At 40.6% G+C, this 144179-nt stretch overlaps 3 protein-coding genes, 1 non-coding gene and 1 pseudogene across 8 annotated transcripts in view; 3 read left to right on the top strand and 2 right to left on the bottom strand.

Annotated features, from left to right (window-relative positions):
* Positions 1-22884: 22884 nt before the first annotated feature.
* On the top strand, positions 22885-23024 carry LOC114615080. Its single transcript, XR_003710424.1, has one exon. It is a non-coding gene; the product is annotated as a small nucleolar RNA SNORA48 (small nucleolar RNA).
* Positions 23025-34645: 11621 nt separating this feature from the next.
* Positions 34646-42900, bottom strand: Oxsm (3-oxoacyl-ACP synthase, mitochondrial). Of its 3 annotated transcripts, XM_028760539.1 has the most exons (4): positions 42759-42900; positions 37350-37513; positions 35843-36850; positions 34646-35091 (listed from the first exon to the last, which is right to left on the bottom strand). In XM_028760539.1, the coding sequence occupies exons 3-4, from the start codon at positions 36817-36819 to the stop codon at positions 34689-34691; spliced, it is 1380 nt and encodes a 459-aa protein (XP_028616372.1). In that variant the 5' UTR covers positions 36820-36850; positions 37350-37513; positions 42759-42900; the 3' UTR covers positions 34646-34688. The 3 variants fall into 3 exon arrangements, with proteins under 3 accessions (XP_028616372.1, XP_028616371.1, XP_028616373.1); XM_028760538.1 differs by lacking the exon at positions 42759-42900 and having other exon boundaries at positions 37338-37444; XM_028760540.1 differs by lacking the exons at positions 37350-37513; positions 42759-42900 and adding an exon at positions 37076-37175.
* Ngly1 (N-glycanase 1) lies at positions 38349-101329 on the top strand. Of its 3 annotated transcripts, none has more exons than XM_028760536.1 (12): positions 38349-38411; positions 48219-48333; positions 60976-61212; positions 71342-71507; positions 78188-78410; positions 81274-81395; positions 82362-82507; positions 83867-83977; positions 86405-86569; positions 89346-89531; positions 99884-100061; positions 100452-101329. In XM_028760536.1, the coding sequence occupies exons 1-12, from the start codon at positions 38374-38376 to the stop codon at positions 100625-100627; spliced, it is 1863 nt and encodes a 620-aa protein (XP_028616369.1). In that variant the 5' UTR covers positions 38349-38373; the 3' UTR covers positions 100628-101329. The 3 variants fall into 3 exon arrangements, with proteins under 3 accessions (XP_028616369.1, XP_028616370.1, XP_028616368.1); XM_028760537.1 differs by lacking the exon at positions 38349-38411 and adding an exon at positions 38630-38785 and having other exon boundaries at positions 100452-101114; XM_028760535.1 differs by lacking the exon at positions 38349-38411 and adding an exon at positions 43251-43428.
* A 10164-nt stretch (positions 101330-111493) lies between these two features.
* On the bottom strand, positions 111494-111940 carry LOC114615051 (annotated as a pseudogene).
* A 24721-nt stretch (positions 111941-136661) lies between these two features.
* Positions 136662-144179, top strand: part of Top2b (DNA topoisomerase II beta) — a 59920-nt gene continuing 52402 nt past the window's right edge. Inside the window, exon 1 of the mRNA XM_028760671.1 lies at positions 136662-136750. Within this exon, the coding sequence (XP_028616504.1) occupies positions 136703-136750 (48 nt within the window). The 5' untranslated portion in view covers positions 136662-136702. The remainder of the gene's footprint in view (positions 136751-144179) is intronic.

The raw sequence follows: 144179 nt of genomic DNA, 5'->3' as shown, positions 1-144179 counted from the left end.
GCCCAGAAAAGTCCTTGGAGAAGGCCTAGGGTAAGATTTCTTGATGTACAGTTAGGATCTTTGTCCCCACCTGAACTAACTGCTGGGACTCACAGTAGACCAGTCATTATCACAATGTAGTGCTCAGTGCTGTTGTTTCTCAATGACTTCCACGCATAATGTTTCAAAGATATTTTAAGCCTAAATATTAGCAAAATACCTCATTTCTAAGCATTTAGGAACAAGTCAGAATATCTTCAGGAATATATGAGGCTAGGATGTCTGTAGAATGGAGATCAGTGCTCAGCAAATTCTCTCCATGAGGGACCAAGTGGTAAGTATTTCAAGCTCCACTGGCCATGTGGTCTCTGTCAGCACCAAAGATAGCCATCAACAAACTTAAGTATATGTGTGGTGCCATGTCCTAATAAAACTTTATGAGTTGCATAGGAAGGCATATTCCATACAATTTTAGTGTCATAAAATACTATTCTTTGATTTTTTTTCCCTTTGAGTTACTTAAAAACACAAAAGGCATTCCTAGTTAACTGCCTCACACAAAGTGGGTCCTGAGCAGGACTTTGCCATGGGCCATGGCTTGTGGATCCCTGGCCTGCACTGAGGAAATAAAAGAAGAAGCTGTCCCTGATCTCCACAGCTGCTCAGGGACAGCATACACTTCCCTGTCCTGACTAGCCTATCCCAGCTTTCTATTTGCAGAGTTTAAACTGTCTCAGGTTATCATGGTCATTCCCAATTTCTCCATTCTTATACAAGTTACAATGACATCAACAGGAGAAAATTTTTACTATTAAGTCAGAAAACACAATTTATACATGCAATGGGGGTTTAATGGTCTTGAAGAACAAAGTTAAAGCATTCGCAGGAAAATGGAAGAGCTGGAGACCATCGAGTTAAGTGAAATGGGCTAGACTCAGAAGACAAGTATCACATGTTTTCCCTCATATACTTGGTGCACCTAGATTTAGAAGCTTGTTTATGTGTATGAAAGTACAGGAAGATCTGTGTGGGAGGAGACTTCGAGAGCAGGCGTAGCTAATAGGAGAACATAAATGAAGGGCAAGGGCAGGTATGTATGAAAATGCCCAAGTCAGATCCACTGGTTGTATGCTAACGAGAAGATAATACAAATAGAAAATATTTAACAGTTATATTTCTCTATACCTTTTTATACATGTGCAAACTTGTGGGTCCCATGGCGGAAACATAGGGAAGCTTTCAACAGCAGATCCCAATAACAGGAGAAAATCCAAAGGGGTTCCAAGAGTTTTATTGACATGGCATACGATAGGTGGTCTAGATGTGCACCGCCCAGTTAAGCCAGGGGAGAGTTGGCTTAAATAGGGAGGGGGAAGAAAGGAGGGTCACTTAATTAGCCACGCCCTCTAGCCTTCAGGTAACTCATTAATATGGAAATCTCTTGAGGCTGAAGCCTGTAGCCACGCCCTCTTGCTGTGTTAGGTGACACCCCTTTGGGAGGGGCTGCATAGCCAAACATGACTGCAAGGCAAGGTTAAATGGAAGTCTAGACCACCAGTAGGAGCCTGGATTCTGGGGGCGTGGCCAAACACCTTCTGTTTTCCCCATTGGGGTTGGGGTTCAAGGCCCATGCCCAGTCAAGAACCAAGATATCCTTTCACGGCCTGACACAAACTTTTACAAAGTTGGCATTACAATGTATATATTGTATGTTGTATATTTTTCACATAATAAATCTTGGTATTATGCTACATTACCAAATAGGGACTCTTAAGAAGTTGTTTCAAACTGCTAGGAATTAAACCTGAGACCTTATGCATATTAGGTAAACATTCTCCCACTAAGCCAGGGCGCATATATATATTGAACTCACCATCCTCCTGCTTCAGCTTCCTGAGTATAGGAGTGACAGATACATGCTACCACACTCAGTCTCATGGTATAAGAGGTATATGATGCTATATAACTATAAGTTTTATTGGTTTCTCATTTGCTGGGTATTCAAACACTTTCTTGTCAATGACCATGGTGGGTAAAGTAACAGTGAGTGTCTTTATTCTCTTTACTTTTACATTTTGAAAGATATTCTCAGATTTAGCATTATAGTGAAGGGACAGTAATGCTCTTTTATTGTCAATAAGCTGTGAAAATTTCTTTCAATTTCACACCAAAGCTACCAGTTAAAACAGAATTTCCACTGGTACCAAGATAAGAGTGTGAGGCAAGGAGGTGCCTGGCTCCATCACTGACACCAAAGTTCCTGAGAGAAAGCCATTTCTCCTTCACGCATCAACGTCCTCATCTGTCAAAAAAGGAAAGGGATACAGACGTCTTATGTTAGACATAAGAGAGATGAGCTATGCCATGCTGTTCGCAGGAAACGACTTCCAAACACTATCGATGATGTGGTGGCGATGAGGAGGAGGAGATGAGGAGACTCCATTTGTGAGAGACTCAGATCATCTATCTAATCTTGCCTGATGCCATGTGCTTAGCCACAGGGTGTTTATGACTCCAATGAACAGCTTTTGCTAGTTATTTTTTTGGTGTATGCAAAGGTATCCTGGGCCTTTTAATACAGTAATATTCCCTCCTGGCTTATTCTTTTTAAAATAGTTTATTATTTGGTTGGTTGACTGAATGACTTGCGCGTGTGCGTGCGTGCATGTGTGTGTGTGTGTGTGTGTGTGTTCACATGAGCATGTCATAGTATGTGTGGAAACATCAGAGGACAGCTTGTAGGAGTCTGTTTTCTGTTCTTGCCATGCCTGTGTCAGGTGCCTTTCTCCAGTGAGCCCTTGCACTGGCCCCTTGCTGCTTCACTCTTTACGATATTCTGTTTGCATATTGACTTATCACACTGGGCCCCAGCCAATTCTGTCCTCTCAACCTGAGGACCATATTGTACAGCTTTAATCTGATCTGGGACCCAAAATTCAAGCTTTTTCTTCTCTATTTTGTTATTTAAGCATGTCACTTGTGAGCACAGCTATAGGTTTTGTCTTAGTGTTTCTTTTGATGCACTGAAAGACCATAACCAAAAAACAAGTTGAGGAGGAAAGGGTTTATCTGGCTTATACTTCCACATCAGTGCTCATCACTGAAGGAATTCAGGATAGGAGCTCAAGCAAGGCAGGAATGTGGAGGCAGGAGCTAATGAAGAGGCCATGGAGGGGTGCTGCTTACTGGATTACTTCTCATGGTTGCTCAGTCTGCTTCCTTTAGCTAGAACCCAGGACCACCAGCCCAGGATGGCATCACCCACAATGGGCTGGACCTGCATCCATCAATACCTAATTAAGAAAATGCCTTACAGCTGCATCTTGTGGAAGCATTTTCTCAATAAAGGACCTCACCTTTCAGATAGCACTAGTCTTCTTATCAGTCGATGTAAGACCAGCCAGCACAGGTTTCCAGCTCTTACACCAGCTGAATCAGCAAACATGTTACAACAATGGTTCCTCCTACCAGTGTCTGCGCTATCAGTGACATATGTGAGGAATGGTTCTGCACCTGACTTCCTTTCTATACACCTTTCTATACATCAGCACTCCAAAACACAAGGTTATCAAAATCAGACCTCCTAACCTAGAAGGCTGATATAAAGAACTCCGGGACGGAAACATGTTGCTTCCTCTTTATTTCTTCTTATAGAAAAGGATGTTTATCGAAAGTCAAAATATTCTAGAACAAACAAGATGCTCCTTAAAACTAATGACACGCATGATTCTCGACCTCTGTAGCACGTGAGTTTTTGTGCTCTGTGTTCCTGATCCCCATGAGTGCTGGCGACATTTGCAGTTCCAGAAGGTGGTAGTTTTTGTATTAAAATTCATTCCCCATACCTGCAATTGTAGTCCTAAGCCTAGTAAACACTAGAGAACATTTGTTGAACAAATGTCCGTACTTGAGTCTACAAGAAGTGCCAAACATTACACCTCTGGTGCTTACTAACTTGAGATCCATGTTCTGCTTCTCTCCAGAACTCACGGTTTCATTTGGAGAGTAAAATGAAAGATTTTAGCCAGCGGGTCCTCAGGTTTTCATTGAGCCCTCTTTTCAGTAGCCATCTCAGCAAACATTGACCGTGTAGTACAAACAGAGTACAAGTAGCTCTCTACTTGAGAACATCTCTTGCTGGAGAGACACCATGGGGAAATTTCAACATTTTTTGAGGAATAGAATTGCCATTTCTCATGTATTCTTCTGGTCTTGTTCTTAGTAAGTAAACATGATTATGCCTTTTGCACCACACTGAGCCTATGCTACAGTTTTCTTAAGTTTGACAGGATAAGGACAAATCAGATCTACCTTGTAACATAAAAACATTCTTAGAAACAAAGTGTTATTTTGAAAACACAAGAAAGAAAGATTTTACTCTTAAGCATTTTAAAAAATAAACTAGTTCAGCTTAAATGGCCACATTTCTGGGGAAGAGGGAAACTGCGGTAACTGAAAGTCCTACTAACCATCAAGGCTTTGGCTCCATCATGTGGCCGTTTGGATTTATTTTACTTTATTCTTCATAAGATTTTTGTTTGGTTTGGTTTGGTTTGGTTTTTTCAGGATAGGGTTTCTCTATGAGTCCTGGCTGGACTGGAACTCCCTCTGTAGACCAGGCTGGCCTCAAACTCAGAGATTCACCTGCCTCTACTTCTCAATTGCTGGGATTAAAGACATGTGCCACCAGTATCATTCATAAATTTAAAAGTACATGTATCTAAACTTTACAGCATAATGTTTTGACCTCTGAATATATTATGAAATAATTACTGCAATCAAGGTAATTAGCATATCCGTATGCTAATATCTCTCATAGAGACCCTTGTATATGACAATAAATCTTAAGATTGACAGTCCTGGAGCTGGAAACACAGCTCAGGAGTTAAGAAGAGCATTAGCTGCTTTTACAAAGGGTCCAGGTTCAGTTTCTTTCTTTCTTTCTTTTTTAAAGATTTATTTTATGTATATGAGTATACTGTCTTCAGACATACCAGAAGAGGGCATTGGATCCCATTACAGATGGTTGTGAGCCACCATATTATGGTTACTGGGAATTGAACTCAGAACCTCTAGAAGAGCAATCAGTGTTCTTAACCACTGAGCCATCTCTCTGTGTCCTCCACACATTCCCGAAGTTCAGTTTCTAATTCTCAGGTTGATCACCTTACAACTGCAATCTGACACCTACTTCGGGATTCACACACATAAACCCACACAGAAACACATAAATAACAAATTATAATTTCAAAGGCTAGCACTCTTTAAGGACACCATGTGCTGTCGTTACCTCTGTTAACTCTACATGTTCAGGGGCATGCTCATAACAGATGCTTTGGCCCTTGGTAAGATCTCTTCACTCTGCAACTTCCTTCTCTCTCTCTCTCTCTCTCTCTCTCTCTCTCTCTCTCTCTCTCTCTCTCTCTTTCTCACTCACTCCCTCTGTCCCTCTCTCTCCTTTTCTAGGTTCTGCATATCTGTGTGATCAAACCGTTGGTCTTTCTTTGCCTGGCTCATGTCCCTTAAGCATGAGTGTAGTGCAACTATTTTAAGTGTATCTTTGACTAGCTTACAAATGAGTGAAACTCAGACTATGGCTATTTAACTTTGACACTTACTGGGGTCACTCCTTATCTACTTTTCTAACTGCTGGCCTGGTTACCTTCCCAGTGGCATGCCCCAAATACTTGTTTCTCCAGGCCCTGTGCTCATGGTCCATCTCCCCTCTTCGCACCTTTCTTTTCTCTTCTCATTCTTCCTCCTTCTCCTGCTGGTCTCTCCTCTTTCTCCTCTATCTTCTCCACCCCTAACCAAACCCACCTACCTCTAATCCCTCCAGTAATTAGCTTTCACCACTTTAATTTAGCCGATAGTTTTAAATCAGAGATCAAGGTTTACGAAGCTAAAGCTTGTAAATGTGACCTTTAGACACAGAAATCCCTCACTCCACCCACCCCACTAGTGCTCTTCCCAAATTCTTGACTTCTGGGTTTGTTTTGTAACCCTTTTAGTTTTACCAGGGCCACCTGTGTGACTACTGGAACTCTTCATGATGGCCGATGGGTCCACAACTGAATGTAATGAGTCCCTCCTCACTGAATCTATAAACAGGAAATAGTTCTGTCATGATGGTTACTCCACCCCTCCTCTGATCACTCCTCCATCCAGGTTAAACCATTAGCCAGGCGTTCTTCTGCAGATCCAGTACAGGCATATGCAGTGGCTATGGATTTGGCATTGCAATGGCTGCATCTTACTCAGAAGATGAAAATCTGCAGCTCTTCATTCTACCATCTGGCTCATACATTCATTCTCTCCTTTTTCCACGATGTTCTCTGAGCTTTGGAGGAAATGATTATAAACGTCTTATTTAGGGCTGGACACTCAGGATTCTCTGTATTCACAACCCTTCACTGGGAGGGCAAGTTTCTCTAGCTAAATCTAGGAGTAACTTGTCTATAAATGTAAAATTTATGTATAAACAAATATTTAGAACACAGCTTAACTCTATGTATGTCAGCTTAGCTAAGCAATGTGTTTCCTCTAAGCCTATGACATCCTCTGCTACATGTCTTGACCAGTACTAGGCATGTATTCCCTTGTGGAATGGGCCTCCACTCCAGAGACCAGTCAGTTATCACCATGTGCCACTATTGCACAAGAAGGCATATCTTGCCTGGCCAGGTGGTCTTGTAGCTTAGAATGTTTACAATCGGGTCAAAGTATAGTTGCCTTTTCTCCCCCAGTGGCTTGCATAGAACCTTCTAGAAACAGTCCTCTTTCTAAAGGTTCCATAACCCTCCCAAACAGTCTCACCAGCTGGGGACCAAGAACAAAAGTGCATGAGCCTATGGAGGACATCTCTCAATCAAACCTCCACACTATGAAAATAGTGTCATCATATTGATAATGTGGTCTGGATGTCTTGTAGTTTCTTTGTTTCTGTCTCTTCCTTCTCCTCAGCTGAGACAAGGTTTTACTCTGTAATGCATGCTGGCCTGCTACTCCCTGTGTTGCCCTCTGGCCTCTAACTCACGATAATTTTCCTTTCATGGCTTTTCAAGTATTTCTGTTACCCGTGTGAAGTACCACACCTGGCTTCCTCTCTTATTGATCTTTTATTAAGATTTGCTTGCATTCATGCCTCTTCACATTCCATAGGTTTTATCTTTATAGTTATCATGAAGCTTATATAAAATATTTTATAGTTATAATAATAATCTCTTTATATCAATTGCATCCAAAATTTTGACTTTTTACTCACTCCAAACATCATGTTCCTAAATAAGTTTACTTTTAAAATATTATGTATCTATTAATAACTTCTTATGGTTTATAATTACTCTTTTAAAAGCCCTAAATATTAATACATTTAAGTAAAATTCTTCTGATAATATGTAGAATCTTTTTCTGAAAGGGTAATGCAAGAAACTGGAGCCAGGTCTGGTGGCATATGCCTTTAATCCCAGCACTTAGGAGGCAGGGCAAGAGGATATCTGTTAATTTGAAGCCAGCCTGATCTACATAGTGAGTTCCAGGACCACCAGAGCTGTATACAGAGACCCTGACTCAAAATTACCAAAAGGAAAGAAAGAAAGGAAGAAAAAAGAAAGAAAGGAAGAAAGAGAGAAAGAAAACAATTTTCACTTACTTTTAGTGAAAAATAAGCAACCTTAAAAAATAAGCAACCTTAAAAAAAATAAAAAATAAAACCAGAGAATAGCCATTACCCCATGGAACTCTGTGATAACTGGATGATTAGTGTATCAGAAGTCCCAAAATGAAACTACTATATTTTGTTCTTTCATGGTGGCTGAAGCCACTTTAAGGACATACAAAAAATATGTCTTCTAAGGATCTTTCAAGTGAAGAAAATTATTCACTACAAAAGAATCAAGGTTAGTTTGGACATGTGCTGGAAATGGAACTCAGATCTTCTGCTGAAGGAACACACAGTCTTAACCACTGTGCTGTCTCTCCCTCCAATCCCAGCTGAGGTTTTCAACCAGCAGATCTTCCTGGAGACAAAAGCATGGGCAGGTACACTTGACCCCACTGATTCCTCCTGACAGCTGCCTGGTAGGGGAGCTGCAGCATCTAGGGTGTGGGGTTTCTCCTCAGAACTTTAGGCATCAATGGATTCACACAGGAAGTCTATGTCTCCTATAGCCACCTGCTTCCTGTCATCTTCCATCCCTGAGAGCTACGCTCAGAAATCTTTTATTTTTAGTAAAAGCCCTTCTCTATAATCTGTTTTCCTCTTCTGCCATGAAAGGCTTCAGGATAGTTTGTGAACACAAATACCTGAGAGGTCTTCTTGCCTCCCTATATAATGTTCATATCCACAATATCCTGTGGTTTGGCTTGGCTTTGTGGAATCAAAAGAGAAACTATTATGCATGGTATTTTTTTTTTTTTGCTTAAAAAAAAAATCTATTGAACCAGCTCTTGAGAATTCATACCTGCTGAGCTTAAAAACATACCACAGCAAGTGATTAAAATCCTGTTGTTTCTGCTGGTTTTGTGTCTTTGTGAGAGTTATTTATCTAACAAAGAAAGATCTTGGTCTCTGTGTTTACAGTGCTTGGAGAGAGTTTCTCCAAAAGTTGGGGGAAATAAAATAAAAAACTGGATAGGAAGCTTAAAAGTTAAAACAGTCTAGACCCAGGATGGGCTTTGTAAGAACAGGGCCTTCGTCTGAAACTGCACAGAACAAATCCTGCATCCAGTTCATTTGCATAATTGGCTGATCCAGCATTTACATAATTGGCTGAACCCGGAGGTCTGCTATCTGGAAGCAGCGCTTCCAGTTTTGATCCTTTCAATCCTGTGTTGGGCGGCCCTGGCAGCTGGACCCTCCCTCCCCCACTCTCTCCTGGCACACATCCAGGAGTGCTTGCATAGATCGCAGCTGGTGGCATACTGAACAATTTTACTGGAAGACCGCATTTGGCAAGCAGGTGCCATTGGGCACCAGGCATTTTCCACGTGATGAAATCACATCTCCCAGCCTCACACTTCTTGATTAACTGATGAGGCTAAACTTCATTGTTTCTGAGCAAAAGCCTTCTTCTATTCAAATCATGTCTTATGGCAGAAGGAGCTGTCAGGCTCAGAGCAATCACGCTGACCAGAGCGTTCTTTACAGTAAACTGTGGCAGCTGCCTGGGTTGTGTAGAAAGTACTCTGTGACACGAGGACTAAATGAATATCTTTGATAGCTGTACTGCCACAATTGATGTAAAAAGAATAAATACACAATTGAGAAAATTATAGGTAGTCAGACTCAATTATTTAATTAGCCTAGCCAATTTGAATGTACTAATCATTTTATACTTAGCATATCTGCTTTTATATCTCTCTTAAATAGTGATTGTTCACCTGCTATAACATGACTGTGACCTGTCTCCTCTGAAATTCATTTTGGAAAGTTGTTGGGGGCATCAGGAATTGAACCCAGGACCTTGCACAAGCCAAGCATAAGCATCACTACTGAACCACACACTAAGCCTCATGTTGACACTTGGTTGTTGTTTCAAGAGTGTTAGGAGCTGAGCCAGTAGAAGGTTATGTGGGTCATCAGGGAGCCTTCATGAGTGAATTCATACATTCTGCCAGAAGGGGAAGTTGCTGCTGGGTGTTTGGTACCTCCTCTTGCTCTCACCTGTCTCTCCTGGCGACTGCCCACCCTCTTGTTTTTCCATCATCACAAAGCAGCATATGTTCCTGGCTACATGGGATGTGGGATGACCCTGGTCATAGAAGACCCAACCTCCAGGGCCACACCTAAAATAAACCTATTTCTTTAAAATTATAGTCTCAGATGTTTTCTTAAAACAACATAAAATCAACTAACGGTGTTTATCCTTGGACTTTGTACACATTTTCTTTCCTGTTTGCTTGCTTGATTTCTCTTTTTTCTCTTTTCTGTCCTACCTTTTTTTCTTTCCTTCCTTTTCTCTTTCTTTTTGAACAAGAGTGTTTCCCCATATTACCTGAGGTGGCTAAGAACTTTCTTTATAGACTACTGCCTGCCTCTGCCTCCCAAATGCTAGGTCAAAGGCATGTTCCCTGCCTGGCTGTATACTAGTTTTCTAAGTTCTAGTTTTCTAAGTCTATATTTATAGGCTAAATCAGCTTGCAACAAAATGTTGTAATACATATACATATATCCACATGTGCACATACATATATATGTGTACATACATGAACATATGCATACATGCATGCATATATACATACAGACATATACATACATGTACATAAACATACATAGTCACATATATCCATCCAGGTTCACTAGTGAGCTCTTGCTAGCCACTGAACATTCAGTGAATCTGAATGTACTGTACCATAGGTTTGTGCTGATTGGTATGTCTGCTATCACCCTGGTTCCCTTGATTCTCTAAATAGCTCTGTTTATCACTGGAGATTTTAGGATTCTAGCATTCCCTCAGCTATGGTTTCCTCTCAGTGTGTTCAGTGAGCTAGGGTATTTACAGCTAGCTTTCTCCTTTCCCATCTGTGCCTTCTAGCACCACGAGAGGATTGTGAATGGTAACCTCAGAGAAGTAGGAGTGAGACCTGCACAGAGCACTCAGCTGGCAGCAAACAGAGCCCGTGACCTAACTGACCCAAGGTGAGAGCAAACAGAAACAGCAGCTCAGAAAAACAGCTCACTGGGGACAGGGACAGATGAGGGACAGGGAATGAGACAAAATCAGAAAAAGTACAGAGGGAAAGAGATCATATTGAGTTATGTTAGACAAACGGAAAAGCTTCAGTTATTAGAAAGACTGATACACAGAACTATCACAAGTTTTGAGCAGAGGCCTTGACAAAGTCCTGCTTGTGCTGTCTCTGGAGGATTTTCCTCAAGACTCAGGCTATGCACATCACCTCCTAAATGAAGTGCTTTCTAGGAACCTGTGTTCTCACCTCTCCCTAAGCACCCTTCTTAAACAGTTGCTATGTTACAAACTCTATGCAGCTTAGACCTCTTCCATACTGAGACAACTGTGGCTTGCACTTGCCTCAAACTGCACGGCAACTCCTCCTGCCTCCGGCCCCGAAATCCCAGGGAAGCTGGGATCGTGTCTTCAAATCCTTCAGAATCTATTTGTTCTTTGAATCTATTTTGCTCTCTCAAAGGGAGACATGAATAGAAAACATTAGTGCCAATCTCTCAACAAGGTTGGGAATTAGTAGAAATTTAAAGAAAAAACATGTTGAATATGACATGAAATTCAGTCGTGTTTAATTTACAGGCACTAATTATCTCATTTTAAAATCTAAAGCGACCTTAAAGTCTAAAGTGAGCCTCACTTCTATTGGTTTTATGTAAATGTTAGTATGGATCTAAGGCTATAGGGCCAGAGTAATGAGTTCAGAGACTACAGAAAAACTAGGACCTGCCAAGGAAGAGTTTTAGTAACTACTGAAAACGAGATTCAGCATCATGACCCTAAACTCAGGGAGAATAATAATCTCATCAAAGTCAGAAATTCATGCACATAGTGGAAGGGCTGAAGAGTCTGATATAAGTGCAAGTAACCTAGCAATCATCCCAGCAGACTTATAAGTACATTCGCATCCCTCACACCTCAAAAAACAAGTAAAAAAATGTTAATTTTCTCTGTTCTCAGAAACTTAAAATTTCTATTTGATGGCTGCAAAATGAAAAACTAATTAATCATCTTGTTTTTCATTACTAATGCAGCTTTCAGACATAAAATCAAAGCCAAGATAAATGCAAAAGACCAAGTCGGGAACCAGGTGCAGAAATTATCTGGTAAGTGTTGCTTATCTTATCCTCTGACTCTCACCTAATTATAAAGATGCATGGTGTCACCTCTCACATTCATGTATTCCCTTGAGACTACTCAAAGGAATTTAACCCCTAAGAATGATAGATCAGGGCTGGAGATATGGCTCAGTTGGTAGAGTACTTGCTTAAAATACATGATGCCTAAGGTTCAGTCGACAGCACTGAGTAAACAGGGCACATGCCTATAATGGCAGCACTTGGGAGGTGGAGAAAGGAGGGTCAGAAGCTCAGGTTGTCCTCAGTTACTAGTGACTTCAAGGCCAGCCTGAACTACATGACACTCTGTCTAAAACTAGGGGGAAGAAATCCAGCAGCATTGGTGCACACTTTTAATCCCAGCATTCTGGAGACAAAGGCAGACAGATCTCTGAGTTCGAGGCCAGCCTGATCTAGACAGCAAGTTACAGGACAGCCAAAGCTATGCAGAGAAAAAAAAAAAACAAACAAACAACCCAGAAACTTAAGCCTTTGTGACCTTTGAAGAACATGAATCTTGAAAGTCAACTGAACTGCAAAACATGATTCAGTCAGCTCAGCTGAGACCCTCCTGTTCCTGCTCCTTGGGGGGACTATCCTTATGGCACCAGCAGCTTCCCAAAGGCAAGATCATTCCTGAGAACTCAGCTTGACTCATATTTCTGACATCCCATTGGTCCAAGCAAGATATGTGATACCAACATGGACATACATGGCAACCAACTCACAGTGGGAGATCGTCCCCACAGCCTTTACTGCAAACCATTATATCCACTTTGGAGAACTCAAAGAAATATTTCACCAAGATAAAATTATATGTCAAATATACTGATTACCATATGGAAAAATTAGAACATATGGATTCATAAATGAATTATGACATGAAAAAAAACAAAAGTTTTGTAGATATTGAACACAGACTCTTTTTTGCTTGCTTGTTTGACTTTGGAGACAAAGTGTCATGTATCCAAGGCGGGCCTCAAGTTTGCTGTGTAGCTGAAGGTGATCTTTCAATAAGTGCTGGGATTACAAGCACTTATTGGCATGCCTGGTTTACTCTGTGCTAGGAGTTAAACCCCAGGCCTACTAAGCAAGTATACCAACATCTCCAACACCTCCAACATCTCCAGGCCATCTTTGCTTTTGCTTTTTCTTCCCATAGAGTCTCATTGTATAGCTCAGGCCAAGCTACAGTTCACTGTATATTTTTGAATTTCAGGTATTTGTTCCTTCTCATTATCTGATTTTTTTTTAAATTACTGAAAATGTAATTGAGTATTCAAAATGCAGTGACTAGCAAGTGTCTTTTCTCTCCTGATTTATTGTCAATATCTGAGGCTTAGTAAACAAATTATTTTATTTACTAAAGCAAAAATATATTGTGTTTTGAATGAAAGTGACACACATAGGTCCATATGCATGAATGTGTGATCTTCAATTTGTGGAAATGTTTACTAAGGATTAGGAAGTATGTCACTGGGGGTGGGCATTGTGATTTCATAGCCCATGCCAAGGTCAAGCGTCAAGCTCAAGCCTCTCTCTCTCTCTCTCTCTCTCTCTCTCTCTCTCTCTCTCTCCCTCCCTCCCTCCCTCCCTCCCCCCCTCCCCCCCCCTCTTGCTGCTGCTGCTGCTACCTCCTGTAGATCAGGATGTAAAGCTCTCAGGGTGCTGTGCCAATGCCAGGCCTGTTTGCTTCTCATCACGTTGTTCATGGACAACCCATCTAAAAATATTTTCTAAGAAAGTAACTTTTAAAAAAAGCCCTATTGCCCTTTTGATCTGCACTTCCACCTGTACCTGTGGCAGATCATTGTGCCTGCTGCCCAATCTCCACAACCTACCTGTCTCCCAGGAGGTCTGCCATAACCAGGGACACAGGTGAGACCTCAACCCCAGCTGGGACCTCCACAGAGCCCAGAAGACATGGGATCTATACACTCTGGCAGAGCCCCATAGCCCTTCCAGTCTGTAGCTCCATCTACACCCATGGCAGATCAGCATACTTGCCCCACCCTACACCCACTCACACCCCACAGTCTGCCTGTCACTAGGAGGTCTCCCTAACCAGGGACACTAGAGACAGTATTGTCTGTCTCTCAGGAATCATTCTCTAACCCAGGTCACAAAGTTCTACCTGCCTCCAAGAAGGCCTGCTCCAATCAGAGACACCCAAGTCACTTAACACCAGAGATAACCAGATGGCAATAGACAAGGGCAAGAACATAGTCATCAGAAGCCAATGTAATTTGATAGAATCCAGTTCTTCAACCACAACAAGCCCTGAATACCAAAACATACCTGAAGACCAAGATTCTGACCTAAAATCCCATCTCATAATCCTTTAAGGAGGATAAAAATAACTCCCTTAAAAAAATACAGGAAAACACAGACAAACAGGTAGAAGACCTTAAAAAGGAAACAAATAAATCTCTTAAATAAATATAGGAAAATGCTATCAAACTGGTGAAGGAATAGAACAAAATGACCCAAGACCTAAAAATGGAAATAGGAACAATAAAGAAATCACAAATGGAGACAACCCTGGAGGTGGAAAACCTAGGAAAAGGAAATCAGGAGCTACAGGTGCAAGTATCATCAACAGAATGTAAGAGAAGACAGAACCTGAGGCATAGAAAATGCCATAGAAGCTATCAACACATCAGTCAAAGAAAATATAAATATAAAAAGTCCTAACCCAAAACATCCAGGAAATTTGGGACACAATGAAAAGACCAAATTTAAGAATAACAGGATTTAAAAGAAGGTGAAGATTCCTGGTTTAAAAGGTCCAGGAAACATCTTCAACAAAATCATAGAAGAAAACTTCCCTAACCTAAAGAAAGCGATGGCCATAAATGTACAAGAAGCCTGCAGAAAACCAAATAGAGTGGACCAGAAAAGAAAATCCTCCTGTCATACAATCATCAAAACACTAAATGTACAGAACAAGGAGAGAATATTAAAAGTTCTAAGGGAAAAGGCCAAGTAATCTATAGAGGCAGACTATCATAATTATGCCAGACTACTCAACAGTCTCTAAAAGCCAGAAACTCCTGGACAAATGTCATGTACACGCTAAGAGACTAGAGACGCCAGCTCAAGCTGCTATATCCAGCAAAACCCTCAATCACCGTAGATGGATAAACCAACATATTCCATGACAAAACCAAATTTAAACAATATCTTTCTACCAACCCAGCCCTACAGAGGCTACTAGAAGGAAAACTCCAATGCAAGAAAACACAAGAAATTAATCATCTCACAACAAACACAAAAGAAGAGACTCACACATACATCATACCACCTCAACAACAAAAATAAAAGGAACTAACAATTATTGGTCTTTAGTATCTCTCTCAACATCTATGGTCTCAGTTTCCCAATGAAAAGACACAGGCTACCAGACTGGATACATAAACAAGATCCATCATTTTGCTGCACACAAGAAACACACCTCAGAAACAAAGAGATCCTATTTCAGTGTAAAGAGCTGGAAAAAAATTCAACAAGCTGGAGTGGCCATTCTAATATCCAATAAAACAGACCTTCAATCAAAAGGAATCAAGAGACAGGGAAGGGCACTTCATACTCATAAAAGGAAAAATCCACCAAGATGAAGTTTCAATTCTGAACATCTATGCCCCAAATGCAAAGGTACCCACGTTTGTAAAAAGAAAGGTTACTCAAGCTCAAAACACACACTGAACAAACATCATACAATAATACTGGGGACTTCAACACCCCACTTTCACCAATGGACAGGTCATTGAAACAGAAACTAAACAGAAACACAGGGAAACTAACAGATATTACAAACCAAATGGATTTAACAGATACCTACAGTACATTTCACCCCCAAACAAAAGAATATACCTTCTTCTCAGCATCTCATGGAATCGTCTTTAAAATTGACTATATAATCAGTCACAAAAATGCCTCAACAGACACAAGATGAAATAATCCCATGTATTTTATCAGATCACTATGGACTAAGGCTGGACTTCACTAACAACAAAAACAACACAAAGCCCACATACTCACGGAAACTAAAGAACTCTTTAAGTGAGAACATCATTAATTGTGCAGGCAAGTGGATGGAACTGGAAATTATCATGCTGAATGAGGGAACCCACACCCAAAGGACATGCATGATATGTACTGAAAGTGGATAAGTGGGTATTAGCCACAATGTGCAGAATACCCATGATACACCCACAAGCCTAAATGAGGATGCTTCAATCCCACTTAGAAGGGGGAATAAAATAATCAGAGAAGGGAGAGGAAGAGAGGGACCTGAGTGGGAGAGGGGGGAGGAGAAAAGGGGGACAAAATCAAGTATGGGGGGGAGACAGGAAAGAAGCCCTGAGGGCTAGAAGATTGAATGGAAATACAAAGCTGCCTGGGATAGGAGGTGGGGAATCTCTAGATAGTCCTAGAGACCTTGGATGTGAGAGAGTCCTGAATTCAATAGAGATGACCTTAGCTAAATGCCTAACAGTGGGAAGATGGAATCTGAAGAGACCATCTCCAGTAGACAGAAAGAGAAGGGATGGGATCACCAACATGTGTTCAAATTTTTTTGACCCAGAATTGTTCCTGTCTGAAATAAATGCAGGGACAAAAGTAGAGCAGAGATTGAAGAAAAGGCCATCTAGTGACCAGTCCAACTTGGGATCCATCCCATGGGCAGGCACCAACACTGACAATATTACTGATGCTATGTTGTGCTTGCAGGTAGGAACCTAGCATAGCTGTCTTCTGAGAGTCTACCTGCAGCTGACTGAGACAGATGAAAATACTCATAGCCAACTATTGGAGTGAGGTCAGGGACCACTGTGGAAGAGTTAGGGGAAGGACTGAAGGAGCTGAAGAGGATGTCAACTCTATAGGAAGACCAACAGTGTCAACTAATCCAAACACCTGGGAGCTTCCAGAGACTAAGCCACCAATCAAAGAGCACACACAATCTAGTTCGAGGCCACTGGCACATATGTAGAAGAGGACTGCCTTGTCTGGCCTCAGTGGGAGAGGATGTGCCTATTTCTGTAGACTTAATGTCCTTGGGAAGGAGGATGCCCAGGGAATTGTCGCTGAGTGAGGAGCACTCTCTCAGAGGTGAGGGGGATGAAGGATGGGGTGAAAAAATCTGGGAGGGGGCCCCAGTAATGAGGGCAACATTTGGGATGTAAACAAATAATTAATTTTTAGGAAAAAGATTCTAAGACTGAGCTGGGCCTAGTGGTGTAGACCTGTAATCCTAGCTACATGAGAAGCTGAGGCAGAAGAAGTACAACTTCAAGAACTTCTGGGGGAAATTTATCAAGACAATGTATCCAAAGTATAAGGTAAGGTAAAATGTAAAAGGAGGACTTGAGGCCCAGTTCAGTGGCAGGGCCTAGCGTGTGTGAGGTCTTAGATTCAATTCCCAGTAAAACAGTATCAATAAAAATCAGAAGTTGTATTTTTATGTATAAGAGACAAAGTAAATACCTGTTCTGATTTTAATTTTTATTGTAGTGTATAAAACACCAAAGTTTCATGCTGTTCTATCTGCAGGGGAATGCAATTTCACTGTTTGAATTTGCCTTTCTTATGGAGGAGTAAAGACAAGTGAACGTCAGAGGGCGACTTGTGGCAACTGATTCTCTTCTTCCAATAAGTGGATCCTGGCACCACATTAAGGTCATCTGGTTTAACCTCTAGTACCCTTCCTAACCCACTGAGCCATCTCTCCCACCCACGTGTACTTTCTAAAGTGAGTGACTTGCCCTTTCTCTCAAGACAGCAGTCTCCTGTCAAAGAACCTAAGGGATCCATGACTCCTAGGGATCTCTGAAGCTTGTGTGAGAATTACCTCACATCCCTTTGTCTCTACTCTTCTTTTTTAAATCAATGAACAGGTCCTCATTGATTTCTGGTTGTGTCACATACTATCCCAGGGATGGAGAGACAAACAAAGGAAAAAAATTATGCCACTTATATTTGGAGAAATCTTTATTTTCTTCCATCTAAAAATAAAAGAGTGAGTCAAACAAAATGAGTTCCTTTGTGATCATGTCCCTGTCAACTGTGAGGCTTACAAAGAGCTCCCAACATCATAGGAGCCAACGCTCACCTTGCATGGAAGAAATATATTATAAGCAAGTGTCACTAGGAGAAGAAAACACGTGTGCATCGTTCTCCTTTTCTCCTTTTGAGGGAAGCCTGAAGTGGAAATTTTTGGTTTCTTTGGAGACTCAGTTGTGTCATGTGATGTTTTTCTAGAAACTGTCTTATGAGAGGATGTTTTTTTCTGAAGCCGACTCACGGGAGGATGTTTCGCTAAGAACAGACACGTGGTGTTTTTCTGGAGGCAGCCTGGAAAAAGACCATATGATGTTTTGCTAGACCAGATGCTTAAGCAAACACGTGGTGTTTGGAAAGGATATAAATATAACCCAATGAACAGTAGACAATACTGGATGATAATGGTATGCCTTGTCATCCTTTGCTGGTCATCATATATCATGACTTCATAGAGAGAAAGGTACCCAAAAATCTTCTGGTGGTGTTCTGGTGGCTTCTTGACACTTCCTCGGACTTGAGCTGATGGCAGAGCCTTGTGGTTTCTCCTGGATTTACCCGCCTTTGCTGATTCATGAATGGTGTTTGCAAGTCCTGCTGTTGCTGATTAGTGAATGGTGTTTGTGAGTGGATCTAATTACCAATGCTGACTCATGTGAACTGAACTGCTGATATCCTGACAAGGCAAATTGGATTTGATTCAAAGAAATATTTCTAAAAAGGTCTACATTTGCTCTGTTACTCTTTCTTTTCCACTAACTCTAGCAGGTGGTGGGCTAGAACGGAGATTAAAGCATTTAAGAACCCTTATAGGTTTTGAGCCATCGAAGACTACAGAAGCCCACCCAGTTGTCAACCCCAGATGACTGTGTTCAATGCTTATATGGTAAGGATGTGATAAATCAAAACTATCTCTATTCTCTATATTCTCTAGAAGAAACATGAAGCGAAGAAGCCAACTGAGAAGGCTTTCCAAACAAATGTGTGAGTAGACAGGCGTGCTTGGCACCAGTGTGAAGCTATCCTTTCAGACCATCCTTCATACAGGGATTATTTGTGAATCACCCCATCACTACTCTGATACACTTAAACCAGCACCATGATAGTACACCGCAGAGTCACCCAAAGATGTGAAGACAGACAACTGGAACTTAGTTGTGAGCAGAAAAATATTGATATCATATCAGGAAGCTCATGAACACCTTTAACCTCAGTTCCCAGGGATCCAAAGCTACCTTCCAGACTCCTTTGACACCTGCATTATTCATACATGCTCATATCCACACATAGACACATACATTCACATAAGTAAACCACAGAATTATTTTAGTGGAATTATGGAATTAAAGAAACGGGTCCCAGTTCCCTAACACATAAGGTTACGTTTTTTCTCAAACCCCCAAAGGCCTCACATTTAATTGGTTCAATAAAAGTTTGAACTGTGAATCGCTCTTGTCTGTCTGCATTCCTATTTTGACATTGTATGTTAATGTAGACAAAAAGAAACTAGAGAAGAAAAGCAGAGCCTTGGTATCAGAGCTCTAGCCTTTCTCTTAGATGTTGATTCTATTATTTCCAGAAATACACAATAGTCCCCAATCTTTTTTTCTATCTTGAGCTGGTTTCCCTGAATATTAGCTGTCAGAGTGAAATTATTGTGCCTCCCACATGGAGACTAAAATTCCAAATAATGACTGCTGACAAATTTTTCTTGTTGTGTCCTGTCTCCACAAAGAAAATGGATTTTTCAAACAGCTAAAATTAAATACAGTTGCTGCAGAAATTGAAATGCATTAGGCATCTTTAACAGAAAACACTCTGTGCTTTCTTGCCTTGTTATTGTACCAGTAATCATATTGTACAAAATCAATTAGAATAATATAGCCTTCCTAAAAAGTGACACCCCACTGAATATGTACAGTGTAAAAAAAAAAAAACACATCAGAGGATGTGGATAGAGATATATGGGTTGACAGCTGAGAAGAGACACCAAGGGAAAGAACACTCAGGATCTAGAAAGGTGATACAGACCCAAGGCAGATAAAGGAACTTCCCAGGTGTTCTAGTTAGTATTTCTGAGAAGCTCCATTCTGCCCCAGGAAGACTTACAGACTTGAAACAGGCAACATGTGTTGTGTCTCATGTCTCCACAGTCCCCCACCCATCAGGGTGTCAATAGGAGCTTACTCTCAGTCACAACCAGCTTATAGGTTCCCTATGGACTGGCTGGCCAGCAATGGATCAGCAGGAACAGCTCAAAGGCCTCAGCTCTGCTCCACATACCCTTCTTTCCTCTAGAAAGCTGACATGGCTATTTGCAATGCAGTAACACAGAAGAACACATGCAAGGCTGTTTCATGCTCAGGATTGGAAATGATGTCTATCACAGGCATTGCATGCCACTAACCAATGTCACCAGTCATCTTTTTCAATCCTACGTTCAAACTCTTTAAGTACAGATGTAGGAAGCTAGCATACTACAGTGATATAGATCTCCCAGCAAGGGAAAATGCCTAGTCTATTGTCAAGTGTCACTATCTGCTTGGCAAATACATGAAGATGATGTTCTCTGTTTTTGGTATTTTGCTTTTGCGTTTTAGAGACTCAATTTCCCAGTGTAGTCCAGGTTGGCCTCAATGCACCCCCCCCCAAGTATTCCTACATAAGTTCTCTCAGAGCCAGAGATCACAGACATTCACTACTGTGTTCAGCTAGGGCCCATGCTCTTCTGAGGTTTCACTTATTCTAGCACTATTTTGCATGCTGCTACATTCTTAATGGCAAATGACGTAAAGGACATGCCAAGAGAATATAAGGAAGATGCTATCTATGTCTTTAAGACTTCATTGTCATTCAGCCTACAATCATCATGTGCTCAAAAGATCCTTGGGTTGGCCTCATGCTTGGGAGACAAACTTCCCAGCCCCTTGACTCTCAAAGTACCTTGCTCTGGACATGGAGAACCCACCAGGAAAGGACTATGTTTGTGTGTTGTCTATATTTTTGCACTTAAGTTGCTGTGAGGAAACAGACCTCTAAGAACAGGGTCAACACCGTGTCCTCAGGCTGAGGCAGAGCAGCTGACCAGTGGGTCTAAGTTTCAAACCATGACTGACTGGCCAGCGGGTCTGTGAGTCAGAAACAAATGTCTCTGGTATGTAGCTCCAGTTATATGTTCATTACACAGAAAAGTCGACGTGAGTTAAAGCAGAGGATGAAGGAAAGCAAGGGGACAGACATCAGCAGTCAGGGATGTTCAGTGCTTCTACTGAAACTCACTCAACACAAGGACTGTCTGAGATAAAGTGTTCATTTCCCCTCCAAACACTACAAGTGTCTGCCTCAGAATTTCTATACTTATTTATTCATATTTTTGTATGCATTGGTGTTTTGACAGCATATATGTCTGTTTAACGGTGATGGGTCCTCTGGAACAGGAGTTACAGACAGCTGTGAGCCACCATGTGGATGCTGGGAATTGAACCCAGGTCCTCCAGAAATTGCTGCCAGTGCTCTTAACCACTAAGCCATCTCTCCAGCCCCCAGAATTTCTTTTCTATCAGTTACATTCTGACTGCAAATGTTTCTTATTTGATTGTGGCTGTTGCTGTAGCCACTCACTAGAAGAGTGCTTTGCATTTTACTGTTGTTAGTATAGCAGGATAAATTAGTGTTTGTTCTGTGAGAGTTTCATATTCCCCATCTGTAAACTGGAAATTAATATGCAAGAAAAAAACAAAGTGTTTTGTTGTTGTTGTTGTTGTTGTTTGTAGTTTAGTGTATTGTTGTCAAAGGGTAATGGGAAAAATAATTTAAAATATTTAAGAAATACAAAGCAATATCTAAACACTAAAGAATTACTTGTGAGCACTGGGAGAAGAACGGCCTTGCATTTATAGCTTTCTTCTCTGTGAGCAACAGCTGATAATAACCCTCATTAAATATTCTAATCATCTACTACTGACTGGTTCCTTTCCAGATTCAAATTACAGCAAGACTGGTCTAACTGAATGGAGTACAATCAGTTCAGTTTGCTGCTGGGATATGGTTGAACAGGGTCATGGGTCACATTCAGAATAACAATTAAGAAAGATGAGGTGCTTCTGGGTAGAGAGGAAACAGATGACTTTCTCTTGGACAGATGAGCTTCACAGGGAGACCAGGCAGGATGCTCTTGAGTCAAGATTGGAAACTTGACTTAACTGATATTTTATCTGTTCAACTATCATTCCAAAGCCATCAGTTGTGAGCTGACTTACACATTGGAATTAATGACAATATTTGCTACATCTAGAAAAAACTTCTATGCCAGGTATAAGTCTGTTTGTAAATATATATATATATATATATATATATATATATATATATATACATATATATATGTGTGTGTGTGTATTTTTATGTGTGTGTATGTGTGTATGTATATGTTTGTTTAATTCCCAATAAAATATAATATATTGATGAATACTTATAAGCTAAAAGGAATTAACTCATTACAAGAAAAATCATACTCAAATAACTTTAAATTTTGTATAATAAACTACAGACCAGAAATTAATTTTTAAGTTCTCTCTGAGCCAAAGTCTCATCACACAGACCAAGCTGACCTGGAAATTCAGATGCTCCTGTCTCATCCTCCTAAGTACTAGAATTTCTAGCATAGCCCCCCACTTGACTTCTCACCCAGTAGTGTTGTGAGCACAAAGTTAGAAACACAAAAATAACATCTCTGCAGGTGATGACTGACTGATGTCTCAAAATCATTCTGCTTCTTGTTTTGTTTTGTTTTTTTCAATTACAAAGTAAAGATGATTCTAAACAGAAAAACCTGGAAGAAAAGAATCAGAAGGGATAATTCATCCAGGTAAATCAGATAGATAGGGTATCTTGACAATTTGAACAAAAAAGATTGATTCTATAGGAATACATTTTTCAATGACCCTAAAATGGCTTTCTGCTCCATAAAATAGATACCAACTACTTCCTTTCTGTATTTATCCTAGAGACAGGAGAGGACCCTCCTTCATTAACTTAGAACCCTCCCTGGCAATGGGTAAAGAGACATCTTGATGGTGATAATGTTCTTATATCACTCCGGGGCAGAGCAGATAGTTCTTTGTTTATCCTAGCTTAGGCCCTGGCTTGATGGCCAAAGCTGTCTCATGCCTAGGACTCATAAAAATCAAACTAATCAAATCAAACCAAATCCAGGCAGTGTAGCATGGGAGGAGGAAGACAGACAGAGATCTATGGACCACATGCCACCCACAGATCTGACCTCCAGTGTATGGCACAGGTGGGCATAGACACCTGCTTGCTGCCATGATGTATAGCAAGAATGGAGGATGTCAACCAGGAGTCCCCCCCACCCCCAGTCATTTGGCCAGCCTGCAGTGAGAGCCATCACAGTGTGCAAGTATGTGGTGGTCAGATGACACAGAAAACATGGAGCAGCTTGAGCACTGTGAAGAGATGAAACTGGAAATTCAAGTGTGAATAAGAGTACCCTGTTATGAGCCCTGCCACCTGATGCCTTGGTGATGTCCCACCCCAAGCTGCCACTGAGGGCTATTTCTGAGTCTGTGGCTACTCAGCAACAAGGGTCAGTATTGATGTCCATTCCATGTCATATTTTGCCACTAGAAGACATGGGGATTTCCTTGGTCAGGGCATACACAAGGGACCAGGTGAATTTCAGGGGCTGTACATAACTGGTCTTGCCCTTCACTGGATGTGGTACTCAGGAGCGCTGGCCCCATCTCTCACTGGCAGCAACACTCAGAAGAACAGGCCCTGCACCTCACCAAGGCAGCATGGTGGAGCTGGTTCTGGCAGCAGGGGTATGGATGTGCCAGCCCTGAGAGAATGAGTGTGGGGAGCTGACCTTGCCACATATCTGCCATGGAGTGGAATGGGTGCAGAGATAATGCCTCCCCTGCCTGCCCCTTGCCACCTCTGGCAGTCAGGACAGCTGCCCACAGGGTCATGAGCTTCGGAGATCTAGAGCTCACCCTGGTGGTGCTAAGGGAGAGCTGAAGGCCAACCAGCTCAGCTACCACCCAGGCCCAGATCTGGGGCTCTACGTTGGCCCACCTCAAAATCTTTATCATCTGAGAATGGTTGGGATGCAGGAAAGGGCCAGTTCTGCTGATCCAAAGCTTCAGGATCTCCATGACACAGGGCAACAATAGAATAACCAACGGAGGAGCTCTGGTGAGGGTCCAACGTTGATGGTGTCACAGAAGCCAGAGAGCTTCAACCAAACCAACAACTCACTGCAATGAATATTCACAAGCGAAGATGTACGGACAGATGGATATACGGTAGGATACACTGTGACATACTACAGCTTCCACGATGTTTTCTATGTGTGTGTGTGTGTGTGTGTGTGTGTGTGTGGACAGGGAGATGAGCAGGACTGGGAAGTATGACGTGACTCTCACAAAGAATCAATGAAGTTTACAAAAAAAAAAGATTCTATCTAGTGAACAGAGAAATGATTCAGACAAGTAGCCCAGAGACAGAGGTGTGCACTGTTAAGCAGCCCTGGTCAAGGTATGGACATTGTCTCAGCTCCTGTACAATGAGGAGGAGGTCCATAGACAGCCTTAGGGGTCACTCAGGATGCTGCTTCTGCTTCTGGGTGCAGCCTTGCCCGCCTGTGTCACTGCCTTCAACTGGGGGTAATCTTGCTATGAGGCTCTGGTCCTTTTGGAGTTCAAGGTTCAGGACCATGTCTGACCTCTGTGCCTTTGGCCTTGAAGCAGGATGAGATAGGTAAAGCAGACACTTCTTGAGTGGCTAAGATGCCTGACGGAGGCTGTCAGACTTCTTCATGCCTTTAGTCACCCAGTGAGTCCAGGTGAGTCAGTGTTTTATAGCAAAGCAGCATTTGTGTGCTGTTAGATATTGTGAAAAAATTGAACTTATCACCTTAAAAGAGTCTGCTTGTCTTTTAGAGTGAGAATTGGCAGCGTTTTCTCTAAAAGGCAGATAGTAGGCAGGAGAGATGGCTCAGCAGTGAGAAGAGCTTGTGTATCTTACACATGACCAAAGTTCTGTTCCCAGCACCCATGGCAGGAGCTACCAGAGACCTGCAACTCCAGCTCTGGGGATCTGATGCCTTCTATTGGCCTCCGGGTCACCAACAATCACATGCATGTGTGCATGTGTACGGAGAGACATACATGTACACGCACATAAAATAAATCTTTATTTTTAAAAGCAGGTCATAGAAAACGTTAGGCTTGTTAACCAAGCTTCTGTGACAAATGCCCTGGCTCAAGAGAGACACTCACAGTTCTTAAATGGATAGTGCTGCTCTTGTCAGCAATAAATAACTTCTCTGCTGCTTCCTGTACCTGTTTCATAAAGGAGTGCAAAGCAAGCTGATATCAAGCAGATTGACAAGATAAATGACACACTTTTATCATCTATGTTTGGATGAGTTTCAGAAAATGTGACTGGAGGTGCTCTTCAGATCTCCCACTGAAATGTCATCCCATAGTGGGGAAGACAAAGGGTATTTATGGGAGGAGAGTCACTAAGAAGAGGAGGAGGAGGAGGAGGAGGAGGAGGAGGAGGAGGAGGAGGAGGAGCAGGAGGAGCAGGAGGAAGAGCAGGAGGAAGAGGAGGACAGGAAGAAGAAGAGGAAGAAGAAAGAAGCTGGACAGAGAACTTTAGAACTTTGTGGCAGTATTTCTTTTTATGTATTGTTCCAACCTATCGTTCAGTAATCTGTCCTTAATAATTACAAGAATTGGAGGGAAGATTTATACAACATGAGCTCTTCCAAGAGACTCAGTGTTATGGTTTGAAAGTAAAAGAATTCAGAAACAACTCAAAGTACAGACTGAAAAAGAATTTACTACTGGGACATTCTTGTATTAATTGCTTTTGCCATTTCTGTGATAAAGTTACTAACAAGAAGCAACTTAAGGGAGAAAGCACAGACTCTGGCTTACAGTTTGAGGGTCTAGTCCATCATGGGAGAGGGGGCATGGTGGCAAGTGCAGCGGCTGACTGTGGCCGCATGACTGTGGGACTAATGCTCCCTCACACCTGAGTAAGTCAGGACTGAGGAAGCCTAGATCTGGAAGAGATCCTGGGCTGTAATCCTCAAGGCTTCCTGCCCTCTTAATCAAGCACTTCCTCTAGCTAGGCTCTGCCTGTAAAGGTTCCACAGAGCCCCAAACTTCTCCAGAGCCCATTCTTCTCACTATTGTGCAAGGGACTGCAGAGATGCTGATGTTTGAAGAACTCTCTCCCAGTGCTGTTCTACTTACTATGCAACTCCAGCACTGGTTTGTCTGGGGGATTCCTTCCAGGATCTCTGCATTATGCATAGCTATATATTACTCTCTCTGAATGGCAATGTAAGAACAACACTTAGTTATTAAAATACCTTGATTCCTTCTCTGAATGCATTTTTAATTGAATGCTTCTCTCTTGCTTTAGACCAAAAGACGATTTCTAAAATAAACTTTGTAAGGAGAAGAAAGAAGATCCAAGGCAATGGGCTGTGCAAACCCTGTTCATCTCAAGCATGCATGCAAACCAAGCCTGTGTGCAAAGGGTCCCAGAGCAGCAGCCTCAGCACAATCTGTGAATAGACATCTAAAAACAAAACTCCAGGTAGAAAGATTGCCCACTACCCTACTGGAAAGGGAGCTTCTCACCTTTCATCTCTTCAGGAAAAATTCTCCAAGTTGCTTTGTTACTGCTTCAATGCTTCATGCTAATTATTTCAGGGCAATTTTCTTGAAGACTAGATAAGGCACTTCATACTGTGGCAAACCATTCTTCTCTACAACACTCCAACGAATCCCAAAGACAACAGAAAAATGATGGTTGATGATAATGATGATTATATTAATTGACACAGATATATAACAATATAAAAACATATTGTGGGCTTAACAACCAATTTCCCAAATACAGAAATGTCCCTGAGAAGAACTACCTGCACTCTATGAACCAGACTTACTAGAGCCTAGAGATCACTGTTAGATAGGTACATTATCATTTATTATTATTTTATTGTAGCTATTTTGGGTTCTACTCTGTAGCCCAGAATGGCCTGGAACTCTCTAGTAGCTCGTGATAATTTCAAATTCACAACATTCTCCCTTCCTCAGCCTCTCCAATGCTGAAATTAAAGGCAGGTACCACTTTGCCTAGCTTGTTGGATGGGTCCTATTAAACTCACTTTTGGACCCAGACTAGGAACTTAGATCCGGATCTACTATAAATCCACATCTTCCCCTCATCTCACAGTGTCACTCTGAACAGCAAGAAGCCTTTGTGGTCAGCTGCTCGCCACTAGTCTATCATTAACAAAGTATGGCCATGGCAGAACCAAGCAGCACAGAGATAAAGGCAATTCTCGTTGGCCATTTATCTAATGCAAATATGACACAGTGGTTTCAGCAATGTGTTAACTTAGATCAGTAATTTGAAATTTCCAATTCTTTCTCTATCTGAATTGTTTCTAGCCAAACTTTTCTCTCTCGCTTTAACCCAAAAGATATTAAAAATATATTGAGAGAAAAAAAAAGAATGACCTGTACAAAGTGTGAGCATTTCAGTCCCACCTATGATTCCCATTCGGTTGTGCATGGTGGGGGCGGGGCCACAGAGGTGACACAGCTTCTCTTTTAAGGTTTATTTTTATATGTATGCAAACATACATAAATGTATATATAAAAAACCTATATTTTTATCTGTAAATAATGGGCCTTTCCTTTAAAGTTTTATAGTGATTTTTTAAATTATAAATAAAACCATATATTAAATCTGGAGGCTATCAAATACCTCTGTTATATATCTCTTTAATGTGAGGGCTAGGATTTGGGTAACATGGTTTACAAATTCTAATATAACCATCAGTATCTGCAAAAACAAAATGGCCATACTTTGCTTTTTACTAAGTGAATACATGTGATACACAACAGATTTCTTCAGTTACTTCAGTTCAGAACAGGGTCTGGAAAAGCTCTGCGCCTCCTTATAAGTGTATGACAACTCTTGGTGGGGAGACTCAAGTTTGCTCTTCAAGAGAGTGTTGCTTCTGATGTCAAGTGTTTGCTCCTTGACGTCCATAGTGTCCCTTGAGTTCCTGCCCTGTTACCAGTCCATTGAACTTTCAGATTCCTAAACTGGTCTCAAAAGTACATGTCTGTAAGCCAGAACTTAGAGATTAAGACCAGCCTAGGTCACATGGTATGGACCCAGTCTCAGAATTCCAAAATGTAAAGGGCTCTTGGATGCTTTATCCCTAAAATGGAGACAATAATGTTACACGAAGGATGTAACGACTCTGTGCTCTCAATCAGACCATCAGAATTTTGGGGAGCAGGCACAAGAGGCATAGCTCCCCACTGTCACCTTCAGCGGTAAGCAAGTCTTCCCACCTGAGTTACAATAACCAAGATAATCCCTAGAAACATCTTCACAGGGTTACCTAATCCAAATATTCCTTCATTGAGATTCCTTTCCCAGGTGATTCTAAAGCCCATAAAACCAACTATCACAAATTCTGTGCCAGATACTGTTCTACACCATAGGAATGACATCAGGCATGCAGGTTAGTTTTTGTTACCTTGACACAGGAGGGTTTTTTGGGGAAAGGGAACAATTGAGAAAATGTCATCATGAGATTAGACACTAGTCAAGTCTGCGGAGGCATTTTTTTGAGTAATGATTGATATGGGAGGGAGGAGTCAGCCCACTGTGGGTAGTGCCTCTCCCGGGTGGCTGAGGCCTGTATCATATAAGAAAATAATCTAAGCATCCCATGGGGAATGAGCCAGTAACTGGCACTCCTTCATGGACTCTGTTTCAGTTCCTGCCTCAAGTTCCTACCCTGATGGACGTCATGATGGATTGTAAGGTGTAAGCTAATGTGAATCCTTCCCTCCTAACATTGCTTACTGTTGTTTAACCCAGCAACAGAAAACAAACTAAGAAAACAGGGAAGGGGACATAGAAGGAAAAAACAAAACACAACAGGAAACAGGGAATTCAGATCGGAAGGAAAATGAAACCAATCGATCGTTGAATTGTTACCTTCTAAATATTTGTTGCTGGAAGATACATTGAAAAGGATGGCAGCTGCATTGCAGGGATGCTGAGTATGAACTGGAAGGGGCCAAGGCGGGGAAGATATCCCAAGCAGGCAAGACTCCTGGTGTCACTCTCTGTATTCATTACTTTTGTTTTTCTGACAAAAAAACGCCATGACCAGAAGCAACTCAAAGAAAGAAAGAAGAGCTTGTTTTGGCTTATAGTTCCACAGGGGGAGACTGTATTGACAGAGAATCGTGGCACCAGGCAGATGTATGACGACTTAACATGAACAGGCAGTCAGGGAAGCGATCACATAGAGAGATAACATTCCCACATAAGCAGCTGAAATATCACGAGAGTGAATATCCGGACTCTGCAGCTGGGATATTTCCTCCCAGGGCTTTGTTATCCCCCTGGACCAAGGGCCATCTAGGTTGAGAAGAAGTAATGAGAGAGGAGGAAGAAGTTAAGAAAAAGTGGGACTAAAAAAATGGGAGAACTAGAGTCCTGTAAAAGCCCAGCCCGGAGTCCACTTGCAGGTCCTTCGGCCCTGAGACACCTTTCCTAATGGTATTTTCTGCTTCAATAAATGCATGTTTTCATCTCTTCTGTGTTTTTACTTACTTCATTCCTAGGCATTCGGTTCTTTACTGAACTCTGAGAAGAACAAGGACTCCTGCCTGGGAAGCTAACCCATGACCTACTCCTTTCCTTCTCTTTCCCTCAAAACAGCTGGCGCAGAAGGTTGAGAGATCCAATCCCTCATAGAGAACACAGAGTAAAGTGGAAATGGGGCAAGCTATAACTCTCAAAGCCCACTCCCAATGACATGCTCCCTCCAGCAAGGCTATCCCTCCTAAAGTTTTCATAGCTCAAACAGCACCAACAGCTGGAGACCAGGTGTCCAAATATATGGGCTTATGAGGCACATTTCTCATTTAACCCTTTGGTAGCAGCAGCTCCAAACTGAAAATATATATAAAGAAGGCCTGGTATTTGGTTAGTAGTCTAGGAAGTATGGACTGGAACAGGAGAGGAATATTTCAACTAGAGGCATGAGTGGACATGTAGGAACCACATTAAGAGTGAAGCCTTCTAAGTCACATGTATACTCACTCCCCAGAAGCACCTGCATAACACAGATGCAAATGGCTCCCAATTTACATGAACAAGTCTTAGTTTCTAGCTAGTCCAAAGCACACTCAAGATGCATCTGGCTAACCAAAGTGGCAGAAATTGACACAACAATATTCAAGTGGCCTACTTGCAAAGTGTGTGGAATTCCCTCAAGTCTGAATTCTAGTGTCTTATGACACATACACAAGGCAGAGCCTCCGAACTGTCACAAAGGTCCAGTACCTGTGACCAACAGAGACTTAGAACTAAATAGGAAGAGTTTCAAACTGAAGTGTTTGTCAACATATGCTCAAATTACAGGCAGGCAACAGTTGCCTGGCATTTACATGGATGCTGGGAATCTAAACTCTGGCCCTCACACTTATGTATGAAACAGATGACAAACACTAATGGCTCACATTGCTCAGGAATGAAATCTTGGGATTGGACACCTGGAAGACCACCCAAGCCTACCAAGATGATGGCTGAGGGTGACTGGCATTACCATCTAGGGGTTTTGATTGGGTTCAGATTCTCCACCAGTTAAAGAATTAAAAGGAAAACTTTTGTGTATGATGCATAGCAGAAGGGAGAATCTCAAACACAACTGACAGAATCAACTGGTGAAGAAAGGCTTTTGTTAGGGGTAAAGAAATGCTTGTACACACAGCAGCCACACAGAGAAGGAAAGCAAAGGATAGATTCAGGAACCTGAATCTATCCTAACCCCTCAAGGGCTAGATATTTTATGGGACTTGAGACATCTTCCTCTTCTAATTTAGTGTTGGTCAATTTTGAACAAAGACAGGGCTTTTCTGTTCTTGTAGTGTAGGCATGGCATAAAAGAAACTCTGGGATATCCTCTTGTAACAGGTCACAAAGCAATTTTAGATGTGATAAAACTGTTCATTTTGACTGAAGCAGTATTTACAAATATGCATGCATGTTTATCAATACTCATTGAACTGTGCTAAAAATGGAATGTACATCAATGTCTCAGAGTTGGTTTAAACAGCATAACTGATTTTATATTTTGGAAGACAAATGAGTCAACACATCTGTTGCGAATTGGTTCAAATGCTTTGGATTAATCTGGCCCCCAAGATCTGGAATCTGTGTCCGAACACTGAACACTTCTTATTCCTAATTGGTTTTTGATCGATCAATAAAGAGCCAATGGACAATGACTGGGCAGGTAGACTGAGGCAGGACCTTTAGATTTGCTCCAGCTAGAGATTGGGAGAGAGGAAGAAGGCAGAGATCACCATGAGTGGGAAGAAGAAAGACCACACCTAAAGGCTGGCTGACATGTGAGAATCAGGAAAAGTGGTCACAGGGCCACATGGGCCACTTCCCCAATTGTGTTTGGGGTAGCAGAGATGAAATATAGATTTTAAGAGATGTTAACTCAGAAGTACAGGAGGTGAGTATTTGCTAGTAGTGGGAAGGATTAGAACTGCCCAGCTTTTGAGCTAGTCAACAGGTGTTTGTGTGTGTGTGTGTGTGTGTGTGTGTGTGTGTGTGTGTGTGTGTGTCTTTCATTCGCAAATCCAGAGGGCTCTGGCAGGCTGGGAGCACAAAGTGGTTTACCTAACTACCGCTACACACATCCTACTTATCGTTCCAATACCCTTCTGATTCTAATCCCTTAAAGGACTCAAGCTTTTCTGGGGTCTGTTACCTATCTCTAAAGCCAGTGAGATTTTTAAAATAAACTGGTAATGGCACTCCTATAACATCCTTTCCCCTTCCCATGTATCAGTTAAGGTTCAGCTGGAAAAACAAAGCCAGTAACACAGAGGTAAGTGCTTGTTGCTTGGATCAGGCATTAGACAAGTAAGAGGACTAGTGTCATCTGAAGTGCTGTTGTGACCAGTGGCTGCCTTCTAGTGCTGGGGTTTGAAACACAGAGCAGGTGCAGGGAACAGAAGTCAACTGTAAAGTTCCAATAGCCAACCAGAACCCATAAACACAAGAAGGAACTGAAAATTTGACAAGTTCCTGTTTTTTATTTTGATGGCATGGGCAAGAGCGAGCTAGGGTCATTCTGTGCCATGGAGCCAAAGGCATACCTCTGCAGAAGGTTTCATAATTCAAAAGAAAAAGCAGTTGCAGGCTCACCTACTGACTCACATTAAGATTCAGTAACACATTTTATATCACTCATAAGGAATCTTTTATGACCAACCCTAAGTAAAATGGAAAGTGACTACTGGGAAACAGTTAACACCCCCCCCCCAAATGGACATATTACAAAGCCATCTTACCATCTCAAATCTTAAACACAGTTTACTACCCTCACTTCCTGAAAACTTGTAGGGTTCTTTGTGATCCAACATCTAGTAGATCTTGCAGCATTCTCTCTCAAACTCCCACCTCAGAGTATATTGGATTTGTTTAGTGCAAGTGTTCTAACTTCTAGAACTTTCTACATTGAATCCCCTCAGACTGGAACACCCTTTCTTCTCATCTTTCCTTTGATCTGAATTTGTTGACCCATGTATTCAGCTTCCTTTGAATCTTCTTTTATGCATACTTTTTCACTGGTGACAACATAAAGTACTCAATAAGTTTCCAGCTGAGCATTATATGTTAATGAAAGTTGATACCAATTACAATGTTCAAGCCTTAGGAGGGAGAACCAGTCAGTCAACATAGATAGCTGGTTAAAACTAATCCAAGTGTAGTGCCACAAACTTCTGATGCCTGCGCTTGGGAGTTCATAAGCTGCTTGTTCTTCATGACAGGTTTGGGGACAGTCAGAGCTACACAGAAGATTTTGGGCCAGCTTGTAATGCAAAGTGAGACACCTCCTCCCCCTTTATTTTTAACTGACAATCTGCTCACCAAAATGGGCCAGCAGGTTAAGTGCTTGCAATGAAAGCCTAAGGATCTGAGTTTGATCCCTGGGACTCACATAAAAGTGGGAGGAGAAAACCAACTTCACAAAGTTGTCATCTGACCGCCACTACGGCACATGCACCCAGACATGTCCCACTCCAACACAGATTTTAAAAAACAAGGACAAGAGGCTGGAGAGATGACTCAGCAGGTAAAAGACTTGCTGCTCTTGCAGAGACTTGGGCTTGGTTCTAAGCACCAACAGGGTAGTTCACAGTCATTAATGACTCCAGTTCCGGGGAGATCTGATACCATGTTCTGACCTCAGGTAAAACACTCAGACACATTATTTTTACAAAATCTCCCCCCCAAAAAAATTGAAACAAGACCAAGTTTTAAGTAAAATGTGGGACTGTTCCTCATTCTACAGAAAGGCATCTAGCCATCTAAGCCATCTAGCCATTTATTCTCTCTTTCTCCCTCTCTCTCTCTCTCTCTCTCTCTCTCTCTCTCTCTCTCTCTCTCTCTCTCTCTCTCTCCTCTCTCTCTCTCTCTGTGTGTGTGTGTGTGTGTGTATGTGTTCCACTAGGAAAGCAAAGGCTAAAAGGTAGTTTGACTGGGAGATGACTCATGGAATCAAAATAAAAATCATCAAACAGTACAGGGACAGAAAGCCATTGAAACAGTTACAGGAACAGAAAGCCATTAAAGGTGTTACTGAGCGGAGGAAATGTAGGCACCTGGCTGAAGCTCTGTATCACTGTGGACCTGAGGGTCTACATGGAAATGAAAGCACTTACTTGGAAAAGAGATAAAAGCCCTGTGCACCAAATGCTTCCCTGGCTGGCTGTCACCTCTGAAGAACTTGCTACCCTGGCAGTGTGGAAGCTTGGAGAACATTGTCACAATCACAAAGCTAGAGGTGGACTGAGGGGAGGTGGCCTAATGTACCAGGAGTTTTTCAAAAGATCTTTATGCCCATTCACCACAGCACAAATATTTCCAGAATGAGAAACGCCAAAGCAGCCAGGTCATGGTGGTGTACACCTTTAATCCCAGCACTTGGGAGGCAGAGGCAGGCAGATCTCTGTTGAGTTCAAGGTCAGTCATGGTTTACAGAGTGAATTCCAAGACAGCCAGGGCTGCCTGAGTAACCCTAACTCAAAGAAGGAAAACAAAACAAAACAAAACAAAACAAACAAACAAACAAAAAGAAGAAGAGGAGGAGGAGGAAGAAGAGGAGGGAGGGAAGAGGAGAGGAGGGGAAGGGACGACAAGAAAAAATGCCAAACCAGTTTCACTTCCTCCTTCAGAGAAACGAAAGCTTGGGAGCTTAGGGAGATTCCACTAAGGACATCTACATGGGTCAGTGGTGAATAGGTTACCTCTGGCTGACAGCTGTCTTCAGAGGATACTGACTGATATGCACACTCCTACTTATACTGTATTCTTGTCTATGTGCTGTAGGACAGTGGTACCCTAGAGTTACACTATGCAGCAGCACAGCCTTGCCAAGAGGAGCTAGTCTCTAAATATCTGAAAAGGACAGGGATTGATAAAATAGTGCATCAGAAAGACATAAATCAATAGTTCTGCATGCAGGTTATTCTGTCCACTGGAGACACTTCTGGTTGTCACTAGTTGCCACTGAAATCTCACAGGAGACACCAAGATGTTGTAAAATACCTACAAATACTGGGCAGCCTGTTTCTTAGCAAAGAACTATACAAATAGCAATTGTGCTAAAGTCACCTGGGTATTGATATAAAACATATATGCACATACTATTTATACATTTATGACCATTAAAAGACAATGTTTACATGCCAGCAATACAAAGTGTTGCATTAGTACCACCAAACCCAAAGGAATTGGTGAGTCCAATACATCGGCCCTCAGTTTTCCATTCCTGTGCCTCCAGTGGAACATAATTGAGATCAAATTCTGGCTCTGTACAATTCAGGTTTAAAGTTGGTGGTAGTTTCTGATGGTAACAAGCCAATGCAGTAAAGGCTGCCTCAACCGCCCCTGCAGCCCCCAGAAGATGGCCAGTGGCTCCCTTTGTGGAGGATACAGCAAGGGTACAAGCGTGGTCCCTAAAGAGCCTCTTGATGGCTTTGTTCTCAGCAGCGTCACCCAGTGGCGTGGAGGTGGCATGTGCGTTGACATAGGATATCTGTTCAGGTGATACACCTGCATCTTTTACAGCAGCAGCCATGCATCTGATAAGAGAAGAAAATTATCAAATGAAGTTTGTTCACCTGAGTAGTTTGTGTAAAATAAGGTTTCCAGGTCCACTGGGTGAGCCCCTTCTGAGTGTTATATCAGAGACCCTATGATCCACAAAGCTAAAAGTAGCTAGTATTTGTCCATTTATAGGAAAGCTTGCTAAACTTCTGGCTGATTTAATTGGATAAAACATAATACAGTTTAAGCTTGGATAGTAATATATAATCAAGAACCTTTTTTTTTTTCAAAGTGTGGTCTTTAGACTGGAGCTAGTTAGAAACGTAGACTCTTAAGTGTCAATCTAGACCTGCAGTCAGAACTGGCATGTTAGCAAGACCCCTGGATGATTCGGGGCCAAGAAATGCAGCTTTGAAAAGATCAGAATTCACTTAGAAACATCTAGCAGGTCTGCCTCTATTCTCCAGGTCTGATAAATGTTCAGAGGGTGGCTGAGGAAGGGAGCACACTCATGATTACCACACAGAAGGTGGGGCATAGGAAGCTAGCAAAGACACAACTCTACTGGCTTTAACTAAAGTCCATTGAATTTTTGTTTAAAGATTTTCAAATGTTTTCAATCATTTCAAGCAAGGAATTAAAAAAACACCAACTTTGGTCTAAGATAGAAGAATATATACTATACACCAAGATCAGGAATTTTTTTTTTAATTTGAAGTTCCAATAGTGCCTTAATACAGTATCTTAAAAGGAAAAAATATTTTGAACAGAACAACCAGTCTTTACCTTAAAGCACCTTCTCCTTCAGGATCCGGGGCAGTTATGTGACCAGCATCACCTGAGAGTCCATAACCCAGAACTTCAGCATAGATCCGGGCACCTCTCTGAACAGCATGCTCATGTTCTTCCAGCACCAGCACAGCAGCTCCCTCACCCATGACAAAACCATCTCTCTCTGGATGAAATGGTCGGCAGGCCAGCTTAGGATCTGGGTTTGTGCTCAGAGCCCGGGCTCTGGAAAACCCAGCGAGAGATAATGGACTAATGCAAGAGTCTGTGCCCCCAGCCACCATCACATCTGCATCGCCATGGGCTATAAATCTAAAGGAGTCTCCCACAGCATGTGCACCAGTGGTGCAGGCTGTGGACACTGAGTGATTGGGGCCCTTGAGTTTGTATCGAATGCTGACCTGGCCTGCAGCCATATTGATCAGAATCTTAGGGACAAAGAATGGGCTGACTTTATTATAACCTTTGGTCTGAAACATCAAAGCAGTTTCAGAAACAGCTTCAAGAGGAACCATGCCCATGCCAATGGCAACGCCAGTAGCCACCTGATCTGCTTCTAGTTTCGGATGCCAGCCGGAGTCTTTCAGGGCTAACTCTGCTGCCCCGATGGCCATGATGGTGGGAGAGGACATGGACTTGGCATCTGATCTGGACACAAAGTTTTGTTCATTAAACTGACCTTCATCTGAACCTCTTGGTACGTAAGCAGCTACACTGCAAGGGATACTCTTGTACTCATCACCAACTACAGAAACAATTCCACTTTCTCCTCTGAGGAGCCGATCCCAAACAAGTTGAGTCCCAACACCAAGTGGTGTCACTAGTCCAATGCCTGTGATGACAACTCGCCTTCGCAACATGGCTGCTGGCACAGTTCCATAATACTTGTGTTTGCTTGTTAACCAACAATATGACGCTGGATATGGATGGGAACGTGTGGCTTTTAGAATATGTTGCAAGCACTTTGGCAACATGGTTGGAACTCAGAAGATCAGAAACACATTCCTGGAACAAACCACAAGAGACAGCAAGTGTCGTTTAAACAACCAAAGGATCTTACACTCAGCCTAGGTGTGCTTGTGATCATGTGCTAAAAGTCACAGAGAAATGCAACCCAAGCTTGAACTTAACTTTTATTTCTAATCTATGAGGTTCCTCAGACTGTCAACTAGCTCACTGGGTTTTACAACGCCACCCCACCCTGCAGGGGGCATCCTTCTTCAGGCTCACCGAAGATTACTGTACAGTGTGGTATTTCTAAGATCAATGCACAGGAGGCCGCTTCGGGTCCATTCTGTGAACTGCACTTTTATCTACTTCCGTGTAAGGCAGCTAGCCTTTCCGGCGACCCCGCCACAGCCAATCGCTGCCGTGTAATGAAGGCCGGGTGTTACTTCCCGAGGTCAGCGTTAGGAGCTCTCAGGGCTCCACAGCCACGCCACGCCCTCCACCCCTACCCTACAACCCGGGTGCACTCGCCGCCAGAACGTACCGCAGCCTCTACCTGAAACAAATCTTTGCAGGTGCTCACCGAGTGCACATGCGCACACTCGCCCGCAGCGCAGCGTTTCCACCCGGAGACTGGCGTCTGGTGTCAGAGGTCAGACGCGTGGGGCAGGACTTCCGCTAGGTTCCGGGGTTGTGAGTACGCCGCTCTAGCTCCTGAACCTGTTTTGATTGTTTGGGAAGCCTCACCTTAGCACACAGCGATAATGCCCAGATACTCCGGTGTTGCCAGAGAAGGGTGGCTGTCATTTCCCAAGCACATTCCGGGGAGGACGTATAGCTGTAGCCTCGAAGTCACCCCTCCCTGGTATCTCTGTAGAAAGTACTCCTAGAACTCCTTAGAATGCCACTCACCATGAAACCGAGTCGTTTGGGGAAACGTCTAAATGCCACACAGACAATGGAAACAATACTATGGCTGAATATTTCGAAATGTGCAAAGACGTTGAGAATTTGTTAGGAAACATTTAGTTACAAAACAGAATATAGCGTCCACTTTTAAAGGTTTGCAAAGAAATTGGATAATGGTATTGCCTGTAATTTCAGCACTAGGGAGGCAGAGGATCAGTCCTCAGCTGTGTAGCAAGTGCAAAGCCAGCCTGGGTTACCAACCTGAAGACTTTTAAAACACAATCTAAAGTCAATAGTGATCTGCAGTGGTTATTGTAGCCTCGACTCCATTTTTCCTTACCCTTATTTACCACAGCAAACAACTACTTCTGTAAAAAATAAAACTTTCAATGGTTGACTCGTAACAGGAAGTGAACGGAATATGCCCAATATCTGAAGTGGAAATTTCTGAGCTTATGAAAAGTTTAACTTATTTGCTCAGAGATAACTGAATCTGTAATGGATAAGTAGCAACACAGCAAGGGGTTATTTATTAACTGTTCAAGTCTGTCCCACGTGTGAGCTTTGCTTTCTTCTTCAGATAAAGGATCAACTGTGCTATCTCCACCTGAATCTTGTAGTCATGTGTATATGCTTTCTTGTGGGTGATACCTCTTGAGGCCGTTGTTGCCATGTATGCTAGCTTTCTAACTGTAGAGAAGAATCTGAGGTAAGTTTAGCTATTTCCTCATTAGTCCTGGATATGATTTATTTGGAAGTCTACTTTGTCTAAAATGCTTAGGAAAACCCAACCTGTTCTTGATCCAGTGGCTCTCCACTTGCTTAGTATCATCTCCCTGCAGTGAAAATAGTGTTACTCCCTCCTTTACCTTTTGGCAATACTGCTCCAATTGCAGGCAGCCTCAGATCTCAAAAAAGTGCTGGGGTATGTAGACTATGGAAGGTTAGCTGAGAGGGGAACTCTGTCAATTCAGCCACGGAGAAGTCATGCCATTATCCATGCTGCAGTGAAACCTTCTGGTGGTGCAGATGCCTTGGGGTCTCCCACACTACTGTAAGCAACCCCTCACCCATGCCCTGAAGGTAAGCTGAATAAACCTTAGGTGTACTCTAAGTCAGACTTGGGGAATTTTGCTTTGTTTATTGTTGGTGCTTTATAAAGAGGCTGAGTGTTTACTTACATCTTCCCAGGGAAAGAGTTCTCAAAACAATGCACATACATAAAACAAGACTGTAATTAATTTATATTTCTATTTCTCTCTGTTATCATTTTACTTCAATCTGGAGAGGGGTAAAAAGTTTATAAAATCATAAGAGCTGTATGTGAATTAGTACTATATTGTTTGCTAAAATATGGTGTATTCATGAACACAAATCTTCAACTTGGTTCTGCTTATCATAGCCTTCTCTTAGAATTTCTCTGGTTCAGTGTTTTATTTCCAAATACAGTTCTCAGGTAAACTTTCTATCCAACAAGTTGAACTGTTTGTAATATTGTAACACAAAGGAGAGTGAGGTCACTGCTATCTCATTAAGTCACGAAATGATTCAAAGACGTGGACCTAGACTTCAATCTGTGAACTGAGTGAATGCATGTCTAGTAACTGGGTAGAAGCAGGCATTTCAACAGGCAGGAGTACATATGGACAAAACACTAGGCTTGATAGCCTAAATTCCATTCTACAAATCTCTCTTTCTGTGTGTGTCTGTGTGTTTGATTGCTTGCTTGCTTGTTTGTTTTTTGTGTTTTGCTTACTTTGGGTTTGAGTTTTTGTTGTTGTTTTGTTTGATTTGGTTTTGTTATTTCAAGACAGGGTTTTACTGTGTAGCCTTGGCTGTCCTGGAACTTACTCTGTAGACCAGGCTGGCCTCAATCTTACAGAGATCCATCTTCCCCTGCCTCCCAAGGGCTGGGACTAAAGGTGTATGTCACCACCACCACCACCACTCAGCCATTGAGGGATAGGGTCACAACCATTTCCAGAACTCTTAACAGTGGAAGGAAAAAGCCAACTCCCAGAAATTGTCCTCTGATCTCCAAATGCCATGACAAGGGCATGAATATGCATGTGCTACACACACACACACACAAACACACACACACTTAAAAATAAAAATGAGAGGTGGGAGAAGTGGCTCAGAGGCAAAGGGCTTATATTTCCAGAGGGTTAGTGTCTATAGTTGTGAGAACAGCCTGATGGCAGACAGCAAGCATGGTAGCTAGAGGAGGAAGCTGAAAGCTCACATTCTTTACCACGAGCAGGAAGCCAAGAGAGCAAACAGAAAGTTGTTTTCTCTACTACTTTCAGTGACGTACTTCTTCCAGCAAGACTGTACCACCTAAATGTCCCCAAACTGGACCACTGACTAGAGCCTGTGGGGAACATTTTTCATTCAAACTACCACATCCCACTCCCTTGCCATCATAGACTCCTGGCCATATAGTGTAAAATGAATTTAGTGAAACTTCAAAAGTCCCTGTAGGCTTTCACAGTCTTCACACTGTTTAAAAGCCCAAAGTCTCTTCTAAGATGCAAAGCATCTCAGAATGCTACCTTCTGTAAAGTCAAAAGGCAAATTACATATTTCCAATATATGACACAGATTACCATCCCAAAATGTCCAAGTGGGGCATAATAAGAACATACTGGACCACACTAGGACCAGAACCTAGCAGGACAAAACACCAAATCCTGTAGCTCCATGTTTTCTGTAAAGGGCTCCACCCCTAGAGCTTTCCAGTCAGTAGCCTCTCTGTCTCTCTCTCTCTCGGCCCCCCCCCCCCGTCTCTCTGCCCCCTCTCTCTCAAGCTGGTCCTACTCTCCCTATACAATCTTCCTTGGCAGATTTCTCATAGTGTTGACATCTTCAACATCTTGTGGTCTGCACTGGAGCCCAAGCTTTCCTTTCACAGCTCCACACAATGGTCTGTCACGACTCTTACTTTCTCATGATCTTCCAGGGAATTTCCTACTACATGTTGCCTGGCCTCAGAGGCTCTCAGAAGCCACAGAGGTAGGATCTGTGACCCCCTCATTCTTGTACCTTCAAGTCTAAAGCTGACACTGTGAGAACAACACAGCCAAGTGTGGCTGCCAGCTAGGAATGGGGTCACTTGGATCACATTAGCAGCAATACTTTTATTCAGTTACTTTCTGGGATCAGAAAATGCTTTAGGCTGTTGTACAAGCTGGAAGTTTTGCTGGGTGAGGTCTTGCCTAGATTGTACCCTTTTCCTTTGTTCCAGTACAGGGCAAACTTCTCAGCTGTGTGAAACTTCCTCTCTCCAGCACATGCCTCGGCTGTAATGTTAAGCTCCCTAGAGCTCCTTTTCTCTACAGACAGTACAATTTATCTTGTTTTCTAGCCCAAGTCTTCCAAAATACTTCCACAATATCATGCCCAAAAAACCACAAGTTTTTTCATCACAGCAGTATCCCATTCTCTTAGTATTAGTTTCTGTTGATGCTAAGATTTTCTATTGCTAAGATAAAACACCACAACCAAGGCAGCTTATAAAACTGTTTACATTGGCTTATGGTTCCAAAGGTTAGAGTCCATGATGACAGAACAGCATAGCAACAGGCATGGCACCCAGAGCAGGAAATTGAACACTCACATCCTTTACCACAAGCATGAGCGGAGGGAGTAACCCGGCAGGAGCATATAATCTCAAAACCTGCCTCCAGTGATGTACTTTTTCCAACAAGGCTGCATCACCAGGCCTGCCTGTACCTTTTACATACTGGGATTAAAAGGATCAGTCAGCACTCACAGCAAATAGCTGGGGACAGAGCACTTGAAATTGGGCCACAAACCTATTTATTACTTTGTTATGAGCCAGAAAAAAAAAACTGCTAGTAGTTAGCCACTGAAAAATTTAAGCAACAGCTAATAACATACTCTTTGTTGAACATAATATTCTCTCGTTTTAAGAGTTATTCTTTCACAGTCTCATAGATACACAATGTTCTTTGGCCACAGTCCATTATCTCTGTTCCATCACTTTTGCCCTCCCTTTTATCCACCTTTTCCCTCATTTCCCTCCTGGTTTCATGTCTTTGGTGGTGGTGTTAGTGATAGAGTTGTCTGTATATGTGTGTGTATATATTGTGTATGTTGACAGGGTCTGGTATAGCCCAGCCTGGCCTCAGCCTCACTATGAAACCAAGGTTAACCTTTACCTTTTGATCCTCCTGCCTCTACCTTCCAAGTTTAGGGATTTGCCAACACGTGTAGCTGAAAACAATATTCTTGAAGTTGGTCCACAAACCTAAATGCTAAAAATATAGGTATATTTGACAAATGAGTATTTAGAAGTTCTAGAAAAATTTCAGAAGAAATTGCCCAGAAACATTTAAAGGCAACAGATAATAAGCAACAGATAATACAGTGTCAAAAGAGGTCACATAAGTCAGTATCTTTACAACGCAAAGCCAAGAAATACCTGCTAGCCAAGTCTAGTGGTTCGTACAAGTAACTCCAGCTACTCAAGGAGAGTGGAGTATGGAAAACTCCAGGTCTGACTGAGAATCAAGGTCAAGTGCAACCTTAGTGACATTTCAACACTAAAAGCTAACAATCAAGCCAGGGGGTGGTGGATAAGCTTTTAATCCCAGTACTCAGGAGGCAAAGGTCAGCCAGATCTGAGTTCAAGGCCAGCCTGATCTACAACTTGAGTTCCAGTTTATCCAGAGCTATGCAGAGAAACCCTCTCTTGAAGAAGAAAACGAAGTAGTGAGGGCTGAGTATGTGGCTCAGCACTGGAGCCACTTCCCAGGGTTGATGCCAGTGACAAGAGTGTGGTGAGGCATCGGCAGGACTAAAGAGATTAGTGATTCATTTTCTAAGATAAATTAAGATACTGGTAAGCGATATGACAGTATGAGTCGAAAGATACAAAGTGTATATAAACTTTATTTTCTTGTTTGTTCCTCATTATATTCTATTATCTAATATGGGTTTTATGTGGGTGACCACAGGATAAACTGAGTCCCCAACGCATTAATAGGGTACAATATGCTGCTTAAAAATGCTCCTTACAGCAGAATCATACCTTGTGAGCAACGACTGAGGTGATGTTCATCAATAGAATTCGGAAAATACTCGAATCAGAAACCCAGCAGAGTTCTGACCTATGCTTCTGTTTTTGAAGCTGGACACCAGTAATCAAAGGGCAGGACAGCAGCGAATTCAAGAGTGAGCCAAGCCTAGGCCACAGACCATAGTCACTCCCCCTTTCCCCATAACCCCTCCCCCCCAAAAGACAAAACAAAAACTTGCTCTTTCTTCTGGAGTCTTTTCTTCCACAAACGATAATTATCTACCGTAAAAAGAAGGCTGTACAATTATCTGTGGGTTCCTACCCCACAAAAGCAGCCACCAAAACTCTCTCCTCCACTGGCAAGCCATACGACAACGTTCACAACCGGACTTTAGGCGGCTCGCCCCGCCCCTAGCCCCGCCCGGAAGGCCCCGCCCCTCGGCGCCTCGCCCCGCCCTCTGGCCTCAGGCCTCTGCGGCGGCCGAGGCGCTCCTCAGCGCCTGCTCAGTGCAGGTCGCGGTGCGCGAGGTGGCGAAGGCCGCGGCGCAGCCATGGCGTCGGCCACACTGGGCAGCTCGTCGAGCTCTGCGTCCCCGGCCGTGGCCGAGCTATGCCAGAACACCCCGGAGACCTTTCTGGAGGCCTCCAAGCTGCTGCTCACCTACGCCGACAACATCCTGAGGTGCAGCCGGGGCCCTGGAGCCTGAGGGCCGCAGGCGGGCGGGGCCGCCGGCACTCGGGCCTGAGGCGGGGCGGGCTGGGCGACGAGGGCTCGCTGGGGCTGTCACTGCCTTTGACAGCTGTGGTGTCCCATCTCGCTGCAGGATCCAGGCGCTGTGACTCAGCCCGAGTGCCGGTTAAATGTTCACGCCGAGTTTGATGGTTGACACATTTGTAGTTTAAGATACGAACTTTGTGTTAATTTCTGGCTTTTACTTCATTCAACCTGACGCCTTAAGAGTTTTGAAGGAAACCACGCAGGAGAAGTCATCTTGGTTCTGAGTGCAGCACTCTTCATAGCTGCTCCTCACAAGGCTGCAGTTGGAAGTTTGAGTCAGCACCCTCCCACAGCCCTTTAGGTCAAATGGAGAAGTTTGAGAAAGGTGTGCGGGAGAGGTATACAGTGGAGGCTAATTCAGTTAAGCTCCTGGGCGCTGGCTCTTACAAATACATTGACCCGAAGTCTGTAGGAATTCTTAGCTTCAAGGCTGTACAATTCCTGTGGCTCAGCTTTAAAGAATTAGTTGGGAGCGATATGTTTGAGACGTTGAGGTGTTTGTCTGAGGTGTTATACTGTACCCCAGACTGGCATGGAATTTGCTCTGTAGCCCAGAACTCATGCCAGCCTCACCTCGACCTACCAAAAGCTGAGATTTACAGGTGTGCGCCACCACAACCATAATTGTCCATTTAGGTAACATTAGTGATATTTAAAATAAACTGAAGAGAGAACATAATGTGATTCTATGCCAGATGTTATGCAGCGTTGGGCCTGCTCACAGCTACATAATTGTGACTTGTATGACGATCTCCTTCTTCCTTTATGACACCTCAGCTTAACCCTGCGATCTCACCACAGAGTCCACAGCTGACGTTTCCTACTGAATTCTTTAAGTCCTCCACCTCCCACTCTCTAAAATGTAAAGACATTTCGATTCTTTCAGTACACTGAAAGAAAAGATGCTAAGATCAGAGTACTTTGAAGGACAGCTTTGCATGCAGACAATTATTTGGGATCATAACCGTCATTATGAATGTTTACTAAACTTCAAAAGAAACTGAATCATTTTACAGCCTTTACTGTGGCTTACATTTCTGATCTTGAGTTTTTGTCTTATAAAGGAAATTAGGAGTTTATAACTGACGTGATTCGGGTTGATGTGAAAAAATTGCTCTTTTAGTTGGTTACAACAGTGGCTTCGTATTCTTAAGAATTCAAGATCTGGCTTGGTTGGGAGACGGTATCCTGTTTCTTCATGTCCAAATCCTGTGACTTCTTAACTCTTAACGAAAAGCTCAGTATGTCTTCCTGGTCCCTGGCCACACATTATAATTATACTTCTGTAATTTGAGTAGAGAAAATCAGATTTCTATTTGCATTGCTATCTTCATTTAAACCCACTAGTAGCAGAGTGGAAGCACTTTTGAAAGCACATTGTCCCACCATCTTGTCTGCCTCGGTCTCAGAACAGTTTATAGAATGGATGTGCAAATAAAAATTCATTAGCATGTTTTTAAACCAATACTTGTTACTGTAATCTACAGTGAAATAATACTCTTAAATTTCTGCTTGAATGTCTATTATATCCCCAACAGTAATAAATCTCAATAAGATACAGAAAGAAATGTGTGCTAATTTGTATGCAAAAGTGCCCTCCCATTTTAGATAAGATGAGCTTACTATTGACTTTATCAAAAGCAAAACAAAACATCTCTATATTAGTTTTCCTGACATCACAGGTGAGCTGTTTAACTAGTTTGATTCATGTACCAAAAGGGCCTAGAACTTGTTATATACCTAAGAATAATGTTGAACTTCTTATCCTCCTACCTACACCTCTAAATTACAGGTGTGGGCTACCACACTTGCTGCTATGAGCTGCCACAGATTGAGCCAGGGCTCCATGAATGGGAGGCAAGTACTCTACCATCTGAATGGATCCCCTGTCCCTAATTCATTCATTCTTTAGTATACATATTTGATATTCTACTGTTTGGTTTACAAAGCACACACAGTTGTTGGCTATTAACTTTACTGAGTGAAGAACCAAGAATCAAACATAGTTTCTTTGTTCAAATAATATAAATATATTTGGGAGAAGAAAGGTGTGAAAAACAGCTATAGTGTAACATCAACGAACAATTCCAAGATAGTGTCTCTGTATTTATACTCTTATGTTAGGAGATAGTGGGGAGACCCAACATGAGACATTTATGTGAAGAGATACACAAAGGAAGCTCACAGTTTCTGTAGTGAAGTTTCCTGAGGAGTAGCATTAGAAGAAACAGGCATTGATTGTGAAGCCATTGCATAATTGTAACCATAAATGCAATGGAATGGTGAAAGATAATTTTGAACAACAATGCAAGAAGTAATAGAAGGCAAAAACAATAGAACTTACTTCTAATTTTTAATGTACTTTGCCACTGACATGTAGAGAAATTGAGTGTAATTGAAGGTTGGTGAGTCTACTGGCATCTTGTGTTGTGGAATATGTTTATATATTTAGTCAACTGTTTCAAATGTTATCATAGACAATTTATATACTTTCCTAGTTTAAGTTTCCTTTCTTATAAAACGAAGAAAAATACTCTATTCTAGGATTACCACAACATAAATAAAGGACTTGACACATATTTAGCTACTACTGAGATGGTTGTTATTATTATTTCTGTTGAATTTGGTGAAAAATTTGGTGGAGTGTTTGACTAAGTTTGTTTTTTGAAATATCATGTGTCTGTAGTCCATTGTTTACTCTTCCTCTCCTTCCCTGTGAGCATCCCTTCTAGTGTACAAATCCCCACATTCAAGTAGTTTTGTTTTGTCTTGTGTCCTACAGTGGGGGTTTTGTTGTTGTTTGTATTTTTGTTTTGTTTTGGAGTTTGAGAATTGTTTTCTGTTATTGAAACAGTTCCGCCATTTGGCATGTTGGGATTATAGACATACACTACTATAAGTTGATAAGTATTCAGTGTTTGCTTGAAAGAACAGTGGATGCTAGAGGTGGAGCCAATAATAGTTCCTGTATCCTTCCTAAGGCAGAGACCCTGTTTCAGAAAAAGCGGGAGGGAGAGTATGACTTTCCTTACCTGATTGAAGTGCAAAAGCAAATATTATTTTTCTGAAAATTAAATAATTTGGTAGATAACTATGAGAATAAAATGACTAGAAAGACAAAAATATTTTCAGTTACAGTTTGAGCACAGTATAAGAAATTCTGCCTTCTCATGGTTCTATCCTTTTTATATCATGAAAAACTACACATTCAGAAAAATGTCCCAAGAAAAGATACAAAATAATTGCTAACAAGTGAAGTAAATATTACAACTTACAAGAATATTTAATAGATAACAGAGACAGGTTGGGGGGGAGAAGCATCAAAGCATGACAACAAAACACAAAAGTGTACAGAGAAATTTTGCTGAAGAATTAAGCAAAAATTCAGGTCAATGCCCAGGATACCATGGAAAGGCAGGGCTGACTTTGGGCTTAGTCTATGCTTGAACTCATGCAAGTCTGCTCAGCACTTTAAATTTAAAAATGGATTGAGCATTCATAGCTTATTCAAGTAACTAAGAGCTGAAACAAAAGAGAAGGATGTGGGAACTGGGTATGCCTGTCCTTGCTGGGCTCTGTTATGGCATGATAAAACCAGTAAGCAGTATGCAGTAGTTGTGTAGAGCTGGAAGAGCTGTGAGGGTGAGAACAGAACAGCAGTGTGCCACATGAGAAGTCATCTGTGGTTAGCATTGACACATGCTAGGCTCACTTTGTATTTTAGTTTTTGTTTGTTTAAATGGTGTGCCATGGAAAACAGGGATGTTGAACATTCTGTGGTGTATAGGGAGTCTCCCCTCAGGTATGGTCTAAATTTTTATGAGAGACAAGAATGAAAAAACCCTGCCCCTAATACATAGTAAATATAGACAGGGTAAACTTTCCCAAGCTCCCAGCAATCAATGCTTGTTTCTGAAATCATTTGTGAAAAGAATTTTTTTTTAATTTCCACTCCTTTGTGGACCTACAAATTTTATAGAACACAGTAAAAATCTCATAGTATTATCAAGTTATTATAAAAGTTATTGAAGACACTGTTTTGCAATTGTTGTGGAAGGGAGTTTGTAGACCAGCACTAATGTATGATAGTTAAGCAGTAATATTTAGAGCTTTGTCCCCGTATATTTGTGGTTTTGTTTTATTTTATTACCTTATTTCCTATACTAAAAACATATTTTGAAATGAGGTAGAAACTTATAGTAAAAACAGTCATTGGTACAGGAAGAAAAGGAAACCAAGTGATCATTAAGGCTCATCATGCTGGAAGCAAAGCTTTTTAGCTGTGTTTCAATTCACAGATGCTTCTTAATCACCATCCCTGTACCATGAGCACTATTATAGATGATGGGATCCCTTAGAACAAGCAGACAAAGTTTTCTACCCTCTGTCCAGGACCACTTTTAGAAACTTTAAAGACTCAAAAAATACTTAGCTGTAACAGCCACACATTTTCTATGGCAATCTTGATACTGTCATCCATGAAGTTGGAAGGTAGAAGTACTCAGTGGTGCTGAAGCATGAATCACTACATGTAAATGCTTGTCTGGACTGCTCACTCTACAGTTGGAATCCATACTGCCATATATAGGAGTCTTGCTGATAGAAAATGTGAAAGAAACATACATAAACTCTTAAAAAGATGAGCAGTGATATTAAATATTACCCATTATGTTATCTCTCTTTTTTAAAATCAGAAACCCCAGTGATGAAAAATACAGATCCATCCGTATTGGAAACACAGCCTTTTCTACTAGACTCTTGCCTGTCAGAGGAGCTGTTGAGTGTTTATTTGAAATGGGTTTTGAAGAGGTAAGTATGTGAAAGGGTCTCCTCCCCATACTTGATGTGCAAAGCAAACAACAGTGACAGTAAATAGTTGTTTGAATGACATTTTTTAAATTAATTGATCATTTTGGAAATGTGTAGAACTATTTGTTTTTTTTTGTCCCGTTAGACATTTTTAAAGTATAATGAAATCAGGATAAAATGTAATTTAAGTTTCTATAGATAGGAATTCTTAAAAGTCTCAATGTTTAGAGTAAAGAACATGAAACACAGCCCAAGGATCAAGTGTGGCTCCTTCAGCCTTCCAGCAGCATACTCGATTGATCTGTGGGTAAACATTGAATACTATGCTATCAGCAGTTTCTCCAGTTGGAAGTAGAAAAAGTAAAATACATAAAAGATAAGTCACTTGCCCTACAGAATGCTTTTTTCCTGCAAAAGTAATTTCAAGATGTTTTACCATTTTATTTTACAAGAAGAGTTTGGTGTTTCCATCCTCTCAAACCTTGTAGCAGAGTTTGTTATGATAATACAGTAAATGTCTTATTAAAGTTGTAAATTTTAGCCAGACATGCTGATATATCCTGTAGTCTTACCTTTTTGGGAAGTTGAGGCTGGAAGATCATGAGTTCAGGGCAGCCTGTTACATACTAAGACTCTGTCTCTGTAAGATAGACAGAAAGACTGAGGATTTTGAATCTTTTATGTCCCCCTATTTCTGGTTTATAGGATATTAAAAGAAGTTGAGCAGGAATACAGGTGCCATTTGTAGATGTTGTTAAAGAAATAGGATGTAGGGTTTTTTCCTGTCTACCCTTCCTAACCAAATTCCAATGCATGCCATGAGGCTATAACAGTGAAGTAAGTTAATATAATCCCATCTCACCCACAGCTTATGTTCTAATAGGTTAGAAAACAGGAAAGAGGCAACAAGGGTAAAGAAGACAAGACATGGTACTGCACTCACAGCCATTAGAGTTGCAGCCACTGTAGCAGTGAAGTGACCACAGAAGGCCTCTGAGGTGGTAAAGGGTAGGACCCGAGTGACAAGAAACCACTCAGGTACTTGAAACTCAGTTCATGCGTGGGGGAGGGGGATGGGCTTGTGCAAAGGACTTCTAGATGCAGTAGTTCTGTCATAGGAAATAGCTTTTAGGCTTAGACAGACCTGCCCATATCAGGTAAACACTTAGACTGTGATAGTTAATCTTTTTTTTTTCTTTTGGTTTTTCGAGACAGGGTCTCTCTGTGTAGTCCTGGCTGTGTGATAGTTAATCTTGATTATTGGTTGGATTAGATTGATTAAACACCTGGGAAATTGGTAAAAACGTACTTCTTATCTAAGAGATTATAGAGCAGGAGATCCATGACTAAATGAATGGTTTAATCCCTTGAAGGATTCGAACTTTGACTTGATTAATTAGTAGAACCCTGAAGATGTGGCCTCTGTGGAGGAAGTAGCTCTCTAGGGACATGTCTTTGGATACTATTTCTTACCCTGACCATTTCCTGTCTGCCTAGAGAGGCTGCCTCCTCCACATGGTCCCACCACCATGATAGGCCTGGCCATGGGCCCGGAAACATGTTGCCAAATGACTTGGGACTAAGCCTTCTGAACCTGAGCCAAAGTTAATCCTTCGTTGTTTAAATTGTTTACGTCAGATACTTTGTCAAAAACACAGGAAAAGGAACTAGTATTGATACAACTGGAAAGTTTAAAACAGGGAAGAAAAATTTCAAATATTATTTCAGTTATTGTAAAGAGAATATTCTGGATAACGTAGAGTGTAGGCAAGGGATGATACAGGGAAACGATTTTTGGCTTCTTATATTGGTTTAAGATGGCATGGCAGTGGTTATATAGATTTCTGGAGAGCCTTTGTCTGTTTGCTTCAGTGTTCCTAGCTCCTAGAATATTGCTATTCTAGGATAGCAATAGATAATAGGCCTTAAACAATTGCTGAACTAAGCACTGATGGCACAGAGACAAGATTTAAATCGATTCAGGAATTGTATGTGTGTGTGTGTATGCATGTGCAGAGAAATCAATCAGTCTTGATGAATTTAACATCTGTACAATAGGAAAGGAAGAAGTTGGAGACAGCTAGATTTAGATTTCAGACACTGAATAGATAGGAGTACCACTAATTGAGATTAAAAAATCTTGGAAAGTGGCAGTTTTTATGGAAGAAAGCACTGCCTGGCTTTTTGACAGTTTGGGCTACTTTACTATTAAATACTGTTTAAGTAAAAATATTACTTAGTGGAATAAAATGAGCCCAAACCTCAAATGAGACCTGGCCAGGATTGTAAAACATGGTATCATCTGATTGCAGGTTCCATATAAACATCTGAATATAGAGAATTTCAGACTATAGAGGGAGAAAAGCAAGAGCACTGCTGATTCTCTGCAAGGAGATGAAGACTTAAAACTCAACGGGAAAACTTAGTTGTCTGTGTTTAGAAGCTGTATCAGTTTCTCATTGTTGAAGTCATGGGGTCCAGGGGATCATACACGTCTTTCACCTAACAAGTATTTGTTTGCTAGAGTGTAACCCTCTGACCTAATTTGCCCAGAAAATGCCCCATTGTCAGGCATTCATCATGATTGGTTTCCTCCATGCTAGCTAAAAAACTATTCCAAGACTTGGAGTAGTATTTTATGTAAGTGGAGTTACAGTGTTCTGATAAAACAAAATTATATATTTTTTTGGCAGTCTTTAGACTTTACACTTCAAGACAGACCTGAAGTAACAGTTTCATCAGTGTAACTGAGCTCTGTGTTGGACTGACAGAGCTGAAAATGTATTGGGAGTTTTGGTAGGCCTTTAAGTTGAAAGATACATCTATCTAATATTTACCCTGAAATTTACCAGTGTATATTAAAATCCTGAAGATTTTGAGTGAGGTTGAGGAAGAATGGGATCCAGATTACTCTGTGACCCTGCAGTTTCGTGTAGCAGGGCAGTTCTCAGCTGGGAGCCACACTGTCTTCCCGCTGCATCCTCCCCCATGCATCAGTAGGAATGATGCAGGGCAGTTTTTCAGAACAATTTGGATTGCTTGGTTTTCTGAAACATATTACTGGCATTTAGTTGTCATGGGACAGATTTGCTAAACATTTTGCAGTGAGAATTGTCATGAAAAAAATGTTTTGATAAGCAGGCTTGTTGAATCTTAGAATCCTTAATTTCTCTAAATGTTCTTAGATTTATTATATTTAGCCTGTAATCTTGATCTTTCATGAAAATGTGATGCTATGTATTTTTAATATGAATGTGTTGGCCATAGGTACCATTTTTAGGATTGGTTAGAGGCAAAGGCAAGGCATGAGCCACACATCGGTCCTCTTGGGCTCTAAGGTATGGACTGCCATGCAGATCCAGATACCTAGGTTTTCCAGACTTAAATACACTCCAGTTCTAGTTTTGCAACAGAGCTCACCTTCAGATCCATTCCCCTATAAACCACCCCTGCTTTTTCATTGCTGCGTCAGTCACTAATATCAAGTCATCAGATGGCATCACTTGTGGGAGCCAATGGTACGTGTAAATGTGAAGCATTTTTCCTATTTTAAAGCTTCCATTTTAATTTCATTTGTTTGTTTGTTTGTTTACCGAGACAGTGTATTTCAGGCTGTTCTGAAGCTCATTGGAGCTCAGGCTATCCTGAGGTGCACTATGGAGTCCAGGCTGGCCTCAGACTTGTGCTTTTGCTGCTTTGGCTTCTTCAGTACTAGGGTTACAGACACATTTTTGTTTTTATTGACATATACTGTTTTGTACATTTTTGTGAGATAGTATGGGATCTGTGTATAATACATGTGGTAATGATCAAATCAAGGCATACTTGTGGGTTTTGTGTCAACTTGACATCAGAGAGGAAGCCTCAGTAGACGAAATGCCTCCATAAAGATCCAGCTGTAAGGTATTTTCTCAATTAGTGATCAATAAGGAAGGGCCCAGCCCATGGTGGGTGGTGTCATCCCTGGGCTGGTGGGCCTGGGTTCTATAAGAAAGCAGGTTGAGCAAGCCTGGGGAAGAAAGCCAGTAAGCGCCATCCCTCCATGGCCTCTGCATCAGCTTCTGCCACTAGGATCCTGCCCTGTGTGAGTTCCTGTCCTGATTTTCTTTGTTGATGAATAGCAATGTGGAAGTGTAAGCTGATTAAACCATTTCCTCCCTAACTTGCTTATTTGGTTCATAGAAACCCTAACTAAGACACAAAGTAATTGGCATGTCCACTATGGTGAGTACATTCAAAATCCTGTTTGCAGGTATAACTGCAGAATTGTAACAGTAATCACTCTGTTCTAATAAACTACACCAGAACTTACTATAACATTGTACCAGTTGGCCAGCTTCTCCTCATACCTATCCCTATCCCCCATCTCTAGAGTACCCACTGTTCTATACCCTTTTTCTTTCCTTTTCTTTCTTTCTTTTTTTTTGTTTTTTTTTGTTTGTTTGTTTGTTTGTTTTTCGAGACAAGGTTTCTCTGTATAGTCCTGGCTGTCCTGGAACTCATTCTGTAGATCAGGCTGGCCTCGAACTCAGAAATCCGCCTGTCTCCGCCTCCCAAGTGCTCGGATTTTCTAATGTTGGAAAAGCCAAATTCTTTCAGAGTGGGTCGTTATTGTAAATGTTTGTTCTGTTTGCTCATCCCCTTCCAACTACTTGTAAAAGCATGTAGTTGGAAGCATTTTGGTTTCTGTTCAGACTAAAATGAGGTCAGTTAAAACAAAGCAATTGAGGTCTTGCAGTTTGAATCCAAAATCAAGCAACTATTGTGTGGCATCAGGTTATTCATCTCCTCTGAGCCTTTGTATTTTCACATACAATGTATATAAGTGGTAAAGTTACAGCCTTTCAGATGGTTCTGAGAATTATTGGAGAGAATGTATATGAATTGGTTGCACAGTACCTAGACTATATAAACACCATGAGTGCTAATAATTTTCACAGCTAATATGGTTATTACACAAAGCATCATGTACATTTGAAAAATGATTCAGTGATGGGCTTTTCTATTACTACTACCTGATTTCTACAGCCTGCTTTTACCAGGGAAATAGTCATATTTAGTTGTTTTAAATGTTCATCATCTGCAGGTATCTTAGTTTGAGTTACTATTGCTGTGATGAAACAACTAGCCAAAAGCAACTTGAGGAGGAAAGGGTTTACTCTGCTTACACTTCCACATCACTGCTCATCATTGTCATGGCTAGAACTCAAACCTAGAGGCATGAGCAGTGGCTGTGGCCATGAAGGGGTAGAGCTTACTGGCTTGCTCCTGTGGTTTCCCAAGCCTGCTTAAAATCCAGGACCTCCAGCTCCAGGGTGCCACTACCCACAATGGACTGAACCCTCCCACCTTGATCACTAATTGATAAAGTGCTATAAAGGCTTTCCGACAGCCTGATCTTTGGAGGCATTTTCTCAATTGGGGTTTCCTCCTCTCTGATGACTCTAACTTTTGTCAAGTCGACATAAAAATTAGCTAGCATATCAGGTATGGCCTTTGTGTGTGGTAACAACATTCAGTCACATTACAATTTGTAAAATTATTGTTTGTCACTGTTGTTTCTCAACTCATTGAAACTTGATTTGCTATATTTTCATATAACCGGTTTTCTTGGTTTATAATTTACTATTTTAAATGAGGAGTTTTGTGTATTAAAGTTGTCTGTGCTGTGGATAAGCACTTAACTAAGATCAACCAGTAATGCTTATTTTGTTCTGTTTTGTTAGAGGCCTTTTCTTTCTTATTAATACTGTATATATGGCCTTGGTTGTCGTGTGTGTGTGTGTGTGTGTGTGTGTGTGTGTGTGTGTGTGTGTGTTCTGTGGCAGGAGCAGGGACTGGGGCAGGGGAAGGTGCTGGAAAGATAGCCCAGCTGTTAAGAGCAGTTGCTGCTCTTGCAGAGATCCTGATTTGGGTTCTTATCACACACATACAGTCAATCACTCACAAAGTACTGTAACTCTAGGTCCAGGAGATCCAATGCCCTCTAAGGAGGCTTTGTGGGTACCCACATTCACATGCAGAGATGCAGATGCATAAATGAAATTTTTTTAAAAGTGCATCTTTAAGAAAATAATCTATAGTACCAGACATTGTGGTACCATTCTTTCAATCAGGAGGCAGAGGCAGGCAGATCTCTGTGAATTTGTGGCCTACCCAGTCTATATAATGAGTTAATGACCAGCCAAAGCTACACAGTGATATTAAAAAGAAAGAAGTCTAGTTTTGGACTAAAAGTGTCACTTGAGGGTAGAGGATTTGTCTTCATTGATCTGAGGATTCTGCTGCCTAGCATTCTGAGTAGCTGAGTAGCTGAGAGTATAGGACTCACGCTCTTGGCTCAAGCCTTTTGTATGGCAATATTTCTACCATCATGACTTTGTATGGAATTTAATAGAAAATACTAGTATTTTATTTTATTGCAGAGAATATATAAATATATACTTTTCCATTCTTACCATCTAGTCTATCCTAGTGTGTGCAAGACTCGTACCACCACAAAAAATTAACTGTCAATGTATACTTTTAACTGTACTGGGGAAACGGTGCCCCTAGATAGCACACTTCTGATCATGTAGCTGTTTTCTTTTTTATTGGATATTTTATTTACATTTCAGATGTTATCCCCAAACCCCATCCCCCCCACCCAGGAACCCCCTTATCCCATTGCCCCTCCTCCTGCTTCTCTGCAGATGTGCCCCCACCACACCCCCCACTCCAACCTCCCCACCCTCGAATTCTCCCACACTTGGCGCCCAGCCTTCATGGGACCAAGGATCTCGTTTCCCACCTATGCTGACAGGGCCATCCTCCCCTACATATACAGCTGGAGCCATGGGCCCCTCCCTGTGTGCTCCCAGGCTGGTGGTTTAGACCCTGGAAGCTCTGGTTGGTTGGTAGTGTTGCTCTCCTCATGGGGCCACAAACCCTTTCAGCTCCTTCAGTCTTCACTCTAACTCCTCCATTGGGAATCCCATGATCAGTTCAATGGTTAGCTGTGAGCATCTGTCTCTGAATATGTCAGACTCTTGCAGACCTCTAAGGAGACAGCTATATCAGGCTCCCTTCAGCATGCACTTCCTGACATCTACATCAGCGTCTACCTTTAACTGCCCAGGATACCCAGGTAGAATGGTCTCCAGATGGCCCCTTCTTCAGTTTCTGTCCCAGACTTGGTCTCCATATTTGCTCCCTTGAGTATTTTGTTGCTCCTTCTAAGGACTGAAGCACTCATACTTGGTCTTCCTTCTTCATGAGTTTCCTGTGGTCTGTGAGTTGAATCTTGGGTATTGCGAGCATCTGGGCTAATATCCAATTTTCAGTGAGTGAATACCATGTGTGTTCTTTTGTGATTGGGTTACCTCACTCAGAGTGATATTTTCTAGTTCCATCTGTTTGCCTAAGAATTTCTTGAATTCACTGTTTTTACTAGCTGAGTAATGCTCCATTGTGTAAATGTACCACATTTTTTGTATCCATTCTTCTGTTGAAGGATATCTGGGTTCTTTCCAGCTTCTGGCTATTATAAATAAAGCTGGTATGAACATAGTGGAGCATATGTCCTTTTTATATGTTGGAGCATCTTCTGGATATATGCCCAGGAGTAGAATAACAGGGTCCTCAGGTAATCTTATGTTCAATTTTCTGAGGAACCGCCAGACTGATTTCCAAAGTGGTTGTGCCTGCTTACAATCCCACCAGCAATGACAGAGTGTTCCTCTTTCTCCAAATCCTTGCCAGCATCTGCTGTCACCTGAGTTTTTGATCTTAGCCATTTTGACTGGTGTGAGGTGGAATCTCAGTGTCTTTTTGATTCGTGTTTCCCTGATGGCTAAGGATGTTGAACATTTCTTTAGGTGCTTCTCAACCACTGGAGATTCCTCAGTTGAGAATTCTTTGTTTAGCTCTATACCCCATTTTTAATAGGGTTATTTGGTTGTCTGGAGTTTAATTTCTTGAGTTCTTTGTATATATTGGATATTAGCCTTCTATCAGATGTAGAATTGATAAAGATCTTTTCCTAGTCTGTTGGTTTGTTTTGTCGTATTGAGAGTGTGTGTCCTTTGCCTTACTGAAGCTTTTTAATTTTATGAGGTCCTATTTGTCGATTGTTGATCTTAGAGTATAAGCCATTGGGTGTTCTTTTCAGGAAAATTCCCCCTGTGCCCATGTGTTAGAGGCTTTTCTCCACTTTCTCTTCTATTAGTTTCAATGTATCTGATTTTATGTGGAAGTCTTTATTCTACTTGGACTTGAGCTTTATACAAGGAGATAAGAGTGGATCAATTTTCATTCTTCTACATGCTGACCACCAGTTGAACCAGCACCATTTGTTGGAAATGCTGTTTTTTTTCCACTGGATGGTTTTAGCTTTTGTCAAAATCAAGTGACCATAGGTTTGTGGGTTTATTTCTGGATCTTCAGTTCTATTCCATTAATCTACCTACCTGTCTTTGTACCAATACCATGTAGTTTTTATCATTATTGCTCTGTAGTACAGTTTGAAGTCAGGGATGTGATTCCCCGAAGTTCTTTTATTGTTGAGAACAGTTTTCACTATCCTGGGTTTTTACTATTCCAAATATATTTAAGAATTGCTCTTTCTAACTCTATGAAGACTTGAGGTGGAATCTTGGTGGTCATTGCATTAATGTATCACCATTACTGTGTCTTCCTGGAATGAATTAGTATTCCTTCTGTTTCTAGTTTGTGGTATAATTTGAGGAGGTCTTCTTTGAAGATCTGATAGAGTTCTGCACCAAAACCATCTGGCCCTGGGCTTTATTTGGTTGGAAGACTTTTAATGACTGCTTCTATTTCCTTAGGGGTTATGGGACTATTTAGATAGTTTATCTGATCCTGAATTAAATTTAGGTATCTGTCTAGAAAATCATCCATTTCATCTAGATATTCCAGTTTTGTGAGAGTATAAGCTTTTGTAGTAAGATCTGATGATTTTTTAAATTTCCTCCATTTCTGTTGTGATATCTCCCTTCTTATTTCTGATTTTTAAAAATTTGGATACTGTCTCTGCCCATTAGTTTGTTTGGCTAAAGGTTTATCTGTCTTGTTGATTTTCTCAAAGAACCAGCTCCTGGTTTTATTCTTTGTATAGTTCTTTTTTGTTTCTACTTGGTTGATTTCAGCCCTGAGTTTGATTATTTTCTGCCTTCTACTCCTCTAGGGTGTATTTTGCTTCTTTTTGTTTTAGAGCTTTCAAGTGTGTTGTCAAGTTGCTAGTGTATGCTCTCTCCAGTTTCTTTTTAGAGGCATGAGTTTTTCAGAGTTATGAGTTTTTCTCTTAGCACTGATTTCATTGTGTCCCATAAGTTTGGGTATATTGTGCCTTCAATTTCATTAAATTCTAAAAAGTCTTTAATTTCTTTATTTCTTCCCTGACCAAATTATCATAGAGAGTTGTTCAGCTTCCATGTGTATGTAGACTTTCTGTTGTTTTTGTGGCTATTGAAGACCAGCCTTAGTCTATGGTGATCTGATAGACTACAAGGGATTATTTCAATCTTCTTATATCTGTTGAGGCTTGTTTTGTTATGGACTATATGGTCAATTTTGAAGGAGGATCCATGAGGTGCTGAGAAGGAATTTTTTCTTTGTCTTACAATGAAATGTTCTATAGATATTATATCCATTTGGTTCATAACTTCTGTTAGTTTCACTGTGTCTCTGTTTAGTTTCTGTTTCCATGATCTGTCCATTGCTAAGAGTGGGGTGTTGAAGTCTCTCACTATTATTGTGTCAGGTTCAATGTGTGCTTTGAGCTTTAGTAAAGTTTCTTTTATGAATGTGAGTGCCCTTGCATTTGGAGCATAAATGTTCAGAACTGAAAGCTCATCTTGGCAAACTTTTCCTTTGATGAGTATGAAGAGTCCTTCCTTTCCTTATATTTTTTTGATAACTTTTTGTTGAAAGTTGATTTTCTTCCATATTAGAATGGCTACTCCAGCTTGTTTCTTGGGATCATTTGCTTAGAAATTTTTTTTCCAGCCCTTTACTCTGAGGTAGTGTTTTTCTTTGTCAGTGAGGTACATTTCCTGTATGCAGCAAAATGCTGGTTCCTGTTTACATATCCAGTCTGTTAGTCTATGTCTTTTTATTGGGGAATTGGGTTCATTGATGTTAAGAGATATTAAGGACCAGTGATTGTTGTTTCCTGTTTTTGTTGTTATTGTCGTTGTTGTTGTTAGAGGTGAAATTATATTTGTGTGTAGCTATCTTCTTTTGGGTTTGTTAGATTTCTTGCTTTTCCTAGGGTGTAGTTTCCCTCCTTGTGTTGGAGTTTTCCATCTATTATCCTTTTTAAGGCTGGATTTGTGGGAAGATATTGTGTAAATTTGCTTTCATCAAGGAATATCTTGGTTTCTTCATCTATGGTATAGATGGTATTGCTGGGTATAGAGTTTGGCTGGCATTTGAGTTCGCTTAAAGTATGTGTGACATCTACCTTGGATCTTCTGGCTTTTATAGTCTCTGTTGAGAAGTTTGCTATAATTGATAGATCTGCCTTCATGTTACTTAACATTTTTTCCTTACTGTTTTTAATATTCTTTTCTTGTTTTGTGTATTTGGTGTTTTGATTATTATGTGATGGTAGGAATTTCTTTACTGGTCCAAACTATATGGGGTTCTGTAGGCTTCCTATATGTTTATGGACATCTTTTTTAGGTTAGGGAAGTTTTCTTCTATAATTTTGTTGAAGATGTTTACTGGCCCTTTGAGTTGGGAATCTTCACTCTCTTCTATACCTATTATCCTTAGGTTTGGTCTTTTCATTGTGTCCTGGATCTCCTAGATGTTTTGGGTTAGGAGCTTTTTGCATTTTGCATTTTTTGACTGTTGTACCAGTGTTTTCTATGGTATCTTCTGGCCCTGAGATTCTCTCTTCTATCTCTTGTATTCTGTTGGTGATACTTGTATCTATAACTCCTGATCTCTTTTCTAGGTTTTCTATCTCCAGGGTAGTCTTTCTTTGCGATGTCTTTATTGTTTCTATTTCCATTTTTAGATCCTGTTTTTGTTCAATTTCTTCACCGGTTTGGTTGTATTTTCCTGTATTTCTTTAAGGGATGCATGTGTTTCCTCTTTTAGGGCTTCTACCTGTTTACCTGTATTTCTTTAAGGGAGTTGTTTATGACCTTCTTAAATTTCCCTATCATCAATATGAGATGTGATTTTAAGTCAGAATCTTGCTTTTCTGGTGTGTGGGGTGTCCTGGACTTTCTGTGGTGGGAGAACTGATGATGCCAAGTAGCCTTGGTTTCTGTTGCTTATATTCTTGCAGTTGCTATTTGCTATCTGGTTATCTCTGGTGTTAGCTGGTCTTGCTGTCTCTGACTGTAGCTTATCCCTCCTGTGAGCCTTTGAGCCTGTGATCTTAGTTTTGTCAGCACTCCTGGGAGACCATCTCTCTCAGAGTAGGATTGGGTTGTGGAGGGGTGTGGCACAGGTTTAGTTCCAGGGCCCAGAAGGAAACCAAAAGGATCCCTTCTCAGGCTGTTCTGCAGTTCCTGTGTTCTGTGGGCTCTGGGCAAGTTCCCACATCTAATTATTATTATTATATACAATTTATTAAACAAGGTCTAGGTAACTGAAATTCATATCATCTCAGACATACATAGTTTCTTTGAGAACATTGAAAATACTATTGACCATTTTGAGATAGTCAATTGTCAGCCATATTTATCTTACTATGTGTTATATAACTTCTTACTGGTTTTATTAAGACTTTATTTTTGTTGTGCTTTTGTTTTTAAACTGTATTGCGAGACCATCTCACTAATATGCCTAGGCCTTCAATGATCTTGGGATTGTGCTGCCTAGTATTCTGAGTAACTGGGATTAAAGGCCTCAGGCTCTTGGCTCAAACCTTTTGCATAGCAGTATTTCTACTGTCATTACTCTGCATGGAATTAATAGATAAAAATATTTTATTGCAGAGAATATAAGAATATATATTTTGCTACTCTTATGATATAATATAAATGTTATAAGTTTCTAAAGCTTTCCTAAGGTTAGGGATGTAGTTCAGTTGGTAGAGTACTGCTTGCCAAGCATGTGTTCAAGCCCCAGCACTACATAGACTAGACTTCGTGGCACATGTCTTTAATTCCAGGAAGTTCAAGGTCATCCGCAGCTAGAGAACAAATTGGTGGCTGGCCTGGGATATAGGACACCTGTCTCAAAAATCAAATAAAGGTCCTTGGATTACATTAAATATGTCAAGCTTTATATACTAATAAGGAAACACATTTTCTTAATTTAGTTTTAGAAAACTAGTATATTTGTTGATATATGATACATTCAGGGCTGGAGAGATGGTGCCATGGTTAAAGTTGATGTCTGCTCTTCAAAATCACTAGAGTTTTACTCCTAGTACCCAAATAGCAGCTCAGAAACATGTATAATGCCAATTCCAGTGGAGAAGACATTCTCCTCTGGCTTCCCTGGCACCAGGCTCACACACTGCACAACACACACACACACGTAGGCAAAACACCCATACATATAAAAAACATTTTTTAAAAAAAATATGATACACTCAACAGTATCAACACCACTGTTTATAAGAATGACTCTCAGATTAAAGCAGAAATGTAAGATTTTTCTCAATTCTGTAAATTCCAGGGAGAAACACATCTTATCTTTCCTAAAAAAGCTTCAGTGGAACAGTTACAGAAAATCCGTGACCTGATTGCCATAGAGAGAAGCAGCAGATTGGATGGGTCAAGTAAGAAGGTGGAATTCTCTCAGCACCCTGCTGGTGTCAAGCTTCCTGTGGAGCAGTCTGAAGATCCTGATGGGTTAATGCAGCACTCAGGAAACCAAACAGGGCAGCTGTCAAGCCTGCCTTCCACTCCGATGGTAGTGTGAAAACAACATTACTTACTTTTGTTCAGTGTTGAAACAGTAAAAGAGAAGCATTCCTAAGTTATGTCTCAAATGTTCTTGGGTTTAGAACTCTAACATAGTTAAATTTGCTAAGAATTTCGAAAATTGTCAGAGTTATAGCAAATGTGAGGAGGCCACCTTTTATTTTCCTTCCTTCAGTTCCTTCCAGTTTCTTCCTATGTGGCCTGGGCTGACATTCAAGCCATGATGCTCACACTTCAGCCTCTTGAGTGGGGGATCATAGTTGTATATAAACATGCCCAGCTGTTATACTTACATTTTAAAATATAACTTGTGGCATACATCTCCTGAAACAATTAAGTTTTGTTTATTACTTATAATCTACTTGTTTTCTCAGTATTTAAATCAGTTACACAAATGAGCATATATCTTTAACCTAAAACAAATGAAATTCCTGAACCTGTGTGCATTTTGGCAATTAGATTAATTGATTGCTTATATTGTGTTTACACTTGTAATCTAAATTTAACTGCTGCCAATCTTGATGGGAATTTAATTCTCTTGGTCCAACTATTATCAACATCTTAAATAAAAAATTGGGCTGTTTAGGTTTTAGGTAAATGATATTAATCTATTAATAAACTGACAGTAAATAATTAAAGTCAGTGAAATTTAGTTATTAACATGAAAAACTGAAGTCAAGTGTTTTGATGCGTTGGCAGCCACTATTGGAAAATTTAAATGATCACATTTAAAATAGATATGTCTTTTCCTGGGGAGATAAGAACAAATATTTACTATAACTCAGATAGTGCATTAGCAGCAGGCTAAGAAAATGAGTTCATCCAAGTGTAGCTTGGTGAACTACTGAGTTTATCAAGCTTACATATGGGCTTATGAATAATATGTAAACAGCTGCATCACTGAAAAGGTCCACTAGGTGTGAGTCATGGATGCATTCTTCCCAAAAGCTGCATACATGGAATCTGCTTTGTAGTTAGCTTTCCATTCCTAATTATTTACTCTGGTCATTCCTGGCAGCACATGCACCTGGCTTAGGTCTTAGAAGAGGCAGGGAGAAAGTAGAATCTTAGGCAAAAGTCTGTATTAGTTACTTTTCTGTTGCTGTGGTAAAACACTGTCTAAGGCAAATTTTTAGAAAAGAAGGCTTATTTAGAGCTTATGGGTAAGAAACATACAGCTTGTGAGAGCGTACATCTTGAACTATAAACAGGAAGCAGAAAGAGGGCTAAGAATGGCATGTAGCTTTTGAAATCTCAGCACTTGCATGCATTGACACATTTCCTCCAGCAAGGCCATACCTCCTAAATGGCCAAAGAGTATGAACATCTGGAGCCAAATATTCAAATGTCCAAGACTTTTGGGTGACAAGATCTCATTCAAACCACCACAGGTTCTAATGCCCTTCATACACTTTCCTTCTGTGAGGGACTAGCCCAGTCATGTGATGGTCTCCCAAGTGCTAGTCATCCCAGCTTCTATGATTCTAAGATAACAGGGATCATGTCATACTTGGAGGACAATATCCTTTAACAGTAGGAGATACTTTGTTTGCAAAAACTCCTTTTGATAAAGGTTATTAAATATTGTCAATTTTCACTGTCAAGGTTTTGTGATATTTCCATAGTAATTTTATGAATAACAAGTTTAAACTCTTATCCATTTATTTTTAATTTTAGTGATCGCTATCCTCCATACAGTAAAACTTTACATGATCAATTCCTAAATCCACCCATCATCTTTTCAAATTGGCTAATTCTGGCTGCTTTACAGTTTTCTTTCCCTGGTAGTCAAAGATTGAGTCTTTTCTTTGTCTCTTCCTAGTCAACCCCAAGTTGCTCCTTTGAAAATAAAGGTTGTAGGTCCTGGCCAGCAAAGAGACGGATTTGCCCCGTCTTTTCTTGTAACTTGTATTGAGTTCCTGGCTGGTTTTGTTTTTTTCGGGACTTCTAGAGAATGTTTAATTCCTCAATCCATACTCATTTGTGTCTCCTTTGATTTATAAAGCCTGTAAATACTTCAAGTCCTTGTTTCTCTTTTCATTAGCTTCATTAGTTTATCGTAATAAATTCAGCCAGTTCTTAGAAAGGTAACTGTTGAATCATCAAACGTACAGGAGCCAGCATATGTGAAGTGAAAGCCTTGTAACCTCTGGGGCTTTCAGAGTTTGCTTTTAGGAACAGTTATTCTCTATGTAAAGTTTCACATCTTCAGTGTAGAATTGTCAGTTACAGAACAGTAGACCTGCTTGACTGACAGGATGTAACTTCAGTCACTCCACTCCTTACAGCAGTGTTTTCTGTCCTTTCCTTTTTTTTTGAGACAAGGCCTCACTTGAGCCAGATTGGCCTTAAACTCACTATCCTCCTGCTGCCTCCACCCAACAAGATGCTGAGGTTATAGGCATAGGCTACACTTCTCAGTGTACATTTTACCTGTAATAGAATGCTGAACATAATACAATAACTATTTCTAGATTGTATGCTTCTACAATAATATTTCATATATCAATCATGTAAAACTTAAGGGGTAAAATAAAAGTAAAACCCTCCTGTGGATTCTCATATCCCTTCCATGTGTGTAAGCAGCCCATCGGAGACACATTAGGTCTTTATCAGTTTCTAGATACATTGATATAGATGCAGAGCCTTACTTAACCTTTCTTTGATTTTTTTAATGACTTTGAAGTTTTCTAATTACAGTGTTAAAATACATCTTTTAAAATTTTCCTACTGTTTTTTGTTTAGTGTTAAAAGTTTGAAATGTTTAATACTAACCATTCTTACAAAAACTTAAAAATTTAAATTTATTCCTGATCTAAGCACTTCCTTAGTGTTGTAGCTCAGGAAATCTCTTCCTACTTTCTGAATTATGGTTTGCTCCTAACCTTTCAGTTCAGACATAGTGTAAGGCATAAATAATGGCAGCTTTAAGATGCTGTCAGTCAAAACAAACTGCATTATTACCAACAAACTTCTAGACATATATACTATTGGTGGGATAGTATTTGTCAACTCCTCCTTAGTTCTTATTTCTTTATGAATAGCTCTTGGTTGTCTATGAATTACTAGAGTACACTTTTTTACCTGTAACCTGGGTTGATCTCAAACTTGGTGTGTAGTTAAGAGTGACCTTGAACTTCCTATTTCCTGTTCCCACATCCCAAGTGTTGAGATTCCAGACATTCATCTGGAATACACTTTACAAAATAAAATTTATTTATCTTTATGTTTGTGAGCCTGTATGAGTTTAAGCCAGAAAAGGACATCAGATCCCTTGAAACTGAAGTTACATGCAGCTGTGAGTTGCTAGGTAGGTGCTGGAGAGTGAACCCAGGTACTCTTCAAGAGCAGTCAGCTCTCTTTACCACTGAGGCATCTCTCTGGCCCTAAATATAATTTCATTTAAACTTTTAATCATCAGTTTCTAATCTGTAGGAGAACTTGGCAATTTTTTTACCATAATCATTTTGTTGATACCAATTGAGATTTATAATGAACTAACACCAAATTGAAAAAACTTAACTTCTATTGACTCTAAATAAATTCTAGTAAACTTTGTAACTGTTTCTTTAGCTATATCAAGTGAGTTTTTAAAGTTTAAGTCATGATGCATATAAAATTGTTACAAATTTTTCATAACTTCTTTACCACTAGAAATTACTGTCTATTTTATATAAGGATATATTTTAAAATAATTATCATAATTTATGATTATTCCATTGAAATTATTAAATAATACAATAATGGGAAAATAAAATCACCTACATATTTATTCTTATTACAGTGTTGGGGTTGACAGCCAAGGCTTCTTAAGTGATAGATGCTATACTGTTTACTGAGTCATAGACTCTCTGAGCTCATTTTTAAATTTACCTATCTCATAAACCAACAATAAGGCAACTTCTTAGTCTGAATCTATTTAATAAAAGAAGAAATGTATTTGGGGAGAAGAATTTTAATGTTCAGTAATTTGCTAATCTGCCATTCTTAGACGTCAGACATACCTTTACCTTAAGTAGGGGATTGCTTTAATTAGGATATATCCATATGTTTGCACATTTAGTCTCTATTAAAAAATGATGAAGCCAGAGCCGGGCGGTGGTGGCGCACGCCTGTAATCCCAGCACTTGGGAGGCAGAGGCAGGTGGATTTCTGAGTTCGAGGCCAGCCTGGTCTACAGAGTGAGTTCCAGGACAGCCAGGGCTGTACAGAGAAACCCTGTCTTGAAAAACCAAAAAAAATAAAAAAATAAAAAATGATGAAGCTAGGACTGGAAAGATCGCTCAGTAGTTAAGAGTTGTTCTTTCAGAGGTTGCCACCATTCATATCAGGTAGCCTGTAACCATCAGTAACTCCAGCTCTATGGAACCCAGTAACCACTTCTGACTCCACAGGTACCTTCCCTCATGTATATACCCATACACTCACAGCCACACACAAGTTAAAATACATCTTTTTTTAGTGACGGTGAATGTGGTTGGTGGGACATTAATTTTAGTATTCAAAAGGAGACTGAGCCAGTAGGATCATGAGTTCCAAGATAACCTTAGCTACATAGGTTTGACCCTGCCAAAACAAACAATAAGTTGTAGTCTGTTTGAGGTCAAGACCAGCTAGAGAAGATAGGTAAACTGAGACTGGTAAAACTAAACACTATAAATTATATGTATGAAGCATTTCAATTTTTCTTATTGAAAACACACACATGTATGAAATTTAAAGTCTGGAAAAGCATGTACACGTATCTTAACCATAATCTTCTGAAAAGTGGTAAAATTGTGGGTGAGTCATTATTTACACCTCTTAGTAGTTCATGGGGTTTCTTTTTGCAACAATATATAGTTCACACATAGAAAAATTTATTTTTTGTAAGAAATGTTCATTGAGTTCCAAAAGGAACTTAAAATTTATTATTAAACAGAACTTTCATGCTTCAAAATAGGCTCCCCATCTAGAAGTCACAAATATAAAGGATGGTGTGAAATGTGGAAAAGAGCTGGTGGTCTTAGAGATGGTGGATTCTTTGCTAGAGAAGTGAGGGTGCTCATCCAGCATCACTGATTTGACAGAATCCTGAGTGTTGTATTTTCTTATGGAGTCCTAAATATCTCACATCAGAACCAAAATAACTGGAAGTATGAATAATGAAGAGAAAGCCTGTTTGGTCCCAAACAGATTTCACATTTTAAACTTCCATTTATACTCCAAATAAGTTTTCCTGTGTCAGAGAATTACCTGCTGCCTTATGTAGCATTAGTGCACAGTTCCCCAGCTGCTGTAATCACCCTGCAATCAACAGCCTTCTACTTCTATGGCTTAAGCCCCCTTTATGGGCCAATGAATATGAAATGAAATAAGGCAAAAAATAAACTTTATTGTTGAAGATCATTTGAGTGCCATTAAAACTACAACGAATGAGGTAATTTCCAGATAGAAAGGAATAAATTGAAAATAAAAATATTCTGAGTTCTTACCCTCTCAGTAAATGAAAATCTGCATTTAAGAAAAAGATATCACTTTAAATGTATCGTTTTAATAAGAATTCTTTCAAATAAAAATGGAAACTTTGTTTTATATAAATTTTGCTTTATAATAATTTCCATTTGTGTCAGTCAACATGTTCTCCTTGTTGACTTTTCTACTGTTACAGTTCTTATAATTGAACCTGTGTTTGCTTTCTTCTCAACTGTTGAATACAGCTGTTAACTGGGATCCCATCTCCTCTGACACTCTGGTCTCTTTTCTCAGGAAACCTTCCTGGTGGCGTTTGTACCTTTCTGTAGCCTGTTCTCTCCTTGGTTGCACTAGCATCACAGACCTGTATCTGAACTGGTGTTTTTAGCAGATCACTGTTTGAGAACATTTCTTTTAAACTGATTTAAAACACATCAGTATGCAGCTTGCCCTTGAATCTGAGTGGCCTAGGTTTCTTGCTGCTGCTGTCCCATCCTCATCATTGTCTCCATTTCTCAAACACCTGTCTTATATATCTCCATCCGTTCATTATGTGCCACCGATAAGATATTATGAACACATATTCTGAATATATTTTATTTGTTTTATTCATGCATACTGTATACATTATACAACAATGCAAAGAAAAACTCATTTAATTCTAAAAACTGGTACTACATTGTAGTGGGAGATACTCAAATCTCCAACCCAAATAGGACTGGTCAATGAAAACACAACTCAGTAATCATGTATATAATCTTCAAGCCTAGATTGGGCAGACACCCTTACACTACTCTGCTCCCCAGCTATGAGGCCCTTATAACTTGAGGGCTTTTCAGACCCTGCGTCTGTCCTCCTACCTCCTGCTTCCAGTCGTCCTCTCCTTCGTCGTCTTCCTCCTCCATTGTCTTCCTCCAGTCCCCCAGTCGTCCTCCCTCTCTCTCTTCTCTCCCCAGCCTTTATATCTCCACCTCCCCTTCCTCTGCCCAATCACTGGCTCAAGCCTTTATTTTACAAATTGAGATGGGCTAAAGGTTCACTAGAAATCACCTGTGTAATGACTCACACCTCCTCTGCAGCCCTTCACAGGAAAGGGGAATTAGTATCAAAATACAAGGCCAGGGCTATCCACAACAATACATTGCTTACTATCTATGTACATAAACCTAAATTTTACATAGTACTGATAATTTTGAATTTGGAGGTATAACTTTCTTAGATCTCATGATTTTTTGTTGTTGCTACATTATGATAACAGAGTTTGCTGGTGAATATGTGAAGAAGGGAAGGGATCCATGCTAAAATAGAATGCCTTCCCATTTTTGCTTTGTCTACTTGTATTAGCTTTAATATTCATAGTTTGTAATATTTTTAAGCCAGGGTTGGCGTTTAGTAAAACCAGCACTCAGGAAGCAGAAGCAGGTAGACCTCTTGAGTTTGAGGGGAACCTGGTCTACAGAGCATGTTCTGGTACAGCCAGGGCTGCAAAGAAAACTCCTGTCTTGAAAACCAAAAGCCTCCATACCTATAAATGTGCTTAGCCAGGAGCACTGAAACTGTAACCCTGCCACACATGGTAGACATAGGTAGGAACAGGCCACTCCTCTACTTCCTGCCATTCTTTTTCTCCTCTGAGTACTTCTGCAGCTCATGGGGGAACCACTTTTAATCTAAATATTAACTGATATTATAAGTTCATTGCTTTAAAGTTTTTACTAAGACTGCTGATAGTTCTAGCATTTTCTTCCCATTGAACCATTCAGTACAATTCATCCGTGCCTCCAGTTAGCCCACATGAGGTGCCACTTGGACAGTTTGGACCCTTGTAACTTTTTTTCCCTATTTATATAATTACTGTCTTTTTTGACTGAGATCTAGAATCTTTGTTCTGCTTCAATTGTTTTTGTGTGTTTTAGACAGGCTTTTGTACACCTCAGGCTGACTTTGTGTAACCAAGAGTAATCAACTGAGCTGCCTGCTTCTGCCCTCCATGTCTAGTATTGTGGGTCTGTGCAGTACACCTGGCTGTAAGGACTTAGCTCAGCCTGTTTTCACTTGGTCACTCACTATTGAGTGCAGCTGGTCATTTCTTACTATAAGTGGTTAGCTGCTAATCTAGCTACTCATGGGGAAAATCCACCCATCATTCACGCTTGGTGCTTCCCATGGTGGGCTGAATCTTCTAATGTCAACTTACTTTATCAAGACAGTCCTCCACAAACATGCCACAGACCAGCTACTCCAGTGTATTGTCCCTCATTGATACTCACCCAAAGTGATTCTAGGTTATGTCCAGTGATACATGCTAACTAAGCACTGTATCCACTAAGCTACATCCCCAGCCTTCTTTGGTACTTAAGAATAAATTGTTTAACTTAACCATTTTATTCCTAGTATCCTAGTAAATAGGAGATCAGTAAACATTTATAGAAGTAAGCATCATTGGATTCCTGTGTACCATAAGCTACTTGATTTTTGAGGGCAGAAGCCTTGTTTCAGTTGTAATTATTTTTCCAGTGTCTGATTCATTCACAGACAGATATTTATTGACTCACTGTGGTGGATCTATGAATATATAATTCATTTTTTTCTGTCTTTTGTACCTTACACCTGCTGAGACAGGGTGTCACCTAGTTGTCTACCTTGGCCTGGAACCTACCAGTTCTCTGGCCTGATCCTCTGCTGTAGCTGAGATGCAGGCCTGTGCCACTGAGCTTAGCTACTACTTTCTTGTATCCATATCCCAGTGCTTAACACAATGCCTGGCTTATTATATTTGGTAATGATTTGCTAATCCAGTCACATTTACTGTGATTGTTCTTGTTAAGTAGCACCTGCCTCCTGATTAATGGTTTCTGTGTTGTGATATTTTATAAATATATTAATTTTTAATCTTCTACATAATTAGCAAGGTTGAGTATAAGTTCTATGTTCTTAGTCATTTTTCATCAGAATTTCAAACCATGTGCTTCGTGTGTTTTCAGCAAGATATTTGATACTAGACTCTCTGCTCCTTTCCTCATACGCATTTAATTTTTCTTACTGCATAAAGGCTTTTAGGTTTTTATTTTTTACCTACTGCTATTCAGTGTTGTAGTCTAGTTAATTTTTCATTCATCCTAGCTCTTCAGATACATGAGATTTGCTTCTGTTATTTCTTTGAGATGTTTCTTTTTTCCAAAGATTTACTTATTTATTTTTATGTATATGAGTGCTGTATCTACATGTACACCTGCATGCCAGAAGAAGGTATCAGATATCAGTATGGAGCCACCATGTGGTTGCTGGGAATTGAACTCAGGACCTCTGGAAGAGCAATCAGTGCTCTTAACCACCAAGCCATTTTTCCAGCCTCCTTTGACATGTTGCTTTTTTCCATTGTTTCTAATTTTTTTCTAGAATGCCTCCTAGATTTGGAAACTTTTTGATTTATCTTGAGTGTCTGTTCTTTTTATTCATTACTCTAAGGAAATGTCTTAGATTTCTCACTGATCTTTCTTTGGTACATTTATTCTGCTGTTTGATCAGTGGCTTCTTTATTTAAGTGTCTAAAATCTTCTTCCTAAGATCTGTACTAGAGCTTTTTGAATATTGATGGTTCCCACTTTACAGTGTTCAACTTACAGGTGTGGTTTGATTGAGTTTTCTACTTTACAGTAGTATGAAAGAAAGGCAGTGCATGTCAAGGAGAAACCATCCCTAGAAATTAAGTGTGTTCAGTGTCTTCCTGGACTAGAGATAATATGGCAGAGCAGCCTCAGCATTCTGAGGTCCACAGTGTGCCATGTCATCAATGGAATAGGGAGACAAAATGCTCTTTCACTCAAGATTTTGTCAACTTGTGACACGTTTTCCAGGGTATAACCCCATTGGAGAAATGTCTTTATGATGTGTGCTCTAGTCTTGGAAACATACTTCTTTTCAATCTCAGCTGTGTTTTCCATTGTTTCCATAAGGTTTGCTTTTCTTATACTAATTCTAACACAGTTTTCATTTCTCGTGGCTTATGCCAGTTTTGTAGACTCCTCCACACCTGGCAGAGCCTAGGAGCCTGTCAGCTGCATTTGCTTCCAGCATCTGTATGGAAGCACCTGGTATGGACTTGATGACTAACCTTCTTTTGGGACTCTAAGCATGCACTGTCAAGAGGCAGGCTTCTATGGTGATGAGATGACTAAGAAGAAGAAACACTCTTCCTCCTGCAGACCTTGCCCATCCAATTCTCTTCCTGTTGTGAAGTCGTTAGCTTCTAACACTTTACAATTATTTTGGAAACTTTTTCACTTTCTGTCAACATTTTGGCAGGTGGGCATACTGCCTTGCTTTCCCCCTCTGGTCCATGCATAAACCTTTCCTCTTTTTATATGTACTGACATTCTTATGATAAAATCATGCCTCCTTTGTGATGCCCTATGCTACAAGGATTTGTAGTTGAAAGATGCACTACTCACAGCATATGATTAGGAATTCAACCTCAAATGTATGTATTCAGTAGTATATACACAGTGAAAAATAGACAGGCCCAGATCTTAGTATTGTAAAGGTATCCATATAATTGATTTTGGCGACTTCATATCATCTTTATGAAATCAGAGAACCACAGCAGTGTTATATTATTTCTGTAGTATTGTAAAAAGCTAACTTTAGTGTTTTTTTCTTCTTAGGTTGTTGGTGATTCAACCATCTTAAAAGTTCTTCAGTCCAACATTCAGCATGTACAGCTGTATGAAAATCCTGTCCTCCAGGAAAAAGCATTGATTTGTATCCCAGTCAATGAACTAAAAAGAAAATCTCAAGAAAAGTTATTCAGAGCTAGAAAGTTAGATAAAGGTAGTGGCTTCCATAATGATTTATTGCTAATGTGCATCATTACTAGATAGTAGTGCCTTTAGCTGTGTGTGCACACTATAAATAAATAACCTATACCTATATGGATTTTTAAGAAGTAGAACAATAATGGATATATATATTTGCTTTTTAAAAAAGTATTTTTTGGTAACAGTAAACGTAGAAATCTTCCTATCGTCACCTTTTAAGCATGTAGTTCATTGCTATTGAGTACTTTTCTGCTGCTGCATGACCCTTAGCCACTATCCTTCCTTTTGTCATATAAAATGGAAAATCTACCCATTAAATGGCTATAGTCTGCCTTTCCCTAATCCAGCTACTGTCAATCACTGTTCTACTCTGTCTCTGATCTTGACGACTCTGTTGCGTGTAAGTGCTTTGTGGTTAGCTTATGTGGTTTAGTACAATGTCTTCAAGACTTACTCATGTTGCAGCCTACTACAGAGTTGTCTTCTGCTGTGAGATAGATGATGATCCACTATGTGTGTATCCATGTCTTGCCTGTCTAGTTATCCATTGGTGGACACTTGTGTTGCTTTCAAGTTTACTTCTTACGCTGCTGTGAACATGGATAAACAGATATCACTTTGAGACCTACTTATAGTTATTTGGTTTTTAACTTGAAAGTGCTAATATATTAATGTTAATTTTGTTTTGGAGGAATCACCAAACTTTTCCACAGTGGCTGTACCTTTTTTCTCTTCTTTTGCCTTCTCATCAGTGCACAGGATTTCAGTTCATATCTCGGTCAGCAGCTACAATATACATATATATGTAATATTTTATATATTTACACATGTATATTCATATATAAATATAATAATATATGTAATAGTATAATTACATAAAAAATAAAATATTTTATATTATACATTTTTATATATATAATAACTGTGTTAATAAAGCTGAAGTAGCATCTCTGTTTTGATTTGCCTTTCCAATAATGTTGAACATCTTTTAATGGGCATTTGTATATCGTCCTTGAAATATGTCTACTTAACATTTCTCTTAAAAGTATTTTTAGCCGGGCTTTAATCCCAGCACTTGGGAGGCAGAGGCAGGCAGATTTCTGAGTTCAAGGCCAGCCTGGTCTACAGAGTGAGTTCCAGGACAGCCAGGACTATACAGAGAAACCCTGTCTCGAAAAACCAAAAAAAAAAAAAGTATTTTTAACTTGGATATACCTTTTTATTATAATATTGGTATATGTTTGTTTGTGAGTAAGGTAGAACTTTATGGAATATACAGCAAGTACCATTTGTATGTGTTGTTTTTTATACTGTGCTACATATTGAACAGTGTTTTGGATCTGTTAGACAAGTGATCCACCATGGAATTATACCTATACGCTTTAGTTTTTAAAACAGGATCTCAGTGTGCGGTTTGGGGCTAGCACTGCCTTCATGATCTTACTGCGTCTGCGTCTCAAGTGCTGGGATTACAGGCATGCTCCACTATGTCTAGCTTTATTGACTCTAACCAAATTCACCCCTAAAGGTAGACACAGGTTCACTTTTGTTATTAGATATTATTTATTGGTGCAGAATAATTTCACAACAGTTGCCTTTGTATAAGCTCAGGGTTGTTACTTATACTGAGCAGCCCCTCTGCCTCTGTCCCTCCATTTGGAAATAAGAATAATTAAAAGAACAAATGAGTTAGTACATTTAAACAGCCCAGAAAAATAATTTTGACTTTTATAATCATTTGTTAACATTAGGATTTTAGTCGTTAATATTTTGTGGCTATAGGGTTTTTGCTTTTTTGTGTAATTGATTTTTATCCAATTATCTTATCGTTCGGTACTGTGTTTTTTTATGGTACTGTATATTTGGGGAAAGTGGTTACTATGCTTTATAATAAGCGTTTTTAATACTGTGTCTTCAGAGTCCTAGTCTCTTGTGTGCACTGCAGGCACCTTGTGAAAGGCTTCCTTTCTTCTCCCCACAGTGGTGGTTCTGGCAGTCATTTCACTGTCCTACACTGTGATAACTCAGGCGATGCTGCTATGTTTTAGATCAAGATTAGGAAAAGGAATGTTTTTTTTTTTTTAACCCTAATCTGTTCTTTCCCTGTGCTCCTCATTTCTTGATATAAAACTAACTTTCTAACATGTCTCTCTTTTTTTTTCCTATTATGAGATGAGAAATATATTGAAATGTTTTGACTATTTTTGAGTAACTATACTCCATAGTACCATCCAGGCTAAGGAGGATAGAACCCAGAGCCTTCAGCAAATTAGACAAATTGACTGAACCATATCTCAGCCCTGGCTTTCCCAGTTACCTGCCAGGGACAAGGCTGAGGAAGATGCTGACTAGTCTCAGTTTATTTTGAATGTGACTGTGTCATGAATGTTGTACTAGAAACTTTAATATTATCGAGGAAAGCTTAGGATTTTCTCCAGTCAGTCAATCCTTGGTCCCTCCATATGGTGCAATTCTTCAAAATTTGTTCTTCCAAGTAGTTCTATGGAGAAAATAGTTTAATTTGTGTAGGGTTTATACAAAATTTATTATCTTATATACATTCAGTTCCTTTATAAATTTCATTTTCATATCAGAAACATCTTGTTAGGTCTCTGTAAACTGCTGTAGTACAGATAGATTTAAACACTTTACTGAATGTATATTTAACTTGCACAGTTCCCCATGGATGGGTACTGGAATTACTGTCTGTTTTTATTTGTGCTGAATGCTATCCACTGAAGTGCTCATGAAACTTGTCTCCTGTTCCTTGGACAAATTCCCTCTTGCCAATGGCATGTGGTATTTTTTCACAGAAAGAGTATTTGTCCTTCTAATGTTGATGTTATTTTAAGAGGGTGATTAGTATTATCATTGATTTGTAGGACAGTTTTATGTGTTATAGATTGATACATTCCTTAGCTAAACACATTAGAATTTTACTACTCCCTACCTCAATATTTTTGGTAACTTGTTAGGTATATCTCCTGAAATTCAGAAGTTTTAAATGACATAATTTTCCATTACTGGATTTATACCATTGGTCGTATCTTGCTTTTAAGAAAACCTTCTCAGGCTTGGGAAATGGCCCAGGACTAAAGTAAATGCTTGCCGCACAACAATAAATTACTGAGTTTGAGTGCCCAGAACTGACACAAAGTCTGATGTAGTAGCATATATCTGTAATCTGCACTCCTACAGGAAGATGGGGATGGAGACAGTGGACACCCAGAAGCTCCAGTTATTCTGACTATTCAAGTAACAAAAAGAGATGCTGTCTCAAACAGTGTGAAAGGCAAGGATCAACACCTGAGCTTATCTTCTGTGTACTGTGGCACATCCATGTGCATCACACACACACACATGTACACACTGACGAGGCCTTCTGGGGTCCAGTTATAAACATGCTATCTTTTAACTCTTAACCATTGTAGTACTATACAGAAAAACAGACTTCTTAAATAAATGTATTAACAGTATCAAATATCTAGGTAACTACTTGTCTCAACTTAATAGGTGGTCCATTCTCTTAAAATTTCTTTGACACAATAATTTTGTCTTGGTGTTTTCCTTTTTTATTTAATGTGTTTGGTTTTGGTTTTTAAGCTAGCCTAGACTGCTTCTTACCTCAGTCTCCTGAGTGCTTGAGATTACAGGCCTACACCATCACATGCAGTGCCAATGTTATTAAATGCCATTTATTCACTTTTAAACTATCTTTGACTGATACAGAAGACCTGTCTCAAAGAGAATAACGAGGTTTATCTTTCAGGACACTTTCTTGTTTCATTGATTTTTTTATAGTAACATATTTAATTATTAAAAATTGATAAGTTCATTTACCTTAAAAATTTTTTACACATGCACTAAGAAAAGCCAGGCTATTTAATAAAAATGCACATTATCACAATGTGCATTAGTCTTTAACTGGATTAGTTAAGTAAAATGACAGATAAACCTGGGCTGTGCAGATAATATACACAGTGCTGATTATCCTGTCAACAGTGGACAAGACCTGACTGCTATGGTGGTTCTTAAGGAGACCTGTACTAGCTGTTTTGTGTTTGTTTGCTGTACTGGGATGGAACCTAGTGGCTTGCACATTTCAGACAAATGTTCCATGTCTGAACTAAGTTGCCAGACTCTGTTGCCTATTTAATGCATCTTCTTTTAATGTAAATTCTGTAGTAAATATATTTTGAGAAAAATTCTTTTATAATTTTAATCGAGATCATATTTAATTACAAAATAATTTGGAGAGAATTGACAAATTTAAAAGCAACAAGTTTCCTGGAGATATCAAACAAAGCTAGGAGAGAATGGAGGCCAGTTGACCCTTGGACAACATGAGCTTGAATTATACCTGTCCATCTATAATGGACATATAAATTAAGAAAGTGTTTCATGTGTCACATGCATGTACATGTGTATCATAATTCATTTTGCCATTAGTTCTGTTTTGCTATACGCACACATACACATTTTTTTAAAGTTAAAGTTAGTTTGGGTTGTGATTCATCCTTAGAACTAAAATTTAAAAGTATAGCTTATCAAAAGTTAACTCACACAAGTCATACTCAAGAAACTGAAGCAAATATAATGATGAAATATTTTGGTATAACTGAAGCTAGCCATAGTATTGGTGTCAGTGGTCCAGCTCTTCTTTATAAGGAAAGCGAGGAAATGGCATTGACAGCCAAGTGCAACAAACAGAGCCTTTCAGCGCATCCCTAAAGACCTTCTAGTATGGACAGCATGTTTTGTTTTATTTTTAATGTTTTGTTTTTTAATACACTTCTGAAGATTTTTAAATTATTTCATATCTAGACAAGTTAAGATTTTTTAACAACTTAATATAAGTTTACTACTTGATTTTAAAAGAATAAGTGCACTCCAAATGCCTGTTACTAAAGGTCTTAAATGACTTTTTTGTTTTGTTTTGTTTTTGGGGTTTTTTTGTTTTTTTTTTGTTTTTTGGGGGGGTTTTTTTTGGTTTTTTTTGTTTGTTTGTTTTTTTTTTTCAAGACAGGGTTTCTTTGTATAGCCCTGGCTGTCCTGGAACTCACTCTGTAGACCAGGCTGGCCTCGAACTCAGAAATCTGCCTGTCTCTGCCTTCCAAGTGCTGGGATTAAAGGCGTGTACCACCACTACCAGGCATAACTTTTCTAAAAACAATTTTGCAGATATCCCATTATATTGCCATTCCTAGTATTGTTAAAGAATGCTATTTCAAACACCTGTGACTACATCAACTGTATTAGATCTTGACATTATACTATTTATTTCCTTCATAGATATTTTATTTCTTTTAATAACAAATCATTCAATGTAGAGATGAGGGCTGGCAAGATAGCCCAGTGGGTTAAGGTCTTGGCCTCCAAGCCTGATGACTTGAGTTCATTTCCCAGCATCCACATGAGTGAAGGAAAGCACTAACTCTGAAAATTGTCCTCTCACCTCCATCTGTGTGCAGAGCCACCCCACACCCAGACAAACACGTGTAAATCGTCTATACACAGGAAGGAGTAGGTGGGGCTGACAAGATACCTCAGCAAGCTGAGATGCTTGCCATCATCCTAACAAACTGACTTTTCTCTGAGGACTCATTTAGTAGCAGAACCAATTTTCAGAAGTTGTCCTCTGACCTTGACACAAGTACACTATGGCACACATGAGCATACACACACACACACACACACACACACACACACACACACACACGCCCGTACACCCATGAGTAAATGTAATTTTTAAAATAGGAGGTGGTATTTTATTGATAAATTGGGCAAAATATTTTGTATCATGCTTACTTGCTGGGTTGTTTTGTACACTCTAGACATGCTTGTATGTTTACCCTTTGGTATACATATCCATGGATAAATTCTATTACACAGTTGAAGCACTGATTTAAAAAAAAATAAAAAGTAGATACTGGAGAACATTGTCTGCTCTTACAGAAGACCAGGCCATGATTCCTAGTACCCAGATAGAAGTTTACAACCTTCTTTAAGTCTAGTCCAATGGGATCTGATCCCATTTCTACCCTCCAAGGGCACTAGGCATATCTGGATACACAGACATGCATATAGGCAAGACACCCATACACATAAAATAAATCTTTAAAAAGCTAACAGCATGATATTTAACTTATCTGGCATTCAGACATTCACCTATGATTTTCTTATCATTTCATGTTTATCTGTGTATATACCCAGTAGCAAACTTAATATGGCCAAAATTAATATTTTGTTTGATGGTGCTGGTGACAAAAGTCTGGATCTTGCACACATGAAGCAGGTGTGCTACCTAGTAAGCTGTGTTTTTCAAAGTCATATTTTTCTATCTCCCTTGTGTTCTATGGGTTGATTCCATGTTGACCCCATTCCTTGAGACAATGTCACACACTGCTCACTTGCAAAGGAGAGGCTGCTGTGATTCCTTCTGCTGTAAATCCAGGCACATAGCTTACTCTCTCTCTCTCTCTCTGTGTGTGTGTGTGTGTGTGTGTGTGTGTGTGTGTGTGTTGTGTTTGCCCTGTTGACAGCATCTGACATCGTTTCTTGCATATTCTTTGTGAAAGCTTTTGTCATCTTACACTTTCATATGTTTCTACTCCCAATCTGTGGATAAAGCATATAGGAAGTTTTGGACTCTGTGGGCTTTAAACCTTAACTGGTTCTCTTCTAACTTCCAAGGTACTAATGTAAGTGACGAGGACTTCCTTCTACTGGAGCTCCTACACTGGTTTAAAGAGGAGTTTTTTCATTGGGTGAATAACATTGTGTGCAGGAAATGTGGTGGAGAGACTAGATCTAGAGATGAGGCATTGCTGCCGAATGATGATGAGCTGAAATGGGGTGCGAAGAACGTGGAGGATCATTACTGTGATGCCTGCCAGTTGAGCAACCGCTTCCCAAGGTGAGTCCCTGCAAAAGGGAGGGGCGGGGGAAGTGAGGTATCTCTCAGTGGGATGGTTAACAGGGATTTATTATCAAATTAACTTTTTAATCTCCATTTTAACTGGACTTGATATTTCGTTAGGACAGAGGTCTACAGACTAGGCTGGCAGACTAGACCCAGCCATATCCACATTCTATGCTTTTGTTAAGGCACAATCCACTGACTTAGTGGTCCTGTGACAGTTTTCAGGCTGCAAGTGTTGCTGAATACTGGTGACTATAAGACTAAAGACCAAAATATTTACTGTCTCATTTTTTCTGTCTTTTCTGTCTCTCGCTCATGTGTGTATATCTGTGTCTTATGTAGCCCAGGGGTACTATCTGTGTCCATAGTAGCCCTGGAACTTCTAATTTTTCTGCCTCTACTTGTTGAGTGCTAAGATTATAAGCATGTATTACAATGTATCCAGTGCTGGGGACTTTGTGCATGTTAGGCAGGCACTTTACCAACTGAGCTAATCTGCAGGCCTTACTGTCTCCTTTTATGCAGTTTATTGACGCCTATCCTAAGGCATACATTTTTACATATATTCATAGCATTTTAAGGTATGAAAGTATTTAAAATATACAGTGACAATCTTAGTAATAGTGACACCGTGTCTTTAATTAATCATCAGATACGGGGGGTAAAAGTAACTTATAAGGGCAGAAATTGTTTTAATTAGGACTTCCTCTGTCCCAGCCTTTCATATCTGTCTCAATCTCTGCGGTTTTCTTGTTTTATTGATTGGATTTGTTTTTTGAGACAAAGTCCTGCCGTGTAGCTCAGTTATCCTCTTACCTATCAAGATTACACGTGTATCACTAAGCCTGAAAAACCGTATCTCCATTTTAAACTTAGATAATTAAAATTTTTCAATTTACTTTTTTCAACCTTTAACTTTTAAGCTCCTTGTTAGATTTTCTTAATAGTCAGTAGTTAGGAAGTTTAGCTTTGTGGCCCAACAAGAAAAGATGACATGTGTTTGAAAAGCCTGTTCTGTTGGAGTTTAGCCCTCAGTTCTGTCCTAATTTGGAACCAGTCCTACATTATACATAAAAGAATATTATAATACCCGATGCTTATATAAAACTAGCTTTGTTTTGTTGTTCTTCAGCATATACTTACACCGTCCCTTAACAGTACCATACCTAGTTAAATCTCTCTTATGAGACTTTTTGTTTGTTTTTCCCTAGGCAGCAGAATTAAATAAACTAACAATATAGTATGGACTAGTGGTATTTATAGCATTTATTCTAGTGTATTTATGCAAAGTCTATTTTCTAATCATTTGCCTGCTTTACTTTTAGTAGTTGTTTGTTCAAAGTTGGAGAATAAACACATTTTTGGGTTGTTTTGTTATGTTTTTCTAGTAGCAGAGCTAGACCTTAGGGCCTCAGTGTTACTGGTGCTTCACCACTGGGGTATCGCTCTTGCTCTACTCCATTTGACTTGGCACAAGACCAGAATGCTCTGGTTCATTGTTATGCATTAGTGTAACCTTACATCCCTTTTCAGGTAGAGTGCTGAATTCACATAGCTTAAGCAAAGCATCTGCTTTGCAGATTTTTCATTGCAGAACCAGTTCATTCGTGCCACTGCTTTCTTTTCCTTCCAGGTCTGGGACTAGCCTTTCTGTTTAGCTGGAGCACAAGACACACACCAGACCTTCTCAGTGCAGAGTGAAAAATCTCAGTGTTCTCTGTTCTTGTGATACATTTGTAATTGACATAACTTTTGGGAGAATGCTGCATACATTTTGCTTGTAAGTTAGCAAGCATTTTTAAGTGTGTCCAGAAAATTAATGAAAATCATTATTAAAAAGAAAAGTGGAACTTAGTATATACTAAGTTTAAAATCTCTGCATATGAGTGAGGAGTCCAGCTTTGTTTACATACAGGAAGAAAGAAGTCTTGTTCAACCATTCTCTACCTTATTCCCTGGAGACAGGTGTCTACCAAGCCCTCAAAATCCTGCCTCCACCACCCACAGCATTGGGGTTACAAGTATGCATGGTCACACCCACAGCTCTCTACATGAGCACTGGATCCAAAGTTGGGTCCAAGTGTTCCTAAGCACTGAGCCATGTCTCCAGCCCTGATCCCCTACTTTTGAATTTCATGTTTAGAGACAGTGTCTCATATAACACAGGCTGGTCTTGAATGACTTTGAATTCCTAGTCTCCTCCTCCCTCCCAAACCCTGGGATTATACTTGTACAATAGCATGCCATCTTTCTTGGTGATAGAAATTGACCTCAGGGTTTCATGTGTGATAGGCAAGTACCCTAACAACTGAGCTAAATCCCTGCCCCTGCCCCTGCCCCTGCCCCTGCCCCTGCCCCTGCCCCTGCCCCTCCAAGCTAAAAGCCATTGAGTAATTTTGAAAGGTAGTTACACAGCAAGTTTATTTACTTTCAAGAGAACCATTGAATATCTTAATCACATTTTTTTTTAGAAAATCTGCCCATCTAAATGTTTTTAGAAACCAGACAATATGAAAATTCCCCTGCCAAGCCGTTCTCCTATGTCTTAGCTGTTACATGGGTTGTATTACTGATTCTGAGTGTGATGGTATGGATAGACTAATCAATGCACTTACCTTCTTAGAAGGGGTAGCACCCATTTTTAAGTAAGACTAAGACTGACTGCATATAGTGAACTACACTCATTGAAGGCAGTTCTACCTTTTTAACATGGTTCACAAGGCACTAGCAGAGTGCCTTGTATAGGCTATGTGCTTTAATTACTATTGGTGTTCTACCATACAAGTGATTTAAATTCTTTAAAATTTTGATTTTAATAATGAATAACAGCTCTTGTTTTTGTTGTTTTTTCAACCAGATATAACAACCCAGAGAAACTTTTGGAAACAAGATGTGGACGCTGTGGTGAATGGGCCAATTGTTTTACACTTTGCTGCCGTGCATTAGGGTTTGAAGCTCGATATGTGTGGGATTACACAGGTACAGCATGAGTAGGAGGGAAGAGACAGAGAAGAAAGGGGCTTTGTAAACTTGGAGTTGAGGTTTACAGCCTGAGCCCCCATTTTCTCTGTCTTACATCACCCGAGTTTTCTGTTAGTCTTCTGTAAGGAAGCAGCAGTGCCAGCCTCACAGGTGTTCTCAAGGCTCTGTAACAGTTGTGCCACAGCTATCCCATTCCCAGTGCCTGGACTCTATCCTACCCATGACATTAACAGAGCCCTGTTCTGTGTGGATGGGAATGTATGTAGTAACGTGCTGTAGAGACCATGTTTAAAGGATTGCTGTAGTTGACATAGTAAGCCTATACTACATTCTACAGAAACTGAGGAAAATCCTAGTGTTGGACTTGGTCTTCATTTAGAAACAACTCATTTCAGCTCCATGTTGAAAGTCACTTTCCCTGTTCCAGGGTTTTCCTTGTTTCCACTGTTGTTTTAGAATTCGATGAAACCTTCAGCTGATAGTCTTCTCTCAGAATCAAATACAGAGCCTCAGGCGCTCAAGAGTTTAAGGCAGGAGGATTGAAACCACCTGGGTATCCATTTACCTACTGATGAGACTCCATTTCAAAACTAAATATATACCATGAGTAACCAGATACTCTGTCAGGCCTCTTTCTGGGTCCAGAGAGGTTGTTGTTGTTTCAGAAGTCACATCCATTCCTTCACAGCCTGGTAGTTCAGATGCCCTTCTGAAAGCTTTGCCTATCTTAGAGTCAAAGCATACATCATCTTTAGTTAAGACTTAAACTGACTACATTTTAAATACAAATACTGTACAATTATGTGTGCCACAGAATGTTCTTGCTAATTAACTAGATGTTAAATATTATAAATTAGTTTATTATGTGATTCTTAGAGGATTGCTTACAGTTATTAGAAGTCATTCTTGGTTTATAAACTTAGCCTCTATTTCTTTTTTCTTTCTCTTCTCCCACATGACTAGACCATGTTTGGACAGAAGTCTATTCTCCATCTCAGCAGCGGTGGCTGCACTGTGATGCATGTGAGGATGTCTGCGACAAACCTCTCCTTTATGAAATAGGATGGGGCAAGAAGCTTTCCTATATAATAGCATTCTCTAAAGATGAGGTAGGACATCAAAGAAAATGCACACCTTCAAAGTGTACTTGACATATGGGCCACATACATTTGCAGGGTGCTGCTTCATCTGTCATTTGTAAACACCATAAAGTCATTGGAATCAGTATTTTCCCGTGGGTGTCCAAGGGATGTTTTTATCCATGTACCTATAGATGGATATTGAGTGAGTTTAGTTTTTAATCTTAAATCAAGCTGCTGCAAACATTCAAGTATATATTTGCTTTTTCTCGTTGCCTAGAAGTGGAATGGCTGGGTCATTGTCAGATTATTTTGTGAAGTAGTGGCACCATTTTCTTTTCTTACCAGCGGTACATGAGATGAGACTTGCGAGTTTCTCCATATTCTTGCCAAAGTTTAGTGTGGCTTTCCTTTTTCAAATTCAGCCCTGCCAATGAGAGCACAGATGTGCTTTCCAAGTGTCCTTCCCTAACGGCACAGTGTGCTGGAGCATGTGCTAGGCCTCATTCCCAAACCTGTGCCCCTTTTCTTCTGAGTTTGGAGGTTTCTTTTTTAAAAAATTCTTATGTAAGTTGTTTTTAGAATTGTGTCTTGTTAATATTTGTCTCATGTGTTCTAAATGGTAAAAGAGAAGAAATCAGTAGCCAAGTTTAGAATGTTCTCTTAAAAGATTTTTGTTTTCTTGTTGTATAAAAGTTTTGCCTGTTTCATGACAATGATATTTTCTCTTGTTTTCTTTTTAGAGCTTTTTATGTTTTAGTTAGTTGAGACTTATTTTGAGCATCTACATTAATGAACTGTCCAACTGTAGATGGCTAAGGAGACTGGGCTTTTCCCTTTACTTGTCCTCTCTGTCAGAAATCAGTTCTGTAATAATACAGTAATGAGGATAAAGTTTTGTTTGTTTAATTCTGCAGTGGCAGCAGCTTTAAACTATGAAAATCTAACATTCTAAGAATTAATTGTTTTATTTATCACTATTTTGTTGAAAAATTTAAGATGTATTCTTTTTGATGTCTTTCACTTTCATTTTGTTTTACTACGAATGATGGGGTTGACCTTGAACTCATGATCTGCCTCAGCCTTCTTATTCCTGGATTACAGAAGTAATCTATCATGCTCAGCTTTTCTTTCTTCCTTTCTTCCTTCCTTCCTTCCTTCCTTCCTTTCTTTCTTTCTTTCTTTCTTTCTTTCTTTCTTTCTTTCTTTCTTTCTTTCTTCTTTCTTTTTTTTTTAAGAATTGAGCAATACCCACAACTCTGGTTTTTAAATTCTAACAATGGATATTTTTCTGAGTTACATGAAGAGTTTCTTGCACTGTAGCTATTTATAAAAAATAAAGGAACAGCGTGGTTTTGTTAAATAGTTGTGTCCTGTAACTGATTCCAGGTAGTTGATGTCACCTGGCGGTACTCTTGTAAACATGATGAGGTGATGTCCAGGAGGACCAAGGTTAAAGAAGAGTTACTTCGAGAAACTATTAATGGGCTTAATAAGCAGGTATGTACTGGCTGTTATTTTAAAGAGGACATTTGTAATTTTACATATGAGGAGTAGCCAGTTTTAACTCTTTATTTACTTATTGAGAAAGATCTCATGTATCCTTGACCTCAAGTGCTAGGATAATAAGTGCAACAGCATGCCTAGTTTTAAAAAATTACCTTTGTACTTTGAGAATTTCCTAGAGTGCATTTTGATATTTACCACCCCACAACTATCCCTAGATCCACCTTCCCTCCCTACCTCACCCCCTCAACCCACTTCATTTTTTTTTTTTGTCTTAATGTGTGCTGCACAAATACTCTTTGTGTGAGGCCTGGCCTGGAACTTGCTCTACACCAGAAATCACATCCTTCAGGAAAACTAACTTTCTTCATCCCAGCAATTATTAATTGCCAATAGCTCCCTAGCTATAATGGTGGGACTTCATTCCCACCTCCCTGTTTCCATGCTAGGATTTTGTCAGACTTGAGTGTATACACAGGTCTTGTGCATAATGTCATAACTACTGTGAGTTTTACATGTGCAGCTTCCCTGCTGTGTCTGGAGAACACATTGATTATAGTCAGTCAGCCACAACTGGCTCTTACAAACTTTTTGCCCTGTCTTCTTCAGTGACCCTCAAGCCTTGAGGGAAGAAGTGTGACACATGTGTCCATTAAGTGTTGAGAACTCTGCAGTCTCTTATTCTCTTCGCAGTAACTAGCTACCACACCCAGGTTTATGTAGTGCAGAGGATAGAACCCAGGGCCTTAGGGATCCTAGGCAAACAGTTTACCAGGTGAGCTATACTTAGCCACCATTGAAATTCCTAAAGTAGTAACATCTTTCTACCAAGACTATTTTAATAAGCCAATGTCTTTTTATTCATGGAAATTTTTCATAGTTCATTTAAGTATTATAGGGTGTTTTATGTTAAATGTCACATTCCTTCTCAAAATGAATAAAACAACATTTCCATATTTGTAATATTTGTGTAAGAAATATGTAATTGTGGGCTTGGGAAATAGCTCAGTAGATAAAGTGCTTGCTGCATAAACATGAAGATCCCCAGAGTACATGTAAACTATAAATGTGGTAGCCTGCACCTGTAACCCCAGCACTGATCAGTTACACACAGATAAATCCTAGGAGCTTTCCAACTGCTGGTCTAGGTAAGATGGTGAGATGTGGGTTAATTAGAAATCCCTTCTCAAAAGTAACATGGAGAAAGATAGAGGAAGATACTTGATTTAACCTCTGACTTCCACTCTCAAACACATGATGGTCACATGTGCATGCACACACCATACACACATATACACACACACATACACACATATACATTGTTGGGCATGTTGGTAAATGTTTCAAATCCTAGCAGTCTTAGCTGTTGGGAGGCTGAAGCAGGAGGATAGTGAATTTTAGGCTAACAAGCTAACCTGAATTACATAGTGACACCCCATCTGAAGAATCGAAAAGTATCCTGTTTAATTTAATTTTCAAACTGTATCTTTAGTATAACGATGTACTTGTATACATATGTATATATAAATGTACCCACATGTCCATGTATGAACTTTTCTAAAATAAGCTATGGGATGATTATACTGATTACTGAGGAAAACAAGGAGGGGTCTGACATGGAAGAGTATTTTATAACCCTTTGGTAGTATTTTGTATATATATGCAGTTTTGTAGTACTTCAAAAAAAACAACTAATTTTGTTCTGACTGACAGAAAAAATGAAGCCAATTACCTAAACCTGACACTTGGTTGACATGTATGGTAACTTCTCAGTCTAGTTTGGACTTACCTTTCAGTTTCATGAGAAGAGCTTGATAGAAACCCTAGCCTGGAATGAGAGAGCCTGGCTGGAGCATTTTGTATTTGATTTGATTTGCCTGCCTTCCACTCTGTTAGGAACTCTTTTGGAACTTTGGCTCACAGTTTGTTCCTGGTTTCTCCGCCTCTTGTCACACTGCTCAATAACTGGCAAGTCCTGGGAGGGGGAGGAGGAGGGGTACAGTGTGCTTCTTCACATTAGTTCACTTTCTCCTGGAATCTTCTCGAGTCCTGGCTCCTTGATAGCTTCCTATTTAATGCACCCAGCTAATCTCCCCAAACCCCTCTTTTTGTGTGTGCACATGTGCCCATGTCTCATAGATTTTCTTAGCTAGACCATTGGCACAGCACAAGCTAGTCTGTCACAAGCAAAAGAGAAGGTGGTACCTTCCATTTTAAAGCCGCAGCAATCCAGGTCATGAGAGTTTAAAATAGATGCTAAATGATTTATTAAAATAAAATATATAAGATTAAGTTTTCTATAGTTTTAAATTTTCTAAGTAGTAAACTTTATTACTTCTTTCAAGACCTCTTCAGTTTTTATTTCGCTTAGAAGTAGACTTCTGTATTCTCATAAACTCTGATTTTAAACATTAATTACAGAGACAGCTATCATTATCAGAAAGCAGAAGAAAAGAACTTCTCCAGAGGATAATTGTGGAGCTTGTTGAATTTATATCTCCCAAAACCCCTCGACCTGGAGAACTTGGTGGAAGGGTATCTGGGTCATTGGCTTGGAGAGTGGCCCGAGGTGAGATGGGTCTAGAGGTATGTGTTCTAGCCAAGCAGGCTGACTTAGACTCTGTGTATACCAAAGTCCTAGGTGATGAAAGCTTTCTTCCTGGCAAGTTTTATGAGTAGGTATAGGGATAAATTTAAAATGTGTCACACAATTTAAATCTCATTCTTCTCTTCCTTCTAAAAGTAAAACTAGACATTTCTAACAATCAGTTGCTTTAGTGGTTAAGGCTGTCACAATCTTCTTTATCTAGTCTGTAAGAATTATTATGTAGATGTTTCTGTTGGCACCCACCTGTATCACTAGATGTCAGGGAGGCTAAAGCAGGAAAATTCCAAGTTCAGTGTGGCCATTAGTGAAGCTTTTATCAAAGGGAAAAGGGGAAAGTGTGAGAGAGAAGCTCAGCAGTAAAGCACTTGCTGAGCATGTGCAAGGCCCTGGATGCAGGTCTCAGTACTGAATGAAGAGTTGCTCTCACACATTTAATCTATAGAAATTGAATAACACTGAAACTTATCTGTATGGTGGAAGGCTATATACAAGGAGACAAAGGAACTAGAGCGCCTCTTACCTAGGGAGCTTCAAGAAGCATTGCTGCATTATTCATCAGACATAGAGCCTAGGAAGTTATGTAAGGAAAGGGCCTGAAAGGAAAATGACCCATCACATATTGTTACCAGACAACTCAACAATTGTGGATGTCACCTTTATCTAAGTATGCCGTTGTTGTTCATTTTTCGTGTCCCAAAGTCCTAGTAAATTCTGTGTTTGCTTTTTAGTTTATCCCATCATCTGTGACAGGCTGTTAGTAATGTTGCTTTAGCTGTGGAATTATTACAGTCAAGTTCAACAAATAGTTCCAATCACTGCTGACACAGTGCAAGTTTGGAGTCTGCATCTAGATTAGCCATTAAAGAGAGCCCATTTAACTCACAGCTGTGTGCAGCTGAAAACGTGGACACTATTTAGGTCTTCCGTTCCTTTTCTTTGGAGTGCGTGTGCTTCCTCTTACATGGGTGTACACTGATTAAACTTTAAAAATACAAACTGGGTCATGGAATGAGCTTATTTTCCCCTTTTGAAAACTTAGAGAATTTCTCAGTTTTTGGAAACCATCTTAGTGCCATGGATTTAAAAAGAAACTGCTGACTCCCACTTTACAAATGGATGTTCCAAAAGTGAGCATAAAGGAATGTTAACCCTAAAAAAAATAGTTGCATCTTAATCTCACAGTGATTTGGAGCAAGAAGAAAATATTACTGATATTGTTTCTAGAAAGTAAAGTTTTATCTTCGTTTTAAGAAGGCTAAGAGGGATAGCATGTGCCTATAGTTCCAGCCCTAGAGACTAAGACAGGAGGATCTCAAGTCTGAGACCAAAATGGTCTCTATTTTTTTAATGAAATATTAATATTGTTACATGTTGCTTTGCTTTTTTTCATACATGCTACATCTTTTTCATTTTGACAATTAGTTGTCCTTTGTAAGAGAATAGGTAATCATTCCAAACACTTCTCTGTGGTTTTTGTTAGCATTCTGAAATATCTTTTTGGTTGTAGAAGTACATGTTCATATTCTCAAAGTGCTGTTGGTCCTCAGTGCCACAAAAGGAAAGGAGGAAGATGGGAGAAAGGAAGAAAACAGGAAGAGAACTGAGGATGCTAAAACAGAACTTGCTAAAATTAAATTCTAAAAAATAATAACTTGCTTATATTCATCTTTGACAGAAAATAGACAGGTTCTGCTAGAGAAGTATATTCTCTTTCATATGTGGACTGATAAGGGGTTTCTCTATTTTTTTTTAAAGGTAAGTAAGGTCTTGAAGTGTAGTTCAGGTTGGTGTCAAACTTTCTATCCTCCTGCATTAGCCTTCCCAGTACTGACGCCAACTATGTTTGCTCCACCACACCCACTAAATGATATTTTAAACATTCCACACATGCATGCGTACACGCACACACTTTTGTTAGATATTTTTGTAGTCTGCCCCACTATTGTGATGAAATAATAACTGTTATATCAAGTTGAGAGTATAAAGATTTCTGACTCTCCACAGTGGATGGTTTTGCCTTCTGGTGGGCCTTGGCTGTGGCAGGATATGGAGACAATTCAGTTATCAAGCTTTCACCTTGAGATCACTATCGCCTGTGTGGAGCACAGAGAAGTTGTGAGTGCAGAGCTGGTAGTTAACTTTAGTGTCAGAGTCATGAAGGTGGGAGAGTAGAAATGAGGAAAAATGAATGAGTGTATCTCGATAGATGGGTTTTCTATTGCTGGGACAAACCATCATGACCAAGGTAATTTATAGAAGATGGGGTTTATTTGCACTTTAGTTCCAGAAGGAAAGGAGTCCACCACCATCAGGGAGGGGAACATGACAGCAGGTAGGCAGGTAGGTAGGCTTGGCACTGAAACTGCAGCTGAGAGCTCACATCCTGATTCATAAACAGGAAACAGAGAGCTCTCTGAGGACCTCAGGACATTTGAAGACTCAAACCCTTTCCCCATGTCACATCTCCTCTAACAAGGGTGATACTTCCCAAACAGTTTCAGTAAACAAGACCAAATATTCAAACAGATGACTCTATGGAAGCCATTCTTACTCAGATCACGAGAGTAGATGATGAAAATTAATCCTTAAATGACACTTCCTTTTTAGCAGTACCTTGTATTGTTTCAGTATGTGACTTGTATGCAGTGTGAATTTATACAGTTTATATAGTTTACTATACTGCACATAGATAGCATCTCTTTGTTTTCATGTCTCCACAACATATAATATTGAATTTCTGCCTTTTTTTTTAAGAGAAAGGAGATTCTGTTCATCCCTTCTGAAAACGAAAAGATTTCTAAGCAGTTTCACCTCCGTTATGATATTGTGAGAGACCGTTATATCCGTGTCTCAGACAACAATGCAAACATTTCTGGATGGGAGAATGGTGTGTGGAAAATGGAATCCATATTCAGAAAAGTTGAGAAAGACTGGAACATGGTAATTTAATGCATGAAACTGTTTAAAATTTGTGTCATTGTTTAAACAGATATTGATTGCCTTCATTTTCCAATTATATATAATGTGAAAGTGATAGAATTGTTTTGAGTAATTCTTTAAGTGGGAAAAGAAAATCATGTTCCCAATATTTAATCAAAATGTATTAGAGATTCTTGTACTTGTATCATAGAAATACCTATTTTATCAGTGTTCAAATGTAATACTTTTACATTTTTATTAGTTTTTTTTTTCATTTTATTTTATGTTTGTATTTTGCTTCCATATATATGTGTATACCATGTGCATGCTTGGTTCTCGTGGAGGTCAGAAGAGGGCATTGGGTCACCTGGAACTAGGGTTATGGATGGTTCTGAACTACCATGTGGATGTTGGAAATTGAACCCTGGTCCTCTGCAAAGCGACAAATATTCTTTCTTAACCACTACCCGAATTTAATTCTTTTTTAGAAAAAAAAATAATCAAGTGACTAATAACTTCATAACTGCCATATAACTGTAAGAGTACTGCCATTTAATTTCTTAACAACCATACATTACTAGCCTACTAAATACTAGGTTTCTGGTGAGTTTTAATAGATTTAGCCCAATGTCCAGAAAGCTAGTTATCTCATAAATGACGTTAGGATGTGAGTAGTTGAGTTCAAGTATTGGTTATTCCCTGTCCGTGCCCTAAAAACTTCAAGACATGAAAGCTACACTTGAGTCCTACCCACTTACACATCCTACAATGTACATTATTGTCATATTACCCATAAGGAATGAGAGCTTTGCTTTAAAGCATCCCCATTCCTTGGAAACACCATAAATAGTCTATGCTACCCACATGGCAACAATAGATAATACTGTAGTTTTTTATTAATGGAGGACAGAGAGTGGACACACATGTCATGGACTGTGTGTGAATGTCAGAGGATTACTTTATGAAGTTGATTCTCTCCTTTTCATCTTTATGTGGGTTCCAGAGATTGAACATGAGTCAGCAGACTTGCTTGACAGGTGCCTTTGCCCACTGAGCCATCTAACTGTCTCATACCTCAAACATACTATCGATTGCTGTCCCCGACTCCTGCCAAGGCATTAATTAACTCATAGAGAGCTTTAAAATCAACATACAAAAATATTTAAAGGGACATTGTTCACTTGTAAGATGTTGGATAGACCAAAAAAATAAGTCAGAGAATGAAGGTGCCATGTTCATGAGCATCTATCGAACAGTACAAAGAAACAAACAAGGTCTGCTCTTTTTCTCAAATTCAGTCTGAGCTTTTATTTCTAAACTTACCTATTGTTGCACTATTACAAAGTTGAGTTTAAATCATATCTAATCAGGGCTGGTGAGGTGGCTTAGGAGTTAAGGGCATTTGGTGTGCAGTCATGACCTCAGCCACCCATGAAACAAGCTGGGCATCCCATACATACCTATAACCCCCGCTTTGAGTGGTGCAAAAGTTGGAGTATATTGCTGGGGCTTTCTGGTTCCCAGCCTAACTGAGAAATAATGAGCCCAGGTTCAGGGAGAGACCTTGCTTCAAAAGAAATGGACAGAGCATGAAGGAAGAGGCTAACCACACCCACTCAAAGGCATAGGCACTCACACATACACACATATACCATCTGTAAAAATAAACAAATGATTGCATATAGCCATAAAGTGGAGATCCCCTTGGCTGAACCAAGAACAGTTATGGGCTTATTAAGCTTTCAGCTTTGCAAATATTTTTACTTAGCTAAGAAAATGCATAAAAACCAAACAATAAAACTTAGAATTTCTCCAGGTGGTAGTGGCACACACTTTAATCCCAGTACTTTGGAGTCAGAGGTAGGTGAATCTCTGTGAATTTGAGGCCAGCCTGGTCTAGAGAGTGAGTTCCAGGACAGCGAGGGCTACACAGAAAAACCCTGTCTTTAAAAAAGCAAAAATAAAACAAAACAAAAGGAGAACTTAGAATTTCACAGTGTTCATGTCTATGATGATTCTGTAGTTGGTAGACTGCCCTTAGCCTAAATTTCCAAGCAGAAAGCACAAAGGAATAGAAGATTTTCCTACTCAGAACCTAGTCTGTACTTGCCAAACTGAAGGAAGCTCCTGTTTCTCCCTAGCCAGCAGTGTTGCTAGGGAAAATGCTAGAGAAAATGATGGCGTGTGGCAGAAGGTGCAGTGTTGAAGAAGCAGGGCAGCTCTGGCATGCTTCTCCTTTGTCTTCCATGCTCCTGTGTTCATCTGCAGACATTTGCCGAGTGCCCGTTATGTACACCAGGCCTCTTCTCAGCTATGCGTGAATATGCATCCTTTCTCCTTACTGTCTAACAGAAAAACATAAACAGCCATCTTAACTACCATGCAGAATGCTATAATAAGGATAGCAGTGCATTGCTATGGAAACGCTGAGGTAATTAGCTCTGGCTGTGGGAGTTAGACAGATCGCCTCAAAACAGGCAGTGTTTGAGCTGAACTCTGAAAGATGAGTAGGTGTTCATCAAAACAGCGGGAATATATGTTCTGTCTTAATACATGAATCAAAATAGAACATTGTAGTCAGAGTGGGTATATTGGAGGAGGAGTTCAGTGATATGATGAGTTATAAAGGCCATTAAACAGAAAGCATATATGCCTATTCGAGATCTGGTTTGATTTAGTGTAGAGTACAGCACGGTACTTCATTGAGTGAATCTGTTTCTAACTATAGAACTTAGTGTTAAATCAATAAAAATACTAGAATCTTGGAGAGAAGGGGAAGGGAGGGAGGAGGGAGGGAAAAGGGAAAAGAGGAAGGGAGGGAAGAGGAGGGAGGGAGGGAAGAAGGGAGGAGAAGGGAGGGGAAGAGAAGAGAGGAGACAGGAGGGGAGAGGCAAGGAGAGGAGGGAAAGAGAGGAGAGGGATGAAAGAAAATCAGAGTAGCAATCGTCATTAAACTTTGTTTTTCCCATTTAGAGGCATCAGCCATCTTTGGTTGTTTGCCAGTTCTGTTGAATCGTAGGCCAGTTCCGAGCACTCCTTTACTCAGTGACATCCCACACAGTGGATAACAAGCAACTTCTTCTCACAGTATTAGAGACTCTTACCTCCCAAGGTCACAGAGACTTACTACATTTTCTAGTTTCCAAATACATTGCTCAGTAGTATCTGAATTAAAAAGAACACAAAAATCAAATTAAGACTGCTGCACTCTTTGGGAGGCGAGTGATAAGTTACCTAACTCATCTCCCCATCTGCATGGCGCGTACATTTTCTCTATTCTGTCCTGGAGAAATGCTTTCCAAATTCCAGTTGCTCCTAAATTCAGGGCTCTTCCAGAAGTCACTCTAGCTGTTTGTCCAGCTTCATCCTGCTCTGTGCTCTGCTTTACAACTGTCTGTCCTCCTCAGAACCTCCTTTATTTTCCTTTTTGATTGACTTCTTGTCATCAGATCTTGGCTTAATATCCATTCCCAGCTAACTGAATGTTACATCTCACCTTTTTTAGATTCTTTTTACTCTGTACCTTACACCTTTATTCAGCAGCTGTGTGTAAGAGTAGGCTCATCTCTGTTAGAGCCCTGTTGTCATTTCTCATATCCTGTCATGATCATATATCTGATGCCTAATGCATAGTCAGTGTGTAGTGGAGACTGGGAAAGGCAAGAAGGCATGATTGGATATGTGCAGTGAATCTGTATCCTGAGTGCACTGTTTTAACTTGTTTTTTTCTTTCTCCCTGTATTGCTCAGACTTGTACATGCTCACAAGCATCTTCCTGCTGCTTTATATCTCAAGCTCAAGACTTTTGAACAGGTGTTTTTTTTTTCTGTCACTGTACTCATTTATGTTGAGAACTTTTCATTTAGTCACTCAACAAACATCCAGATTGACAAATGTGCTTGGCATTCGGGATGGAATGAAAGAAGTAGCAAGCCTCAAGGGGCCAATGACTGCTCTGCCTAGTTTCATGTCGACTTGACACAAGCTAAAGTCATCTGAGAAGAATGAACCTCAGTTAAGAATTGTTCCATAAGATCAGCCTGTATACAAGCCATAGGGCATTTTCTTGATGGGTCTTGAAGAACCATCCCAGGGCTGATGGTCATAGGTTCTATAACAAAGCAAGCTGAGCAGGCCACATGGAGCAAGCCAGTAAACAGCACCCCTCCATGGCCTCTGCATCATCCACTAGAGTTCCTGCCCTCACTGTTTTTGATGATGAACTGTTATGTAGAACTGTAAACTTGGGGAGGATCCTTTCTTCCCCATGTTGCTTTTGGTCATGATGTTTCATGACCAAAATAGTAACCCTAAGTAAGACAATGACCTAAAGATATTAGCTGTCTGTTTGAATGACAGCATAAGTTCTAGAAGAATATGAATCTCTGGGATGTTGAAAGAAGGAAAATTTGTGTTTAAAGTCACTAACTTCCTGATTCAGAGAGGTCCTTGCAGAAGAAATAAGATGTGAGTAGGCTTTGTAAGAAAAAATAAACAGGGAGAGTCTCTCAGCTTCAGGACAAGGTATGAAGGAGAGTGTTTAAAAACAGGGAAATAGTAGGGAAGCACAGAGTGGGAAACCCAGGCCATGTGCAGAGACTAGTGGGTAGAGAGGAGCATGCAGAGCAGTAGGGAATGGAAATTAGAGGGCAAAACATCCTCAGATCCCACAAACTCAAATTACCTTGCAGCTGTGTAGTCAGGAAGTGTGGGGCTCTTAGGCAGGTGAGTGATGTGATTGTACTAGTGCCCAAGGAGGTAGCTTCAGGAGCTAGAGGTACAGTGACTTAGAAAGGAGGGTTTAAATACAGGGCAACTGAAAGAGGGATCATTTTCATTTCAGTGATAAAATGGAGTAATCAAAATTAGGATTCATGAGCAATACCAGTGTGCCAGCAGTGAAGTAAAGTCCCTTGAGGTACAGCTGCTCTGCAGGGTGCCTGTGGGATGGATAGGGAACAGAGGGTGAACCTCAGCAGTCCAAGCTGAGATCTGCTTCAGCCCTCACCAAAAGCACAACTCCACAAAATCCCAGCAGCCTGGCACTTAGCAAGCACAGCATGTTTAATAAGATCTTTTTCATTCCTCAAGGAGGCAGATGTGCAAATGGTTCTCAGTCCTAAAAACTACTTCTATCTATGCATTTCATGACTCATACACCTTATCAACAGATTGTACATACCTTGATATGTGTACAGATGCAAAAAAGGATTGGAATGTGTTGCTGGAGAAAAGCTCCATGATTTCAAATTTTACCAGCATTCCTGCTAAGGTCAGAGAGCAGCACTTGCCTCCTCAGTAGACACACAGAGTACATATACATCTGCATGTAGTAAAAGAAGCCTGTAAATTATAAAGCCCAGGAAGCAGAAACTGGTCTATGAAGTATAAAGTTAAAAACAACCCCCAGGGGCCAGAGAGAGTGCTCAGAGGTTACTAACATACACTGCTCTTACAGAGATTACAGGTTCAGTTTTCAGCATTTGCATCAGGTGGCTCACAACTGCCTATAATTCCAGCTCCATGGGATCCTAATCCCTCTTCTGGCCTCCACCAGCACATGCACTCACAGCATACACTAACACACATGCACACATGCACAGACACTCAAATTGTGAAAGTAAAAAGATAACTTAAAAAAAATCAAAAGATACAAAAATACTGGACAAGTAAATATTTAGGAGCTTAAAAAAATGTTTTTTCCTAAGTAAGTTAGACATTCTTGTCCTGATGGTATTTATTATTTACAGACATGACCATAATTAAAAGTCTTTATATAAACCCTATTATCTTAATACATTTCAAGTTACTAAATTAAATATTTTTACCATGTCTAAAATGATCACTTTATTATTTAATTGGATAAAAGTACTATGGACAGAATATACTGTATGAAAAAGATATAAGAATTTTTTAATATAAATAGGGTCTAGTTTGTTTTCATATTATATTACTTTAGCATAAATAACCTTTTATTTGTATGCAGTGTGTTTATTTTTTGGCGTTGATTAATGTAAACTATAAACCCTAATATATCTTAAGTTTCCATGGTCTTAAAAAGTACTACCATTAAGACTAAAAAAAATTAAACAGAACCAAGCAGCTCTGTCAGGCATGTTCAGCAGCTTTTATGACCCTATGCTATTATAAAAGTTGTAACCCAGACCCACTCAATATACCAAGGTAATTCTTAGAGTAAGCTTGTAATTTGAAATTAACTTGACTTTAATGATGTATGCTGAGACAAAAATGTTTATTTCTATTTCACTGCTTCTCCTAGACTTAATTCTTTCCAACTGCCTTTTTTTTTTTTTTGTAACACCCTTGCTTGGCTTATCTTTGCTAAAATACCCTTTAGTTGCCACTCCTTTAAAAGGGTATTCAAGTTGTGACTGATCCTAAGATGGAGACCCATTAGTTTAAATTGGTTGAGATCAGTGACTCCAGGGGATATTGTGTCATCACAGAGTCCCAGGTCCTCTATGAAAATAGCTACAAGAGAAACACATAGCAGGAAAGCTGGGTTTTGTCATTCCTTTTCCTCAGTAAGTAATTAGTCACTTTTCATCTGGATTGCATCTCTTCCTTCTCTCCTCCCATTCCCACCCTCCCACCCTTGTTCTCCTTAGGGAAGGGCAGTCTCCCCACCACCACCCCCACAGACCTCTCATCAACACTAAGCTCATCCTCTCCTACTTGAGGCTAAACAAGGCAGCAGCTCATCTAGGGGAAGGAGTCAGACAGCCCCTGCTCCAGTTGTTGGGGAACCCACATGAAAACCAAGTTTCACATCTGCTCCTATGTGTAGGGGCCCAGGTCCAGTCCATGCATGCTCTTTGGTTGATGGTTCAGTCTCTGTGAGCCCTGATGATTAAGGATATTGAACTTTAAGTGCTTCTCAGCCATTCGAGATTCCTCTGTTGAGAATTCTCTGTTTAGCTATGTACCCAATTTTTTAATTAGAATATTTGGTTTCTTGGTGTCTTAACTTCTTAAGTTCTTGATATATTTTGGATATTAGCCCTCTGTAGAATGTAGGTCTGGTGAAGATCTTTTCCCATTCTGTAGGCTGTCATTTTGTCCTAATCTTGGTGTCCTTTTCCTTACAGAAGCTTTTCAGTTCAAGAGGTCCCATGTATTAATAGGTGATCTTATAGCATGAGCTGTTGGTGTTCTGTTCAGGAATTTTTCTCCTGTGCCATTGAGTTCAGCGCTACTCCTCACTTTCTCTTCTGTTAGATTTAGTATGTCTGGTTTTATTTGACGTCTTTGGTCCACTTGGACTTGAGTTTTGTGCAGGATGATAGGTATGGATCTGTTTCATTCTTCTACATGCAGACATTCAGTTGACCAGCACCATTTATTGAAGATGCTTTCCTTTTTCCATTGTATGGTTTTGGCTTCTTTGTCAAAAATCAAGTGTCCATATACTGTAGGAAAATTTGAGCACCAGGGCATATTGTAGTGAGATTGTCCTGACCTTTATTAGAACACTTGATAACTTCATATATCTGACCCTAATAACATAAGGGAATAGTTGACTGTACATATCTGAATCTGAGGGACAAGCTTTTTTGAGTCAGGGTTTTACTGCCTTTCTATGGCTGGCCTGAACCTTGCTATGGAGATTAGACTGGCCCTAAATGTAGGGATCTACCTGCCTCTGCCTCCTGTATTTTAAAAAAGGATTTATTTTTTTTCAAGGTTTTTTTTTTGAAGATTTATTTATTTTATGTATATAAGTTCATTGTTAATGTCTTCAGACACACCAGAAGAGGGCGCCAGATCCCATTACAGATAGTTGTGGACCTCTGGGAGAGCAATCAGTGCTTTTAACTGCTAAGCTATCTCTCCAGCCCCTATATTTATTTTTTAAATTATGTGTATGTGTCTAGGCAGATAAGTGGCAGTGAGGGCAGAAGAGGGAGTCAGATCTCCTGGAACTAGAGATGAAGTTGTGAGCCACTCCATGTAGATGCTAGGAATGGAATCCAGGTCTTCTGAAAGAGCAAGACATTCTCTAACTGCTGACCCAGAGCCAACTCTGCAGCCCTCAAGACCATCTTTTTAGAGCAAGATTGTTTAATAGATGCAGTATGTCTAATTTAATCATTCTGATAAGGAGTATTGTCCTTGTTAGACTTCCTATTGCTGTAATAAAACAGTGCCCAAAACAGCTTGAGGAGGAAAGGGTATTTCATCTTACCACTTTGTAATCCATCTGACTAAGTCAGGAATTCAAGCAGAGGCATGAAGGGCTGTTGCTTACTAGCTTGTTCCTCAGGGCTAGTTCAGTTTGCTTTCTTATACAACAGAGTACCCCTGACACACACCCTTGCACATCATGCACATCATCTAATCAAGGCAGTACTCATAGACTTACCTTCATGCATATACATATATATATATATATATATATATATATATATATATATCCAGTTTATTTTGTGGCTTTAGCTAAAAAGTGCCCCCCTTTTTTTAAATGGATGAATTTCTCTAGCATTCACATTTTTCATACAATAAACTTAAATTGCTTTTTTTTTTTAAAGTGAACTGCTTCCTGCTTTTCTGCTTTTCATGTTAGATATGTTTAAGGCCAGAGGTCTTACTCAATACTTGACTTTTTTTAACTGACAGGTGTTGTATTTATATATGCTAGATTCAGTTTTTCCATATTTCTAACTGTTAGAAGCCTGGAGTATCTGGTACTAAAGACTGATTCTATGATTGAGTTTTGTAGTCAGTGTATCCCCATCATTCCTCATCTGTAGTGTGCCCCAAGTGCAGCTTCATTTTCCAGACACTTTGTTACAGAATAAAATTGTTACAGAATAAAATTGTCATCATTAGCTACAGCTTCTGTCATATGTTGTCAGATCAGTGTCCTTGAACTTTTTTCTATGAACATAACATAGTTTTTAGTAACACTATCTCATCTTCTACTTGGCAGCATTACCTATTGCTAAGTTATTATTTTCAGCCACTTGCATATTAATGTAAACTTTAATTATATTGTTGAATATGAACTAAGAGCTATAGAACCACATGCTTTTCTTTATATTCTACTTTCTTCTGCCATTGGAAGTATTCTGGAAGGATAATTTTCTCAATTAAGATTCTCTCTTCCCATATATACCTAAGTTTGAGTCAAGTTGACAAAAAAACAAGTCCACACAAGCATATTTAACCAGGAAGAAAGATAGAGTGTGTAAGTGATAGTCGTAGTTATTTTTACCTGAGGATAGAGACTAGAAGACAAAGTAGTACACATAGGAAGATATTTCCATAATTGGTCCTTCAGCCATTTGCTCTACATCTAAAGAATATCAGTTGTGTTTCAAAATGAACCAGTCTAATTTGAATATCTGTCCATTTATGTGTATTATATATAATTACATACCTTTAGTGCCTAATAAGTACTTCATGTCTATTAGAAACTCCCCTTCACCATGAATCCAGAGCTTATACCCACAGAGTCCTATTGATGTGGTTACATTAGACAAAAACACAAATAATTACACTGAAGTAAGGAAAGTTTGGCAAGTCCAGGCATGATGAAGTGTTGAAGGACCTTGGAAGCTGATAGACTTAAGGCAAGAGCCTACGGTCTGAGGTACACAGACTAGGCGGATGCTATGGAGGATGTGGGACCTAAAACTCAAACCTGATGAGAGTGGTGTCAGGCAGCAAGAACAGGTATTATCGTGCATGGCATACATACACACAGAGGTATTTCAAGAGTACAGACGAGAGTAGATAACAGAGTAAGATTCTTAGGGTCAGGCCCGAGTGAGGGTGTTGGGCTACAGAGGACCCAGGTAGAGATGAGTTTCATGACACATATGGAGGAGTGGCCTTGACAGGGGTGTACTGGAAACACCCAGTAGACCTCAGCACCTTAAGCTAGGACTGCTTAAAGTGAGAAGGGAGTGCATTGGAAAGGTAGACCTGTGTGTCACATACACAGCCCTTGGTGGCTGAGCTGTGTCATGGCCCTTGAGAGGCTGTGGCCTCACCATCATTGGGAATTGTGTTTTAAAACCTTTACTTGAGGAGATGACTCAAGGGGCAGTTATCTGGAAGGACAGTCGTGTTCAGCATTGCTCCTCTCAGTGCTTGCTTTCTGTATTAAACTCCTAAGCAGATTATGCTTTAAAGGACGTATTACTGTGATAACTTTTTATATATATGAAAAAGGCTACAGGAGATATTCCTAATGGCAAGAAAAAAATGATAGCATTAAGAATCTTTTTAGTGGAGAAATTTTAATTTTTAGTTACCCTTTGTTCAAAGTATTTTGCAATGATAAGACTCATTTTCTACACTATTTGATTTCTTCTGAAAATTTCTCCCACGTGCCCCAAATTTTCTAGGTGTATTTGGCCCGAAAAGAAGGATCATCCTTTGCTTATATTTCCTGGAAGTTTGAGTGTGGGTCAGCTGGTCTAAAAATAGATAATGTTTCCATCCGAACAAGTAGCCAAAGTTTTGAGAGTGGATCAGTGAGGTGGAAACTGCGATCTGAGAAGGCTCAAGTCAACCTGCTGGGAGGTAGGTCCAGCTAGAGTGGTCACCGGCAGTGACTGTTGGCCTGACTCTGTGGGCTGTGTAAATGCTCGATGCATTTCATTGAGATGTACCAAAGAGTTATTCATATAACTGTAGTAAAATTCTTTATTTTATCTCATCTTGTATTACACAGGCTGATAGGGGTGTGTGTGTGTGTGTGTGTGTGTGTGTGTGTGTGTGTGTGTGTCATGAAAAAAATGCAGGGAAAAAAAAACCTTCATTACAAAGGATATATTTCTTCTAATAAAGAAAAATATCTGTTTTTAAGGGGTGATTTTAAACTGTATCAGTCCTATAAGAGATGTATTAGAAACTTCTTGCTTTTCAAACTACCAAAACTCATGTGGAAATTCTTTTTTTTCCCTCCAACAGATAAAAATCTACGTTCCTATAATGATTTTTTTGGTGCCACAGAAGTTACATTAGAAGCAGAGTTAAGCAGAGGAGATGGAGAGGTTGCTTGGCAACATACCCAGCTGTTTAGACAAAGCTTAAATGACAGTGGAGAAAATGGCTTGGAGATAATTATAACGTTCAATGACCTCTGAAAGCCTGAACTTCAGGGAAATGCTGGCCACAATCAAGGACCTGCCCTGACCTCCAGTAGTGTATTAGCTCAGTGTGTATCTAGTTGGCAGTTTACCACCCTGTCCAACAGGTTTCTTTTGCTGGCTATACATCATGTAATCCTCATTAAAATATATCTTCATAGTGTGGACCATAAGAAATCTTCAGTTAAATACTCACTTCTGCCTGTGACTAGAATTTGGCATAAAGTAACCATATGAAATTCTAATCTAAACACTGTTAGTAGAGTTGTAAATGAAAATGATGGTATTCATGATTAAATGCTGTTCATGACTGTGATAAGATCTGGGCTACTAGTTACTTAACATTACCTGATTAGATTTTCTTAACATTCTTCATTTTGAATAACTGTCAAAGTCAAGTTTTGCTTGTGTTATATGATGCATGAAGGTTTTTATCATTGTAAATATGTGAACAGTTAAAAATAAAATGGATTATTTTGCTTTATACCTTTTCAGTGCTTACCTTGCCTAAAACAGGCTTTCCTGGGTATGACGGACATTGAAAAGTACCTCAGTGTATACCAGTTATGCAGTCATTTGTTACTACCAGCTTATTTAACGACACAGTGCAAGTTCTATAATGCATGGGAACTTGGATAGTCTTTCTTTACCTTTTAATTAATAACTACCTCATTGAATAAAATATTCTTGGCTTTGAAACTGTTTTGTATGAGAAAGTTAAGTGATGTGAGTGAGATCTGAGACCACTAAGCAAACGGCAGGTACTATTTGAGGCATGCATGCCTTGATATATTATAGAGTAGATCATCGTGGTTTTAGCTGTGTGAATCTGTTTCTAGCTATAGGATTTAATACTAAATCAATAAAAATACTAGAATCTTATAGAGGGAAAGAGTAGCAGTTGTCACTAAACATCATCTCTCCCATTTAAATTAGCATTTTTAGGTGTTTACCAGTAAATAGTAGCCAACTTTTGAGAAGTAATCCCTTCCTAAAAAGTTGTATTTTGTTTTCCCTCATAAATATATTCTAACATGACACTAAAAAAATAGATAAACTGAGTAAAGTAGAATGAAGAAAGAATACAAAGCTATGCTTGGCTACATGAGATCCTGTCTATAAAAAGATCTGCCTTGTTTAATTTTTTAAGTAGCTTATGTAGATGAACTTGTTATATCTTGTATGTCAATATTTAGGAACTCTCAGACTTCAGAATTATTCTTATCAGACTTCAGAATTATTCATAGCATCATAAATGGTCAAGTTCCTAAAGCTGGAGAAACATCAGTTCATGGCTTGGTGAAAGAATCAGCTCAGTTGGGATTCATCTATCAACCCTGAGATGGAGAAAACCTCAAGGTCTGTAGCAGTTCTGTCAGTAGCCCAGCTGATGAGCTGGGCACTCACAGCATGGCACACATCATAGAATCATTGAGCTCTCACTTGTAGGCTTCTCCTTCTTTGCAGCTGCAGAATGCATGGAGGGTATCAAGAACCAGGTCAGCCTGCTCCATGTCTTTGATAGCTTAGCCATCTGCCCTGGTGTTCATCATCCATTTTAAGGCTTGCAAATCCGTATCACGCTAACTATTCCACTTACACTGCTTTCTGCCGCAGTGTGGTTGAGTGGTAGTGTTTTGTTAAAGATTACATCCTCGAGGCAAGTAGGACATCTAAGGCTTTGATCACTCTACAGGGAAATAAGTGCCTCTGAATGAGAGACCACTAGGGAACATTCACTCGTCATGGAATTTAGAGGTCCATAAGATTAGCAGTAAGTTAGCTCAGCCTTGCGTTGGCTTCACCATAAAAAGCCTCCAAACCAATGAAGCTAGCCTTGACCCATACAGGCAGAATTCTGTCCCAAGCCCTTCTTCCTGATGTGTAAGGCCGTAGACTCAGGAGTTCATGGGTACCATTTTATGGATATTTTAGAATACTTTAGCAGCAGTATTCTTAGAACAAGTGACTTCAGTATAAGCTATGCTAAATTGGGAGGGTCTGTAATAATAGAAGGTGTGGTTTTGTGGTTTTATTTATGTATAAGCTATGAGATTCAAGCATGCCTTTCTTAAATATTTTTGAAAGAAATGAAGACTAAGCCACTATAAAGTCCAGCTGATTTATTACACATGGATGTTTTCTCTAGATTGCCCAAAACTGCTTTATCTTAGCCCCAGTGTATAGATATCAAACTGAAAGGCTAAGTGGAAGCTAACTGTACAAGCGAGATCTCTGTGGGGAAAATTACAGGCCGCAGCTGTGGAGTCCCAGTGTGTTTCCACGATGTGGCTGGTCCCACATGCAGGAGGAACGTCTATGGTTCCAGCGGCCTGGATGCTTTGGTGGCGGCAGGCCCCAATGACACGAGGAAGTCCTTGGTTCCAAAAGGGTTTATTGTCATGGTGGATGGTGGATGGATCTGGAAGTACGCCCCATAAAACTCAGGGCAGTCCCGAGTTATATAGGGAGGGAGAAAGGGGGAGGGTCTGGGGAGGATCGGAGGAGGATCTAGGGAGGCATGCTTAATTTTCTCTGCCCTCTGGCCTTCATTAGTATGTAAATCCCTAGAGCCTGAGGCCTCTAGTCACGCCCTCTACCTTGCACTTTGGCAGGGGCTGTAATGGTTGGCCTACATGACTGAGTTTCATGGAGACTGGATTGTTTTTCAGGACCCTGGGTTCTTGGGGGCGTTTGGAACTCCTGCTGGTTCTCACGCAGAGTCTCGGGGTTCTAGGCAACTGCCCAACCATGAACCAGAATACCCTTACACAGTCCCACAGATCTCAACTATCTTTCTTAGTTTGCTCTCCCCTCAAAAGCCTGTGTTGTCCTGAGACAGTCTCTGTAGCTCATGCTGGCCTCAAACTGGGGCAGTCCTCTTAATTCAGCCTCCCACATGCTAGGATTGCAAGGGATGGACCACCACTCCCGGCCTTTTTCTCCAAGACTTGTTTAGAAATTTGCAAAGTCTAATTAATAGGAAATTCATTAGTAAGCCAGAAAGAGTTTTGAAAAGCTAAATAGCTGCTACTGTAATGCCTGGTGGGGCATGACACAGAAATACACTGTGAATTGCTACTCAGACTAGCTTATCAGTTTTTAAATACGTAAATTATTAAAGTTACTTTAGACAAAAATTCAAACAAGATAGTCTTGGAAATTAAAATTGCTGCCTCCATCCCCGACCCCAACTATTTCTAGAGGTGACCAGCAAGACTGCTGATGTGGGATTCCCAAGACTTCCTGTGGGCTTCACCTGTATCCACACAGATCAGCCCAGTCATTAATCTCATTTTGTAGCACACTGCTTTGTAATTTATACGGTCCCTTTATTTACAGACTATTGTTTTCCTTTTTATTGCTAGCATCACTGGATAGAACATCCTTATACATATTTCACATAGAATATATGCAAAGATATATACGTTTAAGTGGCTACACACTTAGCAACAGACAGCTTTGTCCTCCCTTCTTTTGTAAAAGCTAAATTGCAGTGGTGGCAGCCAGCCAGTGTTCCCCACCTCTTCAGTCTCTTGTTCCCCTTCCACACAAAATTAGAGCTGGCTCTTGTGTCCAGTCAGCTGATGAAAGTATGCTTGTGGTCTTCTGAGGTTTGCCATTAAAGGCCTTTATGACTTGGATTGCTGACTCTGGAAAGGCTTGCCTCTGTGACACTGGGACAGTCCAGCCAATTCCAGAAAAGGAAGAGATGGCCCCTCACTCCAACAGCCAGCACTGACTAGCCCTTTCACAGTGGCTCTGAGGCTGCACTTCCCCAGAGCTTGCTGCACAGGTCAGAGCTGTGTCACTCAGGACCAGCACTGCTGCATTCCCAGCATGTGCCAGAGCCTCAAGAATCAGTGGCCTTAAGGAACATGGAGTGATTGATATGCAGCAATGGATAACTACAGTAGCAGTGCTATGTTTAAGATCCTGAAGTATGAAACCAAGGTGCTTTACTTGTGAGGTCGATTTCTCAGATGTCACTGACTTTCAGAGACCATTTTCCTTAGCTAGTTTTACTTTCTGCTTAATTTCCTGTTTATGTGTTCCTTTTGAGTTTCTTCCATTTTTCTTCTTTTTTGACGATGGTAAGCAAAAAAAAACCACCTCCCTCCTTGATTCACTATAGCCATTATAAAGTACTGTAAGAGCCTCACCTTGCCTTTCTATTTTGTTTTGTTGGGGCTTAAGGCAGAGTCTCTCAGTGGTTGCCTAGGCTAGCCTTGAACTCTGGATCCTGCTGCCTAAGCTTTGAAAGTTCCAGAATTTTATTTCTATAGATCTGTGCCACAACTGTCAGCTTCGTATTTTTCCCCAGCTTTCTATTTAAGAGCTTCTTCCTCTTCCCTAGCATTATGTACAATTCACAGTGGTGGTTTGTCTCCAGTCTTTTTCTACTGAAACTATTAAATGAAGATACTTAACATCTGGATTTGGGTGCATATTGAGAAGTGCTGTGTGGTGGCCACTGTAATGGATACTCTATCTGTACAGACCCACACCCCTATACAGAAGCAGTTAGCAAAGCCTCTATCTGTACAGACCCACACCCCCATACAGAAGCAGCTGGCAAAGCCTTCTCTAGGACCAGACTCTAAACCCCCAGCTTCAATGACATCTCCTGCCAGTCACTCCTTACTAATATATTTGCACCCATGTTCTTATATATTCTGATTCCATGTAGATCAAATATAAAAATTGAAGCCAATCCAATGCATTCCACATTTTATTTGATGATTGATTTTTGTGCATATTCCCATATAAAAGTTACCTGCCTAGGAGTATTCTGCCCTGAAAGAATCATCACTTTATAGCAATATGTTTATATTTCAGCCATTTAATATAATTTTTTAAAAATACAAGTTGCGGGCTGGAGAGATGGCTCAGCAGTTAAGAACACAGATTGCTCTTCCAGAGGTCCTGAGTTCAATTCCCAGCAACCACATGATGGCTCACAACCATCTGTAATGGGATCTGATCCCCTCTTCTGGTGTGTCTGAAGACAGCTGCAGTGTACTCATATAATAAATAAATAAATAAATAAATAAATAAATAAATATTTAAAAAAAAAATACAAGTTGCTTAAAGCAAGGTAGCCATGCTGAGTAGTTTGTGAAGAGGCAGCTATCCTTGACATTGCAGGTGCTTAGGATCCATGAAGAGGTTGCTAAAGCTTCTGGCAATCATTATTCTTATCAATACCAAAACAGAAGCTGCATGTAGGGTTCCTATCTTTATAATATACACTTTTCCTTAACTTCTTCCAATTGCCTATGAAACAAAGTTTTCATTGCTGTCTTTAAATTCAAACTCTTGAGTGGCTCAGAATATTTTCGAAAGTGTATTCTCATTGCACTTTGGGAAAGTATCTCTGCAGAGCTGGTCAGTCCTCTCGAGCACTTTCAGTTTAAAGAAAAATAAATCATCATTAGGTGATGGCCATGGTGACACAAACTTGTAATTCCAGTACTCAGGAACTCAGGAGGCTGAAACAGGACTAAGAAATCCAGGCCACTTTGGCTACATAAAAAAAAAAAACCCTATTTTAAAAAGAGATGGTGGGGTGACATGTACCTTAAAGGCCAGCACATGGGAGACAAAAGCAGGTGGATCTCTGTGAATTTGAGGCCAGTCTAGTCTAAAGAGAGAGTTCCAGATACACAGAGAACCTCTGTCTTGGAAAACCAAAAGGAGGGCTGGAGAAAGATGGCTCAGTGGTTAAGAGCACTGACTGCTTTTCCAGGGGTCCTGAGCTCAATTCCCAGCAACTACATGGTGGCTCACAACCATCTGTAATGTGATCCAATGCTCTCTTCTGGTGTGTCTGATGACAGCAACAATGTACTCACATATATAAAATAAGTCTTTAAAAAAAAAAAGAAAGAAAAATGAAAAAACCAAAAGGAAAAAGGTCAATATCTTTATTGTTCTACCCAGCTAACACTGCCATTATTTAGTACCCTACTGTTAAAAACTAATACAAGAAAGTGCAATAATAATAATAAAACTGAAGATAGTGAAGTATGAAACAATGTATTTTTCTCTCAAGAATATGAAGAACTTGGAGACAGATGACTGTCGTTAAGGGTACTTCCTGCTCTTCTGGAGAACCCGTTTTTGATACTCATTAGCATATGCCCCCAAACATAAATGATAAAAAAAATCCTTAAGTGATATAAACCTTAGCTTTCTTTCATCTACATCTTCTAATGAAAATCAACAGTACCAAAGGCACTTCAGGACCCTCTTGTTCCCCTCTTCCCTTCTCCAGAGGCACCTCATTATCTTCTTGGTACCCAGATAGTTGGGTCCCCCTTCTCCAAAAGCACCTGCCATCAGAAATTTAGAGTTTGTTTATTGTGTGGTCTCTGGCTATGCAAATAAATACTAAGACACTGGAGATCTGAATAGGTGTATGCTTATAATATATGGAGTGAATTATCATACTTCTTCAAGCTTCTGCTCCAGTCATTTGGTGGGTTCTTGACATGAAGTTTGTATCCTCAATGCAGGAGAGACCCTATAATTTAAGGGTCCCTACTTTGATTTTTTCTTGCCAGCTTGTTATTGTCAGAAAACATCACACAGTGGAAACCAACCTCTGTATCAAGTGTGCTTGGGAAGATGATCACCATGTACTACTTCCTAAGTACTAAAGCCATTCCTACTAGGAAAGGGACTTAGTGGGAAGAACACGAAGCAGCCTGGCAGCCATAAACAGTGTGCTGAAGGCTGCTCTTAAAAATGGCCCAGAGCAGGATGTCCGATGTGAATGCAGTGACCTTACTATTTGGGAATGAGCTAGGCTTCATGGAAGTAAATATTTGGAAACAAAGGCATATTTCTCATACTGAATTCCTGGGTGGACAGACACTGTTGTCTGAAATGGTGTGATGTCCCTTGCAAATGGAAAAGACTTAAGAAGCAAAGAGGGTCTTTGATCTCCTCTTAATAAACACAGCCAGCAAGGATCTCATGGGGCATGGAGTGTGGTCTGTAGCCTTGTCTGGCCTAGGACACAACTCTCCTGCTGCAGCATCACCCTTGGGATTATAGATGTGTACCAGCATGCTCTGCTCTAAACACCAGACTTCTGCTATCCAGAAGTGGATAGCTTGAGGACCTCAGCCCCTGGTAGCTCTCCCTCCCTGTTCCATAGACCCTTGTGTTGCCAGGTGTTCACAGATTCAGACAAAGGAATGGCTCTTACAACTAGAACCATTCCATATTTGATTTCTCAAATGCTTCACATGATAGATCATGAGTGTTTTTTTTTTAAGTTTATTTATTTTTGGAAGCTTCATTTTGCTTTGTGAGTATAAAGTTAATTGTTTTTCTCAGATTGAATGCAGAGCTGTATTTAAGCCTTGTTTCCTGATAAAAATACAATTTTTAGTTCCCTCATCACAGAATGAATTACATACAGAGTAAATTATACTCCTATTTATGAAATAATTCTTTCTGGGAACTGTTGGTGGATATTTTATGATGAGAATGCATAAATGGGACTAGGAAGAAAAGAAAATGTGTATTTTGGACTAGGAAGAAAAGAAAATGTGTATTTGGGACTAGGAAGAAAAGAAAATGAATATTTGATATTTCAGCTCCTTTTTTTTTCTGCGCCCAGAGCCTGGGATCATTAGATATATCAGATCCTAGGATGAGGATTGCATCCCACCACAGCACCAGGACTGTCTCACCATAGAATGAGTACTGCTGCTCACCAGAAGAAGGAGGCACTGGAGAGACCCCTATGGGCTACACTGGTGATTTTGTGTCAAAATTCTTAGACTCAGGCTAGTGAATTTAGTTTATTAAGAAGTCCCTGACTTGTGTGTGCGTGTGCTTGTGCGTGTGCGTGTGCACATGCATGTGTAGGTACCTGGTACCACAATACACAACATGGAGATCAGAGAACAAGCTCAGTTGCTGGTCCTTGCCTTCCACCTGTCTTGAGTTTAGATCTTTCTTGTGTGCTACTGCATATACCAAGGGATGTGACCTGCAAGCCTCTGGGAAATCTGTCCCTGGCTACTGTCTTGCCTCAGGAGTAGTGTTTTTGCATGTGTGTGATGGCATGTAAGTTTATGCGTGTTCTGAATGGTCAGACTGAGGTGCTCACATGCACAGCGAGCTCTTACCTCACTCAGGCTCTCCCAGATGCTTGTTCCATTGTTTTTATTTTTCTGGAACTCAGCACATAGCAATCCTCCTGCCTTGGTCTCTGAGATCTAGGATTACAGACAGGAACTCCTAAACCCTGTCTCTGTCACCTTTTCCCAAGCAAGAGGTTGGGCCATCAACAAACCAACCATTTTCATAATAGGTAATATTTGGGAGATTGCAACGGTTACAGTGATTACATTTGCTTATGTATCTTCCTCAATATTTTACCAATAGGCTTTGTCTTTGTAATTTCCCACAATATTCTGGCTGCCTTTGCTTATTTGTTGGTTTTAAGGAAAAAGACATTTTCTAATGAAAAAGCCTTTTCTAGTTTCTTCTCTCAGACCAAACTTACAGAGGAGATGAGAAAGCAAGGGCTACTCTTAAGTACCTGCCCACTTGTCATTTGCTTGATTGGTTCATGCTCTGACTATGAAGCTACTCAGCAGAAACACAAGGTGGATAGACCCCTAATTTCAAGTGTCATACTTAGTCAAGACAAGAACTCATGCAGGCTAAGAACTTTAGTAATTTGATTAGTTTCCTGTTTTGTTTGTGCCAGATTTCCTAAGACAGAATAGTAAATAGAAAGAAAAGAAAATACTTTTTTAAAAATCTCAGAATACCTAGAACAGCTCTGAGATGATATCACTAACAGCCCAGTCTCCCATATTAGTAACATTTGGTGACTTCACCTTTAAGCTCTGCTGACACTAGGGTGCTGTATGCCTTCTTCTCTTCTCTCTCGCCAGGCCTAGATGCCTCCTTATGCCGCGTGCTGTAGAACCCTAAGGAGCCCTTAGTCTCTGTGCAGCACCAAGATCACAGTGGGAAATGTGTAAGCAGAAAGTTTGGGGCTTTACAAAAAAATCTTTTTGTTGATTCCTTGTGAGTTTCCCATCATGCACCCCAATCCCACTCATCCCCCCACCCTTTTGTATCTGCCCTCCACCCTTGCAACCTCCCCTGCCAAATGAAAACAGAAAAGAAAAAGAAAAAAATCTCTCTGTGGAAGCTGCAGTGTGTTGGTGTGTCCCACAGTGTGCCCCTTTGTCCAGACATCTTCACCTCCAAAGGTTCATTGAGTCATTGGTCTGGTTCGAGGCCGCTGGCTTCTGCTACACCCTCAGTACTGGATCCTCCCTGGGACTCCTTTTGCATTACACTTTTGGTAAAAGCAGCTGGGTCTTTTGAATGCAATTATATACCCTTTACCTTCAGAACTTCCTATCACCATTGCCTATTCAGTCTAGTGTAAAGATGAATGTCATACCCTAAGCATTGGAAAGGGCTTCCATCGTCCATGGACGATATGCTTGGCCTTGCAGGATGGCAGTGATTTCGCAAGGTCACGTGACTGTAAACCTCTTTTTTTCCTAGCTTTTATTCCTCAGAGCTCTGAGAGCTGCCAGGGGTCATGAAAGACAGTGGTTGACGTGAGTGGCCCCTATCTCCTGTAACTTGCCAGTGGAAGCAGCACTTCCATAGCAGCTGTACACTGATCAGATGTAGACAACATTGCCTAGGAAAGAGAGGTTTTCAAGACAAGGCTAAATAAACCCCAGCTTTCCGTAATAGATATTATACCTTGCTTGTCATAATTAGCAGGAGATAAGTCTGTTAATTAGTAGATTGCCTATTCCTAGCAGCCTTATCTAATGAAATTCTAGTAGGCACTTAGCGTGAAAAAACTCACATAGCCAGATGACTGATCACCAGCAAGGCATCCCACAGGCTAACCTGCAGTGAGTCCCCACCTCGATTCCCATCACAAACACTTGTACTTCCTCAATTCCCTTCTGGTCATTTCTAAAATACTTCTATCTATCTTCCACTCATTCCTTTTCACTCTCACAACTTAGAAATAAGCCCTCATAGTTCCTCATTTGGTTTCTGTAGCTGGTGTCTCTCCAGAACATTCTATGTAGCACTGCAAAGCACATGATCTTTTAAATAGTCTACTCAACTGGGTAGTGGTGATACATGCCTTTAATCCCAGCACTCGGGAGACAGAGACAGGTGGCTCTCTGTGAGTTCGAGGTCAGCCTGGTCTAGAGAGCTAGTTCCAGGTCAACCAGAACTGCACAGAGAAACTCTGTCTTGAAAAACAAAAACAAACAAAAAAGTTTACTGAATCATGTTAGTCCACAAGTCAAGTATTTCCTCTGTTGTTCACTCATGAAGTCTTCATGCCACTCCCAGCATGTAATTTCCCCCAAATGGTGATTGCTGGCTAGACCACAGCATGGACAGGTTCCCAAACGTGACCCTCTGAATCCCTTTAGCTTGTGCGAGTCCTGAGCATGAACTTTTAATTGTGGAAAATGACTACTGCTAAAAGCACTGTGGCCTTACTGGTATGACCGTTGGCAGTGAAGTACCTGAGGGATTAACATTCTAACTGCACTTCTTTGTAGTGAAGTGTCTGGAGTCACAAGTTGGACCCCATTGGGTCCTTGGTCATTACACGAATATCATTCAAACAGAGGTGCTGATTTCAACAACCCTCACTCAGGAGTCAGCATGTTCTGCTTCCCTGTGCAGACTCAATCTGACTTACTGTTTTCTAAACTCATCCAATGTGCTTGTCATCTGTTACACATACAATGGATGATGATGATGATGATGACGATGATGATGATTATTATTTTACTTAAGCAGTCTTTAATGAAAGCCGTGCATGAGATGTCTCTACTCCTGCATCTTTTCGATCGTTTCTTCTTTGTATCTGCCCTTCTCCTTTCCTACTTGCCGGGACTTGGCTTTCCTCTCCAGGATCTTCTTGCGGTCCTGGTCCAGCTTTAGCCTGGTAATAACCACCTTGCTGGGGTGGATGCCCACGTGCACAGTTGTGCTGTTAGCCTTCTCTCGATGGACTCGCTCAATGTAGATGACGTATTTCTTCCTGTACACTTGGACCACTTTGCCAATCTGCTGGCTTTTGTAGTGTCCTTAAACAACCTGAACTTCATCATCCTTTCGAATGGGCATAGACCGAACATTATACTTCTGTCTCAGCTCTTTGGAAAGAGGGGAAGACATGATCTTCCTCCGAATGTGAGAAGGTGCATTGAAATGCCGTTTGCGGTTCTTGCTTCGGTCAGAAGTCACAAAGGGATTGAATTTCATTTTGGCGGCTGCGATCCACTGATGGCCGCAAAAGGAAACCATGTAATGGATTATAATGTTGGGTTTTATCAATGGAACATACGAGCGTGTGGATTTTAAGCATCGTATTAGTTACTTCTCCACTGCTATGACAAAAATAATTTAAGCAGGGGAAGTGTTTCTTTGGATTTGCCATCTAATAGGATTTACCATGACAGGGAAGGCCTGATGACAGGAACATCAGGTGGCTGTACATTGTATACATAGTCAGAAAACAGAGATGTTCACCTGGGTTCTTCCTTTTTTTTTTCCATTTTTACTTATTGTGGGACACAGCCTATGAAATAGTGCCACCCACATTCAGTCACTCTTATAGACGTGCCCAGACCTAAATGACAAGATGAGCCACATGTGGTGGCTTGAATGGGAATGTCCCACCCTAGGTTCAAATGTTTGAAAACTTGGTCCTCAGTTGTTGGAACACTTTAGGAAAGAGTGGGGACTATGACTTTGTTGGAAAAGATATGTCACTGGAGGTTTTAAAAGTCCATGGCATCCCCAGTTAACACTGTTAACTTTAGCATGGACCCTAACCCTCTGAAACTGTAAATTTCAAAAACAAATGTTTTCTTCTATAAGTTTCCTTGGTCATGGTGTCTTACTTACCCACAGCAATAGAAAAGGGACCAAGATATCACACCCATTTTAGATTAAAGAGAAATCTAAGCCCAGTGTAGAAGTATGCATTGAGATTTCAACTGGACCTTTTTTTTTTTTTGCAAAGTTGAGACAATTAACCATAAGCAAAGCATCAAAGAACTTTAGAATAATTAACTCAGATAAAAAAAATTATACATATAATTAAATCTTACAAGTTGGACAAAATCCTGAATTGGTTGAAATAGACCGCAGGGGGATTCTATCTATATATGTTGTTCTCTCTGCTACCCTTGCTGATTCTCATTCTAGACTCTTCTAAAAGGCAGAGTGGGATATCAGAGGCCTGGGCGGTCAGAGTGTTAGCTGACAGCGCAGCTCTGTTTTATGGCTTCCTGGATGACACTGATCAGTAAACAATGCAAATGAAATTGATTCAATGATTCTTGCTAATATTAAATGACTCTAGGCCAGTGGTTCTCAATCTGTGGGTTGCAACCCCTCTGGCAAACTTCTATCTCCAAAAACATTACGATTCATAACAGTAGCAAAATTACAGTTATGACGTAGCAACAAAAATAATTTTATGGTTGGGGTTGCCACAACATAAGGAACTGTAATAAAGGCTCTCAGCATTAAGAAGGTTGAGAATCACTGCTTTAGGTGAACCATTCCTACCCAATTGATTGTAATATGTGTAACTACTTGATTCCTTGTTCAGAACTCTTTCATCTTTTTTAAGTTCATATTGTGAATTTTCTAATTGTAGGGTTAATGTCAAGTTGCACACTTGCCAAGCACTGAGGAAGATGTGGGAAGTCAGCTTCTGCTTCAGTTATTTAAAACATGTGTGATTCTTTAGAGCTGTGGTTGACTGTCTTGCTTGTAAGCTGAGTGTAATATTTCTCTTCTGGGCTAGAGTGGCACTACTACTACTATATAAACCCCATTGTGTTGCTAGAACACTGGAGACTCATGTGCAGGTGGCTGCAAGCCAAATTCAACTTGCTTCTTAAGAGTTTTTGCCTCCAGCCGGTGTGATGATACTACACAGTTCTCCTTCTGAGGTACAAGACAGTACCTATGTTGGAACCTGCCAGGGCCCCAGAGTAGTCACAGAACAAGTTTTCCATGCCCTAGTGCCATCAGCCAAATATATGAGGCAATAGCTGATGCACAGACTTTTTATGCCTGACTGTGGGAATTATCTTTAAAAGACATTTTAAATGGTGCCCAGTTTTGTTTCAAACATCACCAGGGAGCCCAAACTAGCCTCAAAGTTAATCCTCTTGCCTCAGTCTTGCAGGTGCAGGGATTAGAGGTCTGTACTACCACTCCTGGTGTGTATTTAAATTTTTAAAAGAATATCTTTACATGGCAACCACTATCTTCTGCATAATCTTTTCTGCTTTATTTTAGTCTTTATCAGAGCTTCTGTTTGACTTAGAGAATGTCAGAAGCTGTGTGGCTGTCTATTGTTCATCTGACTCAGTTTGTACCAAATAATGAAGGACAGACAGTAAGTGTGGTCAGCTGAAGCAGAATCAGCAGTGAGTTTGGATGTTTGCCTCTCATGGTGGCGGGGGGTTGGGGGGATCTTATTCTAAACTACTTAGAGCCTTGCACAGTGGTTACATGCCTATAATCCCAGCACTCAGAAGACACAGGAGGATTGCCACAAGTTTTAGGCTGGCCAAGACTCGTGTGTGTGTGTGTGTGTGTGTGTGTGACTGACATTGATTCAAAAAAGTCTGGGGGATGTGGTTAAGAGCACTGACTGTTCTTGTACAGGACCTGTTTTCCCATCTCCCACAACTCTGGTTTGGAATTGTCAGTAACTCCAGGTCTAAAGGCTCCAACGCCCTCCTATGGCCTCTGCAGATACTGCATGCATGTGGTTCACTGTCATACAAGCAGGCAAAATGGATATTATACAAAGGTATATATATATATATATATATATATATATATATATATATATATAAAGTTTTTAAAAAGGAAAACAGTGAGTAGTTCTGAGATTCATGAATACATGCCCTAGTTTGTTAATTAATTTAGTTTCACCGTTTTCAGTGGGGGCAAAGAGAGATGGATCAATAGTTAAGAGCACTTGCTACTCTTTCAGAAGACCCAAATTCCCAGGGCTCATGGTAGTCACAACCACCTGTAACTCCAGCTCCAGGAGATCCAAAACTCTCTTCATAATCCACAGGTATCCATGTACACATGTGTATACACAATAAACACACTAAAATAAATCTTTAAAAGTTCTCCTTCAAAATAATATTTATCATCATCATTATTTGATTTGGGAGGAGTACTTTCCATTGCGAATGCATGGAGGTGAGAATAACTGTGGATTTGATTCTCTCTGTCCATCTTTCTATGGTTCCAGGGATCATACTCAGCTCATCAGGTTTGTATGACAAATGCCTTTACTCACTGAGCTATCTGGCTGGCCTCATAGGTCTGTTTTAAAGTTGACAGAATGAAAAAAGGAAAGATTGGGAAGTACAGATCTGGACAGAGGCTAGTTCTGTTACATCCTAGCTGGGTTGAGTCTCTTCCCATTTTAAGGTCCGATCCTGCATACATAGAAAGGGAATAATATAGCCCTTATTGAGTTGATGTGAAGATTAAATATTAGTTAAAATCACGAGGCTTGCTACAGCAAAAGCATTCAGGCAGTCACAGGTAAAGCTGTTGTTAACATGATGAAAACTAGAAATAAAGGTTACTGTGTTATTAATTAAATGAATTGTTGTGGAGGATGTTTAAAATGGAAAATAAAAAAATCATAATACTCAATTGTTAGAAATCAACTGAGTTCAAGGTGTTAAAGTATTATAATGAAATTAGCTTTGAATTATGAGGAAAATGTTTTCACAAGTTAGAGAAACTTTTGGCTTGGAGGTTTTTGAGATAGAGTCTGTGATGGTTAATGTTAATTGTCTTTTTTATAAAATCTACAATCACCTGGAAGACATACATTTGTCAGACTCTCTTGATTTCCTTGATGTGGGAAGACCTGCCCACTCTGAGTGCCTCCATTCCTTGGCCTGAGAAGGGAATGTTGCTGATACTTGATTGGTTCAGTAGAGAAAGGGGGCTAAGCAGCAGCTGTCATTGCTCTCTGCTTCCTGGTTGGAGATGCCACTTGACTGGCTGCTTCCAAATCCTGCTGCCTGGATTTCCCTGTCAGCAAGAACTATGAACCCTTCAACTGTAAGCTAAGGTAAACCCTTTCTTCCTTGGGTTGCTTTTGTTGTGATAGTTGACCATAGTACCAGGAAAAGAAATTAAGGCAGGGTCTCACTCTGAACTCTTGGCAGTCCTTCTGCCTCTGCCTCAAGAGTACTAGGATTGAAGGCATGAGCCACTGTATCCAGATAGAGAAGCTCTCTGATCAGAAGAAAGGCATTATAATGGTGCTGTTTTGACACTGACAGTTTGACACCTGCCCACAATTTGGAACAAACAAAGCAAAGGCAACTCTAAATTTTTCAGAACATTTCACATAGGGTTTTTCTCAGGGCTCATGCCTACTAAGCAGATGGAAAAGCCAAGGCACAAGCTGAACTCCATGCTTAGTGTTGCATGGTAAGCTCACAGCAGGAAGGGACTGAAGTTAGTTCACTTGGTCATGGGAACATCTGAGTACATACCAATCCTGGGGTTTGAGGATACACACCAGCCTGCCACCCCCACCTACCAGCACCACACACAGTCAGTGCTTTTGTGTGAGGATTTCAAATGTCCTCTCTGCTGTGCCAATGGGGATCGGGCTGCTTGGCAACCCAGAGCTGAGTGTTGCCCTGCTGTGCCAGTGAAGAGGAGGTGCCAGTTCCTCTCTATCATTCTGCAAGGGGCCTTTTGTGTAGGGCTATGGGTTCTCTTCCTGCCCATCAGGACCTCCCAGAAGTTTCTAGATCCAGAGGGACTTTCTTTGACACCAAGGAAGAGTGGCTTCTGAGATTCTCCTAGAACACTGGGTTTGCTCACACATAGCCATTTTGGTTGCTGGCATCATAGTTGATTGCTGACAGGAATGTTGATACCCTGGTATCCTCAGTGCACCAGATGTTAAAGCATCTTTCCAGGGTTCAGTGATGGTCTGTGATGATTGCTCTCTTGCGTAAGGTCTTTAAGAGTCCGTGGAACAAGCTTTGCAGCTTAGGTCTGGAAGGCTCCAGCACCATTGAAACAACAGGCAGACTAGGTATTGAGACCTTGGTGATGGTGGATTCTAGGGTGCTGCAGATCTACAGGGCTGCCTTTATTCCTTACACTAGCTGCTTGCCAGTCTCTCCTTCTGATCTGACCTAACCTTGTAACTAACTACCTTTTCCAATGTAATAGCTTAGACCACTAGTTTTCACCAAACCCAAAGCTTAGGAGGTCATCAGAGAGCATCTGACACGTACTGCTTTACTGTAACCTCTGACCTTCTAGTCCCATAAATATACTTGAAAAGAGCCTTGATTTATGACTTTGTTTTGTTCTGTAACTGTGAAAATTTTATAAATCTGTTTCTACATTTGAACATGGTTTTTGGGTTTACCTGAGTCTGAGCTCTGGGTCCATAGTCACATGATCATACCTTGCTTGAGAATGGCCTCGTTCATCCCCTGTGAGATGAGAACTGCGGTTTACCCTGGCAGTGTGAACTGGTGCTTAGGGTTTAGGCACAGCAAGCACTACCTCCTCCTCTCTCCTCGCCTTGTACAGCATCACAGTGTTTTAAGAACAGAGCCTTGGGATGAACATGGTGATATGACACATGAAATCTCAACAGTCTGGAGGCTGAGGCAGGAGGATTGCCACAAGTACAAGACCAGCCTGGACTACATTATGAGACTTTATTCAATGGAGGAGGAGAAGGGGGAGGGGCAGTTAGAAGAAGGCGGGGAAAGGAGAAAGGGAAGACTAGGGAGAGGGGAAGGGAGGAGAAGAAGAAAAGAACAGAACTTACAAATACATAAAGTGAAATTGAGGTTTTAAGAACTCAGACCATGAATGATGTTTTTTTTTTTCCTTCAAACCTTAATAAATCACTGTGTTTCTCTCCCAATATCCAAGCAGCTAATAGCTTTGTCGAACAGTTCTCCAAAAAGGAAGTTCTCATTAGCTGGAACACTTCATTCAACCTTAGGGATTTACAGACAGGGCTATGCTCCAGTTGGCCTTAGTTTTCCTGAAGTCCTTTGTTAGCCTCATAAAAACTGGCTTGGATATGAATCTTCCCAGAGCTCAATTCCGCTCTGTTTTGCATTCCTGCGTGTCCCTGGGGAGTGCTCCAGTTTGGCTCTGGTCAGTCTGGCGTGCAGCTGGAAGAGGAATGTGGCTTATGGGAGGAGGGGCTTGTCTGCTCGCTGGCTAGCTGAAACCTGTGTCTCGAGCTACCTAGGGGTTTGTGTGAGCCTTGAGTGCTCCGTGGTAGATCTTGGAGGAGTCCCCGGGATCTGGACTTGGTGAGGCGCTAATGTTCGGTTTGGAAGGAGTTAAAGGTTCAACCCATTTCGGGAACATTTACCTTTTTCCTCCCCTTTGTTTTCCTCGCCTACACTTGGTGTTTTAGTTTAGTTGAAGAATGTGTATTTCCATCCTTGTTAATGCATCTGCCAGACCTCAGCCTGGACTCACAAATCTTCTAGGGTCCCTTGGCCCTGTGCTGCCTGCCAGTCACTCAGTTGCTGGTGGGAAGCACAGAGAGGCCTCGCTGACGGTCTGCTTTCCTTTGTTAACTGGAAGCCCTTTTCTTTGCCTGAGTTACAAGCTGCCCCCTTCCCACCTTCTCAACAAGCCTTGCCCTTAATTCCAGCTCCAGATCTTCCCATTTAGTGGACCCCGGGGCCGGTGCGCCCCACTTCCGGGGCAGGGAGTGTGTTGGTAAAATTCTTTTAAGTCTGTTTCCTTGTACAGTCAAGAACTCAGGATCCTTGCTGTGAGAACTCAAAACGGAAGAACTGGCAAGTCAGTCTCCTGTATCTTTCCTAGTGTCCATGTTTCCAGAGCCCAGAGCAGGAAAGGTTCCAGGAGGCATCCCAGCGCCTCCTGCTTTGCCCCGCAGCTTCTTGCTCTCCCCAGCAGGATGCAGAAAGTAAAGTTTCAGGATGGAACACGTTCCTTGTTATTAGGCAACATTAAGACTCCAGCCGCCGGCTGGCTGCCATGGACAAAGGAGAGTTCTTCAGGTAGATAATGTCTGGGTGCGCTATTTTCTTTACATGCACTTAGATATTTTAGAGTTTCCGGAATAACCAGTTTCCCTGGAGGATGCACAGCCTCACTTCCCAAACCTTCCATCTCCTGCCACACACACTAGGTAAGCAATTTCAGTTATTAATTAAGGTATTCATTATCCGGGATGTATACCTTTGAAAAGGAACCTCTAAGAAATCATCGATTTCCTTTGCAACTGATAGAAAATAAATGTCCAAATAAGAAGAGAATTGTACACTTCCCTATCCGTTAGTTAAGTGGTGTAGCAGGGAAGCAGAACTGAGGTCTTCCAGTTGGGGCTCTAGCTCTGCCCACTCTGGGACTCAGACTTTGGCACCGATCTCAGCTTGTGCCCTGGATGTGGAGCACACATGGGCCAGACCTGGTCAACTTGTAAGTCTTGCCATTCCCTTTATAAAATGACCATCCTGGTGTGATTTTGCCCTCCCATGAGTCTTCAGAAATCATGGGCATGCCTGCTGCAGCCTGGGAGAGAGAAGACTCCTTGCTCACAAGCTACGGCAAATTTTATCTTAAGACCTCTGTTACTTGGATTCTAATAAAATTTTAAATATTTCCATTAAATGTTTTCTACATTTGGAAATTTCATTTGAAAACTATGATTATAGTACTACATACTGCTAGCAGTTGTCCTTAAGAATAGCAGTATTGGGCTAGTACAGTGGTGCAGGATGAGTAGGATTCAAGTTCAAGGCCAGCCTGGGCCACATAGTAAGACCTTGTCTCAAAACAAAAACAACAAAATAGCAAAAGCAGAAATAAAAATTGCCATAGAAAACTACTATTGCTATTAAGCTGTATTTAAAAAAGAATATATATATTAAGGTAACAAGAGTTGCCAGGCAGGGGTTACAGGTAGGGAGGACTTTTGGGTAAGTTGGGAACATAAGCTGGAGCACAGGAACACCAAGTCGAAGCATGTCCCTTTTCAAACCTCCATGCACTGGTACTAGCTATAAGACCAGTTCCTCAGAGAATACTGGGGCCTTTACTTGGCATCTGCTGCCTCCCAGGCCTCACCCTCTACCATCTCTGTTACTCTGAGTTGCTCCTCATGCTTCTGGGACCATAACTGAAGCCCCATGCCATGACCTTGCTTGCTCTTTCCTCATTCTGGAACCCCAAGTCCCCCCACACACTGAGCCTCCTTCTCCTTCTGGTCTGTACTCAAGTGGCAACTTTCAAAGAGGGATCGTTTCTTACTCCCTGAAAGAGTACTTACATGCTACTCCCTATTTGTTAGCTATTATCTCCACCCTTGTCCCCAGAGGTGGTCATACATTCCTGTGTCCCGTCTCCAGCAGCTGGAATAAAAACTGGTCAAGTGCTTGTTACACAGTGTAAATGAAGAAATCAGTATGGGACTTCTGGTAAGGTGGCGTGTGTGAGCTCCTTGGTCATGTGGGTATACCCAAGAGGCTGGGCATGAGCTGGGTATCAGCTAAATCTACCATAAGAGTAGGGGAGGTCAGGGAGTAAAGGTTGACCCAGAAGGCAATGGTACCCTTGACACTTAGAGGAAATGAGCTTGTGAAAGAGATATGGAAGGAACAGCAAGAGGCTAAGAAATCACCCTGGTGTGAACTAAAGTCCCTGATGTGAAGACTCACAGAGAGACCAGTGTCAGAGTCCCTGGAATGCTTGATACAGAAGCCCAGGAGGTTGCCTGAATAAGGGAGGAGAAGGTGTATTCAAATGTGAAAGATATTACCACGGCATTTCTGAGAGTCGGGGAACAACACAGACAGCGTCAGAAAAATCAGAAAATCAGGGGCGAAGTGGATAAGAGAAACACTATGGACCGTCCTGCTGAAGGTCCTTGATAGCTTTAAATGTAATTATCAGAAAAAAAAAAAAGATGTATGGCTATTAGTTGAGGAGATGAGAAGCAATGATGAACTTCCAAACTAGGAATAGTTTGCAAATAAGGTCAAACAGTCAAGGCTATTCTGTAAAACACATCATATGCTCCCCGTGGCCAGACCTCAGGCCAATGGGACAGATGCCTCCTGCTGCTCCTGGTCATGTGCTACCCAGGGGGCTTATCTCTGGCCAGTGTAACAGGTGCTTCCTGGTACACCTGGAGACCCTGTTCCTTTGTGTTTGTTGTTAATGTCACCTGGTTTCAACCTGCAGAAGCAACACCTACAAAACTGGCTAATGCTGGATTCCCACCCCAGCCAAGGGGGCTGCCATTCATCTGACTGTCCATCCTTCTCCTCCCAGATCCTGACACACTGAAGTTGAGGGTTCTTTGCTGTTTTTCTGAAGGCCTGCAATGGAGTCAAACCTGGAGTCCTGCAAGCTGTGCAGTTTTAAAATGGAAGGTGGGAAGGAGGGGAGAGGCTGAGAGGAATGGGAACAACTCTCTCAGCCTGAGCAGAATGGAGACAGCATATGCATCAGGTAGGTCCACGTTGTCAGAGCTGTTTGACAAGAGACAGATCTAATAGAGCTGGTTTGTAGGGACCCTGCTAGAAACATCCACAAGAAATTGAAGGCCAGCAGGTTTGGTGCTTACTCCTCCTGAACACACAGGAAAGGGGTGCATTAAAACTCTTCTAGCCTTTCTCCTTTCAACTTCTGTCATCTTTGCTCTGGATGTGAACTTTCCATGGGACAGAGGTTTTGTGTTGGGATTTAGACAGCCTCAGTCACATTGGAAGCTGAGCCAAACAACACATCCAAGCGTATCAGAAAAGGCTATAGTGTCAGTCCTCAGGCAAGCAAAGAAAGCCTGTCATCTTTCAGAGGTTTTCCCTACTCTCTTAGAAGCAGCCCTGCTAGGATGGGCTCCATTAGCCAGCATCCGACAGTCACACCTGTGCCACTCAGTAATTGTACCTCTGTGGTCACTATGGACAACCTTCAGAAAGTGGCTCTGTGATGGGGTAGTGGGCAGATATGACTGAGATTCTAGTCAGAGAGCAATGAGAGCAAAGATTTATTTTCCTTTATCAATATTGGGGCCACACCCTAGGGCCCAATGAAGCGCTGCTGTGTGCTAAGTCTTGTTAGAACACCCAGCAGCATGCTCACTGACCACTGGATGAGCCAGGGCTTAGACTCCTGTCACTCTGAAAAGTCAAACAAAAATAATTAAGTGCCTTCCCCCCAAGTCTCCAAAAATTTCAAGGATTTTTAAATTTAGGATCAATTGAAAAAAATTAATTAATTATACTTAATTTAAATATTAAATATATATTTGGGATATATCCCGAATATATATTTAATCATATAAATAAAAATATTGTGATTTAATATGTATTTTAAAGTAAATATTTAAATATATATTTAAGTATATATACTCATATATACTCATATATACATACATACACATCATATACATATACATATACATATACACATATACATATATACATATATATACACACACACACACACACATACATACACACACACACATATGCATATGCATATACACCTGAGATGGCTCAGTAGGTAAAAGTACTTGTTGCCAAGCCTGAGATGAGAACCTGAATTCAATCCCCAAAAGCCACATGGTGGAAGGGGAAAACCAACTCCACACTCTGATGACCATGTGCACACACAATACAAAAATGTAAGCAAAAATTGAATCCTATGTAGAAAAATCCTGACATCAATAGTACTAACAGTTGTACGAACACTGAAACTGAACAATTTATCAGTTAAAATAATTTCTTATAAAGTATTTCAGACATGAAAGGCCTACAAGACAGATAATACAATCAGTGCAGAATAATTTGTTCATATTCACCAGTCTTTAACCTAGCAGTCAATGTTTGTTAAATGAATAAATGATTCTCATTTATTTTTAAACACCAGGCTCCACACTTAAAATGTCCTTGAAGGACATAGCAATAAATGTGACTTCCAGGGGCCTGGACAATTATGGTTATGTGGTTTGTGTCATTTCCATTTCAGGCTGAGTTCTCTGTATTTCTCTTTAAGTTTGAACCCTAGCCCTTAGTTCTATTTACCCTAACCTCATATTTAGCCTAATGAAAATCACTTCCTAGCATGTTCTTGACACACTTCTAGGTGAGAACACAAAGTCATTTTGATGTGTGCTTTCATCGTGCAGTAACAAGCTTTATTTCTATGTTTGGTTTCTGACTTAAAGATAGGGAATAGCTTGAAGTTCAGATTTTCCAGCTAGAATAAGTCAAATCTTATATTGTAAAATAGTTAAGGCTAGGTTCTTTTTTCTTTTACTGGATTTATTTTATGCTAATAATGTCTATGTGTGTATGTGTGAGTGGCTGTGTGCACATGAGTGCAGGTGCTCTTAGAGGCCAGAAGAGAATGTCAAGTTCCCTGGAGCTAGAGTTACAGGCAGTGGTCTGCCACTTAATGTGGGTCCTGAGAGCTAGCTCTGCAGACCAAGCCAGCCCCAAACTCACAGAGACCCTCCCAGTTCTCCCCACGCCTCTGCCTCCCAAGTGCTGGATTTAAATGCATGGACCACCACCGCCCAGCCAAGCCTCTCCCTTATGTTTTGTGAATGTTGCATAGGCTGTGTAGGATCTAACCTCAGATTCAACTTGGGGAGCCAGTTTTTCTAGCATCAGCTGTTGAAAAGAGCTCTCTTGGTGTGAGTGTATTTGGAGTCCATAACTGTATCCCCATGATTTAATAATTACTCTATGTCAGTGCTTCGGTGTCTTGGTTACTCCTCTTTGTAGAGAGTTTGGAAACAGAAACTATGACTCTAGCTTTAGTTTAAGATCAGTTGGTTAATTTCTACAAAGATGATAACCGGCATCCTGCCAAGGATTGCGTTGCACTGCCGATCAGAGTGTTCAGGGGGGTGGGGGGTGGGATCAATCAGTGTGGGGATGGAAGGTGGAGTTAATAAGTGTGTGTTGGGTGGGGTCAATCAGTGTGTGGTGGGAGCGCATCTTATCAGTTCTGTCTCCCAGTCCATGAGCATGGCTAGTCACTCATTTATTTTAAATTCTTTAAATGTTCCATTCAACATCAGTTAGTGCAAGTTGTATATTTCCTTTGTTCTGTGCACTCTTGCTTATCTTTTGCTTTGGATGCTGTTTTTAAGTGCAGCTAATTTCTTCATTTCACCTGTATCATTTAGTGTTTTTATTTCTCCGGTGAATAGAGAACTCAGCTGCTACATAGAAGCTTGGCTGGTGGTTTCTGAGCCAGCGCTTCCACCAATCTCTTTCTTGAGATTCTATGTGGAGAATATTGTTCTGTGGTTGAATAATTTCTGAAAATGCTGTGTATGCATTTATGATATACATGAGCACACAGGAGGGGCTTAGATGGCAGAGAGGACTTGGAAGGCTGGGTGCCTGTTAAAATCAAAGCCTCTAAGTGTTTCAGTGTGGTTAGTCCTGAATACAGATGAGCTCCAGATCCTTCTGAGGATGTGACAAGATACAGTGTTTAAGAGGCCAAGGCCTGCTCCTGATATTTCTTGGAGTAGATATTTATGGCTGGTTATGATAACTGTCATAAAATGTGCACTAAATGCCAGTAAAAACAGTTTGAAAACTAACATTTACGTTGAACCAGTAAAACACTACTTTTTATTGAGTTTTTCAATAAAAAAGTCCTGTCTTAAATTGAGGCTAGCCTGATCTACATAGTGATTTCCAGGTCAGCTGGGGTTACTTGGTAAGCCCTTGTTTCAAAAAGCAATCAAAAATGGGGGTGGGGGGAGGGATTGGATAGACACGAAATGCAAGGTGAATAGCAGAAGTAGGAGGTGGATGCATTGGGAAGCGGCAGTCCTGTCCTGTGAGAAGAATTTCCTCAAAGTCAGAACCTATAGAACCCAGCACCCGCCTTTCTGCCCTATGGTTTCTGACTGTCAGAGGCCCTTGCAAGGGGTAGCTCAGCTCCTGCAGTCTGAGACTTTTCCTTCCCTTCCTCTCCTTGTTCCTCCCAAATTGTTTGACTTCGTGTGTATGTACAGATACACATTTGACTTTATGGACACATACATAAAATCTTCATGGTAACGATCTGTCTCTATCCCCACCCCTCCTATCCATTTTGGTTCCTCCTCCCTTTTAATTTTTCTCTCTCCAAATAATCCTTTTTAATTTCACATTTCTCTTCCTCCACACAGTGCTCCTCCTTCACATAGTGCTCCTCATTCTCCCCCTCCCTTTTTGAGACAGAGTCTTACTCTTGTGTTGAAATTGCACACGTATGAACTATGAAGCTTGGGCTTCAGAGAAATGCAAATCAAAGCCACACTGTGATTGCATTCCACTCCACTCTGGATGGCCAGTCCCTAGAAAACAAATGCTGTGGAGAGTCTGGGCAACAGTGAAGCCCTGATACAAGTGACTTGTCTCTCCAGTTCTTTTTCTATGTGAAACTTTTAGGTTCTTTATAAATCCCAGACATCAATCCCTTGTCAGATGATGACCTACTTAGGGAGACAGTAATTCACCAGAAGGTCTAGTTTTTCCAATAGTAAAAGGATAGACATAGTAGCCAGCCTAGCATACTTTCTAAGAATTGATATCTGATCTTTTGTCAGTGATGAGAAATTATATACATATACCATATAGTATATATTAGAACAAATAAAATAGTAAACTCTAAGTGTAGTTGAGATGCAGCAGCACTGCTTGCAAATCCTTCCGTGGTTCACCTTTTCCTTGTTTTTCATGGTCCACAAGAAGAAACCTTAATGTAACCCAACCCTGCCTCATCTGGATGAGATCTCTTCTTCAACTGTGACTATACTCTCCCTCAGGTCTATGTGTTCCCTCCTACTTCAGCCTTACATGTTCTATTGGGTAGTTTTGGTCTGTTAACTCATTCCATCCTCAGAGCTCAAGGTTTTCCCAAAGCCTCCCCTTCTGCACCCTGCTGTTTTCCCCAGATGTAATTACAGATTCTAGCAGCTGGTTATTTCCTGTCTCTTCTTCCACATGTTTCGTGAGAGGTGTGCTCTGTCTCTAGTTAATCCTTCTTTAGCATCTGCTAACCCGGCTGACACAGAAGGTGTTCGATAAATATTGGTAGAATGAGTTACATGTAACAGATGCCAAAGGATTTATGATGAATATTCAACATGGAGTAAATTATAGAAATAGTTATATAATTGTGCATTTTCCTTACTATCTTCTGAGCTTTGTCTTCTTCTCTTATCAAATCTCTATCCTGTTTTGGGTATGAAATGCAGAGCATGTAGGGCCATCAGTGACTGCCTTCATTCACTAGAGCCGAGTGTCATCTGTTCATGAGGATAAGGCTGAAGCTGCCTGGCCAGTAAAGCTCTTAGGGCAGGGACCTTGGACCTGTTAGCCCTCCAACCTAGGTCCACTCTCAGAGCGCTTCAGCATGGACAAGCATTGTCTGAGAATTATTTAAAACTCCTTAAAGTTTTCTATTTGGCCTAAATACTTGTTATGATTTTTGCCCTTTTGGAAAGCTGAGAAACTTACCTCTTAACCATGTCAGAAGGACATTGGTTGGAATGATTTTAGTGTTTGTTTGCTTTTGTTCTTAGCAAGTACTAATGTTCGTTGTCCTGTCTGGTCTCTTTAAACTTGATTCTAATGCCTCCTTATATCATTTTGGGAAAAATATTGAAAAGATTTTTTAAAAGACATATATATCTGCTGAAACTGCAACTCTGTTGCTCACCGCACCAGTACACTCAGCAGTCAACCTTCCAGCCTTAGTGTTCTCGTCTATAACGTGGTTTATAATAACGACAAGTTATTCACCAAATCTTTTTTACAGTATTGAAAATGATAGTAATTCTCACTAATGGTGGGAGGGAAGGTGCTTTGTCTTCTAAGGGGCAGCATGTCTGAAGACACTGTTTACACAGTGAGGATTATGCTGGTGGTGGCTGTTGCTATGATACTGCCTTCTGGCAGGTAAAGAGCAGGAACCCCTGTAGCATCTTGAAATGCATGCACAGTGTGTAAGGAAGCATCCACTTCCAAGCCTGGCAGTCCTCCAGCCTGACAGCCTGCTCTTGGTTGGACTGAGAAGCTGGATCTGAGCAAAGTGCTTATCCAGCCTCACAGTCACCGACGGAGCCAAGTGCAGACACCTTGGCTGAGCAAGCTGACTGGGCAAGAGTATGGGAGTTGGGAGTTACCTTGTGTCTAAAACAAGTAAAGGAACTTTCAGAGCAGAGCTTCAGATTCCATTGACGGCTCCTGCTGAGTGTGTGTGTGTTGTGCTGGAACACATGGAATGCCCCCCACAGTGTGAGAGAAGTCGGGGAAAGGCCATGCTAAAGAACCATTTGTTGGTCTGCTTGTCCTATACAACCCTCTTCTATAGGCTTTTATAACCAGAAGACATGATGAATTTTGAGAACTTTGAGAAACAAATGTGACCTGAATGGCACCCTAGCACATGGGATGCTGAGACAGGAGGAATGCTGTAAGCTTTCTGTCAATCTGTACTATATAGTGAGTCTCTGATCAGCCTGGACCTTACAGTGAGATGCTGTCACAATAACAACCGCCACCACTGATTAAGCTCCTAACCTAAACAAAACCCATACAAATTGCTGAAAACCCAGACTCCTATCCAAACAGGATCAAAGTCAATAACAGGAAAGGTGTCAGCACCACACCATTAAATAATAATAGCTATGACTATTAATACCAAGAAATTTCATATGTTCCTACATTTTTACTCTTGAAAGTTGAGATTTAGGAAATAAAGTTGTGCACCTAAACATGGCAGCTAAGCAATTTTATTATGGCTTTCCAGTGCTACTGCATGAACTTTCATGTCTCCACCACCCAGACTGTATGCTGTGTTTACTGACGATCTCTAATCATATAATTTTGTACTCAAGTCAAAAAGAAAACAAGTGGGTGGAAGGTCCCTGCCTCTTCTGGCTCTGATTTGAGCAATTGGTGAGCTTGCTTTTCTACACTCACCTTGCCAAGGCTTGGTTTTATTTGTTTGCTTCTTTTGAGACATGGTCTCATGTATCCTAAGATTGAGCTTGCTATACGGCCATCAAGGATGAACTTAAAGTTCTGATTCTCCTGCCTTTACTGCCAGAGTGCTGGGATTGTGGATGTATGATGTCACCATGCCTGATTTCTGAGGGAAGGTGTTTGTTATTTGTTGTTGTTGTTTTGTTTTCAAGATTGTGTTTCTCTTTGTTGCTCCGGCTGTCCTGCAACTCATCTGTAGTTCAGGCTGACCTTGAACTCATAGAAATTCACTTACCTCTGCTTCCTAAATTGTGGGATTAAAGGCATGTGGCATCATCATTTGATAGGAGGTGAGGCAACATTTTTAAAGTAAATAGTTTTCTTTCCATTTTAAGGAACATTATTTAAGTGGGTGGGTGTTTCGCCTGCATATATTTCCATGCATCACATGTATGCCTGGTACACAGGGAAGCCAGAAAAAGGCATTGGATCCCATGGAACTAGGGTTAGAGTTTTGAGCTGCCCTGTGTGTACTAAAAATCAAACTCAGGTCCTCCAGAAAAGCAGCCAAGCCAGCTCTCCAGTCCCTAAAACATTTTCCTTAAAATGTAGCCGTGACACAGAGTATAGAATGCAGAAGTGTGCATCTGAGTGATTTGGGGTGAGCACACTCATGTCATTACCTAATCCAGCAAATAGAAAAGACCATGTTCAAGTTTACATCCACAGCTGCCGGTATCTTGGCTTCTATTAGTGGAGATAAAGTTTACAGGCTTTAAATGTTTGTGGAGTTGGCACCTTATAGTGTCTATTCCCCTCTGTTTGTCTTCTTTAGCATATTAGTTGGGATTCAGTGTATTTTGGCCATTAGGCCTACCAGCATCAGGCAGGACTCCACTGCATTCACAGACAATGAGTCTATTCTGTCAGCAGTGGTCAGTTGGGTTGTTTTTAGGTTGGGGCTTCTGTGACTCGTGTGACTTGTGCAATCTAGACGATGTTTTCTGGTACATTTAAGGTACATGTACTCATGTCTATTTGCATACACATAATAGGGGATCTTTTGGGCTCCAGGAGGTGTGAATTTCTAAACTTATAAAATAAGCATGTTCTGATAACAGATAATATATACACACAGTCGCACTGGCTTCATAAGTCTTTTCTCAGATAGTCTCAGGATGTTAATAGAGACTTCTAGAAAGAGTTTTACTGTGACGTCTGTGCAGCCTTACTGCACCCTATGTTCAAGAACTTGTTCCCTGCACGAGTCCTAAGAAATTGAAAATGCCACCAGACCATCTGGATCTTTACATATGAAAACCTATGCAACAATTTGCATATTTCTGCAACAAAATTTCCAAAGTGCACTCTTATATATCAGAGATATTTAATTCTAGAGAATGAAATCATTAGCCAAAAGCTGGAAAGAAAGACACAAAAATGTAAGATATAAAGTAGATTAAAAGCAGGGTGCTGGGATATCCACAGACTAGTCATCTCTGTCTGTAAGTAGGGTGGTGGATACCCACAGACCAGTCATCTCTGTGTGACTAAATACTTTGAAAAATATTCTGTGCTGTGTTTTGAAAAATAGCTTCTGTGTATTGGAAGCTGTACAAAATGTGCACATAAGCATGGTCCCAGCATTTGTCTGCCTTTCCTCTCAGCATTTGAAAGCTATTGTATCTTTAGAATAAGGACCTAGGGTTTGAAGGACAAAGTTTAAATTGTACAGGTGGTCAATTACAAGACACAAGGGACCATGATGCTCAGGTTCTCTTTCATATTTTAGACCTCAAAGGCAATTGACTTTGTAATAGTAAGGCAAAACTAAGCAGATGCAGTTTGATTTGAAGATGGTTAGTCAGTGATACATACTGTAGTTGTCACCGGAGTTCAACACGAAACAGCACGGGGAGGGGAAGGTGTGTGCTCAGGGGCAATGGTGAGGATTAAGGACTATTTATCCAGGACTTCCAAGTTCCCAGCATGCTGCCAAGTTTTCTCTTTTGTCAACTATGCTTGGCTTTGTGGCAGAAGGGAATGTATGACTTGGAGTAGGAGAGAATTTTGCATTTTCTCCTTGGTTTTGAATTTTCATTCCCATTATTACTTAAACCACTCTGTGAGTGTCTTGGCCTCTCATTTCCTGAATACAGTAAGACTGATGATGCCCCTGTATCTTGGGCTGATAATTAGGAAGGAACCTGACCCATACTGAACCAACTGGAGGATGAGAATCTTCTTACAAAGTGAAAGGTATGTACTATGAGTGTTAGACTTCAGCACGCACCTTAGTACAGACAATACCAGACCAAATGGTTTGGGGGGGCGTTATTCAGGAGATAGAGCAAAGGTGGGGGGAGAGAAATAGAGGAAGATGGCGGAGAAAGAGGGAGAGAGAGAGGAGAGAGAGAAATGGAGGCCAGCCATGACCACATGGAGAGAGGGGGAAGGGAAGGGGGAGGGGCAAGGGGACGGAGAGAAGCTAGAGGCAAGAGAGCAAGAGAGAGTGGAGGAGGCAAGCAGCCCCTTTTATAGTGGGCAGGCCTACCTGGTTGTTGCTAGGTAACTGTGTGGAGGAGGGTACTTGGGTGTTGCCAGATAACTGTGGAGGTGGAGTTTAGACAGAATACTAACAATGAGGCCATGTTTGATTGTCATGGCCCGGGTATCCTCTTCCTGCCCTCCATTCTTCCTTCCATCTTTTTCTTTCATTGCTCACACAATCTTGTTCCTTATTTCCAAAGAGAGACCAAAGAGAGTGGGGTTCCCAGCAACCCCACCAAGGCCGGCCTTTCTAGACCTTGCTATGTTGACTAGGCTGGCCTCAAAATTGCAGTGATCGCTAATGCCTATTGAGTGTCTCATGGCATGTGTCACTGTGCCTGACCTATGTCATTTCTAATCAATTCTTCATAACACACTAAATCAAACAGTTTAAGGTACTGTGACCCTCTGTAGTATTCAAAGAAGAACACCTGAAAAATACCCAAGACATAAGATGCCGAAGAGTAAATGTCAAATGGCTACATCTGAGCATAGGATGTCAAGGCGTCATTGCATGGTTTGATCAGATAGTTGCTGAACACTGACTCTGTGCCATACGCTTACTGTAGTTCTGCAACACTATACAGCGTGGGATTTACTAAGCAGTCTGGCTTTGTTTTTGTATTCCCCCAAACACTTAAAACAGGAATATGTTCCTTAAGAAATCAACCTTCTTTAGACTTCTGCATCTTCTTGCTTTCTGATAATCTCAAGCAAAGATATTAGACAAAGTAATAGTTGTGTAAAATATCAAGGCTAATCTAACAGTTTGAAAAGAAAGAATAACTTGGTTTGTTGCTGTTGTTAATTGATGCACTAAAAGATAGTGTGCCTCTGCGATGTGATAATCAATTAACACCTTCAACTACTTTCAAGTTCCTTTCCCGCTTTATTTACGAAGTCTTCTGACTTTGAGGCTTTCCACCTGAGATTTGTCTAGTGTTGATATTTATAATTCATCCTGAGCTTCACCTTTCAATCAAAATATTTTAACAGATTACAGGATGAAAACAACTTGGTAGCTCCAGCTCTTGAGTTTCTTACTGGAGAAATGGGAGCAGACAAAGTCTGCTATCTTGTTTCTTCAGTTTCGACTCTTAAAGGACCTTGGAGGGGCTGTTGTAGATAAACAGTGTCTGTGAAGGGCAGGCTGATGGCAGCGCTCAGTGTTCTGAGCTGTTCAGAACAAAACAGTTGTGCTGAGAAAGTCCAGTCTATTAGACTCCACTGCAAAGGCCAAGAACAGCTTTAAGTCAGGCATGTGCTAATTGTGTTTTCCACATTATTGAATTCAGGAGAGCAGTTAAGAGCCCTGAATCATTATTGATTTATATCAAGGAAAATTAAATGAAGATGTCCTTTCTGTCTATACAAGTAATTAGAACTAGGATCAGACCAGCTTACTGGACTCAATAAACCAAATTCCTTTGAAAAAACCTAAGTATCCTGTATTCATTACAGGTAGGAAATTAGTTTTTTATTTTATTTTATTTTTTTGCCTTCTAGTAGTGGTGACAGTCAGGAATGTGGACATCACTGCTGCCTTCAGCTGTTTTAAATACTTGTATACAAACACACACACACACAATCTGGCAAATAACAGTTACTTATAGACACACTACAAAAATAAAATACTACCTTGACAGAGCTACTCTTCCCTCTCTTGATCCTGCTTCTGAAGAAAACTGAAGTGTAACAAAGTTATATTTAAATGTTGAGTTGTTACCTGGATAGCTATCCACTAAGTACACTGCATGCCAGACATTGTAACTTTCCTTCTTCCTCTAACACCAGCAACTTTGTATATACTCAGTATCCACAACTAACACAATGGGCATAGCCTGGAGTTTGGAGCAGCAGCAGTAGCTCTAAATGCCTACTGGCTGAAACATCTGGCCTTATGCTGAATCTCAGTATCAGACCAATGCATGGTTTCAGTAGAACTTTACATGACACTACAGGCACTAGTTTTCAATAGACATTTTCTATATTTATTTTATTTACTGATTAAATTAGCTACTGTGTATAAAGTTTAATGACAGGCTATTGAGTAGCAAATAAGCAAGTACAAAATTGCCTTTGGACCTGAAACATTGGCTCGAAATGATACAACACATTTCAAAAATGTATAACAGAATTATATAACCTCATGTGGGAACCGTTTTCATTGTTCTCTTTAAGTTTCCATACCAAGAGTACTTAACACAGCAGGTACTTAATAGGCCTGGAAGCAGAGCATGCCTGAAAGTCCAGCAGTCTGGGGGTTGAGGCTGGGCCAGCTTGTGCTGACTTCACAGTGAGACATTGTCAAAATAAAAGACACAGAAACCCAAAGCAACAACTGAAGTTGAGCTTCCATGGTTGCTAATGAGAAAGATATATCTATCTCTATCTCTATCTCTATCTCTGTCTCTGTCTCTGTCTCTGTCTCTGTCTCTATCTCTATCTCTATCTCTATCTCTCTATCTATATGATATTTTACAGTTGTCAACATGATTTGATTTCTACAGTTTTTCATCAGGACCCATCCCTGTTACTGAATTTAAGTTGTCTTTAGATGTAGTAGGTATACATATTCAAGGAGTGTATAGTAGTTAAAAAACAAAAGGACAAATCTAGCCAGACTTGGTAGCACATGGCTGTAACTCCATTTAATGTGAGTATCTGAGGTAGGAGGATGGAGTGTTCAAGGTCACATTGGGCAACTTAGGGAGACTGTCTCAAAGTAAAACATAAAAATAATGGAACAAAACAAAAAGAAAGGACTAGGAGTAGCTCAGGGTAGGTGTATATTCTTAGCATCTACATGGCACTATCCTCATCACCATCATCACTATCATCATCATCATCATCATCATCATCATCATCATCAACCTTCTATACTCCTGTTATACTCCTGCCTAGAATGTGGGTATAGGCTTGTTCTGCTAGTCTGCAATCCTGATATAGGAGTTTTAAATGAGACAGCTATTGTCAAAATACGCTGTAAATTAAAATTACTTGATATTATTCCTTTTTAAAAAAACTATACATGAAATAAATTTAAATTAATTAAGAGTACATCAGTGAAACTACAAATATCTTTGCAAATGTATATACTTATTTCTCAAACGTGAAATATGAGAAAATTCATTTTCAACATTTAGAAAAATAAACGACCTCAGCTTTAGTACTTTACATCTTTACTGGGTTAGAGAATGAACACCATTTTGCTTCTCGAGTGAAAGAAAGCTTTTTTTTTCTTCTTTTTTAATTCTCTCATGTATTATACCTGGACCACAGTTTCTCCCTTCTCTCTTTCCAGTCCCTCTCCTCCAGTTCTCCTCTTCCCCACAAAACACTCCTTCTCCTTTTACCTCCAGAAGAGGGCAGGCCTCCCAGGGATATCAACCAAACATGGCATATCAAGTTACCAGAAGAACAGGCACCGCCCCTTATATTAAGCTGGAAGAGGCAACCCAGAAGGAGGAAAATCATCCCAAAAGCAGGCCAAAAAGTCAGAGACACTCCCTCCACCCACACTGTTGGTTGTCCCTCAAGAAGAACTAAGCTAAAAATTGGAGTAGCCAGAGGGGTCAAGGACAACACAAGGAAATGCACAGCATCAGATAACCTGGGCTCACAGAGATTCAGGGAGACTGAACCCACAACCAGGGAGCCTGCATGGGTCTGACAGAGGACCTCTGCATATGTTCCAGTTACTGAACATTATTCTTGAAGGAAATTCGTGGCCAAGTTTTGAGCAACTGGTTTTATTATAAAAACATGTCTGTTAGACACAGTCTTTCAGGAGCTGAGGTTTAACTGTTTGTTACAAATTTCTGCTTTAACATGTTTATTTACTCATTTAATATTGTATACTGAATTTTTAAAAAAAATTATCTAAGTGACTGTTTTGCCTGCATGTGGTGCATGTGCACCATTTGTGTGCCTGTGCTCAAGAAGGTCAGAGAGGCCATTGGATCCTTTGGACTGGAGTTGCAGGAAAGTCTTGAGCTATCACATGGGTATTGATCGGGAACTGAACCAGGATCCCCTGGAGGAGGAACATGTTCTTTTAATCACTGAGCCATCTCTCCAGCCCCTAGGTTAGTGACAATCATTAGAAAAGTTTATTTATACTTAAAAAGCTAATGAGTTAAATAGTGCGTCAGTTCAGGGACATGACTTTTACCAAATAATTATTTGGATTTTGGATTCAAAATCTGAAGCTTAAGAGTTTTTTAAGAGATGTTTTAAAAAGGTGCCTCCTTTTAAGCTGGGTTTGGTGGTTATTTGTGGAGTCCCAGCAATTGGGAGGCTGAGACAAAGAATCAAGGGTTCAAGGTCAGCCTAAGCTGCAGCAAGACCTCTCAAAATCAGAGAAAGAGACAGCTTGGCTTCTACATAAGGATACATACATTTACCTTTTAAATACCCAACCTTTAAAATCGTCTGTTTTCTAACATGAAATATTTGGGTACTTAGGGATGTAAAGTCACAGTACATAAATGAGTAAAAATCTCCGGGTAAGAAGGCCCAAAGCTGGACTTGGGAAAACTGGTAACATAGCCATGGCGCTTTGTAGTCGGGTGCCCAGAACCCCTTACATCCTGGCTAGTGATTTATAAGCTATAACGCCAGATTTGAGGTAAAGAAAGGCTTTGGTGTTATTAGTCAGAATCCTCAAATAAACTGAAATTCCATGGTCTCCAGGGAGCTAATTAAGAATTACATTTAAATTATTTTCATGTTTCAGAGCTACCCCTTGGATTCAGAATGCTGCGGTTGAGAGATGTGACCCCAGACATTTTTGTTTTCCCTTAAGGGAAGTACTGAGCTGCCAGAGAGACTCATGGAAACACTTTCACAGAAAGTTGTTAGCTCTCTCTGGATAAAGTTCTTTGGTGTCCTCGTGTTAGTCACTCTTGGAAGATTGACATCTGAGGCTGTTGTCCCTTTAAACCCATTGCCACGCCTGGCAGAGCATGGCTGGGAATATGCCCAAAGAGAACTTGTTGAATGCAATTCCATTTACAGGCTGGGTGAAGTCAAGAGCTCTTCCATTTGCCAAAGGTTTTGGTGTTGCTAACTTTATTCTTAGAAAGCTTCCGCACGGAAAAAAAAGTCTATTCCTTAATGTGCACCTGAAAACGACTCTGGGAGTTCAAAAAAAGACATGTGTGCCCCGTTAGGAGTGGTGATAGTGCCCTTCTTGACAGATGAGAAGTGACAGGAACCTGTCTATGAGTTGTTAGGAGGAAAGGTCAGTAGCCCAGAAAGAGAGCCCTGACCTGCTTGCTTTCCTTCCGAGGAACGTTCTCTGGGCACTCTTATTTCTTTAAGTTCCCTAATTGGTGTCACTGAAGACTACCTGCCGTGTTTGGGGACTGGCAGATGAAGGACAGAGAGACTGTCTGGTGGATGCTCTGCGCAGCAGCAACCTGGGGCCTGAGCGCAGGGGTCCCGCTGCTTGTAGCAGCGCACAGTCGCGTCTGCAGTTCCTTGCTTACTCCCCGGCCCAGTCCCTGGGGACGCCGTGGGCTTCCTGCCTCTCTGCCTTCACCCTGCCCCTCCTCCCCAGCCTCCCCGGCTTCCCGGCAGGTCTGCAGGGCACAGCCGGGAGGTTTCCACAGCCCTCGTCTCAGGACTCCCAGCTCCTTTGGATGCCCCGGAATGACCCGTGACAGCCGCCCGCTCTCCCTTCAGACGGAAACCCCATTCACTCGGCCTTTCTCTCTCTTACACACACTCTCACACACAAACAAAAAAACCCTAGTCTGCCTCTCGGTTGCTACCCGCAATGACGTTTTCCCCTCGGGTCCCGCCCCTCTGGGGGCCTAAAATTTTGGGATTGGTCGAAGGACTGTAGTGACAAGGCCGTGATTGGACGATCCATGGCTGACTGACAGACGGTGGCCGCCGCACCCTCCCCCTCCCGGAGCGCGCCTGTGTGTGCGGTGTTATGCCGGACTAAAGGGAGGCCACCACGGCGGCTCTGTTTATTGTCCCCCTCGGCCTGTGCTCCGGAGGACCCGGTCAGACGCCGCTTGGGCGGCTTTGAGGCAGTGGCGGCCTTTGAGGCGGCGGTGACCCCGGGGAGGACTCAGCGGCTTCGGTGGCGTGAGGAGAAGCAGCGGCTGGTTCCTGTCAGAGCTCTGGCTCGCTGCTCCTAGCCGGCCCGCGCCGGCCCGTGCCGACCCTCGCCCCTCATCCACGATCCCGATAGCCCGTGTGGGCCCAGGAAGGCCGCGCCGCACGATCAGCCCTTCCTCGTCCTCGGCCGCGCTCTAGGCCCGGGCGCCGCGCTCGAGTTTGAGGGCGGCGGACGGCGCGGCCTCCTCGGCGGCTCGGGCCCACGATGGGGCGCGGCTAGGAGTGCGGCGCGCAGCGGTCCGTGCGAGCGGCGGGTCCGGCGGCCCCGGAGCGCGAGCAGCCCCTGGCCTGCGCAGGAGGCGCTGCCATGGCCAAGTCCAGCCTCGCGGGCGCTGATGGGGCGCTGACCTGGGTGGTGAGTGCGGCGCGGGCGGGCGGGCGCATTGTTCGTGGGCCGCGGGCGAGGCGGGCGGGGGCTGAGAGCGCGGCGCGGCGCGGCCCGGCGGGCGCCCTGTTGGGCTGCAGGCAGGGCCTAGCCCTGCCTTTTCTCTCTGCTTTAAGCCCCCACCGAGGCTCAGGCTGCAGAAGAATGCTCACCTGAAACTTCAGGGTGCACACCAAGACGTGGGAGACCGCGATAACGCGAGCCTCCGGGCCAACCCTCCATAAACGTAGCGCCAGAAAATAGTGCAGAACCTGGGCCCTGTACTTGTGCCAAATGCTACCGCTTCTGGCGGTCTGTCCCAAAGGAACGTGAACTTGAATGGCCACTGCGGTTTGCGTCTCCCTCGAAAAGGCTCATTCCGCAGAGAGGATATTTGGGATGACTTTGACAGCAGGTTAGATACCGCAGCTGGTCCATCTGCTCACAGGATTAAAAGAAGAGCTTACTTATGTCAGCTTCCCGAGTACGTCGTGTGGGGGCCCAGGGGTGACCCCAGGAGATGAGGGGATGCTTAAGTCTGAACTTGGAGGATTGCGGAGCTCAGTTCCCGGTGGAAAGTGGAGTAGCAAGTGCAGCAGGAGCAGTTGGAGCAAGGTTCCCACGACAGATCGATAACTCCCGCCTTTCACTTACTCAGCACTGAGTTCAGACCACGGTCATTTCCCAAACAAAACACCGGACTTAGCTAGATGAGGCCGACAGCTAGGACAGAAAATTTACACATTTCGGTGACTTTAACACCCTCCTTCCGGAGGATTCCAATTCCCCGCCTTTTGAACACAGTAAGGAAGTTGGTATTGGTTGGCATTTTTGTTCCTTGTTTTCTTTGTTTGGTTGAGGTTTAGATGAGTCTGGAGTAGGAGTCGTTTCTATCGACAAGTGTTGCTTATAAAAAGGATGTTTTTATGACCAGCAGGAAAACAGTTTAACCATTTATAGGGCCGTGACAAGATACTTTACAGTGTAACTTGCCAGGTTCTTTCTTCACATTTCCAGAAATACGTACTTCTAGACAGTGCAGTAGGCGAGTCTGGAGAAGAAAAGTTAGTAAGTTAGTGGACATGTGTCCATAGAAAGAATGACAGAAGTTGCTGTCCCTTAACTCTTACTAAAACTAAACATCTGAAGATGGAGTGTGGTCTTATGCCAGTGTCACTGGTAATTGTGGAAGCGCCGACATCTGAGCAGCTTGTCTGTGGCTTGGTTTCACAATGACAAATATTTTCTTTTTAAGATTTAATTTCGTATATGAGTGCTTTTGTTTGCATGTACTCTACAAACCAAAAAACAGCATCAGAGAGTTGTGAGCTGCCATATGGGTGCTGGGAATTGAACACAGGACCTTTAGAAGAGCAGTGAGTGTTCTTAACCACTGAGCTATCATTTTAGTTCCCCCTCCCCTCTTTTGGCAAATCTTTTGCGTTATTATTTTATGTGTATGAGTGTTTTGCCTGCTTGTATGTCTGTGCATCACTTGAGTGCCTAGTGCCTAGGTGAGGCCAGAAGAGGGCATCTGTATTCTGGAACTGCAGCCACCCAGGTCCTCTGGAACCCAGGCCCTCTGGAAGAGGCTGCTCAAATTTTGTCACCATAACAAACATTTTGTGGTACAGTTGGATTGTTTGTTTTTAATTAGTGGTAGCAATATTTTAATTTGCTGTTATTAACTTTATAAACAATTTAATGAGCACCTTTCCTTTTAAGATCAAAGGAAAACTTTAACTTACAAAATTGAGCTAAACTTGTAGAATTTCATTCAAAATTAGAAAAAAAAATCTATTTGACACTAAGATAGGCATATTGATTAAATTACTATAAACTAGATTATGGGAATTACAGTAAAATAAATTTGATCTTATAAAATATATCTTGTTGAATTAGATTATTGAAAAGACAATCACATTAGAAATCCTCTTTCATATTTGGTGCTTGCTTTATGTTCCTAATGTGAGCATCTTTATGTCTGTAATAAACCTTATGGGTTGCTTTAAATTCTTGTGCATTTGTGTATAATAGAGGAGAGAGTTTATATATGCCCATTCACCTACCTAGATGGGCTTCGAACTTGTGATCCTCCTTTCTTAGCTTCATGAGTGCTAAGATTGCACATGTGAGCCATTACACAGGGCCTGACTGGTTTTCTTTACTGGAAGATGATACAGGAATTAATGTTGACTTTGACACAGTTCATATCCTGTCTGCAATATAATTGCAGGTGAGACATTTTCAGGTAGCTTAAATTTTTCTGTTCCTATTTTGTTAAGCAGAACATTGAGAATTCAGAGTTTGAATGTAGCACAGTGCTGAATTAATATTTGTTATTGGCAAAGTTTAAGGGAGTCACACTCTGGAATAATTGTTTTTTGTTGATTTTACATAAAATTATTTAGCTAGGTGAAAACTTAGATTTTCATTGTGGGAGTTTGGGGGCTTCTTGCAGTTACCGTGTTGACAGTGAAGCTAGTCTCATGTTGCCACCTGTTTGTGGATAGTAATACAAAAATGGAGTTAATGCACCTATCTTATGCTGGCCAAGAGGTTGCTGTACTACCACAGTCAGTGTGTGTTGATACTGTCTTGTGATGAAAGATTACCTTTTACTGTCAAAACAACACAACAGAGGGGTTTTAAGCACTGCCTTTTACTTATAAACACTAATTTGATTTAATTTTGGTTTTCAGTATTCTAACTGAAATTTTAATAATTAGAAAAAGATGGTATAACTATTTAAAATTAAATATACACTAAATTTAAAGCAGTCAAGTTTCTTGAATTGTTAGCTTGTAAAACTTGGTTAATAGAAGATGCTAATTTTTTCTTTTTTGTTTTGTTTTGTTTTTCGAGACAGGGTTTCTCTATGTAGCCTGGGCTGTCCTGGAACTCACTCTGTAGACGAGGCTGGCCTTGAACTCAGAAATCTGCCTGCCTCTGCCTCCCAAGTACTGGGATTAAAGGCGTGCGCCACCACAAGATGCTAATTTTTAAAATCAGGTTGTAGCAAATGCTTGAGAGAATACTAGACTGTAAATGTATGACTTATATTTTTTTCTAATGAATACTCTAAATTGGTAGATTAAGTAATATAGTGGGGGAACATGGGATGGGTTGGAAGAAGGAAAAGAAAGAGAGGAATCAGAATAGTATACTTTTGTATCTATTTTCAAGCTTCAGTAAAATTCATCTCAGGGGTCAACTAACTTTCCCTTCATTGCTTTGAAATAATGCAAATCCTAGAATTATAATACTTTGTCTGTAAATACTATAATGTTCATCTGTGAAAGTTGTCTTTAAAAAATATAGCCACAATATTATAGTTCCTTAAAAATATTATATATCACATTTTTCCCATGAATTTATTTTGTTTAGAGATTTACTTGTTTTATGTAAGTACACTGTCACTGTCTGGTGTGTAAGTACACACACCAGAAGAGGGCATCTGATCCCATTACAGATGGTTGTGAGCTACCATGTGGCTGCTGGTAATTGCACTCAGTACCTCTGGAAGAGTGGTCAGTGCTCTTAACCACTAAGCTCTCTCTCCAGTCCCTGCCGAGAATATTTTTAAAATATATTTAAAACATTTTTGAGATTATAATTGCATCATTTCTTCTTTCCTTTTCCTCCCACAAAACTTTCTCATGTACTACCCCTTGCTCTATTTTAAATCCATAGTCTTTTTTCTTTAATTGTTGTTACGTATATATGTGTGTATATGTGTGTTCCTAAATATATAAATACAACTTGCTCAATCCATATATGTTACCTGTGCATGTATGTTTTCAGGGCTGTTGGGTATTGGATATCCAGTTGGTGTGCTCTATCCTTGGGAAGATTATTTCCACTACCCTCAGCATTCTTTAGTTGCCTGTAGTTCTTTGTCTGGGGCGGAGGCTTCTTGATCTTACCCTCTTCGCAGTTAGCTAACATGTCCATTCATGTCATACCTAAACAGGTCATGTTTAGGCAGCCTGGTTGGTAAGACTTCATGGAGATAGCTTCTGAAAGTCCTAGGAGACACAATATTGTAGCAAGCTTCCTGTTTCTCTGGCTTTTAGCAGTCTACCTGTCCTCTCTTTACAGTGATTCCTGAGTCTTAGGTTCAAGAGTTGTGTTTTACATGAATCAATTTCAATTGAGCTCCACTATCTGCACTTTGATCAGCTATGGTTTTCTGTCTGTGCATTTTTCTTTAAAAATGGTTGCATTTATTGATTGATTGTGTGTGTTTATGCATGTGAATAAGTGCACAAACCACAGTGCATATGTGGAAGTCAGAGGTCAGCCTTTGGTCTTTCCTTCTGCCTTGGTGGGAAGTGCTTTTAACTACTGGGCTATCTTGTTGGCTTATATTATGGATATTAGTAAGTTTTTTAAAAGTCACTATATTTAAACACTGCTTAAAACTTTGTTTTAAGAACTTGAGTTTAGTAGGCCGTTAATGCAAGTCTATGTTCATACTCTGTGTGTCCTCTCCATTGAGGTTAGTTTCCTATAGTTCCCATACTTGATCATCTCTTACTGTTTCCTTTACATTTCATCAGGAATGCCTCTCTCTTCTTGCTAGCAGTCTATTTATTTAGACAGGGTTTCTTTGTGTAGCCTTGACTGTCTTAGAACTAGCTCTGTAGACCAGACTAGCCTTGAACTCACAGAGATCCACCTGCCTCTTCGGGTCAAAAGAGTGCCACCACCACCTGGTTAGCAGCTCTGTCTGTATGTATACCTGTGTGCCAGAAGAGGGCATCAGATCTCATTATAGATGGTTATGAGTTACCATGTGGTTGCTGGGAATTGAACTCACGACCTCTGAAAGAGCAGCCAGGGCTCTTAACCATTGAGCCATCTCTAGCCTCAGCAGTCTAAATCTTAAGTGCTCTTTAAGGCTAACCTTAAGAGTCTTACCAAACTTATTTTTCAGATTATGCTCTTTTTATTTATATTTTTAGTTTAGGCTCTTTTTAAATTGAACTTTTGTAACTCTATCATAAATCGTATGCCCTTTTAGGGTATGTTTATATATGATAGTTTTGCTTTAACAGTAACATAAACTTATCAATCCAGAAACCACATGTTTTCCTTCTTTATATCTTTCTTAATATTTAGCAAAAATCTGGATATATAATCCACCCTCAGTTATTGTTGATGATCTGGACATTCAAATACTACATTCCTGAGGCTATTATTAAACATGTACAGATAGCACTAAATTCTTCAGTAAAGGTAATGTCACAGTATTAGAAGCGCTTTTTGTAAACTGAGTAGAAGTATGCTTGGTCACCTCTAGTCTCAGGTCTGTTAAACATTTGGATGGTCAGAGTTCCATTCTAAGTACACTTTTAAAAGCAAGCCTCTTGTGTATCTTTGTAAAACATCACTACAAATAGGATTCCCATTTTAAACAAAAGCTTTCATTATTCCTAGTTGTCAAGAGGGAAACAGGATGTAGAAAATAGAGCAGGTGTTGGTTGGTCATGTGGCAGAGACAGTTGTGGGCTGTGAGTTGGGTTAGGTCCTAACCATTATTCTTTACCACAGCCTTCCTCTAAAACATTAAAAGCAAAATAACTTCTTTTGTACCCTAATAGGACAGAGAGTGTGAGATAAGCCTGTCTCTTCCTGTCTTCTGACATTTTTACTTTGACATCAAGTAAGGATTTTGTCTCCTTTTCAGAGTGTTTGTACCCTAGCTAGTATAATAGCATGATGGAGAAGTATGGGCTGTGAACTCAGGTCACATAGTTTCACATTTGGCTTTGCTAAATGCTAGTGTCCTTCAGACCTTAGTCCACATGAGGGAATCATAATGGCAGCCTTCTTGTTGGAACTCTTATGTAAGCTTTGGAATATTCCAGATACCTCCCATCATGCTGACGCACAGCAAGTGTCAGCTAAGTGAGTGCACACATATCTCTAACCCTGTGATAAGTGTCTGTATGTTTTTTATCTTAGGGAAAGCTTGGTTTGGGAGGATGTTTCTGAAGAAAATGTGTAGATAGGAGTTTACAGTTTGTGTTAGTTGAAGCTAATTTTCTGTGTTCTTAAAGCCTTCAGCAACAGTGTTATAACTGGCTAAGCTATTTGTACAACATCTTCTTTTAGAGATAGAGGTGTTGTTCATAACCAAGGCAGAAGTCTTTCTTGTTTCTCCTGTACCTGTTCTCAGTACAGCCGGGGGCATTTGTACTTAACAGCTTTTTCTGAGCATAAACCCATCCCATTAATTAACTAGGGAACAATTTCTTTCTCTGCCCATGCATCCAGATTTTGATTTTCAGTAGCCTGACCAGAGTAATCTCTAGAGTAATATCCATGAATGGAATGAGGTCTTTCTTGCAGATTTCTGCTAGAAAGTCTTGTAGATGTTTTGTGGGATCCTTTTATGTTGGGGCTAGCAAGCCAGTGGATAGATGCTCAGACATTTGCCAAGAATAGGAACATAAAAGACAATTTGATTGAAATGATAATTTCTGCTTTCTGCTTTGCTAAGGCTGCCAGTATTATTTGTATATTTTGGTTTACTTTTATCCAGACAGTAATGAGAAAGTTTGGGCTGCAGAAGTAATAGCTAAGTATGAACAGTGCCTTTAGTCAGACATCCAGTTTTATTCTAGTTTAACTATATCTTCACATGCATTAATTAATAAGCTTTTAATACCCCTTTGTGAATTCATTATAGAAAATTAGAAAATGTATCAAAAGTAAAAATAAAATGACTCATATTTATATGTTCTATAGAAAATTTTATTGGCATTCTGTTGGGTTTATATGCATTCATATTCTCTAGTGTACATGTATATATTTATATAACTTTTCTGAAAAAATGGACTCTCATTTTTTTGTAACTTTGCTCAATAGACTATAGTTATTTGTATTTTATATGAATGTGTTTGTGCCTTTACATACATACAAGAGTGCAGTGTCTGAGAGGGTATCAGACCTTCTGAGACTAGATTTACAAGTGTTTGTGCTATGAGTGTCAGGAACTGAACCTGGGTCCTTTTTAAGAGCAGCACTTTTTTTTTAACCATTGAGCCATCTAGTTGGAACTTGCTTTGTATCCCAACTGGCCTCAGCTTTGTGGCAGTTCTCCTGCTTCTGCTTCTCAAGTGCTGGGAATTCAAGTATATAATACCATGCTCAGTTTGATATTGTAGTTTGATACTGTAGATTGATAAGCCATTAAGCAATTTAAAAAATACTCAGTTCTCTTAAGTTTATATAAAATCTATACTGATAGAAATTTTTTTCTTAAGATTTATTATTTTTGCTTTATTTACATTATGTCTCTAAGTGAGTATCTACCACATGTATGTGGCTGTCTGTAGAGAGAGCAGTGGTTCTCAATATTCCTAATACTGAGACCTTTAATACAGTTATTCCTCATGTTGTGGTGACTCCC

This window comes from Grammomys surdaster, unplaced genomic scaffold (assembly GCF_004785775.1).
Source record: "Grammomys surdaster isolate TR1022 unplaced genomic scaffold, NIH_TR_1.0 126546, whole genome shotgun sequence".
In the NCBI taxonomy this organism is placed as follows: domain Eukaryota; kingdom Metazoa; phylum Chordata; class Mammalia; order Rodentia; family Muridae; genus Grammomys; species Grammomys surdaster.
The sequence above is the reverse complement of the archived record's forward strand: the minus strand, read 5'-3'. Positions and strand labels throughout refer to the sequence as shown.

Bases quoted from the DNA above. Each gene is read 5' to 3' on its own strand.
- Oxsm (XM_028760539.1), bottom strand. From the start codon at position 36,819: ATGTTGCCAAAGTGCTTGCAACATATTCTAAAAGCCACACGTTCCCAT. The intron at 35,092-35,842 runs GTAAAGACTGGT...TTCTCTTATCAG, and splicing joins GAAGGAGAAGGTGCTTTAAG to ATGCATGGCTGCTGCTGTAA.
- Ngly1 (XM_028760535.1), top strand. From the start codon at position 43,298: ATGGCGTCGGCCACACTGGGCAGCTCGTCGAGCTCTGCGTCCCCGGCC. The intron at 61,213-71,341 runs GTAGTGTGAAAA...TTTTCTTCTTAG, and splicing joins GCCTGCCTTCCACTCCGATG to GTTGTTGGTGATTCAACCAT. The intron at 89,532-99,883 runs GTAATTTAATGC...CAAATTTTCTAG, and splicing joins TTGAGAAAGACTGGAACATG to GTGTATTTGGCCCGAAAAGA.